Genomic DNA, 137118 nt, shown 5'->3' with positions numbered 1-137118 from the left:
TGAAAGAGGATTGCTCCAGGTAGCTGGTGTTTCCCCTAGGGTCACTCAGGTTGGTGATGTGCAGGTCCATGCCCAGCTGGAGCAGAAGCATTCCCAACCAGACTGCTGGTGTTACACCCCAGATCCATGTGTTTGGTTACATGAGCATGGCAGTGTCCTGCACAGCCAGTCCCACACGTGTTGGTGTTGTTAATGAATTGCAGCCAGCAGCCTCAGTGCCCCACGTAACCAGAACTGGAGTGGTTGCTGTGGGTTGAAGGCAGCAGGGAGCCTGGGAGCAATCCCAAGCTCAGGAACGGAGCTGGTGCTCGCTCCAGCCCCGTGTGGGTCGGTGGTTGTCAGCCCTGTCCCATCTGTCCTGTCCATGCTGTTGGGGTGGCTCTTATCCTTGGCATCCATCTGTGTCCCAGGAGTGGTTTCTGAACAGCATCTTGTCCAGTGACGGGCTTGTCAGTGTTTGGATACTTCCGAGTCTCCTGCTGTGGGAGCAAAAGTAGGGAAAAGTTTTCGTGCTGGCAAGTGAGCGATGTGTGGCTCATGCTCATGACCAGCATCTCCTTCATTCTTACTCTAAAGCTATCCAGACTATGATTTCTTTTCCTGGCCTGTTAATGTTGCTTTACAGTTTACCTTCCATGCATTATCCTGCTAAAACACTTGGCTGAAGAGGTGAAACAAACTTTTGTTAAAAAGCAAAACAAACTTCTGTTAAAAAACAAAACAAACTCCAAACCTCTTTGGCTTTTCATCTTTATTTAGTGGCCCCAGGGTGCTTTGCAGTAATTTCAGGCACAGAGGCTGTGGCTTCATCTGACATCAAAGGCATAACTTTTGGGCATGATGAAAGAGGGCCACATTTTGACAACTTTGTGCCTGCTTGTTATATTGTGAATTATTTGCTTGGCAAGAGAAATTTCTCTTTGTGAAAGCAACCGATTTAAGATTTCTTTTAAAATCTGTGTGGTTTTGAGTAGCAGATGTAGGTTCCTTTCACACTGGTGACAGAAATGTGTGAGTAAGGGATCTGGTAGGGCCCTGCTTGAAGGCACGTGCAGTGGCAGTGCCTTGGCAGCAGTGGTTTTATTCTGAATGTTAGCATGGGCACCCCAACTTAATTCTGCTTATATTCACAGTATAGGCTGTCTTTTGTAAGCATTTTTAAAAGTATTAAAGAACCAAAGGAAAACAGATGCTTTCTATGAGCATCAAGACAATTTATTATACATAGTTTTAAATACTATGAATATCTCAATCCACATTTTAACATTAGTGGGATATTGCAAAGACATTCCTTTTCCAGTTTTTACTATTCCTTTAAGGGTCTCAGGGAGGGTAAACTGGTCAGCCATATTTATTTATTTTACTGAAATGTATTGGAATAATTTTTTAAGAGAGATTTTTTGAAGATGCCCCTGAACTTGTATATTTTGCACTGCTTTATAAATGATCCATTATCAATTAGGCTTGCGTGCATCTCGGCCGTGATCCAGCCAAGAGTGTGAGCGAGTGGCAGGTCCCGCTGGCCTCAGCGGGGCTCATTCTGGTGCTTCAAGTCAAACCACGTGCTCACCTTCTTTGTTGGATCTGGGAATTTGTGCAAAAAAAAAAAAAAGGAAAAAAAATAGCATTGTGTGTACCAGGAAATTGCTTCTTTTTCAAGTGAAACTAGACCTGTAGATCAGTTGAAAAGCTTTAACGCCGTACCCAGCTACTCGTGGTAAAGTCGGTAACATCTGTCCCTTTGGCGTGCCTCCTCGATGAAGTAGCTTGCTACAAACAGATGGGAAAATTTCTTTGGAACGAGTGACCTGTAATTCTGCAATCAGTTAGGAAGTGCTAGCTAAGCATTGAAGCCCCAGCCTCATCCGTAGCTGTTGTGTTGTGGTTTGAAGGACAGCGTTTGCTTTCACCATTTCGGGAGTTGGCGTTCCCGCAGCACTGCAGGCGCGGTTCCCTCTGCGCCGTGGCCGTGGGCCGGCCCACCCTGCGTGGGGAAGGTGTTCCAGAACCAAACCAAGCAAACACTAGTGTAGGGAAGGACCAGATTCACGGTGTTCAGTGGCACAGAACACAGGTAAGTGAAGCACAGTGTTACGATGGCAAAATTTGGACTCTTACACAGACACACACACACAGACACTGACACAGCTTGCCTGACTCGCTCAGTTGACGTAGTTCTGCAAAGGAAAGGTGACAGCGTTTTACACCACCAGGCTATTTATTTCAATTGGAACTTTGCTTCAAATTGGACAGACCCAAAATTTGGCAGCAGCTTCTGTGAGTTTATTTCCACTGAGATGTTTTCACCTGCCTTACCAAGATCATTCTCAGTCTACTTTTTTAAGCTCTACCATAAACTTAAATTATTGAAAATTTATTAATTGCTGACTATATAATAACCTTTGCTTGTATGTAACCGAATGGTTTTAAGAGCCAACATTTAGAGTATGACAATGGAGCTGAACAGTTTTTAATGCGCAAGCAGTTCTGTTCTTGTGTATGACTTGTAACCTTAATTTACTGTGTAAAGATGGTTACATTATTTCCTTAGCTTTGTTTGTTGGAGACAAATATAGATTGCTTGTTTAAGTATGTCAAAACATAATCTTATCTTGTGGATTTTTATGTTAATGTATTATACGAGCTCTATTTTTCATTTGCCCAGAAAGACAGCTTGTATAACGCTTCTGAAAGTTTTTCCGCTCTGTAAAGTCTTTAGAGCTGACAGTCCTGTTAGGTTTGTTTTAATCTTCATGCTAAAGTGTCAATGGTGGTTTTGTGAACTGGTCAGAAATTCACAGGTCTTAAATGTTTTTGGGAAATTTATATTGGACACTGCTCTTTGTCTAGCAAATAAAAGATGTTAATATATTCCTGTTACTGGCATGTGCACGACTGTTATTAGAAGCCACTTTATCATTTTCCTGCTTTAAATAGAAATGTCTATTTATGAATTCTGCTTGTAGTTTTTTCACAAATAAAATAGTAAAATTTAATTAAATCTGCAAGCTCTCTTTTTTGGGAGATGCCAGTATCCAGAAAAGGTGGAGAGTCCTGTTGTTGGAGCAGCTCCTCAGTGCCTTGCTTGTTCCTGAGCCACTGCTCAAGCACCCACTTCTGCAAACACAGGTTGTGCCCATGGAAAACCTCAGTCAAGTGAGTAAATCCAGTTTGTTCCCTGGGACTCACAACTTGGGGGAGACTTTGTGGCAGATGTGTCTGCAGAATTTGGGTTTCTAGTCCCTGGAAATAATAATTTTTTCCCCTTTCTGTAGCTGCAGGAGTGGCAAGGCTTAGTGCGGAGGATTTAGTGAGAGCCCTTGGGAGTTCCTTTGCCTGTCTTGCACTAACGAAGTCCCAGGAGTAAATTTAATAAAATGTAATTGAGAGTCTAATTGTATTTTTGTAGCATAAAAATACTGGTATTTTGCAAGCAGTGTTTTCGTCTCTGCCTAGGAAACAAGGTGATGTGAATTACTGTGCTCTTTCTAGCTCGTGTTTCCCCTCCACCATGGAGATGGGAGATGTGTGATGTAACTGTTCAAATATGAAGTTGAAATTTGAAAACAAAGCAATGGATAAAATGCCAAGGGGACAGATTCTTTTTCCTAGGAATAGGAAGGCAGTTCCTAAAGGAAAAGGCATTCGGATACTTTTAGGTATGCCGAGGGAAGTGTGTGTTCCAAAGAGAGGTCGCTTTAGAAAACCCCATGTGCAAACAGGCGCTTGAATGCTTTTAACCTCACTTGGAAGTGATTCAGGTGCCTTTGTGCCAAGAATGAGAAGAAACAGGAAAGGTAGTGGTTGTTCTACAGCCCTGAAAAGCACTTGTTTGGCATGCTAAGGACTGAGGAGAGGAACAGTCCTTGCCTTGAACAGTCTACATTCCCTATCCTCAACCTGTGACCAGCCAAAGCTGCCAGAGGGGCAAAGCATAAGAGCAGCAGGGAGAGGAGGAGGCAGCTGCATCTTCGTCACCTTGGTGCTTGAATATGAAGGTAAAAGCTTGAATGGAGCCAGCAAAAGACTTCCATGGCAGTGTTGTCTCCCTCAGAGCCTGCCCAGTCACCTTTGCTGGGATTTCAGGTGACTGGTCTGGAAATTCCTTGCCTTGGAGCCACATGAGCCAAGGGCACCTCCAGTGCTGGAGCTGCAGTTGTCCCTGCCACTGGCTGTCACTGTATGAAGAAGATGCAGTGCCACACTCATGGATTTGTGGATCCCTCCAGGATGCACATGTTCAGACTCAGGCTGGTGGCTTGCCTGGCAGCAGGCTGGATGGATTCCTACAGCCCCACTTGGTTATTTAAAGGTAAACCTGAGTCTATAATACTTTAAACAGAGCAGAGCTGTGAAACTTCACTTGTGATTCACAAACTGATCAGATTAAAAGGAAACCAGAACAAACTGATCTACAGAACCAGCAGGATCTGGAAGGAAGAGGGAGACAGGCTGCATTTTGTAACACCTGGATGCCCTCATGCCTTTTGTAGTTGTAACAAGGAGAGGGAAATGTCAGGTCTTTCTGCCTGCCTTTCTCTCGGCTGTTCCTTGAATATTTACGTGCCCAAGTCTTGCTTGCCTTTACTCCTGCTGTCAGCAGACACAGCAAGGCTTGTTCACTGTTTTCCCTTATGATGATGGATTGCTTGATATTTGTGTGGAGCCTTTTCCCAGACAGGATTTGGGCTGATGCTGATTCCAGCTGAACACATCCAATAGGAAGACACTGGAAACTTCAGCTGTGTTTTCTCATTGTTTATTCTCAGCAGAGAAAAACCTGCATGCAGAGATCACCAATAACATCAAAAGCTGTTTCAGAATTTCCTAATCAAAGCACTTCGCACCACTGCAATTATCCCTCTTCCAAAACTTCCCCGTGGCAGAGCAGGGAAGCCTGTGACAGTGAAGAGCACTCTGTGCCAGCTCTGGTCTGCAGTTAGTATTGACAGTAAAGGTAGAAATGCTGCCTTCCTGCAGCCAGTGCTGCACAGCTCAGCACAGGGCTGCAGTCCCCTGGTGCTCCTCAGACAGGGATCACTCCTCGCTCAGCAGGAACTGATCTGGCAGCCCCGGCTGTGCAGGAAGCATGGAAAGCACGAGCCAGTTGTGCTTCCTAGATGAGGAATCAAGAAACAAATACTCCCTTGTTCTCCTCTGTCTCCATACAAAAAAAAGGAAAAAGAAAAGAGAGAGGCATTGCTCCTCCACCATGACTATTTATTATTCCCAGGATACTGGGATTTCATTACTTTCTAACATCCTTAATTTTTTCCAACCTCTTTTCCTTCATTGTTAGGAGTTGTCAAAAGTGCTCTGACATCCTTTAGAGACTGTTCCGCTTCCCCCCTTCTCCAAAACTGTTCTGAGAAGGACTGAAAATGGCACAGTGGCAAGCAGAGAGTCCCAGTGTGAGAATCCCTGCTGCTCCGCATCCCTGCCTTGGCAGTCCTCCCTTCCTCCTGCCAGCAGGTGAGGCAGAGGCATCCAAAGCTGATATTCCCTTAAATACTGTGAAATTCCCAGTGTATACACACTTGATAACAGCACATCAAAAGCTTTTTTAGGAAGCTTTTAAATTGGCCACAGCTACTGAAGCTGGACAGAGTTTGAGGGGAGAGATCTGAAGTATTGGAAAAAAACAAGTTTAGGAGCTGAATTTGGGTACAGAATATTCCTGTGAGCAGGGGGAGGCTGGAATGCTGTAGGAACAGCACACAGTGGCCCAGGTAAGTAGAATGGGAATGGATAAAGCTGATTTTTGTTCCTCTCCATGCTGTGCTGTCTGATTCACGTTGCCCAGGAGGTTTGGTGTGGAGTTGGCAGGAGGAGGATTTCATGTTTGTGTGTGTATTTTAGGAGGGATTAAAGCTCACAGTAGAGAAGCAGAACCACTGAAATTTTAATTCTGCCTTCACCCAGGAATTGATACCTATCTAATACATACAAGCTATAATCTTAAATATAGATGGTATATTTTTACATAGGTTGCAGAGATATTCTATGGGACAGACTAAATGTGCAGTGAAGTTTAAAAGCACAACTTGTCAAAAGTTGTCTCTGATAGAGATTTACTCTTTTTCTAAGTCTCTTGAGGAATCACCAGCATAAGCCAAGAGCAAATAGGGCCAACAATCCCTCCCACCCCTTTTGGGTGGTTATTACTCTCTTACTCTGCAAATTGGCTTCCACACCAAGTAGGCTGTCTCTGTTCATATGCTTTTCTTCCCTATGGGGTTTATAAAAATAAGATGAACAAAGGGCAGGAAAGAAGTAGCTTTCCATTAAATTAATTTCTTTCTGATCCAAGAAAGACAAAATCATGGAGCAGCAGAAGGAGCTGGTTAGGGCTCAAGGCTAGTGCTCCTCTCTGGGTGGGTTAATTTATTTATACATCCAGATTTTTTTCAGAGGTTTGAAGAGACATCCATCAGCCTTGAGCCTCCCAATGGCTTTGGAAGAAGCTCCACAGAGCCTGGATGGAGGAGCTGCTCCACAGCCAGGGGAAGCCCTGTGGGTGCCTCTGCCCAGGAGCAAACACCTCGTGCCTTTCAACCTTTCTCACATGCACAGTCCCTTCTCTTCATTCCCAGCAAGGAGAAGCCTCTGAAATCTCAAAATCTCTCTGCTCAGCCTTTGTGAGAGGCTGAGGCTCTGGCTGAGGGTTAGGGCAGCATCCAGGCTCTGACAGAACTGACAGCAGATCGTGCAGCATCCCTGGCAGCATCCCTGCTTGCCCAGGAGCTGTGCTTGCTACCAGGAGACAGGGGATGGAAATGGATTTAGCCGCTCCCATTGTTCTCCTTATTCAAGGCAAGTTTTGTTGGTGTGGAGTTAAGGACGGGAAATGTGGAGTGGAGCTCGGGGAGCTCCCTGGCACAGGAATGCGGCGCTTCCCGGGGGCGGGATTGTTGCGGGATGTGACGGCTGCGTGACAGCCCGGCAGGGATCGACCTGGGCGACAATGGCACGGGGAGAATGAGCGATGGGAACCTCCCCTGCCGGCAGAGCAATCCCGAGCTGCGATGGCACTCACAGCAGGAGAGGCTGACGGGGCTGCCAGGTTTTGGGAATTGCTGCAGGCTGCTGTCTCTGACTCAGCCCTGGCTGCTGTCTGTGTTGTCTGCCTCCACCTTCCCACTCATCCCGGGAGGGTCTGCCATCCCCCTGCCATCCCCCTGCCATCCCCCTGCCATCCCCCTGCATTTTGCAGAGTCTGCCATCCCCCTGGCCCTGGCAGAGACCGTCATCCCCCTGGCATCCCCCTGGCATCCCCCTGGCCCTGGCAGAGGAGCCAGGCAGCAGCAGCAGCAGCAGCAGCAGAGCAGCCTGTGTTCTGTTTCTCCGTGCTGCCGTGCTGCAATCCTGGAGCAGGCCTGGGGAGATGGTCCCACTGGACACCCCTCACCCACAGCTTTGTCAAGCCTTCCTCTCATTTCCTGCATCGGTTTATCTTAGCATGCAGGACCAGCTCTGCTTTTGGGTCCTCATGAACCCATGTATCCTCTGCAAATCCCACTAGAGATGCCAATTGTCATTTTCCTTCTGTGCCAAGTTGTAAATCCCACAGATTTATATATCCAAAGTCCTCATCAATCAAGAGATTAGGTCAAAGGCAATGAGTTAAAACAAGGGGGAGGTGACTCCACTGAGAGCACTGAGGAGCCACTGTGGAGCTCCCTCCTGGTGATTCCCCTGAGCTGGGTGTTGTGGGCTCACTCTGCCCTCTCTGCCAGCCAGAGAAAAGGGATTATCTAAAGGATTTCATCAGAGTGGTCCCTTTCCTCCCCACATCCATACACTGTCTGAGGAGCAGGAGCTGGATGGAGCAGGATGTGAAGCTCTCAGACTCCTGGCTGAAACCAGAAGGCAAACCACCACCCTTCCTTGTCCTGGGGAGGAGCCTGCCCTGAGCCACTGGAATTGCTCCTGCTGAGGTGTTGAGCGTTGTGTTTTACACGTGGCTGGCAGTGACTCTCTGTGCAGGAAGGGAGTTTGTGCCTTGTCCTGCTGGACACTGGGAGATATTTTTCCCAACAGCAGATCAGCAGTTTATTTGTAGTGGGTTAATGACTCTCCTGGTGCTCAACAGGTTCTCATTCCTGTTGGGTTTGCCAGAAGGGGTTTGGCATTCCCAAGAGCTGGGATGGTGGAGTGGATCTCAAACAGCACCGAAATCCAGTGATGTTTTTCTGTTTTCTCACCTTTATCTACCATTAACAACACTCTTGACATCTGGACTAGGGTAAATAGAGATTTTTTAACCCTATCTCTGCATCTGGATTATTTCCAAGTTGCTGGCAAAGCTGGAGGTAATCTGCTCCTGCAGGAACCTGGGATCTGGTCACAGACCTGGTGGCACACAGAAGCAGAGGGTGAGCAGGGAGCGCTGCCTCTCTGCTCCAGTCATCCCTGGCTTGTCCTGTGTGTTTGGACCCTGAGATGCTCCTGCTGAGGCTTTCACAAGCTCTCTCTTGGGATTTTGGCCAGGGCAAGTAATTCCACTTGGGAGTCTGAAAACTGCTGCCCGGGGAGGCAGAGCTCAGCCTGCAGCTCTGAGTGCATATATCCTGGCTATTCCAAGGAATAAAAAAAATAAAATAAAATAAACAGTGGTGCTCTTACCTCAGGCTATCCATTAGGAGTGTGATTTAGTGCAGGGAGGGCTATAAAGGCAGTTGATAAATCTTCTGTGCAGCACAAATAAAATCTCTTGCGGGAGGAGGAAGCGCCCTGGATAACGGCGCGGGGAGGGAAGAGCCCTTTCTCCCTTGTCTAATTAGGCTGTCCAGGAGGAGTTAATATAAAATAAGAGATCTGGAAAGCCCAAATCTTCACAGCCTCAGGAAGGACTTCATCCCCTTAAATTACGAGGCTAAAACCTCATTCAACAATGCTTTGAAGGAGATCAGCTATTGACGGCGGCTGCGGGCGCGGGTGCGGGCGCTGAGTGATTGCAGCATCTTCTGAAGAGAAGAGCTCGCTCCTGTTCCCATTCAATGCTACTATTTTTATCCTCCTTAATTTCTAGAAGGTATTTCCAAGTGGGAAGCAGAGCAGAGAATAGCAGATCTTAACTCTGCCCCGTGTACAATTGCTGTAAAAAGGAGGGAGAGATGTTTGAAATAGCTTGTGACTATTTTTGGTACCACCGATGTGGTAGCAAAGCTCCTGGAGGTGTTTGCAGCCCTTGGCACCCTGAGGGTGAAGGGGAATGGGGTGAAGGGGTCAGTGTCTCCCAGGGGGTTCACGGGCTCCTGACTCTGCCTGGAGCCAGGAGAGTCCTGGCCATTGCTGGGGATGTCTCGGAGGGGCACAGGGAGGATGATGCTGGCAGGGAAAAGGGGGTGCCTCTGCTTGTCTGTATCCCCCTCCCAGCCCAGGACACCCTCCTGTCTCACCCCTCCTGGGCCCCCCTTGCCTGTGGAGAGCTTTGATCCTTTTCCATCTGGGAGGCAGAAAAGCAGAGGGACTCAATTAGGTGCAGTTACCTCACCCACCGCAGAGCAGCCAGGGCTGCTGGCAGGAGGTCAAAGAGGAAATCCTGGGCCCACCAGGGCCAAAGCGGAGGAGTTTTGGGGGATGCCTTGGACCTTGTGCTCTCTCCTGCTGAGCTGTAAAAGGCTCAAAGTCTTCCAGCATCCTGGAAAGGCTGGAGAGCTCAGGAATGACCATCACTGACCCCTGGATCGCTGTTGGAGTTGTGGGGTGAGGGGAGTACTTTGGGAAGAGGATAAAATAGGATGGATCCTGGCTGGAAAACTGAGCATTGTGCAAGAGGGCAAACAGGGACAGTGATTTGTGAGTCCCCATTTCAGTTTGTGACCCTGGCCACGCAGTTTTGGATGTGTAACAGGGCTTTTATCTGGTGATTATCCCTTCTGCAGCCACAGCTTTTGCTTCTCTCCATGCCCAGGTTCTCTGAAGCTGCTGAGCACAATGTTGGCACACACAACCCTTGTGCTGGACAGAAGCGTCCTGCTTCACTTGAACATGAAATATAAATCAGAGATCAAGTGAATTATTGTGCCATGCTGCTGCTCAGGCAATAGGGAGACTTTAAATCAATCAGGCCCCAAATAAATAAATAAACGTGCAGCAGACATGCTGGAGTGCATGTCTGATTCCTATCAGAGCAGTAATTCAAGGCAGATGCTTGCAGTTCTCTGCTTCCCGCTCTGTTACCTGGGCTGCTGGACTCACAGGAGACAGAAAGCAGTTTTTTTCTTCCCTCTAAGCTTTCATTATTGTTGCCAAAGAAACCATTTCATTTGCTTGCCACGTGTGCAGCAAATCTGGTTCAATCCATCTGGATGCCAAGGGATGGAGGAGAAGGGCTCTGGGGAGGGAAGGCTGCAGAGTGCATCACCTCAATGCCCGTGATGTGCTGCGACCCTGGGGATGGGGCTGGCAGCTGCAGCAGGGACAGTGCAGCTGCTGCTGCCGCCTGGGGAGGCTGCAAGGGCCCCACTCCAAGGGTCTGACCTGCACGAGCATCTCCACAGCAGCTTGGAGAGCTGGGAGAGCTGGGGCTGGAGGGCTCACCCCTCAGACAGCCTGCAGACAGCAGCCCAGGGAGCAGCACAGCCCTGTGAGCGCCTGCCTGGGAGATCCTCCCACCCTCAGGCTCTGAGACTTCCCTGGTTTTCCTTTCAGCTCGCACTGGCACTCGGGAGAGAAGGATTTGAAGTGTTTGATCTTTCTGGGCTGCTCTTTCCCTCCTGCAGGTGCCGGGCTCAGGAGCAGAGATCCCTGGGGTTCTGAGTCTGCCTGGCACCATCCTGCTCTCCCCATGGCTAGCACCATCCTGCTCTCCCTATGGCTGGCACCATCCTGCTCTCCCCATTGCCAGCACCAACCTGCTCTCCCCATTGCCAGCACCATCCTGCCCTCCCCTATGGCTGGCACCACCCTCCTCCCTCCTGCCTGGCACCATCCTGCTCCCCCCATGGACAGCACCATCCTGCTCCCCCCATGGACAGCATCATCCTGCTCTCCCCATGGCTGGCACCATCCTGCTCTCCCTATAACCAGCATCATCCTGCTCTCCCCATGGTCGGCACCATCCTGCTCCCTCCTGGCTGCAGCCTGGGCAGGAGCACAGAGGATGCTCTGGGTGATTGTCCCCATTGCTGCCCAGCCCTGGGGATGGTTCCAGCAGCAGCAGTGAACGTGGGCAGCCAAGCCTGGGCTGGAGGGGGCTGGGGTGTCACAGGCTGTGCTAGCCAGGCACAGCAGAGGCTGTGAGGTGGGTGTGCTGCCCCAGGAAGGTGGCACTGGGGGCTTAGTCCCTTTTCCAGGGCAGTTTTTGTCACTTGCAAACGGGCCTATCACCAGCCCCCGAGGCTGGAGGTGTGTATGTGGATTTCACAGGAGCTTTGCCTGCAGCTGCAGTCTCTGCCCTTGTGTGCCCAGTGCTTTATAAAGGCAAACGAGCCCTGATGCTGATGGGAGGCTGCTGGCACAGCAGGGTGTTCCCTCACACCCTTTCATCTGTCCTGAGCAGCATCAGTCCAAGGTGATGATATTTCACCAAGTCAGGGCCTCTTCTCCCTTGAGTTCCCCCAGGAGAGTGTTGAAAGTGAACCTCGGACCAGTGGAGCTGACACTTTGTGATAAAAGATAAAGTGATTGCAACACTGGGGATTCAGCCTGGATTTCTGAAGGTTTATCCCCAGGGGAGAGCTGAGCTGATGCATGGGTAAGGTTTTTCCTCCTAAAACTCCACTTGTAAACCCAAAAGAATAAAGGTCAATCAGTTAAACCCACTCAGCACATAATCCTGTGCCCTTCTGAGTTAGCACAATCTGTGTAAAGCAAGGCAGGCTGACACACACAGCCGTGCTGGATTTATCCCACAGCAGGTTCACCCCTCAGCTCTGAGCGCCATTCCTGGTGTGTTCCTCCTCCAGCAGCTCATCCCAGCCCTGGACAGCAGTGTAAATCCTTCTTTGCAAATCATTGACCCAATAGGTCATAAAAGTTCCTTTATGGCCTGTCAAGACAAGCGAGGTTCTTTACGTGCACCCTAAGTCAGCACAGTAAAACTTTTATGGTGTTTTCAATAACAAGAGCTACTGCACATGAACAGCAACTAATTTTTAAAGCCTTGGTATTTCAGCTGAGATGAGGTTTTTTCCTCTCTTCTGTTGGAAAAACACTGGGATTAGTGTGCTCAGCAGTCAGTGCCTGGAGCTGACCTCCCTGCCTGACGTGGTGCTCCAACTTCCACAGTGACTGAGCACCCCTGGAAAGGAGATTCTCCAAACCAGGCTGCTCTTCTGGCAACATCTGTGCGAGTGGAGAAGCTGAGCTTCAGGTTCCCAGGTGCCTTGGGGAAGCAGGAACCCCCAATCCCAGCCACTGCTGCACCCAAGGGTTGCGTGTGGGATCCCCAAAGGCAGGGGGCCGGGGGCACACACCATCCTGGGACAGCTTCACCAATGAATTAACAGGGTTTATTCAGAGTGCTCTGCTTGTTGTAATCATGATTTCAGCCCTCTGAGGTTGCTGCTGTGGCCATGAGTGCCTGCTGCACCCCAGGGTCCAGTCTGGGCAGAGATGATGGGGTTTGCTGACCTGGACAAAGGAGTTGTTTTTTTGTGGTGGTGTTGTTGTGTTTTGTTTGTTGGGGTTTTTTATGAGAGAATGACATTATCGTCTGAGCTCTGCCAGGCCTGAGCTGTCCTGGCTCTGCCTCTGACCTGAGATGTCCTCAGACAAGGTGTGATGGATGCTGTCCCTGTGCCCTTTCATTAGCTGGTGGGAATGACTGTGCCCTAAATCCACAGTGCAGCAGCCAGGGCTTGTAACTTCTCTCTTCCCCATTGGAGCCTCAGCCACCTCATTGCTTCTCTTCCCCCCTTTGCCCCAGTTACAGCCTTTGCCTCTTTGGACTCAGGCTTGCTCGAAGCTGTGCTGCCCCATGACCCCAAAGTGGGGATCCCCACGTGCCCTGGCCCCAGTGGGTTACAGGACTGGGGTCTGTGGTCCCATGCCAGCAGTGGGGTCCCTCAGTGCTGCTCATGCAGGATGAGCAGGTGAGCTCCAGGCAGTGGGGTGGGAATCAATGCTGGGACAGTCAGCACTGATTTCCCAGCCCTGACAGAAGCAGGGGGCACAAGGTGACAGAGGTCCTGCTGTTGGGGTTTGGTTTGGGTTGATTTTACCACTTTTTCACAGATTAACTCTCTGGGTTTGCTTTCTTTTTTCTTTTTAAAAAATCCTCCCTTTAAGAAACATGCAAACCTGTGGGAACCCTGCCTCTCTCAGGTCTGTCCCTGGACAAAGGACGTGGCCCAGTCTGGGGGCTGTGGGTGCTACACCACAGCCCAGAGCAGGCTCTGGGTGGAGGGGATGCTCCTGGTGCTGCTCCCAGCTGTGGATTTGCTCCTGATCTCATTTGGGTTCAGCTGTGCCTGCAGCAGGGCTGGAGCCAGGGCAGCCCCTCCATCTGGGTGCAGAATTTGGTGTTTTTCCCTTTTTCCCCATGTCAGGAACGACAGTGCTGCTGGAGCAGCAGCACAGCCAAGGCTGGGAATGCTCAGGGGAGCTCAGGGAGGAACTGTTGCTGTCGATCTGTTAATTAAGATTAATGTGCTAGCTGATAAGGATGACTCTGTGCCAATTGCTGTTAGAGCCAGGATCCTGCAAGGCAGGAGCAGCACGTTCCTGCTTCCTCAGCAGCTGCAGCCTCTGCAGCCTGAGCTGTGGGGCACAAAGGGGGAGCTGCACAGCTCCCCAGGCTCCCCAGGGCCCCTGGGCTCACTTGCTCTGCCTATGGGACTCCTGAGAACTTGGTCTTGTGCTCTCTTGGCAAAGGAACAGTTTGAGATTCCCAGAGGGTGTTAGGGCAGAGCTCTGCATCCTCTCCTCCTAGGATTGGTGTTGAAATTTCTCCACCCAAAAAGTGCCTGAAACGAGGCGCATCATTGAACAATGTATGTGTGCATATATTTATTTTGCCCTCTCAGGTGGGATCTCTGAGGAAGCTGGATGTGCCTGGCACAGCAGATGTGATGAATTAGGGCTTGGTTTGCCTTTGCCACAGCTGTCAGTGCAGGATTTTGGAGCAGAGGCTGCTTGCTGAGCACCACAGCACCCTGTCCCACCTTGGGAAGAACCTGCTGAACCAACATCTCCAGAGCCCCCGAAGGAACCCAAAATGCCAGCAGAGCCACTGAAACTGGGACAGCTGCAGGTGACAGGACAGCTCTGTGCTCAGAGCTTCAGAGCATCACAGATTGTTGAGGAGCTTGTTTTAATGTTCTTTACCCACTTTGCTTGAACAGCCTCCTCATTGCCTTGGTTTCTGTGTCTGGTACCAGCTGCATTTAAGGGCAGCATTTGTGTAACCAGCCTCATTAAAGCAAACAGGTTTGCCAAAGCCTCAGAGTTCACCTTTCTGGATGGCATCATTTTATCAGTGAAAGGTAGCAGTGGAAGGAGTGCTCCCTGAGTCCCAGATGGATTCCCCCGTGTCAGTCCCCTCCTGCCCTGCCTGCTCCTGCAGCTGCTGTCATTTCCCTGCCGTTCCCCTCAGAGGCACCAGCCCTAATGAGCGAGTGTAATTAGCCTGTGGCACATCCAGTGCCTGCCAGCAGCGTGGGGACAGGGACAGTGGCCACCCTGCCCTGCTGCCACGAGATGCAGCCCTGCTGCAGCCAGGCAAGGACCAGCCTGAGCTGTTTGGGGCATCACCTTGGCCATGGGCAGTGTCTGCTGGCATGCAGAACAAAGATTTTGCTGAGGTAACGCTGCCCTGGGGGAGGAAATGCCATTTTCCTTGCCATAAAAGCAATTCACCTTACGTCAAAAGGGGAAGAAAATTTTGTGGGTTTTTTTTAACTTTGGAGTGGGATATGATTTTGAAGCCTCTGCTGTCCCACAGTTTGTTTTTCCTTACAGGCACTGCTCAATGGCCTCACCAGCATCCGCCTCCCACCCTGTTCCTGAGCTCCATCAGTTCCAAAGTTGAGCCAAAGTCTTCTTGCCCTGAGGGTCTGGAGTCTGCATGAAGATGCCCAAGTCACATCTGCAGAAGGAGACAGCCTTACCACAGCAGCCTGCACCCATCAGTGCCTCCTGTGACTGTCAGCTCCTTGCAGACAGAGCAATCTCCTAGCAACCTTGCACTGGCTCTTTGGATTCATCCTAATTCAGTTTCTGGTCATCCAGAACAAAACCCCATGAAGGCATCTGGCAAGCAGAGTGACAGACAGGCTGTGGTGGAGTGCTGGAGCATCTGGCATGGTGATTATTTCAGCAAAACCCCTGCTTGGGGCTCATCTCGAGGTTTTTACAGTGAGCCTGAGTGTAACATTCAGGTGAGGGCTCTGCAGCATCCTGCTGAGGGCTGGGTCCCACCTACCTGAGCTGAGTGCTCCAAGAATGATCCTGGTGCTGGTGAGGATGCTCCTGCTTCTCTTTCTTCCATCCTTGTTTCCTGGCAAAAAGGAGTGAGAGAATGTGCTGATGGTTGTGATGGCAGCAAAAAAAAAAAAAAAAAAAAAAGGAGGAAAGAGAGGAGGAGTGAGGAAAAGAGTGGCATTTCTCTAGCCTGGGGGAACAACACATCCAGCTCAAAAAATTTGAAAAATTTGGCAGCCTTCCCCTGCCAGTAGATTTGTTTGTGAATTGCAGCAGTGGAAGGGTTTTAGCCACATCTGCTCTCATGTCTGTAGGTGACTCACTATGATACCCAGCAACATGCTGGGCACTGGGAGCTGCTTCAGTGGAAAGTTTGAGCACTGCTGTCTTACAGTGCCAAGTTCTGACTTGGCAGGATGGGTTATGGAGCCCAAATTTCCAGCATTTACTGACTGGTGAGCATTTGGCTCTGGGATCTGAGTGCTGGTCTCTACCCGTGCTTCCCATGCAGGATCCATACAGGCAAAGCAGTCAGTCTTGCTGAAATAAATTAAATGCTGCTGCTCATTTAGAAAGGATTTATAGGAGGCAGCGTGTGGCTGCAGCTGGCAGTGCAGGGATGGAAAGTGGAGCACGAGGCAGGGATGGGGGCTCGGGGTCCCCCTGTACCCCACGGGGCTGTGGCTGGAGGGTGGCTCTGTGCCTGTGCCCCGTGGGGACACAGCTGTCCCATCCCACAGGTCCTGTTAGCAATGCCCAGCATTGCCCAGGTGCCTGGGAGCCGCCTGGAGTGAGTGTGCTCAGTCTGGGGATGTTAAAATTTAAGTGCGAGCCATTTCCTGTGAGAGCCCTTTAGTGCTGTCACTGAGCTCAGCGACTCCCACCAGGGATGGCTCCTGCCACTGCTTTTACTCCTGATCTGGAATCCCTCCAGAGGTGTCCAAATCCCAGCCCTCTGACCCAGCACCAGCTTTCTGATCCGAATTTAAGATCCGAATTTAAGATCCAAATTTAAATCCACACACAACATTTGGGGGATGCAGGGACCGAGGGGTTTCCCACGGGCTCATCCCAAACTGAAACCTTAACCAGGATTTCACCAGCCAGTGCTGGATGTCTGGAGAGCTTTGTGCCCCTCTGCCCCAGCTCTCCCACCCCTCCATGAAGTGGCTCCAGGTCCAACCCTGCACACACACAAACCCCTGGCCCGGGTGATTCTCTGGAGCTCTGCAGGGAGGGTTCTCCCCACACAGTGCTGTGCTCTGGGGCAGTTTATTCTCTGGTTTTACCCTGCCCTGGCTGCTCACAGAGGGTTTCAGAGAACAAGGGGCCGGTTTCAGACCTTGCTATTACAACCTCACATTCAAGAATTACTACTACTATTATTTCCAAGGAAACAGGGACTCACACTCGTATCTTTTATGTGATTTCTCACATCCGGAGGTTCTCACGTGACTTTGCTGCCTATTTTTAGCTCCTCAAACATCTCTGCCAGGATGAAAGCTTTAAAGAAAACCCACCCTTGAAAGGGATGAAACAGGCGTTTGCTTTAATGGTAAATTTGTGAGTGTGACCCCCCCGAATCCCTGCATTTCAGCAGGCAGGAACACCAGGCTGCAGTTAACTGTTTCTGTGTTTGCTGTTACACCCTCCTTCTTCAAACAGCAAAGGCTTGTTGTAAAACAGAGCTGTTTCTAGAACCAGATCCACCTACAAGTCATTTAAAAGCCTCCTACCTCAATTTTGCAGGTAAAATGTTCGTCTAGCAGGAATTGAGAGGAGGGAATTTCCCCTCCATCTGTTTTTTAGCTGGTCTGGGGGAGGGAAAAAGCCACCCTGGCTGATTCCACTTGCAGCACCCACCTTGGGGTGGGATGGGTGAGGATGGGACCCCTCTGTCCTCGGGGGCTTGGGGTGGCTGTGGGAACCCACCTGGTCCTGCCCATTCCAGCACACTGGATGCAAAGCTTGGCATTTCCTTTGGATGCCTCACAGGAAGCATCCTATTTAAAAACCCCAGCCACAAATAACACACAGTTGTACCCAGCTATTAGAGCGAGAGGAAAATTGTTTGCATTGTCACAAACTTTCATTTCCATTTTTGTCTCCATTTCAGCTTCATTAACACAGGCTGACCTGCCTTATCAATTACAGCTATTTCTAGTGTGGGCATTTTGGTAATTGGCATCAAAATGTCAGGACAGCCAGTTGGAGCTCTCTGGGTGCAGAAACCTCAGCAGTGCCTCTCGCTGATTACAAGCTCCAGTAATTAGTGATCAGCAGAGTCCCACCCTCCCTGCCACAGCTGCAGAGCCCCCGTGGTACCACAGTGGAAGCAAAAAGCCCCAGAGCTCCCTTTGGGGTCAGGGTGGCATTCAGCCCCTCCCTGGCACCCCAGAGCCACACAGAGCTGTGCACCGAAAAGCTCCGCTGGAGGTGGCAAATTTACCCCGGGTGAGTCAGGGCTGAGTCTGCTCTCCTTCCCCAGCTTGCTCTGCTCTGCCTGTCCCTTTTCTCCTCTGGGTTTTGGGTCAGAGCCCTGGAGCTGTGTGAGCTGTTGGGGTATGGCAGGGCCTGTTCCTGGGGAGGAGGAGGAGGCAGGAGGGGTTCAGCATCCCCAGGGACTGGCAGCTTGGGGGTGCTGGGCTGTAGGAGGGATGAGCTGGGAGCTGGAACTGCCAGACAACCAATTGAGGCTGCTCCAGCAGCGGGAGGTGGAGATGTTATAGGGCCTCTTGGTGGCTGGTTTCCCTTTAACTACTGGTCTCCAGGGCAGAGGCTCTCACAGCAGAATGAGAGGAGGAAGGTTTGGACCCACCTGTCTGCAGCAGGGCTGAGGCTCAGGGCTGCCATTAGATGTGCTCCAGGCAGGTCCTGCTGAGCATTGCCTCTGCCAAATTGTCCTTTCCTTTGGGAAGCTGGGATGAGGAGAGGCCTCTGCCTCCATCTGAGGGGCTCAGCGCTCCGTGTCCCTGCTCCTGCGGGGAAGGGGCAGCTCTGAGCACTGCTGGGCACTGCAGATGTATTTACCTTTCCCTGCTGGAACTACAAAGCTGTGGAGACCTGGTGACCCCGTGACACACGCTGCCCTGCCAGAGGGACAGGGCTAATTGAGACGTGACAGCCTGTGCAAACAAACTTCTCCTCCGAGGTCAAGGAGGCAGAGCTGATGAACAGATGCAGAACCCGACGCTTTGAGGAGCTCCTGGAAGAGCAGCACAAACAAGGGAAGGTGCATCCCAACCGTGGCTTCACTGGGCAGGGAATTTGGGCAAATGCCTGGCAAAGCCTTGGAGATTTTGGGATGGCTGGCTCCTGGGAGAAGCATCCAAGGGCAAGGAAGGGCTGCAGGGGCACAGCCTGAAGAAAGCAGATAACACAGATCTTATGTTTGGGAGGGAAAGATGAGTGAGTGGTGGGAGAGCAATCCTGAGCACCCAGAGAAACCCTGAACTCCTCGTGTCTGAGGTCAATTAAAATGGAATGAGGAGAAGTGCCTGGCTGAGGTGGATTAAGTGTGTGTGCCTGTATTTCCCTTCAGGAGCAAAAAACCATAAACAAACTCGAGCTAACAAAAAGCTGCCAACATTTTGCAATGAGGCAAGGCTATCATTCTCAAAAAAACAACCCAGCCCATGGGGAGCAGGGGGACCTGTGCCAGCTGTGCCCTCTCCGTTCAGCAGCAGCAGCCTGAGCACAGCCGGTGCCCAGCACAGCCTGTTATCAGGGTGACATCCCGAGATAAATGATTCCCATTACTGCCTCCATTCCCAGGCAGTCCCCTGAGGCACAGCCCGGGGACCGAGCTGCTCTGGGCTCTTCCCAGCAAATCCTCCCGGCTCTGCCTCTCCTGCAGGTGGGGCTTGCAAGGGCTCTGCAATTCTGAGCCACGCTCTGGGGCAGAGCTGAGGCTGCTGCAGTGCTCTTCACCAAGAGCAAACCTGCTGCCAAGATCCCCTGGACTTGGAGAGAACAGCTATGCCTGGCCCTTCTGGAGGGGTTTTTGTGGCTCGGGTTTTACAGCTGGGACAGGGGCAGTGAGATACCTGGCATGCTGTGGTGCTGTGCACTGCAGCCATCAGAAACACTCCTGCTGCTCTGTCTTCATCTTCTCCCATTATTGGCCTCTATTTCCCACCTTGTCTTTCTGTTTGCTGTGCCCCTCGAGCACCTTTCTCACCCTCTGGGGCAGGAGAGCAGGTAAAACTGGCCCCTGTGCAAAAGGCACAGCAGAGTTTGGGCTTGTTACCATCAGCACACAGTGGAAAATGGCTTTGGGGCTAAATCATCCTCACAATGATCAGGTTTCACAAATTGCTTCACATTGTGCCTGGAACTGGTGTGAATTTATTTGTGCAAAGTCCTTTGTGGAGGTAGGTGCTCTAATTCTAGAAATAGAGATGCTTCCTGCACAAACATGGGTGCGGAGATGCTGAGATTCTGATCTCTCCTCTGCCTCAAGACACCCCACAAGAGGCTGTACATGAGCAGGCTGGGCTCAGAACCAGCGCCCAATTCTGTTGCCATCCCCATCCCCGGGGTTGGCCCCACATCTGGGGGATGCTGAGAGTTCAGAGATGTGATCTGAGTGCTTTAATTCTATTACTCATGAGCTCTGAATAGCTGCTTTAGACACCCTTGACCTTCTGCTGCAGAGCAGATCAAAGCAAATCTGTCTGTGGTGATATACTTTATCTGATTCAAAGGGGAAGCATCCAATGAAGCGCTTGTTTTGAAAACATTATTTTACGTTGTGCCCCATTAAATTGTTGACATGTTGCCCTCTGGCTATTTGGCATTAGTTATACTCAAATGCTATCTACAGCCTTAATCTAATTTTGCCTTTCCTCATCTTTATTCCTTGATCTTCATATTACACTGCTTAACAAATCTGTTCAAGGACGAAATTGTTTCAAGACGGGGTTTGATAAGCTGGGGGAAAGGGCTGCAGAGCCAGGCAGGAATTGTGTCTCAGTCCCAGGCACTGGAATTCAGAGCAGCCAGAAGGAGCCTGGTTTATCTAAACTTTGCTCCTTCCCTGCAGGAGCTCAGATTTGTGCTGGTCACGAGCTGTGCCAGGAGGGGTTTGTGGTTTGTGCCATTGATGGATCTCTGACTTTGGGGCGGTTTTTGTGCCCTTCCCTCCGAGGAGCTGCAGAGCTGTGTGGGTGCTGTGGGACAGGCTCTGTGCCCTGTCCCCGTGGGTGGCACTGCTCCAGGGAGGGTTGGTTTGTTCTTTTTCACAGCTTGTGCTACAGCTCTTCAGGCTGGATCACCTACACATTCCAACAATTCCCCTGCTGCCCCAGGGGTGTTGGTGGTGCCCTGTACCCCTCCTGAGCCCTGCCAGTCCTGTGCTCTGGTGACATTTTGCTGGGCTGCTGCTGAAGGAATCATTTCTTCAGCAGGGCTGGACCCCAATTGCAATCATTTTTTTTTGGGTGTAAATCCACTAAGAAATCAGCAGGGAGAAAGAGGATACAGAGCCTTCCAGCCACTGAACCACCCCTCTGGAGGGAGGGCCTTTTGCTACCACCCCTCCAAGCTGCTCCATGCCTTGGAGGGTTTATGCTGGGCATTGAGTCATATTTGTTCTGTGCTCCTTTGTGATTAGCCAGAGGATTTGGTGGGGAATTTGGGAAAAGTGAGCCCTGCTGTGCTGGAAGTGTGCTGGATGCTCTCACTCTTTGCATTGCGAGCCTAGATTGGAACCAGGTGATAAAACGTGCTCACAAAGCAGCCAGTGGGAAAAAATAGCTTGATTTTAAAAGTGTTTCATTTTGAAAAAGGGAAGAAAAGCTAAACAATCAGTGCTGTTAAATTTTTCCATCACTATCCTTTTCATGCAATAGGACTTTTCCCCTGCTCCAAAGCTCCAGCTCCTGGGAAACAGCTTTCATTAGAGGAGCATGGAAAAGGCCCTCAGAAGTGGGCCAGGGGTTTACAAAATGGAAAAAAGAGTTTTCATTAAATCCTTTTCCACTTTTGTAGTCCTTTCTGGGGGGTTAGAGTGGATCCTCCTTGTGCTGGCCAAGTCATCACCCCCAAAATGTACAACAGCGGGCATCTGTGTGTGGAATTCTCCAAATAACAGCCTGGCAACCCTGTCAGTCCCTTCAAGAGCTTCAGACAGGGATCCTAGCAATTTTCCTAGGAGTAAAACATAAATTTATACTTTCTGTTTCTAGTAAACTGTCAGGGGAATAAAAAAATAATAGCCCCTGACAAGATAAGAAGACCCAAGATGTTGAAAAATCCTTCAGCAGTACAAAGAGCTGAATGAAACCCCAACAAACTGGACATGTTTAGCACCAGCTCATCTCTTCCTGACATCCAAGCAGTTGGAAATATAGATATAATTAAAAGGATTTGCAAAGCCAGCATAACACTAAGAAGACTATTTTACATTATTTTTATAATGAACTTTAGTATTTACACTGTTGCAGCAGGAATCCAAATAAATGTTCGTGGTTTATCTCTTTTCTGCCTCCAGTACATTGACTTTGGTTAAACAGCTATATTTATCAGTGCAATGCTGGCTATAAAAATGAAAGAAACAAACTATAAAATGTCCAGTGAAACTGTGTTTTTCTTTAGGTGGGTGGGTACGTGGGCAGTTCATAATTCTGGGGGTGGTAGCCACCTTTACTGCCCATGAACAATGTCATCTACAGTGATGCTCCAGATTTACCGAGGTTTTTAAGACTCAAAGACTCAAAGATACGTGTTTATCAGGATCATAAAACAGCTGGGACTGGAAGGAACCTTAAAGAGCATCTGGTTGCAAGCCTCTGCCATGGTCAGGGATGTCATTCACTGCACCACAGCTGCTTGGGAAGCCCTCTGTGGAGAGGACAAACACTGGGAGGTACATCTGGGTACCTGCTGGGTGACCCTGCCTTCCCAATGGGAATGAATAACCTGAGGCTGACAGTAACTCTGCTTTTTTAAAGACTGAATCCTTCACCTGATGTAAAGGGGGAAATGGTGCTGCAGAGACAAGAATGAAGGTCAGCTCCAAACCTAACAAATGAGCAAAAAGGCCCCAGAAGAAGGAGTAAGGAGCCAGATCCCAAAAGGACACAATGGTTTAGATGGCTTCCATCTCCCCAGCTTTTTCTATGCAGTAAAATACTAGAAAATGAAAGATAAGGATCATTCTTCACTCCTTACACTCTGCCTAGTTCTGTAATGGTCCATGGTGAAAGGTCCATAGCTCTGCTCTTGAAGTGATGGTTCTGGTTGGCGTTGAGCATCCTTTGCTCTCATCCGGGAATTTCTCCTGGAGCGTCCCTGTTATGGGCTTTGCAGGAGCCTGTCCCCACACCAGGAGCAGAGCAGAGTCTTACAGGGCTGGGCAAGCAGACAAACACATGGGGGATTTTTGGAAAGGAAAAAAAAAAGTAAAAAAAAAAAAAATTGTTGTAGAGTGCCTGGTTGAGTTACAGTAAATCTTAGGAAGCAAGAGCAGAGGGCAGCTCCTTACATCTGGGTTAAAACTAATTGATCACTTTCCCCCAGCACACAGACCTGTCTTTATACTGAGCCTGTAAAGAAAAGTTCCCTGAAAGTCACCGGAGACAAATAATCCTTCAGGAGTCAGTGCTGACACAGAATTACATTTTCAGTCATTTTTCAGTTGTGCGCGTCTCCATCCTGTCACATTAGTTTGCTAACACTTCCAATGCAACAATGAGACAAACAGAGCATTGTGCTGGTCCAAGCCAAACATTCATCTCTGCTTGGCACTGGTTCAACAGGCCTGTCAAAACTGCTGGTGAGCTGGCCAAAGCTCATTAAGTGGTTGGATGCATATTTAGCATGGAAAAGAGCTTTACCCAGGGCTCTGAGTAATGTGTGCAGCGGGCGGGCAGGAACCAGGAGGGATGGTGGGAAGGAGAGAGCAGGATGTATTCCTTGTGGATTGTACCTAAGCTGGAATAAAAGAATAATGTAAATATCTATTGAGGGAACATATTTCAAGGCAGAACAGAAGTGAATTGCAAAATCCCCGGGCCCAATGCCAACTTTAAATGTGTCTCAGAAGAGACATCAATGTTACTGCTCCTCGATGTGCACAAAGTTACGGGGATGGTTTCCTTGGGATGGGAGCTGACCTGCTGGCCTGAGCTTTCCTTCCCAGCCTCAGCTTGGTGGGTTTGGAGAGGTCTAACCTTGCGCAGTGACTTCACCAAAGAAGAATCTGGTTTTTGCGAATCCAGCACGAGCCAGAGTAAAGCATCCCGAGGATGGCAGGAGCCTGGCTCAGCGCCCTGAGCTCTGACCCAGCTGTTAACAGCTGGTGAAGCATTTCCTCAGGAGGAGACAAATTAAGAGAGAGATTTAATTGCAGAGCCTGAATGTTTGTGTTGCCTTCTGGTGTTGAGCTGATGTCAAGGAAAGAATGATGCGGGTACAAGTGGCACTTCCCAACTCGCCCACATTCCCGTGCCTCTGCTTTCTGGACTGCTCAGTTTCAGTACACCTCTGCAGCAGACTTTGCAACCTGCAGCAATGCTGCTGATTTTCACAGGCAAATGGTCAAATATTAAAGACATTTACCTCCAAACATGTATACACATGACAGAAAAATTCCTTCTTCATGCGTCTATGTTCATATATCAGTGTCCACATAAATCTGCGTTTCCTAAATTCATGGCTAAAACTCCCAGCAGTGTTCTGTTAAGTGTTCACCCTTGAACAAGGAACAATGAAAAAAACCCAAAAACCCTACGTGTTGCAGGGGGGAGAAAGAGAGAGAAAAACTTACTACTTAAGAAATAAATTTTTCTGTGTGCACTGAGATGATCCAATATGAAGGCAAATAATTAAGATGCTGGAATTGAGAAATCCTTTATTACAGATGAAGAAAGAAGCCTTTCATGGACTAATTAACAGAATGCTTCAAGCAAATGTTAATGATTAACCGATTGAGTGTTTAAAGGTGTGGTTTGTTAAACCTAGCACTTCTGATTACTTGCTTGCTTACACACTTACAAACAATTGCTCTTTCATTCAGCTTGTCTACTTCCCCCACCTTTTTTCTCTAACTATAAATTCTTTCAGGGCCTTAGAAGGGATCCTTTAGTTTTCAGTGACGTCCATCCTGATGTGAGCGAGAAATTCAGGATCATCCAGGACTGAGGTCTCTGTGCCAGGATCCATCCTTGCCAAGGTGAGCATCTCCTGATTTCTCTTTGGAAGGTGCTCAGAGGTTTTTGCTGCTGGATTTTGTTGTAGCTGTCAATCAACTATGAATTGTTGAGCTTCAGTGTCTGTGATTTTAAAACGGCAGTTAGTTATGTTTAAAAGTGTGCAGAAGTACCAGAACTGATTTAAAGTCTGTGAAAGGGGAAGGAGTTCAATCTTCCTTATCTAAGTAAAGAGCTTAATGAGCCTATCTAGGAGCAAGGTAATTTCCTGGATATCTGTGATGGCTTCTGGTGCCCAGGAGGTGAAGCTGGGTCTGGCTGTAAGAGAGGATGAGGAACTCATGTTACCCTGGTTGGTACCAATCCCTCCTGTGTCTGAGACTGCCCAGGGTGGGTAGGCTGAGCTCATTGCTTCAGGTCTGCCTGGGAATGGCTTTGTGGTACAGGTGAGCATGGTCAGGTGAAGACAGGATATTTTTCTCCTCAAGGAATCACACCAGGATGGAGGGTGGCAGAGATGTGCTGGAGTTTGATTAGTTCAGCCAGTCCTCAAGGCAGAACCTCAACCTCACAGCAGATATTCCTGCAATCTGCCTCTTGCAAAGCCCCTTTTTGGCTGAAGGGCAGGATCCCATCCCTCTCCAGGCTTTGGGGAGTTAACAGGCTGCAATGCTTCATTTCCACAAACCGGAGACATGAGCGCTGAGAAGACATCCAGAGCAGGATTTGCTTTATCTCTCTGGCCTTTGGGTGACTTTTCCTCTCACTATGGTGAGCATTGTTCCCTCTGCATGCAGTTACCTGACACACTCACCTGACACTTAATCACTGCTGCCTGGGTTGCTGTTCTGCTGGCTGTGCTCAGCCAAAGAGAGCCTCGGAGGCAGGAATCTTTGGCAAGGGTGAAAACCCCCTCAGAGCTCGGCTTTGGGAAATTCTTTTTTGCCCCCACTTCTCAAGGGCTTGTTACTGAAGGACTCCGGGCTCAATTAGACCATGAAAGCTGCCTGACATTGTGATTTATGAGATCTTAAAAGTGAGTGCTGCTTATCAGAGTGCGGCGAGGGCCCCGTGTCTGGGCTGCTCCTGCAGGATGGAGCACGGCTCTGCAGTGGGGGAGCCTTGGAATTCTGCTGGGAAGGTCCACAGCCCACCTGGAGGGCTGCACCACGCTGAACATGAGGGAATGAGCGAGGGAGAAGCCACTGATGGATGGCACAGGCACTGCTGCTGCCTGGGCAGCCACAGGGAGGATGCCAGGGATGCCCAGCTCCAGAGCTGAGGATGTGCTTCTCAGCAGTGCTCTTCCTTTTGCAGCATTTGGGAGTTTCTGCATTTCTACAGGCTCTGCGTTGTCTGGAGTGACTGGGAAAGCACAGCTCCATCACAAAAATACTAATTCTGATGTGTTTTAACTTTTCTCCAGCTGACAGAATGGCTGAAACGTGTCCCTTCTCACAACTGGCCCGAAACCTACTCAATTAAATTATTGTGGGGTTTTTTTAATCAGCATCTTTAAACCAATTGCTTTTTTGAAATCTCCGGTGCTCCTCTGCAGCACTTGCAGGAGCTGCAGCCAGAGCTCAGTCACAGCTGGCACACGAGCAGCAGCTTGTGAGAGCTGTCCCCTGCCTTCCTGCCTGTCCCTGCATTCCTCCTGCCTGTCCCTACATCCCTCCTGTCCTCTCTCTGGCTCCTCCAGACGTCTCTCTGCTCTGGCTGTGTGGCCAGAGGGAGGTGACATTGTTTCTGTGACTCACAGCATTCCCATTCTGCCTTCCCCAGCCAGGACTGGGTTTCTCAGCCCACAGGGAGGCAGGAAGGTTTTTGACAGCCCTGTAGTCAGATGCCTTTGTGACAAGCCCAGTCCTAACAGCTCCAGGTCTAAGGTTGCTTTTAAATGTAATATAAATTAAATTATTTATTTTTTTTGCTCGGGGTTCAGGCATCATAATGTGCTATGAAAGAAATACCTCATGACTAAATACTGCTCTTCCACTATAGATGCCATAGCGTGGAGCTGCTGGCTCCAGCACAACATCTGTTAAGAATCTACACATTATAGCTGATGGGATTTTTCACCTTAAATGAGGTTTCTGAGATCTGCATAGTTCTGTTCGTAGGTCCTCAGGTGGTGAGGGAAAATGTAGCTGCGCGACTTTGATCTCCAGTGTGCACTTATCCCAAACCACTGTTGAGAGGCTTAATTGTACAAGATGCAAAATAAAACCTCTGTTAAAGCAGCACTGAGATGTTTTAAGTAGGCTTAGATCTGCACTTACAATAACAAAAACTACAAAGGACACCAAAAGATAAAGTTCCAACAGTGTTGGCTGGATTGTGTATACCCTGTGTGGTTTTTTGACATGAACCCCAGTGCACACATCTTACCCAAGAACCACTGGGTTTAATATTGGGTTGCTTGTGAAAATTCCTTCCCCAGTATGAGCCCCCCTGGCTGGTGGGGGAGCACAGGGCTGAGCATCCCTGGTCCTGCATGGCCAGGTAACCTGACCCTTGTCCACACCTGGGGCAGAACAGGGCTCTGGCAGCCTCTGGGGCACCCTCTGAGCTGGGATTGCTGCTCTGTAGGTAGATCCTCTCTGGCTTCCACCCTGCCTTTTCACCCCTCTCCCTGCCTCCAAAACTGCACCAGAGCTGGCTCAGCTTGGTGTTCCAACCCTTGTCCTCACCTTTTCACAGTTCTAGAGCACTAAACCATGTCGTGCAACACCAAGTTATGGGACGTTAAATCATTTCCCCAAAGAATTTTAAATGTCTCCAAACTAGAGCGTTCAATCTGATAGTGCATAGCCAAAGTACAAAGTTATTTTTCTACATATGCATGTTTCTGGTTGGGGGATTTTTTTGGATGGAAAATGGAGTAAAAGGAAGCCCAGGTGGTGGCTGAAGCTGGAGCATCCTGGAGGAGCAGAGAGATGTGGCCCCAGGCCACAAGGGGAGGGGAATGCTGGCAGGTGACAAGGGGAGATAAAGTAGGTGATGCTGGGCTGGAGTGGACAGCTGCAGGATAAAACTATGAGATATAAAACAGCACAAGAGTAAAACTTTGTGTCTGGTAATAAGATTTGTATTGGGGAAAGGGAAGAGCAGTAAAGACTATGAAAGTTACTATGAAACGTCAGGGTTTTTAAGAATATATTGCTTTGTCCTTCAAAGAGACTGACTTTATTTTTTTTTTTAATAATGCAATAATCAATAATAGATTAAATCTCCATTCCATTACAAATCCTTTTGCACGGTAACAACAGAGCCAAAGTCTCTGGTGGTACATTAGAAAATGTAATTTGAACCCAAATCTGGCTGGGGTGTGCTTTATTCCAGGCCTTGCAAGACTGTCTGCCCAGACCTTTCCCTTTTACAGGCTGTGCATTTGATGAAGGCCTGGCTGGAAAGCCACAGCCTGTGAGTCCTACCCAGCCCCCTCATTAGATTTAGCTCTGCAATAGAGGCTCAGAGACTTCAGTGCCTGTAAATTAATATTCAAAGTCTCTCCAGCCTCTGGGATGGGCTTTGCTGCCAGCAGGAAGGGCTTGGTGTGTTCCTGGAGTGCCAGCAACATGGCCAGAAAAGCAATGGGCTGCTGCAGGGTCCAGCTTGAGAGCTGCTGCAAGTCCTGTGCGTCTTTCAAACCTCACAGATTTCCTCTCCATTGGCTTCTTGCCTCCCCCTGCTCTCCTCCCCACCCTGAAGAAAATTCCATGCACTGAAGGTGTCCTGCAGGACATGAACACGAGGTTTGTGTCCGTGCAGGATGGCTCAGAGAGTGGGAAGGGTGAAGGAGAGTTGCCTCTTTCCCCACTACAGTAGTGGGACAGTGAGAGAAGAAAGCGCTCCCTGCTCTGCCCAAGTGCCCAGGAGGGTTTTATGGCAGTGACCCCGTGAGCAGCCCTGCTGCTGGGGAACGTGCTGTCTCCTCTGGAAGCAGAAAATCCCCCTTTCCCATGCTGTCTGACAGCTTCTCCCCAGAGTATCAGCATGAGCTCATAGAGAAGTGTTTGTGAAGGAGAGCTGAAGCCCAAAACTGCTTACTTGGCAAAATGCGGGAAGAGCATGGCTGGACCTTGAGCTTCTGACACACGCTGATGCTGAAGCACATGTGGGAGATGTCTCTTGCAGTGACATCTTAAAAATGCCTGCTAAGCCCAGGCCAGGATGCAGATAAGCATGGGCTGATGGATGCTTGCTTGGGGAGCGTAGCTGGACACCATATGGCCAAAAAAGTGCAGGCAGAGAGCGGATCCAGCAGGTATTTCTCCAGCAAATCTCTGTAAATTTGGGATTTTGCTGCTTGGTCCTTGGTTTTGGGATGGCTCCCAGGGCTGGGTACAGGCTCTGTGCAGCTGTGTTAACCTGAGCTGTCTGCCCTGGAGCCAGGCTGCCTCTGGTACCCACAGCACATCCTTCAGCAGGTTTAGCTGCATGTCAGCATCTCTCAGGTTTCTCAGCATCTCTTACCAACGATGTCAAACAAGGATGACTCTCCTTCAGCAGTGTGTGCACAGGGCTTGCACAAAGTCCTGAGCAGCAGCTGTGTGACTGAGGAGGCTGCTGATCTTTTCTGGGAGCTGTGTCTCTCCTGGTTGATAAATCCCATCAAACACCAAATGTTTTATTAATCACCAGAGTAAACCAACACATAAAACCTATGGAGCTCACTGGCAGGAAGGCAGGTCACTGCTGCCCAAGCCTGGGGTCAGGTTTGCTGCTTTCCTTTCCCAAACTGTGTTTTCCTGCAGCTCTGCAGGATATCAAAGCCCTTGGGAAAGGGCCTGTGTGTTTGTGTGTGCTGACTCCCAGCCTGGATTCTCTGAAGCACCTTGTCCAGTGGGTCCCTGTGGTGTGTGTGCTGAAGGAAAAGCCGAATTTAACATCTGGCTGTGACACAAGGCTTCCATGTGAAGGCATCCAGCAAAGCAGAGCAGGGTGGAATTCCTGCCCTCATTGAAGTCAATGGGAATTTTGCCACTGACCTTGATGGATCCAGGCTTTCACCCCTGGCTACACAGCAGCTGATCCAGCCCTTTTGTCCATCAATCTCCGGGCAGCAAGTGCCTCTATAAATCGCTCCTTGAAAGAGAAGAAAGGACACGACTTCAAAGTGTCCCCTCACAGTGTTCTCCTGCAGGGGCTGCTCCTGGCTGGGGCTCTGGTGAGGGAGATGTGGCTTCTGACACATCCAAAGTGCTCAGAGTGCGCTCACAGGGATTTCCATCCACCAGCAAGCAATGGGGAGTCTGAGGGGCAGCTTTACTGCCCGTGTCACTGGCTGGGAAAGCGAGGCACTGCTCCAAAAGTGGCACCATTTATTTCTAACACAGGTGTGTCAGAGCAATGGCTGGGTGCTCTGCCATGTACAGAGGATGGAGCAGGTTACAGACTGAGCTTCAGAGCATCCTGCTGCTTTGCACTGAGCAAGGAGCCGCTGGTAGGGGTTTTCAAGAAGCTGCTGCTTGTTGGCTTAGTCAAAGTCTTTTTACTAATTTGGATGTGGCATACAGACAAGATATTGTCTCTGCTGTGAGTTTGGTATCCTCTGGTCCAAAGGGAAATCTGTGGAGGGCAGCTGCACTCGTGGCTGAAATCATTTCGGAGCAGAAGGGGATGCAGATGCTGCAGGGCACTGGCCACAGGGAGCTGCCCATCCCACCAGGCAAATGCTGCCTTTACAAAATACCATCCAGAGAGTGATTTGCAGGGCTGAGCAAACAAAGAAAGGACCCCAGCAACAGGGCAGGCTGTTCCCACTTTGCAAAGCACTTTCTTCACCTCACAATATCCTCAGGGCTGCCGGAGCTTTTTCCCCCATCATGAGCCCCCACTGACTCGTGGGCCTCTCGCTGGCAATTTGGGCAGAATCTGCTTTGTTAGATGGCCTCCTGCTGCTCTTTTCTTTCCTCCTCTCCCCACCCCTTTCTCTTTTCTTTAAAAGCTTTATTGCAAAGCAATAAGTCGTTTCCCACCTCCCTGCCTCTCCCTTCCCAGACTCCTTTCCTAAGTCACTGGGAATTTTTTCACCTATATATGTAAGTTGACTCAAACAACATTCACTCTACCGTCAGTTCTCAGCTAATAAAATAAACAGGTTGTTATGAAAGTCAGAAGTTTAAAAAGTTGTGGGTTTGGCTTCCTTTACTGTCCATTTTTTCCAAGGGGTTTTGTGCTGCTGCATGTGATGATTGAGAGAGAAAATGCATACTCAGGGCCCAGACAGTGCTTGGATAGAGATAATTAAAATAATTATCAAATAAACTTTTTACAGCAGCTGGAATGTTTGTAGGCTCACCATACCCCTCCAGAGGCTCAGGCACTTCCCTTGGGTGAACCCAGGAGCATTCATCACCTCCCCAAGCATGGGCAGTGAGTGTTCTGGTGCTGTTCATGTCCCTAAATGCCTTTGGTTTAGAAGCTGCTGATTAAATCAGATTAAATGAGACATTTTGGTGCCCTTGCTGGTGTTGGGCACCTGGACTGTAGGAAGGAGCAGGACCAGAAATTGTCTGGGGCCGAGGAACGAGGCAGAATTACAGCAGGGCTGTGGGATAACAAGAAGGCAAAACCCGCTGGGATGGGGGCAGTGGTGCCTGCTCTCAAGGGCCATTTGTGACCATCCAGAGCTGTCTGAGACCCTCCCACATGCCTCCTGCTCACCAAGGTGACACCCCAGCCTCCACTGCTGTCATAAGGCTTTGTGCTAATTTGTGTGGAATACATGAGCCACTGGAGTAAAAAATGTGTCTCTGCTGCTCAAACAGAGTAAAAAAAAAGTGACATGAGGTCTAGGGCAAAAGTCCTGAGAGCTTCACTTGCCTCTTCCCAGAGTAACAACTGCCATTATGAATAATTTTCTCCTTTCATTAAAGCTCCAGTAAAAAGAAAATTGGCTTCAAAATTTCAGATGTAAAGCACTAAATTGGAGGAGAGGTTAGCTGGAGAAAGAGCTTTTCCAAAGGAGCCTTTTTGGGCAGCCCTTCAGATGGCATTAACTGTCATCTTTGGGGAAGAACTCACCTAGGGCTTGTTTGATCAAAGTCCCATATTGGGTCATTTAGGACAAAACAGTAAAAAGCTCCAGAACTGTGAGGAAAGAATTAAAGCAGGCAATGCAGTTTTCACCTCTGCCTCTTTCCCAGAAAGGCTGTTAGCTGGCTGGAGGCGCTGTTATTATTCCATCCACGGTGAGGTCCCATCCCACTCACAGAACAGCGCTCCAGTCTCCCTCCTTTCTGCAGGCAGAGCTTTGGTACCAGCTTCAGGTGCCCTGTGTAGATATTGATCTTTTTCTTGGGCTAATTCAGCCTGTTTTCCATTTTTTATCCCTTTAAAGCTGTTTTCTGTCTCAGTCCAAGGGGCATTCCTGCTGCCATGGGCAGCACAGAGAACCTGCCCAGCACAAGCCCCTCCTGGGAAGTCTCTGCTGGCTTCCTAAAGTCCTTAATTTATCTGCTAAAGGCCAAATTGTAAACAACCTAATACCCCCTCAGGCCTCACAAGTCCTCCTAATTATTAGCATCAGAAGGAAGCTAAGTTAGATTCCTTCTCCACTGAGCTGGGGGATTATTGCCACTTCCAGGCCTCTCCCTAATTTTTTAATCGCAATGTGTTTGGCTCTGTTCTGGTAACCAACAATAAATTCTAGGTCTTTGCTGGATGCTCTTAATTTATTGGGTCTATGGGCACCACAGACTTATTTTGATGCCTTATGAAACTTAGTCTTGAATTGGGGTTTTGTGATTTACCACTTTCAGCTGGGGGAATACAAAGGATGCAAAGAAAGAACATGGAGAAACTCTGAGGGGTTTTTTTTGTGTCCTCCTATTTCTCTTGTTCATTCCTCACAGGCAAAGAGTTCTCTTTCTTCCCAGCCTCTTTTTATCTCAGAAGCTGCAATATTCATAACTGAAAAAAAGGAAAAAAAGTAAATGTAAAGAGGTAAATCTCCAAAGTCTGGAGACCACAGAGCTGCTGAATAAGACAGCAGTGTGAAGGTAATTGCAGGGGGATAAAGGATGTCTGTGCTGTAGGATGTCCTTGTTGTATTATGTGGCTGTCAGATACACACTTCCTATATTTTATGACATTTCAAGATATTCAGAGTGAGTTTTGTCCATCAGCTGGAGCTGCAGGGTCTGTATAAACCAGCTGTGTGCATTTAAGGAATTCAGTTATCTGGACGTGCAGATCTGTGTTTTTTCCCCAAAATGAAAGGCAAATGGTGCATTTCCCCTTGTATCCACAGCCAGGTCTTTTGTTTGCTCTTGTGTCCCCAAAGCTGCCATGCACTTTAAAAATCAGCCCTGACTTTGCATTCCAGATGGAATTCCAGAGTTTAGAATGTGACTGTGGCAAGTCAGAGGGTCCTGAGGAACAGCATGGCTCAGGTAAGGACAGTCTGTGCAAAATACCCATTCCTCATCCAGTATTTGCACAGACTTCACCCTCTCTCCATTCTGTCCTTCTCAGCTGCCCCGGAGAGTTCCTGCTCCTTTCTTCCCTTTTTCTCACTCCTACCTCCCCTCCTTCCCTTGGATCCACTTAGGATTTCTTCCAAAATAATATTTTTTGAAGGGGGGGGTCGCTTTCCCAGCGGGTTTCACATCAATACATGGCTTTGATCAGTACATGGCTGATCTCCTCAGCCACCCCTGATCCTGTTTGATCAGAAGAGCTGTCTGTGGGTCCCGGCCGCTGTGCTGCTGCTGGCAGTGCCCACAGCCCCTGTCCCCGTGCCAGCCTTGGCTCTGCCCGCTCCCCCGGCAGCAATCCGTGCCACCAGCTGCAGCACGGGCTGCATTCCAGGGGCTGCTGGCAAAAACATCCCTGGATTTTGGAGGTCTGAGGCTCCAGAGCTCAGGGGGTGAAGGGAGCAGCCCTGGCAAGGGAGGATGAGCATCACTGTGGGGAAGGGACCACCAGAGCTAAACGTTGGTGCTGGGCAGTGAGTTTGCTCCTGATCTATGGAATATCTCCCCTGGTGTCCTGGTCAGGGGCTCAGAGGCAGATTTGGAAGCTGGTTAATAATCTTTTTTTTTTTTTTTTTTTTCCACAAAACTGGGCTGTCTGGGCAGCATTTGCCTTCTTCACCAGAGTTTGCTGTGGTCTGGGCTGGTTCTTGGCACCAGCACAGAGGGTCAGGGCACTGCCAGCTGTCTCCATCTCTTGTCTTTTTAGTGGCATTTCAGTATTTAATTACTTTCTTTATGGTCCTTCTTAGAGCAGCTGTTAGCTGGAGGTTGTCAGAGCTACTGGGGGTGCAGGATGTTTCTGTAAACACCTCAATCCAAGCACCCTCATGGTTAGATTGAGTCAGCTTGCTGCTGACTCCTGCCTCTGCCAGAAGGGCTCAGACTGGAGAATATGAACATTTCACAGATGGGATTAAGCACAAGTCACTCCTGTGCCCATTCTTACCAGTCCCTCCAGGAGATGTGTTTGTCTGGAGCTGCTGGAAATCAAGCATTCCCCAGTATGTAACTTATTTCAGTGCTGTTCCAAAGGCTGCTGGAATGCAAGAGACTTCCAGATTATTTTAATAAATATAAAAATTTAAAACAAGTGCAGACGTGCTGGTTCCTGCCAATTCTCCTTCCTTTCCCATTCCGGGTGTGTGTTGCATTACTTTTTGTCTTAAAGCACCAGCTGAGGAAAGAGCGAGGCAGGCTGTAACCGTGTGGGAGAAAAAACATCCCTGCTCTGCTCCCCGTTTCCCTCCAGCCTCTCTAAACAGCTCATCTCATGCCTCTCTGTCCCTACTTCAAGCAGCCAACCACCTTTTCCTACAGAGAGCATCTTTGGGATTAGAAAGCCGAGATTTTCATTCGGAGCGTGTTTGTTCCTGTGAGCAGGCAGGGCCACAATGGCCGGGTCAATCACTTGTCAGCGAGTGCTCCTTGCAGCGGGGACCGTGGCACGGGCAGCTCCCTCCCTGTGCCTCTGCACTGCTCCATTAACCTCCCGACCCCGCTGGGCATCGATCCCGGGGGCTGCCGAGTGCCCCCGGCCGGGGATGCGGGATGAAGGATGCGGGATGAAGGATGCGGGATGCTCAGCCGCCTTCCCGCCGTTGTCACCGCGGTGGCCGCGTCCCGGTGGCCTCTCCAAGGACTCGTGTCGCCCGGAGTGACCAGCAACAGCCCATCCCACACCTTTTTCCGCCGCACATCTGCTGCTCCTCATTCCCTCCGCGCTTCCCGACCCGCCACGGGGCTCAGCGCTCTGCCGAGCTCCTGAAATTGCTGTGAAATGAGGGCAACGCTAATTAGTGCAATTAGTCCTTTGCTCTTTCCCTGATGGAAAATGAAGGCAGCGGCGGCCCGGCGAAGGCAGGCGCAGCTTTGCCCGTGGCTGCGAGGGTGTGCGCGGCGGGGATGCGCTGCCACCTCCCCGTGCCTGCCGAGCTGACCCGGGGTTAATTGAGAGCAGGTCTCTTAACCCATTTTGCAAAGACAAATTTGCTGCCCGCGTCCCTCCCGGCTGTGGGATTGTGGCTTTCTCGCCTTGCTGGTGTCCCGCCAGCCCCAGGGCAGCCCGTGGGCTCTCTCGCCTGGAAACGGGATGAGGCAGCGGGAGCATCCCCAAGCCAGGAATTAATCCAGCTCCACGCGACCAGAAACTTGTGCTGTGTAGCTGCAGAGACGAGCTTCCCCCCACCATTCCAGAGCTAATCCTGCCCAGAGCTGGGTTAGCACAGTCTCTCCTCCCCGGTATCTACAGGCACGGAAACTCAGCCATTTTGACATTTCTGGCTGCGAATCCTGCCCTCAGCAAACACACTTGATGCTGATACAAGGTCTCTTGGCTGCCTGCGCTCGTACCCATCTGTCGCGGTGGCACCGTGCCCGCCAGCAAGATGCTCTGCTATATTTGCTGCAGCATAGGTGCCAAGCAGACCAGATGTTTTCAGCAGGAAAGTGAAATGGGGAGGCAGGGTCCTTTTTTAAAAACTCCTGGCAGCTCTGTGGGGTGCAAGTGTGTGGGGGTCCCTTGCCTGTCCCTGCCAGCCCTGGCCACACACCCCGGCTCTTTGGGGGTGCTGCCTGAGCCAGCTGAGGGACATCACAGGCTGCCCGAGGTGCCTGGAGGCAGAAGGTGGCATTTCTGGTCCATGGGGACAGCCAGAGGGACGGTGTGGGCAGCGGTGCCAGTACAGGTGCAGGTGCTGGTGCGGGGCTCTGCCAGCGCCGAGGAGAGCTCGCAGCTCGCAGCTGGGATTTGCATCTCGGCACCTCTCCGCAGCCTGTGAGTCAGCACTCGCTCAGCCCTCAGACGAGTCCCAGGAGAGACGGTAAATAAGATGTTATTTTCCTCTCCGGCTGAGCAGTAATTTTCTGCCAGCCCACACGAGCAGGGAATTGCAGCGCCTAATCGCAGCCCCTTATCCCCTTGGCAGCGCTGCTCAGCCCCGGGAGAGCAGGGCAGGAGCAGGGAGGGGCTGCAAACACCGAGCAGGGAGGGGAGGATGCTCTGGCTGCATCTGGAGTCTCCTCCAGCAGATGGGCTGCACCCAGCTGTGCCTTTTGGGGCAAAACCCAACGCAGGTTTGTGCCCCATAGCCTCGAGGCCTGGCAGCAGCTTTCCCAAAGCTGGGGCAGAAAGGAGGGGGAGTGTCTGGCTCCTGGCTGCTCTGAGGAACTCCAAGTTTTTCAAGCGAGGTTGAAAAAAAAAAGCATCAGTAGCAGTCGTGAGTGTTTCAGGAAACAACTCGCTGGTATCTGTTCTCACCAGTGAGAGAAAAATCAACCCGATAGGATTACAGCCTGCTTAAATCCGGGAATAAAGGATGTTTGAAGTTCGTCTCTATTAACAAAACCCCTGGAGTTTTTTTCTTGATATTGTTGTCAGGGAAATGTTGAGGTTGGAGATATCCGCCCCGTGCGTATTCTGGCTCGCCTGTCAGATGGGAGAGCTGGAAGAAATGTGTGTGGGAGCCTTTTCCCAGTGCTGAGGCCACTGAATGAGGCAAATTCCAGGTGAGCTGAAGAGTGGCCACCTATCGTGATGCCCCTTGGCCGAAGAAGGAATGTGATCCTTCAGGGTTACCTACTGACAAAACAGAAAAATTGCATCTAAAACACAAAGCAAGGAAAATGTTCGATTAATTCTTGTGAAAATCTGTTGGTTCTATGTTTATTGTTCTGATTGACTTAAAAACGGAGCTGCATCTGTGTTATTCCAATTAAGCAGCTCAGTGCTTCTGCAGTGTCGTAGTGAGCATCTTGTCATGCAGTCGAACTCTGGAAAACAGTTTGAAGGCTCCTGAGACCAAAACCTGTATTTTTATTGCTTTTGGCTGCTGATGTTTGTGGAAGTTGGAGCAATGACCTGATAATTTGCCAATCACCATGAAACATGCGCTGTTAAACTTCTCTCCTGGGTGTCCCATGTGAAATCTCAGCTGCTTTAGATGCTTTGTGAAATACAACTGAGCTTTTTTAATTTATGTGGAGTTGTGATACACCTGGGAAGCTGATGCTGCTGGCTTTCAGACAGATGAAACTGGGTTTTTTCAGTGCAGAAAGACTGAACTTTTAGCTAGTGCCTATGAGGACTAAGCCAATTTGCTGAGCCAACTCCAGAGCTTGCAGCATTTGTTTGTTTTAAAGTAGTGCTGGCCAGAAAACAAAGATCCTGTAATACTACTGTAGTGAGGCCTTGTGTTTCCTTACCTTTAATTACAAAACCTTGGAAAACTTTTTCTACTGGAATTAAAAACTGTTGAGAGACAGAAATTCATCTTCTGTGGACAACAAACGCCTACGGAAGAGCCGCCGCCTGCTACTGCTGCTGGAGGTCCTCATCAGCAATTCTGCTCATCAAAGCTGACGTGGTTCCCTCAAAATAAGCTGGTTCCAGAAGATCAGTGCACTTTCTTTCCCACCCCCTTTCAAATCCAGCACCCAGGAGGATTCAGAGAGATTTCTGATCTGCCTGAAGCAGAGAAGGACAAGTCCCTGTGAAGCCTGTTCCTGGCGCAGGGAGGCTGGAGCAAGGTTAAAGGCAAGAAAAACACTCCTCCTGGCAAAATTAAGCCTCAAGGTGTATTTAATGAGATTAAAGTTCCCTGGTTGCTCTCTCTTGCTTTCTTTCTGTCCTATTTAATTTCCAGCTGAGCTCCCTTCCCAAGGCAGTGACCTCACGGGAGTCACTGGGGATTCTGCTGGGTTGGAGAGGTGGCTGTGCCTCTGTGGCACCCACAGGTGACAGGGTGGAACCCCAGGGTGTCTGAAGGTCACCTGCTGTGGCCACAGCCCCAGGATGAGGCACAGAAGCACTTCAGCATTCAGGACCTGCCCTCTTGCCCGTGGCTAGTTTTGTCATGAGTAATTTGGAGCAGTGGAATAATTTGTCACTATTTCTTCTCCCCACCCCTTGGTCTCAGCTCCCTGCCCTCCTCACACCTCTGCCCAGATGCTGTGATGAAGCTGCTGACCCTCTCTGGGACCCTTCCCGTGATTTCCAGCAGGCTGGGAAGGATCTGTGTCAGCAGAGATGCTGCTCATGCTTCTCGCTCGTGGTGCAGATGCCCAGGGGAGGTGGGCACGGAGGATTCACCCTGCAGGGCCAGCCCAGGGCTGGGCCATCAGCCATCAGCCCAGGGCCTGTGCTGCAGCCTTGGAGCAGAGGAGAAATGAGAATTTGGAGAGGATTTGCTTTACCTGGCACATGAAAGGAGGAGGCAATGAAGAAGATATCAGCGGGACCCCCGTCCCTTCTGCCAAGGGGCAGACAGGGCTCTGGGCTCTTCCCACCTCCCTTCTGCCAAGGGCTGCTCTTGGATGAGACTTTCAAATCTGCTCTTCCCCACCTCAAAGAGTCCTTCCCTGAACCCTTCAGGAAAGCTGGGACCTGTGCAGCCCCCAGGGCTGTGCTCAGGACTGAGCCCCTGGCACGGGAGAGGCTGGAGAAACCCAAACACAGCAGCAGCAGCAGCAGCAGCAGCTGCCTGCCAGGTGCCCTGCCCAGCCCTGGCTGCCTGCCCAGCACTGCCAGGGCTCTGGGATCCCTGCTGGCGCTGCCATGTGCCACCACTCACCCCAGACCTCAGGGCACCTGGGAGGGGCAGATGCTCTCCTGGGGCATCCCCCTTCCCAGGGATGCTGTCCCTGTGTCCCGTTAGCCCCCGCACTGCTGAAGGAGAGCCCATCACCCAAGGGTATTTTTAACATCACCTTGCTAAAATGTAAAGGCTCCAAGTCTGTTGGCAGACAGAGAGCTATTCTTCTCATTCTGATGAAGAAACTATTTCCTTGTACATCTGGTTCATATTTTTCTTTAGGTTTCTGCCAGAAACAATTCTGAAAACAAAACGCAGAGCCGAGCAGAGTGAATGTATACATTCCTGAAAGATTCCTTCACCACTCCTCTCCGACCCAAACCTACCAGTCCTCTTCACAAACCTTCTCTTTTTTTTTTTCCTTTTCATTTTTAATTTCTTTTTAATTAGTTTTCTTTTCAAAATGTGGAAACATATGGCCTGATCAGCTCTGGAACACTGCTGCCTGCATCGTATATAATGATCTACATTTAGAAAATAATTACAGCGAATAGGACGAGAAAATACTCCATCACAGAAATTTTTTTTTAAAATTTTTTTTTTCCTTTTTCTAATTGTTTAAGCCTATTATCTCTCCAGTCAGATTTGTCTGGAAAGCCTTATTAATGACTGTGTGACACGAGCCTCACGCTGGGGCCTTGCGGCTCAGAGATGTGTTTTTCTTCAAAACCCAGGTTTCAGCCTAGAAAAGGGGAAGCAGCAGCAAGTAGAGTTTGAGGCCACGCTGGGCTGCACACATCCTGCTTTGGTGGGCAAATGTGGGCAACTAGCCAAGGGGGCTTTGCTGCTGCAAACCTGGGTGGGTTGGGCTGTGAAAAAAGAATAAAATAAGGAAAAAAACCCGCAAAAACCAAAGGGAGAGTGATATCCCCAGTGCAGCCTACCTAAGCAGCAGTAATTGGGAGGGAGGGGCCGGGCAGGTCACGGGTTGGTGGCCCTGGAGGCTGGCGGTGCCACCTGTGAGATGGATGGCACCCACGGGGTTGTCATAGCACCACAGTCCCCTCCCCAGCACTGCCGAGGGAGCTGAGAGCTTTGCCTGATTGGGAGCAGAGGCAATGTGCTAAGGGAGAAATGTGCAGCCCCAAATTATTTCTGTTGCTGGTGGGAGGAGTGCAGCTGCCGTGCGACAGTCTCCTCTCCCTCACCGAGGTATCCAAGGGATGGAAGGCCTCGTGTTGTGCAGGTGATGCCACGGAAATGTTTGAAAACCTTTTATTGAGGCAGGTTTGTGTTGAGAGGAAGAAATCAGCCTTGGGAGTAGGACCCCCCCTTTACCTCCTCCACAAATATCCCAGGTTTTCCTTGCTGGCTTGGTGAGGCTGCAGCTCCAGGTTAGGAGAGAGGAGGTGAGTGGCTGGGACACGACCTGCAAACCACTCCGTGTGCCTTGCCTTGCTCTTCAGCCCTGTGTAAATGTTGATTTAAATGCCTGTGGAAGTGCAGGGAGCCCTGTGTGCAGAGCAATGGGTGGCTCTGGAGCTGGGGACACCTTTGCTCGGGGCTGTGTGAGGTGATCTATGGGACAGGAGGAGGGGACACCTTTGCTTGGGGCTGTGTGAGGTGATCTATGGGACAGGAGGAGGGGACACCTTTGCTCAGGGATGTGTGAGGTGATCTATGGGACAGGAGGAGGGGACACCTTTATTTGGGGATGTGTGAGGTGCCCTGTGGGACAGGAGGAGGGGACACCTTTGCTCAGGGATGTGTGAGGTGCCCTGTGGGACAGGAGGAGGGCTGTGGTTGCTGGCAGGGCTGTGAACCAGAGCCTGCTCCTTGCCTGCAGAGAGCTGCCTGCTTTCACTCCAGTAATTGCACGCTTGGAAAACGCTCCTGCTAAAAGACCAAAATGACTGATTACAAAAATTGGAAAGGATTAAAATCTCTGAAACAATGCAAAGGGAAGAAAATAGATGAACCAGCGAGGGAATGGGCTTATCGCTTCTTGAGCAAACAAACAAGTGAAAGCTAATTTTCTGAGCCAGCAAATGAATGATTAATGAAGCAAGGCACGATTAACCCTTCACCAGGAGCTCACCTCCTCGGGTGACTGCTCTGCGCAGCTATCGCCCTGCTTCACACTGGAATAAAGACACAGCTTGATGGTCATAAATCTGTTGCTCAGGTTGTATTTCAGAGGGCTCTGGCATAGCAGGTATATCTGGGGAAGGAAGAAAATATGGTTTAAAGATGTTCCAGATGTACAGTGGGATGTGATGTTGTTTCAAGAGCCACCCAGCTCTGTGTCTTTCCCAGCAAGGTAATAAACAAGCTCCCTTGACAAAGGCACAACATATTTTGAAATATGAACTTGTCTTTTCACCGCATGTTGTTAAATGATTAATTTGCCTTATATTAACTTAAAATGAGCTCATTAAAAGATTTCTTTTTTTCTTTGAAAGCGCTGCTCATTATATTATCATTTTAAGTAATTAAATCAGAATAAATGGCTCTGTGAAGCTATTTTAATGTAACATCTAATTATATCTGACCTAGACACTGAACTATAATCATTAACTACATGAACTGTGTAATGTTCTGCAGACTCTTTAATAATTTATACGGGCTGGATTCAGCTGCGTGGAGTTGTAAGCTGAAGTGGTTGGATGCTGTGCACCTGTAGTGGTGTGGCATAGCTGATGGGAGTTTGCTTCTCAGGCTGTTTCCTGCCTTGCTTTGGCTCTGGGAAGTTTTTCCTGTGAAGTTGTGCAGGCCACAGGCTTGGTTGGACCTGGCTGGGGCTGCTTCTCCTTTATTGTGTGTACAGACATCAGGCACACGTGTGGTGTGATGTTTTCCTCTGTTGGATGCTCTAGTCAAGGTAACATATTTATACAATATATTTAAACTGTATTAGATTGTGATTTAGATGTTTTCACATGAGTAGCCAGCCTCAGCTACAAGAAATTTTGGGCTTGCTGTGTTAAATTATGTTCTTGCTGTGTCTCCTACAGAGGCTGAGACTGTCCTTCCATTTCAAGCAATTTTTTCTGATCTGTTTGCATACAGCTTCCAGACTCATACTCCCTGGAAGACTCATTCAAGTTAGGCTTAATCCTGGAAATAAGTTTGTTTGGGGAAGGAAAAATTGGCTTGTGGGAGTTTTAACCTTCCCTTCCTCAAGGAGAACGAGAGGGGCTGGGTGCTGCCGTGGCAATAGATGGTCCATCCATCTTCCCTGCCCCGCCATGGGCTGGGTGCCCTGTGGCAAGGGAACAGATGTACCATGTTGTAGCACATCCAAAAATTGCTGGTGCCACCTATTGGTGGAAAACTGCAGATTAAAACGTGATTAATGTGCGTTATTATGCCCTCTGCTTATCTCTCCCCAGCTGACAGGTGGGTCGGGCCAGTTCTGCTGTTAGTTTTAACATCGGTGGCTGTTGGCAAACATTGCTGGCATTCCTCCTGTCTCTTGGGTGTGATTTGCAAACAGGAGGCTGTGCTGCGGGCAGGCAGCTGCCAGGGGACTGTGCAGCCCCAGGGATGCCTCTGAGGACAGGGCAGGTAGGCAGCTCTGCAGTGGAGGGCTCAGAAAAGCCAGGCTGGTGTCGATGTGACAATAAACCCGCTGGGCTTAGAGAAATTCTGGGTATTCCTGCAGAAATTTTTGGGTATTCCATGCAGGGGCAGAGGTGGTGTGATAATGCAGAGCAGCCTTGGGGGCCCCACAGGCAGAGCACAGAGCTGGATAATCTCTCCAGCCGCAGGAGAGCTGGGCAGGATGCAAAGGCTTTGCTGCCCAGCCTCTGCTCTCTGGGCTTTTCCAGCCTCTGGGGTTCTCCAGCCTTGCAAAGGAGGTGAGGGAAAGCTGAATCCCTGCCTAGGGCCCTGCTTCCTCCTGCCTTGTTGCAGGGGACCTTCAGCCAAGCCCTGATAGCCACAAAAAGCCCTGCTGGCCTCCTGCCTGGTATGCTTAAGCAGTTTTATAGCTGTCATATAGAACAGCCCTATATTAGCAGCAGGTTTAGTGCTCCCAGGAAACATTCAGCCACAGCACTGACATCATGGACTAAAGGCTCCAAAGGTTCACTTGCTTAAGTGGCTATTTGTAATAGAGTCTTTTAATAAAATCTCATTAAAGGAGAGCTCCTGCCCGAGCCTGGTTCCTGAGATTGCTGGAACACAGCACCAAGATCAGCCTCGAGCTGCTGCAAGAGGCAGGGGAGAGTAAAAGGGGCCCTGCAAGGCTGTAGAGAGGGTTGGAGAGAAGTGCTTGGTGCTCATCCATGCTGCCCCTGTCTGGATCCAGAGGAGTAAAAGAGCCTTGTAGACTGCAGAGCAAAGGATGAGCAGTGCAGAGGGAAAGGGAGAGAGTTACTCCCAGCTTTTGCACAGAGACCACCCTGGCTAGCAAGGACTGGTGGGAGACAAGAAGGGCTCAGACTTGTCTTCAGTTTTCCCTCCCCACCACAAGCTCAGAAATGCTGATTATCTCAGCCCCTAAGCAATGGGCAGAGGGTTCAGGCTGCTCCTGAGTGAAGACACTGTGCTCTGGTGCTCCCAGGACTCCCTTTGTGTTTCCTGTTGCAGTTTGGCTGAACCATTTTACTGAGTGCTTGAAGAATAATCTGAATTCCAGGGAAGAGTTTTCCAAACACTTGTCTCCTCTGTAATTTTACTGTCATGTCATAGAGAGGAGCTGCTTGAAAGACTTCAGGAAAGAAATTATTCTCTACTTCAATCCTAGGGGAGTTTTTTTGTTGTTTTTATTTTTTTTAAATACCTAAAAAAATTACCCTTTGATGTGAAAATTATATGCACTTAGAGATATGCTAATAAGAAAATGATTGGAGAAATGTTGAACATGGAGAACAGCTCATTTCCGGGCTCTTTCCCTCACCACCTGCACCCCTGACAACCTCAGTCCCACCCTTCCACATGCACATCTCTCTCCAAAGCTATTCTAAAAGCTGCTCTTACTTTCTGTGGGTTCAGCAGCAGATCCCTTGTTTTAACTGGGGGGACTTTTTGAAATTCTTTTTCATGTGAATTTTCACGCCCATTCTGTGGATTTAAAAAAAAAATTAAATTTTAAAAAATTCTTTATTTTTAATTTTTGTTTTAATTCCTTTTTTATTCTTTTTTTAATTATTTTTTTCTTTAATTTTTTAATTTTTTTTTAATCCTTTTTAAAAAATTCTTTTTCAAGTGAAGGGCTTCACGCCCATTCTGTGGATTTGCCAGAAGGATGGTGGTAAAATCCCTGCTCAGGAGATGCTGAAGGACCAGCAGTGCTTCCCCAGTCTGGACTTGGGCCGTGCACTGGTCCCAAAGCCATCACCAATCATGGCCCAGCTAAAGCTTCTCAGCAGATCCCTGTGATCCTTAGTGGTCCCCAGCCTCCCTTCCTTGGGCAGGGATTACAAACGTGCTGCAGAATGAATGAGAACTGCCTGTGCTGGCCCCTGGTTTGGAGGGGATACAGCATGCTCTGGTGTCTGCTTCCTTTCAGAGATGCCTTGCCTGTGGTTCTTTACACGTGTGAAATGAGATAAGCCAGGGGGGAAAAGGATGCTTGGAGAGTGGCAGCCGGGATTGCATCTTGTTTTCTTCCCTTGCTGTGTTCAAAAGCAGAATTTTAGAGTCAACAAAGGCAGGGCTGGTATCGTCACAGCTGAGGGTGGGTTTGTTTGTAGCAGGTGCCCTGCTGCGTGCCTGGCGTGCTGCTGCAGATAGGAAAAGCCCTTGCAGAGAGCCTGAGAAGCAGGAGATGAGTCCTGTCTGTGAAGTGGGAGGGTGGCTCCCAAGGGCTGAGGTTTAATGTGCCTCTGCTGTGGTGTCCTGCTCCCTCCATGTCCCAAGTTCCTGCTGGCATCTCTGGCTGATGTCAGGGCAGCAGCTCCTCAGGCCATGGGTGGTGCCCAGTGCCATTAATTCAGAAATTAGAGCAGCTGCTGCTCTTCCTTCAGAGACCCGCACGGTGATACAGTGCAAACTTGCAGTGACAGCTCTGCCTGTGCTGGCAGCCTGAGAGGGACAGGGGAGGCGTCCTTTCACTGATTAGCTCTGATTCCCCTGCTGGGGAATAGCCTGACTTGCTTTATTAGAGCTTTTCTAGGTGGAATTCTTGGTAGATAACATGCCTGTGAGATGTTAGCAGAGGCAGAGGCTGCTGCTGCAGTCTCAGCTCGTGTTGCCATCATTGCTGTGCTCTCCTGGTGTTTCCCTTTCCTGGCTCACCCCTCAGGGAGCCCTGCTGCACCCCTGTGGCTGCCCCAGATGGCTTTCCTGTTCATGGGGGGGATCAGCAGCCTCCAGCACACCCCAGTTTCCTGGAAATCCATTGGAAATCCATGTCCTTGCGTTGTCTTTCCCTGCTGTTGGAATCTGGGGTGAGGGGGGAATACTCTTCTTGTGTCTTCCTTTTCCTGCTTGTTTTTTTTTATATGAACATCTGTTGAACCAGAGGTAGTCACATCAGGGAAAAAAAACTCTTCAAAAGAACCCTGATGTACTGAATTTCCAGCTGTTTTACAGGGCTGCTCCAAATCAACTGGTTGCATTAATTAATTAAAATAACTTTGATTTCAAGGGTCCCCAGAGTTTATACCTGAGTTCCATGAGATCATGCAAATCCCATGTCGTAAATGTTGCCTTTGCTTGTGTATTATCTGGTTCCATATTTTTCCTAATTGAGAGAGGCACTAAAAATATCTATGAAACATAAAATATACATGATATATTGGCACCTTTGGCACCAAAGGAACTGAATATAGGAGTGCACATGCACCCACCACCTCTGCCCCAAGGAGAGATGCTGAGCACTGGAGGGCTGGTGACCAATGCTCAGGGTTACATTTCACACCCATCCGAGTCCAGTGAAATCTGAAATCTGTATTTTGGGGTGGAGACACTCTTCATTCCTGGTTTCCTTTGGCAACTTGCTCCGTGCTCGTTTTTGTGTCTGGCAGGAGCACAGTGGGCTCTCTGTTTGCTCAGGCCCTGGTCCTGCAGATGGTTCAGATCCAGTCTGGGCTTTGCTCTGCATCAGTGTTAAACAAATCGGTCCATGGAAAACTTGCATCTGGATTCAAAGGCTTGGCTATAGGCAAAAAATTTCTGCTTTCAGCCCTAAATTCAAAGCACTTGGAGACACAGAGGCAAACTTTTAACCTTGACAATGGGCAGAGGCACAGGTGAAATTTCCCTGCTAACAAGGCCAACTTTGGGTGGGCTGGGCCTATTTGGGAGGTAAATAACATCCCAATTATTTACATATACATATATGTACACACACACCAGGCATTGCAGAAAGAAGCCCTATTTATGAAGCCTTATATTCAATAAATCCATTGTAACAAGCTCTGACTTTCCCACAAATGTGCCAAACTATGAAGTAACTTGCATAGGGCTGCACAAGTGCTTTTGGAAGGTTGCTGTTACCTGTCATGTGGAAGCAGTTTTGATCCTAGGATCTCAGGTTTCATCTGGGAATGGAGATATTCTGGCTCTAGAGAGGCTGTTAGAGGAAAGGCATTTTAAATGGCAAAGATGTGTGTGTTGTGAATGTGTTTAAAACTGTAGGTACTTGGAGCCTGGTACCTGCGCAGCAATGAATCACAATAAATAAATGCAAATGTCCAGGAGAACAAAAGGAACATTAAACAGATAACAAACGCTTCACTGGGAAACAGCACAGCTTCAGAGTCCATAAATAAAACCCCCTAATCTAATAAATGTTCTGGAGATAACTGGAAAAAATACGGAAATGGTCACTTGGTTGTGAGGGAGCATATTTCACTTCTGCCGAGCAAAAGCACTGGAAGCCTGTGCAGCTGAGTTGATTCATGGCCCTCTGTAATGTCCTGGTTATCCCCAGTCACAGCAGGTTTCATGCAGCAAGTACTCCAGTCTGTCAATGTTGAGTTAATATTTTAAGGACAAGGGAGAACAACCAGATTGTGGTTTGCTGATGGGTTTTTTTCCTTCCACCCCCACCCACCCCCCTTTCTTAGTTTTTAGGAAATGGGGCTGCTGATAAGGGAAGAAGCTGCACAGAAAGGACTGCCTGGTGTGCTAATCGCTGGGAAGATGGAACTTCCTCTGAACTCTCCAGGAAGAGAGGAGGTGAGTCAGGGTGGATGGAGGGTCTGAACATGAGCCAGGAGGGAGCAAACACCACCAGCTCCCCCGGGACTCCAGTTAAAATGCTGGGCCAAGGAATTCGGAATTGTTGGTTTTTGTTTATTTTTTTTTAACTGAAAAGCTACAGAATAGTACTCATTCCAATCAAGCAACATTTCTAGTACAAAATAGATATTAAAATACGACATGTTGCTTTCCTCTTCTTAAACTGGTTCCATTTCAGGTCAAATTATTTTTTCAGTTCAAAGTATAACTTATGGCAGAAACAGTGAAATATTTCTGGGGAATCAAACTCAAACAGGTTGAAATTGTCAAAACTAGATTATATCACTGGTGTAAAAGTGCCTGCCTGGTGAAGTTCTGATGCGCGCAGAAAAACCAGTGAGCTTTGGTTTAAGCACTCCTTCATTGCAGGACTTCCTTCTCATCTCTCTGCTTGTAGCCAACACAGAACAAATGGACAGACTAATGCCAGACAAGTGGGCTTCACTAAAGCCTTTCTGACATGTTCAGGATATCTAGAACCATGTGATTTTTTTTCCATCAGGATGCACAAGCTACGTGAATACAAAATTCAAAAGAATTAAACTTCAGGAAGGGTGGATATTCCTTCTGCCTTATAAGACATAAAGAAGTAGCCCCTTCATTCTACTAAAATACCCTAACACATCTGGGTAGATGAAAAAGGTCCTCAAATATGTTTTTCAGAACTGGCTTCTGTTTCAAGTGTGATAAAGTGGTGTGGTAGGAGACAAAGACCATTCAGCTACTTATCCATTTTGGCGACATTTGTAATTTTCTTATTAATGTAAGCTTTACAGTCTTTCTTCTTCAGGATGCCAGAGTCAGTAAAAGACAAACACTATAGTTAAAACAAGTTACTCATTTATCTCCTCAAAAGGGGCTTTTAATGAAATACAATCTGCATCCCTGTGTGTCAGAAAAGCTCCAGAATCCCTGGTGTGTGCTGGGACAGGTGATAGCAGCCTGTTTCCAGCATGGTGGTGCTCAGACAGCCGTGTACTCTGCTGCCTTTGCTGTTCCCCCTTCCTCTCAGGAGTGACTTAATCTGATGCTGGTGTCACCCTGGGTGGGTGCACATCTCCATCAGTGGGAAGGACAGATGCTGCTCATGGGTTTTCTCATCCCAAATCTGCCAGAAGCCCTGTGGGCTGCTTGCTGCTGCTGAGGAAGGAGGTGTTGGGTGTTTTGTTTGGGTTCTTTTCGTGCTGAGCTGAAGAAGGCTGAATTTGGTGTGTGGTCTGTGCATTTCCACGAGGAAATGTTCCCAGTGATCTGTATCTGTTCTGGCCCTGGTGTTTAGCCAGGCAAGGATGGTCCCTGGTGTCTCCTCAGGATGTGTTTAAGTTGTTTGAGCAGCAGCGTGCAGTGCAAAGCACCTGGTGCCAAATCTGCCATCACTGAGCTGTAGGGGCTGTCCCTCCTGCTGCCAGCTCTGTGCTCTTTTCCAGGCACAACTCGCCTGAGAATGCGCCTGGCTGAGTTGTTAGAGGGGAAAAACTCAGCAGAAAGGGGCGTGGGGTGTGTGCCAGGAGCAAGGGCACGCTGTGTACCCATAGATCTGTCTGTCTGTCCCTCTCTCTGGGGCCAGAGGAGCCTTTGGGGACAGAGCCCTCTGGGGAGGCGGCAGACAGGGACCTGCCTGGCAGCTGCTCCGTGCTGCTGCTGAGATCCAAAGCTGCCTGTGCGCAATGCTCACGCTGTGCTCTCGAGTGAGCTGTGTCTGAACTGCAGACACTCCTCACAAGTCTATATTAAGCACATTAAAAGCTGAAGCAGGCTGCTCGGGCGGGTGCTTTGATAGATTTTCTGACTGTGCGTAGCGTAACGTTAGAGCAGGGAAAAAACTCCCAGCCTTGGCTGATGCTCCCCCTTTGCTCTGAGTGTGGTTTTTTTGCTCTGAGTGATGGGGATGGTGAGGAAAGCTTGTGCAGACACCGACCTGCAGTGCTCTGTGTGAATGAAAAAGCTTCCATCAACCCCTCTGGATCATCTTTATCAGCAGAAGATCCCTGGCTCCTGCTGTCCCTGGGCAGCTTAGAGGAAGAGTATGGTTGGATAATAAATTGTAATTGCAGATCCCTTCATTCATCGTTGTCAGTTATTGTTGATTATTTTGTCTGTAGATATTTAGAATTTATTTTGGTAGAAGTGAGACAGAATCCATACAGCTTGCATTTCTCCAAGTAATGGTCCCAGAGCAGGACAGCGTGTACCTGTGCAGATGCAATTTAACAGCATTTTAGAATGCTAATGGTGACTTAGAGATGGGGTTTTAAAAATATTCGGGGGAACAAAGTCCTTTTTTTTCCTTAGAGAACTCAAACACAAACAAAACAATGTGATTCCAGAGCAGCAATGCTTTTCCAGGGCTGTTTGTCACAGTTCAAGCACCGGTGGGGGTGGGAGGAGTTTGGGATCTGGGCACCTGGAAAAGGCATCGGCACAGAGACAGCTGAGAAAAATGAGGAATTGTGAGGTGTTGGTTTTGGCAGGGCTGCCCTGTGCTCTGGGGGGCTTTTCAGAGCCTGTATTCCCATTTTCTTTTGGGAGGCCTTGGCTGGGTGAATACCTTACACCCAGAAACACCGCTTTGCGTGCAGCCTGTTGTCAGGGCTACAGACACACGCAGAGGTGCATGTGTGAAAAATGCTCAGTAAACAACCAGAGATTTTAGGTGGAGGATTTTAGGAGCATCACATCCGTGTTATCACACACTTATCACCTTCTGCTGGTGTGGTCATGCAGGTTTCACCCTGTCAGCGGCTGCTGGCTGGAGCAGGGATGTTTTATGGTACATGGGTGACCAGGCAGCTCCATCCATGGGAAATTCACAGCTCCCTGCCCATGAAATCCATGCTCTTTTAGCCTCAGAACCCCTCCATGTGTGGGATATGGGGTACACGACCTGCTTTATCTTCTGCCTGTCTTCCAAAGGTCTTTCCCCCTTCACACACCATCCCCAATCCCGTGTTTAGCTCTTGGCTCTCTCAGCCTTTCAGCGCCCAAGTGATAACATCTGGTCTAGCACCGAAAGGGGAATAGAACTTGTAGGAGATCATCGGGAAAAAGATGAAACTCTGGGTTAGAGTCGGAGCCTGCAGTTAATTCCCCGCTCTCAAATAGTGTTTTCTGAGTAGGTGATAATCACTGGGCCTTTCCCGATTAATTAAAGGGCTTTACAAAGCAAATGATGTGGAGAATATGCAGCCTGGGAGAGCAGTGGGTAGGAGAGGCTGTTGGTGTGATTTTCATCGGGTCTGACAGTCTGCCTTGGTAGGAGGGAAGGGGGAAGGAAAGTTCGCTCCTGGGAAACAGCCCGGGCCTTTCCCCAGCTGATTTTGGGGCAGGAAGAGGGATTTGTAAGGTGGAAAGTGGATGAGACACTGCATCACTGGTTAACTGGGAAAGATTGAGCCTCCAGTGGAGAAGCAAACCACAGTCCTGCTGCTCCTGCCACTGGGAGGCAAGGTTGTGTCACCATCAAATATTAATGTGTGACCTCCAGGCGATGCTTCAGAAACCTACACCCTTGCTCTTCATGTTTCTTTAAAGTCCATGGGAGCTTTGCCACTGAATTCTATAAGACAGAGACAACATTCCAAGATTGCTGATTTAAAAACTTTTCATCAGTAGCGCTGAAAAATTAAAAAAAAATTAAAAATCCAAGCTGTACCTGTTGCAAGAATCAAACTCAGGTTTGAGGAGTTTTGGTGGTTTTGGTTCTGTGTGTAAGAAAAATTAACTGAGATGAATTCTGAGCTTGTTCTCCATGGTGCCTTTTACCATCTCTGCAGTCTTTCTCCAGAGAGACTCAGCCCCTTGAATTGAGGGTCTTTCTGGGCATAATTTTAGTTCTTTAAGCTTCTAACTTCACTGGTAACTTTTAACTGTTGGACTTGACAGTCTTCAAGGCCCTTTCCAGCCTACATGATTCTCCAGTTCTGTGTGGTAAGTGTTGAAGGCCTGGAGGTTTAATTGAGAAGGGAACCTACCTGCAAGGAGACTTTCGTAAGAAGAAAACTTTATTTCCCAGGATGGGATCCCATTACCCACCTTCAATCTTTTACCCACGTTTGGGACCTGGGTGAATATGGCAGCACTGATAATGAGTGTGCAGTGGCCAAGGAGGGTTGTTTGACACTGAGGTTTTCCATTCAGACTGCAGGAAGTGTGCCTGGACTCTCAGCATGGCTGTGATCAGATCCATATGAGGACAGGGATATCAAATTCCCCAGCTCCCTGCAAAAATGTTGTGATTAATCACGCTGAGAGTTGCAATTAGACCAAATAAAAGCAGCATGTTAGAGAAGCTAAGAAGGAGGTGATGTGAGTGTTATTAACGAGCAGGAGGTTTTGGCTTTGTGGAGCTTGCTTGAAATGTGTCAAACAAATAGAACCGAGATAAATGTAAAATCAGCTGACTGCATATTACCCTGGAGGATTTGAAATGAGTGTTGGGGAGGGGAAGGAAGATCATAATTACCCAGAGGAAAAGGACTAAATCTATGGAGTGGAATAGTTATTCATGTTAATTGTGTCATCATTGCACAGATGCCAGGGGCGATGAGCTGGGAGGCTTTGCTTGCACGCTGTGCCAGGGGAGGGTTAATGGGGTGGGCATTTACAGACCCCTTAAAGGACATGGCTCCATCAGACCCCTCTAAATGTTCATCCCTGCCAGAGGAGAGGGGTACAGGGATGTGGGACTTGAGGAGGGGGGAATCTCTGCTATTAGTACAGCACCATATTTGCAGAAAATATCCCAAACTTGGCTTGTCCTGTTTTCAGCTGCTCTTCAGAAGCTTTTCCATCAGCAGAGTGATTATCATTGATTAAGATCTATTGTGGCTTAATTAAGCTATCATATAGCACCTTTTCTGCAACTCACTTCAACTGACAGCAGTGCTTAATCTGGCTTTCTTTGCCTCTTCTCCCCTTGGTTATAAACCTTGTATTGGGTGGATTTTATGTTGGTTCTTTCCAGCATATTTTATGGCTCTACAGCTTTCCTTATCTGTTTTTGTGCTGTGTTCTTGCAGAGATTTATGGGCTGAAGTATTAGATGCAGAGCAGGAAAGGGGGAAACAGAGCTAAACCCATTAAAACCCTGGAATCCAAGCATTGGAGGCATTAAGTCTCTTAAAGAAATGAGAGGAAAGCCTGGACTAGGACATGGATGTGAAATCCCTGTGCTCTGGCCTCTGGAAAGAGCAGGCTGGGGTTGTCATCCATGTCCTGTGGTTCAGGCTGCGGAAATTAGAAAACTGGGAAGTTAAAAAACTGTGCAGGAGCTGCTCACTGTCAGTGCAGTCCCTGGCTCTATGTGTGCTTGCAGAGTTGGGCTTGGCAGGGTGCATTTAGGGGCTGGCACCACTGGCAGGGACATTTCCTGCTGGGGGAGAGCTGGTGATGGAAACTGAAGGGACTCTGAGCAGCCTGCTCTAGTGAAAGTTGTGCCCTCCTATGACTGGGGTATTGAATCAAGGTGATCCTCAAGGGCCCTTCCAACCCATCCCCTTGTGCTGAGTTCACTGGGCTGAAGTTCTGTCTTGGACAAAAAGTTGTGCACACCGCTGGCTGACAGAAGAAATGGCTTCTGGCTGGACTCTCCAGAGGAACAAACCTGCTCTGGGCTTTGAGGACGAGCTCTGCTGCTGCCCTGCCCCTGTCACTGCTCAGTGCTGGCCCTCAGAAACTCCTCTCCTGCTCTGACATCCCCTTTGCCTCAGCTTCCTCCTGCTTCCTCGGCCTCAAGGTCAAGTCTGCTCCTCTTGGTCTAATGGGTTTTTTTGTCATATTTATTAGGTGTTTGCATGTGTCTACCACACAGCCTTTGAAGCTGTCCTCTCCCCTACCTGAGTCTGGTTTGTTCATCTGCACAGTTATTGGTTGTATTTGGGTATTATCTGAGGTTGAATGCTGTAGTTGTTAATTTGGGCTTTAAAAATAAACTCAGGTATTGCAGAACACTGAGGGAAGCAAGGGCTGAGTACATTGGCTCATGACCCCTTTCCAGCCAGGCTGGGCTGGCAAATGTCTCTTAACTGCAGAGAACAAGTGGTGTGCACTGTTATCCTGCCATAAAAACAAAGGACTCTTCTTTCCAAGTGATAAAGCCTGGGGTTCACAGTTTCTAGCTGAAACAGGCCAACAGCTTTCAGCCTTTTTATTGCACTTCTTCAAAACTCTTGCAATTCTCACTACTCAGCATTTTATTGCAGTATCCTGTGCTGCTGACCTGGGCCACTGCTGCTCTTTGTGTCCCCTGACAAAGCCTCACGCGGTGCTCTGGTGTTTGTCTTGCACTGACTTCATCCAGCTTGTCAGGTGTCCCCCATCTGCTTTCCAGTGCCTCTTCCTTATGGGTGCAGCCACTTACCTGCTTAAATATCTCCCAAATGCTGATTTTAGGTAAAAGAATGCTAATGCAGAGCAGATGCCTGAGTGCATCTTGGAGAGGCTTGCTGATGGCTGCGGCGCTGTCATCGCTCCGCTCGCTCCCCCTCGCTCATGTGGTGGCCACCTGGAGCTGCTGGTAACACACCAGGGGCTTCCTTCCACCTCCAAAACCCAACCTCTGTCTTTGTTCTGCAGCTCATGAGGTTTCTTCCCATGATCCAGGGCCTTGCATGCGCGTGGGGGCCACACAGACCCATCTGCCCCGTGTCTCTGTGTGAGCACCGGGGCAAACCTGGCTCCTTGCTAAAGCCTGAGAAATGTGTTATGGTGAGGTTCTGCTGGTCTGGCAAGGTTCTGCTGGCTGTGTCTGCAGCAGCACTGGCTGGCTGCTTTGCTGACTCTCATCTAAACAGAGCTGACACTGCCTGACCCATCTCTCAACCTCTCAAGCCTGAATAAGCTACAATTTCTTGTGTGGCCCTTAGTTTTATACCTCTTCCTCAGAGTTCAGCTTCTGGAATGGTCCTTCCTTGCCTGTGCAGCTCTGGGGATCGTTGGCACGAGGGAAATTTCACCCAGTGCCCAGGAACAGATCTTGGGGAAGGTGGGAAGCCACACATACCCTGTGTAACAGCATGGCAATAGCTTCTCAAAAGATGCAGGTGGGAGCCCAGGCCCTCCAGGGCCAGGAGCAAATGCCAGCTACTGAAAGCTGCTTTTTACAAAATGAGTTGGCTTTTATTTATTATTGTAGCTGCTGTAAGTCAAGGGAAAGGCCTTGAGTTTTCAATCTATATATTGGTTTGCTCTGCTGCCTCGTGCAGACCCAAAAGGAGGATGGTAACTTGCTCCCCGCTCCATCCTGATGGCTCTGCTGTCTCAGCAATGATTACATTCTTCCCTGAAGAAAGCAGAGGAAGTAGAAGAAGCTTTATAGGGAGAAGAGAGGCTTTATATGGAAACATCTCTTCCCACTCTCCTGTTAATACCCATCAAATTCAGGGGGGTAAATTGGATGCAACAAAGATGTCTCAGAACTGTAAGAGACTGTTTGGATGAATCTTTCATGTCAGAGCTATGGTTTTTGTCTTGCATGAACATCTGTGACACTCCTGAGTGTGATGTGTCCCCTGAAAACAGCAGAGTGCAGTGACATCTCAGGTGAGTGCTAATGTCAAGAGCTGTGGGTGGATACTGTTTTATCAGATGTTTCCTTGTAGACAGGAGTCCAAGAAAAGCCAGGATTTCGCAATGCAAGCAGAGGTCTGAGCCTGTCCCAGCTCCAGGTCCAGCAGGACCTGGGGGAACCTTGAACTATGAAAGGCAGCAAAGTGACACAACACTGTTTTTGGGAGCCCAGTCCCCAGTGGCCTGCCTGAACTTCTCCTGGAAAACTTCTGCATCCCACAAAGTCAAAAGAAGGTCAAACCCCACCTGGAAGCAACATAATTTCATTATTCCAAGTTCACAGGTGATAAATTTGGCGTCCTTGGCCAGATGTGGGATGAATTCAGAGTCGTCTTTACCCAAAGAGACACTGGTGCTCTTGTTCTGGGCAGATCCTCATGTCACAGCCTCCTTTGCAGCCTCCTGGTCCAGCAGCTGGTTCGTGCCTGCGACCCCTTGCTCAGGGGTGCCATCTCCCTCATGAATGCAGCTCCCTGATGAGTGCTGGGAAGTGTCAAATGAGATTTCAGTGCAGAGAAGAAAAACATGCAGCTGGAAAATCAGTCAGAAGGATTTTTCATCAAGGAAAAAGCTCTCTGTGGCTGGGTCTCCTCCCCAGCTCCAGGCTGCTGAGCTTCCTCAGCATCACTCTCCAACCCTCTCTTCCCTCTGTGCTAATTTGCTGCTCTGTTGGTTACATCTTTGCACACACCATCTCATGTGGCCAGAGATCCCCCAGCAGCCTTGATTTTCCTCTGACCCATCATATGGGAGAAATTTAACATAGCTTAAGTGGATTTTGTTTATTTATTCTGCACCTCGGCCATCAGAGACTGCCAGTGCCTGGGTGTGAATTACAGTAAAATAAATAGATGTACTAATTGATGCTGCTTTGTATTGGAAACCATTCTTGCTTATGAAAACATCTCAAAAGGTGCAGAAAGGAGACACATCCGCTCCAGAGCAGGCAAATCAACTGTCTTAATGAACATTAACACAGGCTGTTCAAAAACCCACCCTGAACCCCGGTGAAGTTCCCACGTTGGGCTCTGAGCTTGGGACAAAACTCATGATGTTCATCTTATTGCAAGCACAGGACTGTTGGTGGAACAGTGTGAATAGAAACAGAGGAAGAGCAAAACAAGGGGGAGGTAACTCAAGTTTATGCCATGAAGGAATTCACACCCACTGGAGTTGTGTGCGTGGCTGTAACCAGGTTCTGCTGCAGCCCCTGAGCCAAAAAATTGACACAAAAAAAAGGAAAGGGGGGGGGGAATGTTAATCACCATCTTCCCTTTCCTATAAATGTGTTAATGGTTTAGTAAGTGTTTCCAAAAATGTCTGTGCGGGATTAAAATAGAAGCCATGGCCAAGTTTAAAATGAGCTCTTGGATGGGGAGCAGGCAGGAGGGTAAATCCTGGTGATGCCACCCCAGGCAGAGGGAAATGTGCATGTCCAGCACAGGAGGATGGAGAGGGTGAAGTGTTTGTGCTGGGAACTTTCTGTTGGCTCTCTGGGGAGCTTGGTCATCCCAGCAAGTGGGAACAGGGCTCCACATAAGCAAAAAGGACCACGTACCGAAGCATGTGAGGGTTGCCATGGAAATCAGGAGTTGTTACTGAAAAAGCAGGAAAATCATGAATGATCTGGAAAACCATGGATTTTTGGAGCTTCCTGTCCTCTGCTCTGTAAAACCCCACCCCAGATTGTTGAATTCCTTTCTGGGAAGGTGTTTGTCCCTGCTGCAGCTGCACGGGACAGCAGGCTGTACATGCATTTATGGGGGCACATAACCCCCACTTTTCATTGCAGCTCTGGGCTCTGGCCCCTGACTGGTCCAGAGGACGAGGCAGGAACTGTAACCAGGGCATGGAAATTACCTGGGAAGCCTCTGCCATGAGCAGGGTGTGACAAACCCCAGGCAGAAAAGCCCCCAAATTATCCATGGGTATCTCATGGATAGGCTTGTCCAGACCTGTTCCCAGGGAAGAGAATGAACCAGGAGACAGGATCAGAAAGCTGGGCAGAGTCTCCATAACTCAGCAGTGGCTGGTGGAGGATGCCCTCCATGTAAAGGCTGGGAGGGGGCTGTAACTTGCCAGAGGATCTGGGAAAACTCTCCTGGTTTCCCAGTATCCACAGCATTCAGAGACTCACACCCATGGTGGGCAGGAAAGACTCAGGAACTGGCTCCAGGACAGATCAGATGGAAGCCATTCCTAAATGAATGTAATGATGCATGGAAGTAAAATGTTATTTTGGAGCTAAAAGTTTAAATATATATAACAGTAACGAAGGCAGGAGATCTGCTTTGGGAATGCCAGCACACTTGCTGCTTCCAAGGTTTTATTTTAAAGTCAGGATACTGGAAGTGCTGTTCAGCATGTTTCCAATGAGCTGCTAGGCCCCCTGGAAGTGCTAAGGCCATGTTTACTGAGAAGCTGCATGGTAGATCCTGCTGGAGAATGTTTGGGAGCTACTGACAGCCACAGGGCTCCACCTTTGGTAGTTTGGTGGCTGAACTCTGTGCCATCAAAGCCATCCAAAGGACAGAGCCTGTAGGATGAAGAGGTTTCTCCTTTCTGGGCAATAATGGGAGCAAAAGCCCTGGAAGCCCTGACTGCACCTGCAGCTGTCCCAGTGCCCCACCTCTCTCAGCGTCCCCATTCTGGTCCATTCCAGGGACTCTGCTGCCTTCCTTGGCCCTGCAGGGCAGTGTCCCAGCCCCTCTCAGCCCCTCACTGCCTCTGCTGCAGCAGGTCAGAGGTTTTTCTGTGTAGGACACACCTACAGGGATGGATCCATTGATCCCACTGTGCTGCTGGGATATTTTTGTTGTTGTTGTGTTTAACTTTCTGCTGTTGACTTCCGCCTGTGGGCTTGTAAACTCAAGCTGTCCATTTGGTACAGGTCTCAAAGCATCATCTTACAAAGAGAGAAAGAATTTTCATTTATAATCCATGAGACCTATTCAGGGATGGGCTGTCCTCCCCCTCCCTCTGCCAACAGACCTCTAAGTGAACAAACAAATGTCTGGAAATACAGGCAATTTAGCTCGGAAGAGATATCATCAGTGGGGTTCAGAGGTTAATGGGCATGGAGGATTTATAACAACCCTGGCCTATAAAAAAAGAAAGGGGGGAAGAAAAGGAAGAGGACGAAAAGAAAAAAAGGAGTGGGTAGTAATCTAGTTGACATCTATTGTTCTTTGTATAACAGCTCATCTGTATTCTGTCTGGTCCAGGGTATTGCAAAGAGAATTTAAAAACACATGTGTGCAAGCGCACACACACACACACACACACACACATCCATCTATATATATATATATATATGTATATGTGCACATATAAACTGAAATATAATGAGGGAAAAAGCCCCTGTAAGTTTGAACCAACAACCCATATATCTTTATTTGCTGCCAACATCCAAGTGCTGAGCTCTCAAGGAGCCTGGATCTGTGCCATCATCTGTCCGTGTCTGATCTCTTTGGTAAATACGGCGGCTGCCAAGAGTGAGGCAAACGAAAAGCGCTCGCAGATTAGAGAGAAACACATGGCAGCCACTGACCTGCTGAAATCATAAAATACGTCATGGAGTAAGGAAAGAGGGGAAACAAATCATCCTCTCAGGGACTGCCCATCTGCTCACATAAAGCCACAATCATTATTGCAAATAAATACGTTCAGACCGGAGAAGTCTGGGAATAATTTGGGGGAGGTGGGTACCTTTTTGTGTGTGTGTGTCTTTGGAGCCCTCTGGAAGTTTTCCTACATAAACAAGGTGAGATCATCCTCCAGAAATAGATATCTATCAAATAATTATGTAGGGAGCAAATCCTTATTTTATGGGTACAATTACGGGAAAAAAATTCCAAGACAGGATGGGGCCATAGCATTGGAAAGGAGCCCCTGTGGAAATTGCAGGTCCATGTTTTTCCAATGAAGGATGGATCAGTATTTATCATCTGAAAGAGTTTGCAGTGTGAATAGTGGCTGTGTTTTTGCTATGAAGTGAAAGGATGCACATCTTTCTCTGCCTTTTTATTCCCTTGGTGTTCCACAGGGATTTATCCAGGTATTAGATTTAATACAAAAGTCCTACTTGGGTTAGATTCTTTTTGTTGGTGTTTTTTTGGTTTTTTAGGACTTAACAGGTTAAATTTGACTGGAGCCTGCTAGAAGCCTGGTGTAGTACATGTGTCTTCCTAAGATCCAGGATTCTGGATGAATAGGGGCTGCCTCCAAACGTGCAGGAGGCGAAGACTGAAAACAGGAGCTACTTTAGAAGTTGGTTATCTCTTCTTCTTCCCCTTTGTTCTTTTCCACCAAACTGTGCTGAAAACTTTGAGAGTTATCCTCTGTTTGATGGTACTCCATTCCTGCCCAAGACAAAGTTGCAGGTACAAGGTTTTTTGTAACTCAGGAATATTTTCTTAAATATGTGCACAAGGGTGTGCAGGATGGACTAAGCCTGCAGTGGGTCTGTGACTTCCCTCATGTTCCCATCACAGGACTCAAACCATGTGTTTTGGGTGAGGAAAAAACCACTTGAGGATGGGATTTCCTATGAGGGAAACCTGTGTGAACTGTCCTGAACTGTGAGAACCTGTCCTGCTTTAGCATCCAAAGGTCTCCATAGGAAATCCCACCCTCAAATGCTTTTTCTTCACTCAAAACACATGGTTTGAGTCCTGTGGTGGGAACATGGGGGGAATGTGTTCTGTGCATCCTCATTTCCCATAGGAGGCATCTGGGGAAATAAAATAAATGGGGTGGCAGAAACCCTCACCTGAGGTTCTCTGTCATGGTAGTTTGGTTACCTGGCTGTTTGTGGTTTGGTTACCTGGCTGTTTGTGGTTTGGTTTCCTGGCTGTGCTCATGGTTTGGTTACCTGGCTGTGTTTGTGGTTTGGTTACCTGGCTGTGCTCATGGTTGGTTACCTGGCTGTGTTTGTGGTTTGGTTACCTGGCTGTGCTCCTGGTTTTGTTTCCTGGCTGTGCTCATGTGCAGGTTGTGCCTCAGGGTGATTTGTGCTGCCCAGGGAGCTGTCTGAAAGCCCAGGGCAGCTCAGCCCTGTGTGAGGTGTAGCCACAAATCCAACTGCTCCTATCACACCTGGCCAGTGGTTCTGGTAGGGGATCATGTGCTCAGAGCTGTTTGACCTAGTTAAAACACCAAACCACTCTGAACAGGCTTTTTCATGATGCACTACAGACCTCCACATGCAGCACCAAACCTGTGCACTCCAACCTCAGCTTGATGTAAACCAAAGCCATTTTACCATCCAGTGATGCTAAAATCTCAGGTTTTGAGAGGTTACATGTTCCTGGATGTTCAGCAGAGCTCTCAAGAGCCCATGTGAAATCTGGGGCAGGATGAGAAGGAACTGGCCAGCTGCCCCTGGGCATCCTGCCAGCTCTGCCCACTCCACTTGCTTCCCCTTGAGTGGTTATGTGAAGGAGCAGTAAAATGCTTTAAGCCTTAGGGACTAAAAACCCCAAAAATCCACAATCTTCTCAGCCTAATTCCAGGGTTTCAAGAGTTAAAAGAGCAGCAGTTATACCAAGAGAGACTTCACTACAAGATGACTTAGCAGAGTCAGGAAGAAAATGAGGGAAAAATTCCCCAGCTCTGAGTACAGGCTGGCTCTGTGACCCCTATTTTCTGGGAAAGCCAGCAGGGTAGTGGAATCTTGTCACAATGTGCCAATGCATAGGTTCCTCCCCAGTATCTAAAACTGAAGATTTCATGCCTGGTGCCAAGCAGCTCTAAAAGAGGGGGTTCCCATCTCTGTTGGCTGCTGCTCTTGTTATGCTGTTGTGCCTTTAAAACTGCACGAAGGATCCCAGCTTTCTGCCTTCCCTGAATTTATTTTTAATATTACTCAGCTTTCCACTCTTTGCCTTTATCTCCAGATTCCTCTGGGAGTTTTTTTTTTTTCCCATGGGTAAATCCCAGTGCAGGCCACAGTGTCCCCCTCTGCAGGAGATAACCTGCTGCACTGGGTACCCAGCCATTCTTCTGCCTGATTATAAAACCAGAAGGTGTTTTAGTGTAATCTCCTGAGCATTTGTTAGCCTGTATTATTTCCCTCGGATTTATGATTATCTTTACACACTTTGCAATTATTTTCTGATCTTATGATTCTCTTAGCTTCTCCTAACGTTCAAGCTAACTTGATGAATTACATCTTTGCTTAACCCTTTGCCTGCTGTTGGCAAGGAAAGCTGGTGGTGTCCTCTTCCTCTCTTGTCCTACAGGACTGGAATTCCTGGGTTATATTTTTAGTAGATGGCTCTTTACCAGTATTTTTTTAGTTTGTTGAATGGCAGAAATTAATTTTTTCTCTTTGACTTACTTGGTGCCAAAATTTTTATCCTTCGTGACAATAGGAATCTAGATATATAACATGAGCTGCAATACGTCATCTTCAGAAAATAATGATCCAGCCTATTTATCATATTTTTAGTTTCCTCTTTATGGATCCCAGGGGCTGCTCTGTTTTGTTTTCCTTTGGTTTTTTTGTCTTCGTTCCAAGAGCAGTGATGAAATGACATATCTTACTTATTCCCTCGAGATCCTGGGCTTGCATGCTTGCTGTGCTACAGAAGTTAAAGCTCCTCATTCCCTCAGGGGATGTTGTTTCCCAGTTGCTCAAGCCTTCATGGGGCTTTGTGCCAAACTGTGCTGGATAGCACGTTCCAGCTCTTGTGAAGCCAAGGATGGGGGTTAGAATGTTGGGATTTTGCTCCAGCCCCCCTCAGCCTTGCTCCTGAGGATGCTTCTCCCAGGAGCTGAAACCTCAGGTGATGGTTCCACCTCTCCCTCCCTTGCTGCTGCAAAATCCAGCTGAGCTGGGGACCTCACCTGGTTTAAAAATAATCCTGTGCTATGGTGAGGAGCAAGGATTTGATTCCAGGAAGCCCTGGAGCTGCTTTCCTCCTGCTCCTGCCTCCCAAAACACCCTCCCAGTGCAGAGGCAGGAGAGCTGGAGGGCTGGGGGTGTGTGTGTAGGGGCTGCAGGAATTGCTGCAGGAGGGATTGCTCAGGGACACTGCCTGCTCCCTGCTCCCTCACCCTGCCCCATCCATTCATGTCCCAGCCACAGCCTGCGCCTTGCTCTGTTCATCACATCACCGAAATCAGCTGAAGTTCTGAAAAAGAGGAGAAAATTTATCCTTGTTTTTGGTGCATAGGAACATCCCAAATAGGCTTTGCCAGGAGATGGTGGGATGGCACCTCTGTGCTGCTCCAGTTAGAGGGGACCCAGCTCTCTGGGGAAGGCTGTGTTGCAGCCCTCATTTAATTATTGAAATTATTTAGGGCTGCTCACCTGAATTGTTAGGTAGCTGTTTAACCATGGTCACTGTAAATAGAGATGAGTGCAGGCTGTCAAGCTTCATGCTGGAAATGAAGCAAATCCCATTGATATGGGTGGTCCCAGGCTGGCTGGGGAGGTGACCCTGCAGCCCACAGCACCATGGCTGGGGTGCTGAGGTGAGGCTGCTCAGCCCTGGTCCAAGGCAGGAAGGGCAGCACAGAATCACTAAGGTTGGTGTAAGATTGATGTAAAAACCTTAGAGATCGTGGAGTCCAACAATTAACCCAGCAGAGCCACATGTGAGTTTCTCTCTGAGCCAGGTGCACCGAGGCTGCTGCAAGGATTGCTTGGAAACCCAACCAGATCCTGTGTCTGCTCTCTCCTGCACCTCCCTCAGCCCGTTTGGGTGGTTTGAGGGAATGCTGATCCCATGCCAGATCACATGCTGATGGACCATGTTGGGCTGTTATGAAAATCATTGCATTGTAAAGCGTAACATTGGCAAAGGTTCTGTTCTTCAGAAGTGCATCCTGGGGAAATGATTTGTCTCACCTCAGCTGGGAGCAAAATCTTGCTTTGAGCCCCCAGCTATTTAAGAACGTTCCCTTTCCCATATGGCTGTGGTGGGAAAGGGAGGCAGGCCAGAAATGTGGATCTGTGCTGTCCTCCTGTCCTGAAGCTGGGCAGGAATCAGACTCTTCTTCCTCTGTGTTAAAGGAGGTGACCTTGCCCTGCTGTAGGGTTTAGGGCTGCTGTGATGATGTGTGGCCATACACAAAACCAATGTTCCTTCTGTGCAAACAGAATGATTTCTGCTTGAAACAAAAATTAAATAAATCTCTGCACCAGATGACAGACCCCAGGATATACATGTAGGTTCAAGGACCTCTTTGGTCTTCCAGGCAGGTAGGAAAAGTCATGGTGTGCTCTTCAGAAACATCTGAAGGCAAAACAGCAAAAGCACCGTGAGGAGCTGGATCAGGGAGCTCTCCCCTGCTGCTGGAGTGAAGTGATGGCCATCTCTGCCAAAAGCAGGGCCAAACTCATGGCACTGAGGGCTGGGGCAGCAGCAGAGCAGGAGGACTTGGATTAAGGGAGACAGAAGCCCTGGGCTCTGCTGTGCCAAAGTCAGGAGGGGATGTCCTTCTGTGCATGCTAATATGCCTTAATAACCTCATTAGCCATAGAGGCACTCGATAGACAAAGCTCCTCCTTCATTCTCTAAGAGAATTTCAAGATTTGAGGGTAAATCAAGGATTAGCAGGCCTTTCAAAGGCTTAGGGAAGCGTTTTGTGCGGCTGGGATTAAATTACATTTTTCTCAGGCTGTAGAAATGGGCTCTGCTTCCCCCTCCCAGCGTGTGACTGGCCAGGCTGGTGTGGGGCTGAGTCCCACTGGCAACACCAGTCCAACGCTGAGCTCAGGAGATCCCAGCCCAGTGCTGGCTGGGGATGAGCTAGAGAAACCCTCTGGAGCTGGGGAGGAGAGCATTTAACCATCCTCTGCCTCCACCCCAGCCCAAACACACCCTCAGCTGCTGCACCCTGCACATGGGGCAGTGCCTGCTCTGGTGGTTATCCAAAACCAAGGACTTTGGCACCAAAGAGCACCCAAAATTCGGGAAGCTCCTGTATGTTTACACTCTGGCAAACCCTTAGGATTCTCCTAAAGAAAAGGCCATTGGTCTGTGCCAAATAATTAATTATAAGGAGTCTGCAACCCTGCTAACCCTGTTTTATTTCCTCTGACATTGCTTTGCTGAGTTTGGCAGAGGATGTCCCATTTGTTTTGGTGAGAGCAGCAAAGACAGACTGGAGCACTCCAGGAACATCTCTTAGGAGAATTTAATCACTCTAAAAAGCAAAGGCCAGTGCTGTGCCTGCAGAGCAGCTGGTCACAGAGCTGTCCTGATGGGACAACACTATAATACCAGCAATAACAACACCAGGAGCCAGAGCAGCTCCCTTGGCTATGGGTGAAATCCCCTGCCTGTGGACAGGGCACAGCTGTAATCATGCCAATTGCTCTCTTTATTTTAAGCTGTGTGGTTTAACATTGTCTTTACGATTGAGCTTTGCCATGGTAAAAAACAGGTTAGAGGTGCACCTGGGGATTGGGTGGTAAAGCTGTGCCTGCCTTGAGGGAGGGGGTGAGATAAGCTGATCTAACAGTGTCTATGTGCACGGGTGGGTGTGTATATATACATTTATTTCTATGTACAAATATTCAAGGAAGAAGGTTCTGGCCACTTTCCATGCCCTTTGACCAAGTGCTGTGCTATTTCAAGCAAATTGGAGCATGAGACCAATAGAACAAACTGCAATTTGCTTTAGCAAACATTTGCAGAAGCAGAAGCCAGGCTCAGTTTCTTGATGCAACAGAATATAACCCCACATACCAAGGGGAGGGGAAGGGGAAGGAACCTTAGAGCTGAGCCCCCGTGGTAGGGAGGGGAACTCTGGGCTTTGCAGTGAAATAAAAGCCCATTTTTGAAAAATCACATCTCATTCACATTAGGGCTTTGGACAGGTGTTAAAATCCTTACCACAGCCCATCTTGTGCATCTGTGTGGCTGGTCTGGGTTTGCCTGCATGGGCCACCTGTCTCTTCAGATCTAACTTTACTCTTTGCTTACGTTTCCCTAAATGCCTTGGGCAAACAAATGTAGTTCTCTTAATGAAAAATGCATATATTTTGGTTAAATGGATCTTGCTGTCAGTGCTTTGCTGCCTTCCCCTCAGTCAGGGCTTGCTAACAGGCTGGGCTCCACACATGTGCTGAATCTATCATCTGTCACCAGTGTGCACCGAGGCATGTAAGGACCCTGCTCTAACTCTATTTCCTAGCAACCAGAGGAAACCATCACACACACCACTATTTTTCCTCTGTCAGCAGGATTGCTCCAATTTATGTAACCTACAAAATGTGTGTTATCACCACAATAAACCATATATTCCAAGGTGTTATTTACAGCCAGATAATCACCAGCCCTGCAGGCCTGGTGCCTGATATGTCCCTGCTTGGGACCTCAGTTCTTTGGAAACCCCATAGAAATGTCATCCAGGGCTGCTTTGACAATGGCACTGAGCACTTAATTATTGAGGAAGATATCAAATGGTGTGTGGCATGCTGGAGCATTAAAAAATAGCTGAAACCAAGTGGTGCTGGAGGGCCTTCATTTGCAGGCTACGAAGGAGTAGCTGTAACTGTGAATAACCAGGTGGGATGTGTCCAAAGGGGCTGCTGGTGAAGTTTAGCTCTCAAAAATGAGAGAGACATAAGTATGGAGGGGCAAATTCATTGTAGGGAATGTTTAGAAACAAGGTTTGTTGGTGACCAGCCCCGCTGCTGGATATCTGTGTTGCGATGAGGCTGAAGGGATGGGGCATCACTCCGGGGCAGGAGCATTTCTGCACGGGCTGCTCTGCAAACAATGGGGTGTTCAATTCCTTGGGGAATTTGTCTCTCGTGGTCCCCCAGCGCCCCATCCTCCTGGGTGGCCTCTCTGCCGTGGTGGAGTCAGTGGAAGCCTGGGTAGGAGCGGGAGCCACCTGCCAGCGCAGGATGCTGATCCAATTAACTTTTCTAGAAGAAAAAGGGCTTCTGGCTCTTTGGCGCATTTGCAAATCACAAGAAGCAAATGATTCAATCAACAGATGAATATCAAGCAACCTCAGTGAGCGGCTTCTGCATCATGAGCCTGTTTAACAGCAGATTGAGCTGCAGATTAGTGAGACATTAGAGCACAGTGTGATGCATCACAGCGTAAATGGGAAGGCTGAAATCAGCACGAGTTTCCTGGAGAGCTGCTTTATTTTCCTGTAATGCCAAGCCCATTATAGCCCAAAGGTTCTTAAATAACTCTTCTTGCAATAGATAATAATACCGACTATGGAAGGAAATTAGGGAATACAAAAGGAGTTAGAGCTGTGGTGAAGGAAACATCATTTGCAGAGGGTTCAATGGAGTAGGAAAGCTGTGCAGCAGGAGGGGGATCAGAAACTCATAGGGGCTCATTATGTGAGCCTTGCCATGGTCTAATCCAGAGCCAGGGTGTCCCGTGGGACACCTGCTTGGCTCAAACACCCTCCCAACACCCTGCATTTCCTTCCCAGCGTGAGGACACTCACTCAGCACAGCTGAATCCACATCAAGCCTCCACAGCAACTGTGATAATGATGATGTAGGGGGAGTATCACACCAGTTTTAGGTCTGAGGCTCACAGAGGAGCTGGCAGTGCCAGCCTGACCCTCCAGAATGCCTGTGCTGGGTGTTTGGGTTGTGACAGTGATGCAGACACCGCTCGCACTGTGAGTGAGATGGATGCCTCACCTTCAGGATGCATAAAGACACCCATTGCATCAGTTAAACAGGAGTGTGGCAGGCTGGGGAGCTTCTGTTTGCTCATTTGTTAGCTGTTCAACCCGAAATAGCGGAGCCTATTTACACATGTAGCTTATTATTTGGAAGTAGGCAGCATGATGCATAATGCGGCCTCCCAGTTAGAGCGGAGCATCATGATAATGACAAACAAGCCCAGGAATGTAAGGTAATGCTTGTTTTTCTTGGCTACCCCCCTAGTGAGGTGGCAGCTCTGCCAGCTGAAAGAGAAGCAAAGTGCAGAATAGGTGTTGACACACATCCCTGGCACGCTGCTGTCCTTGGAGAGGGCTGGCTGGCTCTGGTGCTGCTGGTTGACACCGTGCTGGCTGTGACCACCCTGTGAGCAAGGTGTGCACAAAGCCTGCTCCAAACCCCAGCAGCCCGGGCTGCCAGGGGCAGCTCTGGCAGGTCTCTGAGGTCTGCAGGGCGGTGGTGGGCAGTACTCACCCTCCCCTTAGAGGTCCTTTCCCCAGTGCTGGGGCTGTGTGTGCAAGGAGCTTTGTGGTGACCTGGGAAGGGGAAGTGAGCAGCTTAAGAATAACAACCTGAGAAGCAAAAAATCCCCACAGGAATTTTTTTAGCTCGCAGCAGCTCCTGCTGTGATTCAGCATGTGGCCTGTGTATGGCTGACTCAGCCTGGCTGAGGATGCCATGCAGGGACGGTGGGGATGGTGCAGAGACACTGGAGTTCCCCTGGCCCCTTCAGAAGTTCTGCTCCAATGAACTCTTTTAGCTGGAGCTGAGTTACACCAGGATCTTGGCAGCAAGGCTGGTGTAAGAAGTTCCACTAGTTGGAATAAGGAGAAAATGTGATTTAAACTGGTTCAGATCTGTGTGTCTGTGTCCAGAGAGTGCAGCAGAGCAACCTGGTGTGAATTAACTCTGTGTCCAGGCAGCGCCTGGCACTGAAGGGTGGAGAGCCACCGTCTGAGCAGATACAAACTGGGCACCTTTGGGGGTCAGGCAGGAACCAGATGGGAAGCATCAGCAGGATGGGGTGGTTTGCCTGAGTAGAATGGGCACAGCTGGAGGAGCAGAAGGGAAGGGAGCAGCTCTCAGTGTCCTGCCAGCCCAAACCTGTTTCCCTGTGGATATGTGGATGCCCCTGTGTGTAGCACAGGTGAAAGAGATGAGAATGGGTGTAAAGGAACTCCAAGCAGGGTGCTCAGACCCTGGTGTTGGAGGACACGACTATGGCAAAAAGTACCTCTTTGTCGTCATGTAAACCTCATTCTTTGGCCAAAAAATGCACCCAGCATCAGCTCTTTGCTCTGTTGGGGGGAGGCAGTGTTAGGCTGGATATCAGGAAAGGTGGTGGGGCACTGAACAGGTTCCCCAGGGCAGTGGTCACAGTCTCAAAGCTGCCAGAGCTCCAGGAGCATTTGTACAACACTCTCAGGGGTTGTGGTGTGATTCTTTGGGATGGTCAGTGCAGGGCCAGGAGCCACATTTGGTGATCCTCATGGGTCTCTTCCAAGCCAGGATATTCTAGGATTTTAACCTCTTTTCTTTAAACACTCTCCGGGACATTATGTGGAGTTTCTCCATGTTTTCTTACCCCTTCAGCCTCCCTGCACTAAACCAAGAGACTGTTTTGGCACACCATGTATTTTAAGTGCTCTGGGGTGGTTCAGGGGGTTTTGGAGGCTTTCCTGGCTTCTCCCTCACAAAGTCCAGGTGCCAAGGCTGGTGTGGGTGCCTGATGAAAGCCAAGGGGCTCCTCTGTGCCCAGAGCATTTTCTGCTCCGTGCTCTTTGCCACTGAGTGATTTCAGTGTGTAACAAACAGCATTACCGGGGCTTTGGCTGTGTTGAACCAGTTGCAGCAAATTAAACTTTCTCTGGGGCCATGAGAACATGTGTGAGCTTGGAGCCAGCCGGGATCTGCCACCCTCCCGGGCTGCTCTCCAGCCCCTCGGAGCTCTCCGTGCTTGGACTGATTCCCTGAAGGGTTCATTTCCCTCTGGTTACAGCTCAGCTGCTCGTTTCCCTCAGGCTTTGGTAGATGGAGCTGGGCTGCTTTCAGTGCCGAGGCTGCTGAGGGCAGGGGGGAGCAGAGGGAATCCCTCTCCCTCCTCTCCTGCCTTGCAGCTCTCGTTCCAGTGGAAAGTCCCTTTCTGCTGGCTGCTGCAGCAGCGGGGCTGGTCCAGCCCTCAGTGAGTGATTTACACGCTGTGATTCTGGGGAAAATCATGTTTTAAACTCAGCTGAGCAGGCTGGCTCTGCAGAAGAGCCCAAAAATACATGGGGCAGCTCTGGAATGTGCTGCAGCCCCACCTGTGCCAGGCTGCACTCTGCTTTGGGGCATGGCAAATAGAGTATATCTTCCTTATAGAATATATCTTCCTTTATGCTTTAATTGCATCCCCGTTCCCTCCCACAAGCACAGCACAGTCCAGACCCCCCCAAGGACTTTCACAAACCCTTCCAAGGAGGGAAGGATCAGCAAGGCAAAGTTTGCTGTGAGCTCCACACATATTTTGAAGTGTTTCCATCTTGCGCCGATACCCATCTGTGTATTTCTGTGTAAGCATCTTCAAGTCGAAGCTCTGATGTGCTAAAATATGTCCTAGACAGTTTTGATGAGACAAGACACTCCCAGATATGCATGTTAATGGTAAGCTGACTCCCAAATTCCTGCAGTATGGGTAACCTGGGTGCAGAAAAGAGTCACCCCCAAGTACTGTTGGTACAGGGCACAAAGCTGCTCTTCCCACCTGGACAGGACTCACTAAGGTGAAAAACACTCTCTTGATTACATTTTTCTCTCCAATATGATAATTTCAAAGAAAGGCTGCATTCATTGTCTTCTATTCAGGACTCTATTTTACTAACTCCAGATGACCAATGTATATGAGATTAAATTAAAATTCCCTGAAGTTCCTGAAGTGACATCTGTAAGTGGCTGGGATTTGGTCATCCCCACTGTCCAAGGTGCCCCATGATCCTGCCCCTCCCAGCCTTCATGAGAGCAGCAGGCAGGGGGTAGGAAGTAAGGACCAGATAATTACCTTTGGTGTTTTCTTCCTCAGGGTAGGCTTTGTCCAATATCCAAAATGACCCAGCAATATCAGTAAAAGTGTTCAGATTCAATCCATTTCCAGCTGGGTATCATGGACCAGGTCTCTGAGGGTATTTAGGGGACTGAGTGATCTGAGTTTGATCTGGCCCCATGTTTCTGACCAAAGTCACTTTAATTAGGAAAATATAGCCTATAGTCATAACAAGTTTTAAAAGTGAAATTAATTTTTATGCAACACCTGGCCTTTGCAATATCTGCATCCCTCACACCACTCCTCCATGGATTACCAATGCTGCACAGGTGCCACGCAGACTCTCTGCATCTGAGCATCTGTCACGAGCTGTTTGTCATTGGCTGTGTGCTCCTGATGCTGCCTGCCCTCTGCTAAGCCTAAGGTGTTTCAGTGGTTATTTAAGGTGTCAGTTCTTCTGAGCTGTGTCAGGAGCACAGTGCAGGACAGGGTGGGGTGCTCAGTTTGAGAAGGGCTGGAGCTGATGCGCTAAGAGCTTGTGGAGGCTTCAGTGCATTCAGGATGCTCTTAGAGGCGCCTCTCATGGACAACAAACCTCCACCATCTTCCTAGTTATGGGCATTTTCCTTTGTTTTGCCTGCTCCCTAGTTATTTCAGAAATGGGTTGTTTATAAACAACAACTGCTGTATCCCTGCTTAGCTCAGGAGCTGTGGTTTGTGCTGTGGTCCTTGCTGGACTCTAAGCTCAGCTGTGAGTATTCCTTCACATCTTTCCCCAGACAGGAGGGGACTGGTGGCAGCTGGGGCAAGGTGAAGGTGCATTTAGGAGCACAAGCAGAGCTCTGTCCTGGGCAGCAGCACTTGGTAACAATTTGTTTTACCTCGATGTGCACCAGACACTCAGGAACTGGGGTTGCAGCCAGCTCTGGGTGTAACCTGGGATTTCTGTGAGCAGATCTGCCCAAGCCTTTGAACAGCAAAGCACATCTTTGTACCTGCATGTTTTGTGCAAGATATAAGCTGAAATCCTTGTGTGATTCACGGGCTCATCCTGTGCAGCAGTGACTCCAGCAGGCACACAACGATTCCTGGAGGTCCTTCCCAAACCCGACTTGTTAGTCCTGCTCCAGTGTCTCCCTGGTTTTGCTGCTGCTGCTGTTGTTGTTGTTAATAAGCAGCCTGTGAAACCCTGGGAGGCAAATAAGTATTTTGGTGGAGTTGGGCCGAGGAACCTTTCTTTATTTCCATGGTAACTACTTCCCCTGTTTTGGGAAGCACATTTTCCAGGCAGCGGATTTGTCGGCCTCGCTGTGCCAGGGGGGATGACAGGGCAGGTGCAGATAACGCCTTGACAGGAACGGTGTCGGTGCCCTGCGCTGCCCTCGGGCTGCTCGGGGTTCACATCCCCGCCTGTCCCTGCCGGGCTCCTGTGCGGCAGCGCTCGGCAGGGAAATGGAGATGGAGATGGAGATGGAGATGGAGATGGAGCCGCGCCGGGCGGTGTTTGGGGCTGGCACTGCCTGCAAGCGCCTCCGGCTGCTCTGCAGCAGCGCTGGCAGCCGGGAATTTTGTGCCACGGAAGGCTTTTGCTCGCAGTTTAAGCAGGAATGATGCTGGAATTCTGTGCCACGGAAGGCTTTTGCTCGCAGTTTAAGCAGGAATGATGCTGGAATTCTGTGCCACGGAAGGCTTTTGCCCGCAGTTTAAGCAGGAATGATGCTGTGCGGGCGGCCGTGCCCCGCAGCGCTCCATCCCCTTCCCCACTGCTCTTTCCTCCTGCGGGGTCGGGTTCCTGCCGCTGGTGGCTCCTGTCCTCTCCTGCTGACGCCTCCTAGCTGGTGGATGTTCATAGTCGTGGTTTATGCCTTTTGCTGGAGGCTCACCAGAGTGGATTCGTTTACATGCGCTCCATACGCAATTTGCCGGCAAATGAGGTGCAGCCACCTCTTGCGTGGACCTGAAAGCCTCCGAGCTGGGAGGGAGAAATAATAAAGCTGGTGGGTGAGAGTGCAAGGGAAGCTGGATGTGGGAGGGAAAGGAGAGGCACAGCAAGAGCATCTTCCTGCCTGGAGCAGCCCCGCTCCCCTGGCAGCTGTGCTGCACAATGCCCACTGTCAAATTTGAGGGGGGGAAAGGCAGCTTGGTTTTACAACCACCGCGTTTCCCTCGGTTGTTTATCCATTTCTGTCCCCTCCCTGCCTCCAGGGGGGCTGCCTGATGACTGGGAGGACCTTAGCCCCATCCAGACCTTCTCCCACCCAGGGACCCCACCAAGCTCGGTGCAGTGGGTTTTTGGAGAGGTACCTGGAGCCTTGCACTGCAGCCTCCTGGCCTGACCTGCCACAGCTGGCTCCACGCTGAGTTACAAATCAAATTTAGAATGGAAAGGCTCAGGTTTAGAGCCTTTAAAGTATATTGGTGCAGTGTCTGGGCTGTAATAGACAAAGTGCTCTGCCCTGTGGGAGCTGGGCACGCAGGGAGGGTATGGACACTCATCCTGCTGAGTCCCTGATGTTTCTGACCTCTACAAGGGAAAGCTGAGCAAATATGGGATCCTTAACTTTGGAGAGCCTTAATAAATGTAGTGGAAAAGAGGATTAGCTTGATAACATCAAAGCAGGATTTTCTTCAGCTAAAATGCAGACAAAAATATTGGTCTTGTATCAAATCAAAAGTTTCATTTGACCTGGAGCAAGGTTGTTCCTTCCTTTCAATCCTAATTTACCTTCCTGTTAAAACCTTTTAAAATTCAGCTTCATCATAAAATCACAATTTAATTTAGAAATAAGCAATTTAATTTTTAAAGAGACTCTCAGAAATTTCAGATTTTGTCAAGAACTTTGTCACAAAGTTGACTAAGAGTTGACTAAGAGTGTGGGGAGTAAGCTCATCGAGGGCTTCTGTGTATGTGTCTGTGCAAGGTCACCTTTGCAGCAACTGAGAATTTTTTGCCCACCTGCTAAAGGAGCAGTTTTCCCTCCTGGGATGTTTTGCTTGGGGTCCCCATCTCTTTCACAGGAAGCTTTAAATAAATGACTTTAAATAAGTAAGATTTACATCAGCAGGGTTGATAGGGATGTTATCTTCCCTTCTCTCCTGCAATTCACAGGCTCTGCTCATATCCAGAGGCATCAGCCTGCTGGGAATGTTGTGCCTGCCTGCAGTGCTCTGCCAAGCCACCACAGGCAAGGGACAGTCACCAAAAGACACAGGATGGACTTTGACACTGCATTTGATCTGCACATGAGGCTTTCTGCTTTCAAGGGGAAAATCTGTCTATTATAATTTCCTGCCAGTGGGTAAACTGTGCTTGTCAGCTCTCGTTAGGAAAAGGGCCATTCCTGGGAGCTGGGTTTGCTGAGGCTGTGCATCTGTCTCCCCAAAGGAGGCCTGCAGCTCTCACTGAGCGCTGTCACTTGCACTTCAATTTTCAGGTCAGACCCAACAAATTGCTGCTCGTTCATAGGAGGTGAATTTGGCGATCCCAGGGGCAGCAGGCCTGGATGTAGGATGGTGTTATTTCACTACACTCCTATTGCTCTCGGTCAAGGTCAGGGCTGCAACCAGTTTATAGCTCAGCAAAGCTGCAGGAGATAAAGGCTTTTCAGGAGGGACAGCAAGGACTTGGCGGGTTTACCTGTCTCTTCTTGCCCTGGTCCTAAAGCTGCCAGCTGGGAATCCAGAGAGGAGCTGCCCTGGTTAATGTCATCTATGGGGAACATTGAGAAAAACAGCTAAAGGTATTAATGACTAAAGTTGATTGTTAAACAATTATTTGTAGCTAATAAAGCCAGTAGGTGCTGGAAAACAGCTACCTGAATGCTTTGGGAAAGTTGGCAACAGAGGAGCTGGAGTTTCAAAGGTAATTCATTTGATGCTTCCCTTCCTGTCTGCCTGCTGCCAGCAGGAGCCTTCACACCTCCTCCTGCAGAAGAGTTTCCCTTTGGCCACTTCCTTGTGACAGATGGTATCTTAAACTGTCCAGAAAAGGTGATTTTAAAGTAGATCAGAGCCATCTCCTCCTGCTGTCCACAACACTGCCAGAATTCCCACACCAGCCTTAGAGACAACCCACTCGGATGGTCTCTCCTCTGAGACTACTCCAACTGGTTAGGCCAGGATCATCTCCTTTTGTCAGCCCAGTATCATCTTTCCAGGTTTGCTCCAATTGATTGTTATAATTAATGCTTATTTTATTCAAAGTGTCAAATTGCTTCTTGATGAAGCAAAGGAGAAGCACTCCACTGCAGAGAGCGGGACAGAGGACTTAATTGGTATTGAGCTGCAGCCGCCGCTAATGGATTTTAAAAATACAATAATCAAAAGGAAATTGGCATAACATGACATGGAGATAAAATGTTCTGACATAGCTGGTGACCTGCCCTGGTGCATTGTACTGCTGCAGCTTGGGTCAGGCCAGAGTACAGAAAGAAACTTCATCATTCTCAAGCAAAACAAAACCAATGCAATAATAACAACTACAACACTAATAATAACAACAGTGATGTTTATTATTATTATTATTATTATTATTATTATTATTATTATTATTATTATTATTATTATTATTATTTATTTATTTTTTTTTTTTTATTATTTATTTTTATTTTGGGAAGTAATTCCGTGGCTTTTCTGATTTCAGTTGTCATAAGCCATTTTTCTTCTTATGTTGACAAACCAGCAGCTCAGGTCAGCCCAGCAGAAGCTGTTCCATGTTTCTCCTCTGGTATTTCACATTTGACCCTCTTCCTGCCACAGCTGGCATTGTAATTCCTTGATGAATTGAGTAGTTCCTCTTATCTGTGGTGGAGCCACTTTGGCTGGGTGAGCTGCACGGCTGAAGGGATCATTCCCTGCTTTGGTGTGGGAAGGGGTGGCTGCTCCTGGAGCACCAAACTCTGGCACTTTGAGTACAACCTGATGAAAACCTTGCAGGAAGGCAAGGAGGCCTCTTTTTCTGACCTGTTTTCTGCCATCCTTTAACACGTCAAACACCAGGTGGGGTTTGTTTGAAAACCCCATTGTGCAGAAACCGTCTCTGCCTTTAACCATCCACTGATTCCTCTTCTCTGCTTAGCCTCCTCCAGGCTCTTACTGCAGTTCTCTTTGGTGGGTTAACCACCACCCAATGGACTTTTACAAACCCTGCCAGTTTTTCTCCAAGCCATAAAACCTACTTTGTGTTCCCAGGGGGCACAAACCTGGTAAACAAATCGCTTTGTCACGCTCAAGCCGCGTCCTTTCAGCAGGCACCATCATTTTCCTGTGATAGCCTTTGCTGCAGTTCGCCTCATGCTTGAATACTTTGCTGAATATGATGGACTTAAACATGTGCTAAGTGCTTTGCTGAACTGGGTCTTTCTCCTGATTTATGCCAGGGTAGATTAAAATGGAATCAGCCCCTTAAGTGGTGCGTGCCGCGTGTTGTCAGCGCACCGAGACACCGCGACAGCACTCGTGTTTTAATTAAAGGTTCCACCTATTTACACGGAGTCAATCAATCTTGGCACAAAAATGTCCTTGCACTGGATTAGCACCATAGTGCGGACAAATGACATTAAGCACAAATGGCTTTCTGGAGAAGTAATTCATCTGCATGGAAATGAAAAATACAATTATTTTAACTGATGCTGTCGTGTAATCAATCACGCTGGGCATGCCACGTGCCCCCCGTGTGTGCAGGGATGTGCTGGCTCTTCTGGCTCTGAGCTGGGATGGCAGTGCTCGTACTGATGTGGTGGGTACCCAAAGGGATCCAACTGCCTCCCAAAAACACCACCTGGCTCTACCTGGGCTTCCAGATCCAGCAATAGTATCTGAAGCTGGGCTCAAATCCCTGCAATGGTGTTAATTAGGTCATATGTAGAGCAGAAATGAACAGAACATGGCTTCACTGATAGGGTTTTAGTGGGCTCAAGGCTAATGGGTATCTTAATGGGAAAACACAGCATTCCAGCCTGTTGGAACAGCAATAAGGCAATCTATGGGCCATCATTAATATACTCCTGGTGATTAAAATCATTCTTCCCTCAGACCTTCGTCTCAAGACTCTCAAGGCATTTATTAGTGGTCCATTATATGCCCACTTCAATCTTACTGCTTAATTTGAACACTAATTAACACCATCATGCCTTCTAAAGCACAAATGGTACTTGGTAGGATTTCATTATCTCCATGCTCTGTCTGCAAGCAGAGGGAGCTGAGCTTCACCTGAAAATCCACCTCCTTGGGCTCCTGGGGCTGGGGAGGGTTCCGCCTCCATGTCCCACCTCCCAGGTCTCACAGTTAGGGGGGAATTTGGTGGGAAGCAAAGCGATGACTTCATTTCCCAAGGTGCTGGGGCAGTAGCCAGCAGGACAGCTTAGATGTCTAAACACTGCTTAATTATCTGCCTGAACAGGGGCCCTGGGCTTGGGGCTGCTGCTGCTGCTGCTGTGAACTCTGCTCACCCTTGCTGGCTCGCCCAGAGGAGGGGAAGGCAGAGCCAACCCAAAATGGAAAGGTTTACTGGTTCCAGCTTTCCCCTGTGCATTGTGCTGCCTTCTCAGGAAGGACAGAGTTCAATCAACCTTTGAAAGTTAGTGAGGAGTGTTTTTCCCCATTGAAATATCTTAAAATAAATCTCCTCTGCTGCAGTTCAAGCCCTACCTCCTTCCCAGCAGTAGGAAAAATGAACACCAACTTTCTGAAGGAGCCTTTTATAGATTTCGAGGCTTTGATCATCTCTTCCCAAGGCTTTTCTTTTCTCTAAACTGAATTATGATCATTCCTTCTGCACGTCCCTGTGGGGCAAGAACTGTGCTCTGTCTCCTTGTCCCCCTCCATTTCAGCTCCTCCTCTCAGGCACTGTAAGGTTCCTAGGGCTGCCACCTTTGGCAATAGCTCCTGCTGGGATATTGGCTTCCCCCTACTCCAAAACAGTGATTTTTTTCCTTCATGTTATAATTCCTAGGTCCTTTTCTACCCTCTTAGGGCTGCTGCCTAAGCACTCATTTTGTATTTTGTATTTTTACAGCTAATTATTCTTAGTTAAGTGCTGAAGGTTCTCAGGCTGCTGGGCTGCTGCCTGTTTTTTTAATACTGCTTCTCCATTTCTCCAACTGAACTCTTCTTAGTGATATTTGAGCTTCTCTAGAGTCTAATAACTTCTATTATTAGTCTTTTGCAACAGCAATAGACTCCCATTTGACAGCATCCCCAATAGTTTGAATATTGAGTATGAGAAAAAGCTTTAGAGGGAAAACCTGCCTGGTGGGGGAGGGAATGTTCTGCTCCCTGCTGCTTCCAGGCTTTGCAGGAGTGAGTTTTCCTCCTCAGAAATGCATTTGTCACCATGGCCTTGGCACTGCTCTGACTGGGAGGTGGGAGGGGGCTGTGTGAGCAGGGGTCCCTCCGTGCCGCAGCGCAGCAGGGACAGTGGCTTTGCAGAGAGCTGAAGTGACAGCACCTCAGGGCCAGAGCCAGTCCCCACAGCATTAACACTTAAGAAGAATCTGAGTTGCCATCAGTTTAACAAGGGAGTGGATAGGCAAAGGTTGGGGCTGCTTTTTTCCCCTTTGGGATTTCTCTCCTTTGGCCTTTTGTCTCAGACTGAGTGCAGCATCAGTTTAATATCTGATCCCTCCCCTATCAGGAGGCTGTCAGTGCTTCTGCAAGGGATTTGACACTGTATATATTTCCTAGCTTGTTACAATCCTGCCCTGTCAGGATCTGGGGCTTAGCCTTCACAGCTGATGTATGGACTGGTGTTGGGGAAGCAGCAGCAAAATTGAGTCCAATTTCTCAGCACAGCTAAGCAGCCCCCAGAGCGGGGAAGCGAGCTCCATCCCAGCAGCAGGCACAGCGCTTCCCCTGGAACGGCAAAGACAGACAAGGTGTTGGTATGAATAAAAGCTGGGTGCCAGGGAGAGGCTGTCAGTGACATTACTACCTGTCACACGTGTGTAAAGTCATCAAACAGTGGGTGGGTGGCCGTGACAGCCCTGGGAAAGACATCTCTATCAGCGCTCAGCGCCGCGCTGGGGCGAGGCTGCAGCGCGCTCGGGGCAGGCAGGCTGCTCCACTGAGGGTGGAAAATGATATATTCAGCAATGGGAGTAATTTGATTTGGCTGAGGTTCACAGCGTTTTGGAATCTGATGTGAGTCTTCCTACCATTGGATACTGCCCCAGATTCCCAGTGCTGCAGCATATTGCATCTCCCTTTTGGGCTGCGTGGAGTAAATGAGTTCTGAGCATGATGGTATGGATTTTGCACCCAGATGGGCAACTTTTCTCCTCTTCTGCTATAAACTGGATTTTAACTTTGCAAGAAAATACAGCAAGCAGGCTATTCCTGCACCATCTGACTTATAAAAGCAGCCAGTGATTGCATCCAGAGGCTTTTTATCTGCCCACCTCAGATTACACCTGCTTTCTAGAAATAGCCTTGGCCAACACAGGTTTGGTACAGGGAAGGGTTTCCAGGAGCAGGGTATCTTGTCCAGAAAGTGATTGAGGTGCAACTCCTACAGCAAAGAGGTGTGGATGTGATGGAGTACACTGCCATCCTCACAGCTGGATCCTCACCAGGGACTAAGCCTGAGACCTGAAAATCATCAGCTTAGGGAGGTGAAGATCTCACTGGAGATCTCACTGTGGGCATCTGGAGCAGGAGCAAGCTGTGCGAGCTGGAAAGGAGGGAGCAGCCCTGAGAAACCAGCTTGAAATGCATCCCCACGAGCTGTGTGTGCCAGCAGCTGGATGCTGTCTAGCTGCAGCCACCTTGTTAAACTGCTTTCCTTCTCCTGCTAGAGCCAGGACTGATGCTTTGCTCGAGCTCAGTGGCTCGTGTCAGCGCCGTGCTTTGTGCTGGGCTGGATGGGAGCTCTGAGGCAGAGCTGGGGCTGGTGCAGAGAGGGGCTGTCCCCTCCTGGAGCCACTGGGGAATGGCTCAGCCTTGGGGGAGCCCTGTGGGGCACTGAGGTGACAAGCACCGTGCAGCAAACCCCACCCCAGGCAGAGCAGGGTGAGGACACGCACCAGCTGCCTGCTCCGAGCAGCCCGCCCACGCCGCCAGCAACACCCTCGGATTTTGTGCCAACTTTTAATTGCATGAATTTAATTATAGGGATTTTCTGGCTGTGTCGGGGGCTGTGAGCATCTCCCCTGCAGCTGGGAGTGTGCAGCTCCCTGTGCAGCCAGAGCAGAGGCAGTAGCAGGGGAGCTCAGTGCAGGGAGAATGGGTGGCCAGGGCCCAGCTCTGCTGTCCCTTGGCCTCAAGCTGAGCTGGTTAGAAAACGACCCTCTTCTTTCTGGGATCTTGTGTATTTTTCTGCACTGCAAAGCAGTTTGAGCAGTGAACCATCAGTCCTGCTCTTCCCTGAGCCTCCTCTACCCTGATGGTTTGGAGCCTGCAGAAGAGCTGGGGTCTGTCAATGGACCAGCTCTCTCCCCTGGTGGTGGTACTGCCACCAGTGCTCTGGCCATGCTGCCAAAGCCATTCTCTGTATGACCTGTGCCTTCCTCAGCCTTACAAGGGGTTCTGAAATCAGGCCAGCTCTCTCGGGTCAAGGATGGCTGGAAGAAGAGATCTGCAGCTGGTGGGTGGCCATGGAAGCCCTTGGGAGAGCCCTGCCCTCTCCCTTCCCCTGCCCATGCATCCAGGTGGATGCTGGAGAGCTGTTTCTGGCTGACATGGCCAGGTCAGCTGTGTCACCAGAGATGAGCACATCAGAGGATTTCAGGCAGTTTTAACAATACCTTAGCTTAGCCAATACCTTAGAAGATTCACAAACAGTTACTATTTGCCCCCGTGGCTTGAAGTTGTGCTGGCAGTTCGGGGTTAGAAGCAGTTTAGTTCCTCCCTGTTCCCTGTGGTGTTTTGCTCTGCCACCACTTGACCTCCCCTTCCCTGCAGTAACAAGGTCAGCACGTGGAGGAGCTCTGCCTTCCTCCTGCCAGCCCTTCCCTCTCAGGGATCCCTGGAGCTTTCCCTGCTTATTCCTGCCATTTCCCCACTTTGCACTGTTTAAAAACAAGCAAGCAAGAGCTCCCTGGAGCCAACCGCTCATTTGCTGGCAAGGGCTGCCTGTTAATCAATTAAAGCTCTGTGAATGTATTTGCAGCAGGGAGGATGATTAAGATGCTTTCTGTCTCTAATGCATGCCTGGGGGAGGCTTGCCTGCGTGGTAAGGGCAGGTGTGTTGGGCTGGAGGTCCTGCAATTCTGCTTTTATAGGTCTTGGAATAAAGAAGTCATGTGTTCAGGACAGTGAGGGAAGGGGAAGAGGTTTGGCCAAAATAAGTGGTTTCCTGATGGATGTTATTACCTGAGCCTGCTCTCCAGGCAAGGATTTGCTGATCTACTCAGAAGTGGCTCTGGGGCAACATCCCCCCAGGGACCATCACGTGCAGAAGAGGTGGCTGATGTGGAAGGTATTCAGGAAAATTGACAGGAAAAGGTACTGCTGAGGCCAGCACTGAAACAGCACCAGAAATGTGCTTGTACCCAGGCTGAAAATCATCAGTGTCACTAAACTGAGGGTCATGCTTGTGATTTTACACTCTGCTGTCAGAGCAAACCCCAGCTGTGGGAGCCTGCCAGCTCCTCCAAGCACTGCTTTAATTTCCACCACTGATCTTCATTTCCAGGCATGAATTTGGTTCATTTCAGAGCCTTAAGCAGGGGAATCAAAGGACAAAAACCATTCTCTCACTCAGCCAGCAAAAGGGTGCAAGGTCTATGTGTCATTTTGGGCATTGCAATGGATTGATGAGAAGTTCATTTTAATAACACTGATGTGCCATAAACTGTAGTGCAGTCCTTGTAAAATGAAAATTGCTTTAATGCTTGCATTTAGGGAAGTCAAGTGCCAGCCCCTGAGCTGGCCACCAGTTCAAAATCCTCAGTAAGTCAAGCCAAAGAAGTCTTTGCACTGGCACAATTTACTGAGATGTGATTTAATAGAAAAACTATTAGTGTTTCAAAGGGTGACACTGACTGGCTCAGGTTTGATATTTAGTTAGATATTATGGTACTTGGCAAGAGCAAGATCCAAATCTTGGCCCAGGGCAGGAACCCTGGCTGAGGAGGACTTTGCAGCATGGCGCTGTGGGTATGGAGTAATTTCATGGGTGGAAATTCTGGGGTAGAAGGAAAAGGGCTGGAGAAGCAGCTGAATTTGGGAGATGGAAGCTGATGCATCCACACAGCTGGGAGTTGTTCAGGGCAAAACCCAGCATGGCTGGTGCTGCTGGCATGGGGAGATGAGCACCAGGGAGAAGGGGCAGGGGGGACCAGAGGCAAATGGGAAATGGATGCTCTGCCAGGAGCATCCCCATTCCAGCAACACTCTAGAGAACATCTTTGCATCATTGCATCATTGTTTTTATAAACTGTAAAAACAAACCCTCCAATCTGCCCATGCACTGGGAATACTGGAAGAGAAATAATTGGGCCAATTAGTGATTTAAAATAAATATATATTTACTATTTCGATAACAAGGTTTCAGACAATCACTTAGGCCATAAAATAAACTCAGTGTGGTGGCCAGAGCAGAGCCCTGCCCTACAGCTGCCACCAGAGAGCATCCTTGTATACTTTTTCTGTGGAAAAAACAGCACCGAGCTGGGAAATAACCCATCTTTCAGCAGCCTGTCTCTTTTTAAGTGTTTCCCAGTCAGTAAAGATACAATAATTGAAAGTTGTCTATCAATCATGTTAGCAGACAAAACAACATTGTTTCTCTTCTCTTTTTCTCCAAAGCACTGGGGCTTGATTGGCTTAACAATGGGAACAAAGGCACCTAGTCAAAAATCCCACTTAAATGTTTTCAGGTATAAAAGCACATCATCTCTGGGGAGGGAAGGTGCAAAATTCATTGTTTAGAAGCATTCTAGGGGAATGCTCAAACGGCAAAAAAAAAGTATGGAGAGTAGACTATGTCAGGACAAAATATCTTTGGGGCTGAATTAAAAATCCCACCAAGAAATTTGCATGTCTGCATGTCTGTAGCCCCCTCACCTGAAGCAGCTGATGTGGCCAGAGAAACAGGTCAGGGGATCAAGCTTTGAGTTAGTTTAGTGCTTTCTTGGGGTGTAAAATGATGCTAAATCTAGGTTTGCGCTTTGCTGTGGATGCAGGGCCAGGATGGGCTGTGGCTGTGGGGCACTGCCTGAATGATGCTCTTTATTTTCCCTTTTGGCATCCAGGTGCTGCCCAGCATCCAGGCTCCCCAGAGGTGCAGCAGTCACCGTGGAGCTCCTCCTCAGGTTTTAGGTGCACTTTGCAGTCCTCATGAGCACATTTTTCCCCAGAAATCCTTGGCAGGTGTCTGCGTAGGTGGGTGACACCCTGGAGAGGCTGCTCCTATGGTCCACAAGCAATTTTGCTTTGCAGGGAACAGCTTCCAATGTTTATTTTTCTTCACCCAAGGCTTTCTGTGGAGAGCTCCTAAGTGGTTTCAGTGAAAAAACAATGATTTGTTTGCTACAGGTCTGAAAAGCAGCAGCTCCTCCAGGCTAACAGGAACCTGTTGTCCATGCAGGAGCACATAGTAAAAGGTTTGCCAGAATTTTCTGCTTTTTTCAGGGCAGGTTCTGCATTGCTGCTTGCTGTGCTTGTTTTTCAGCAGCGTTTGTGCTGTTATTTATACAAACTGATTTAGCAGAGGATGCTGAAACTGATCTAAGGTTAGTCCCTGGAAGAGCAGAAGACAGATCCCTCAGTGCAAATCATTTCCCCTTCTCAGTCAATCAGGGAAAAGGGAAATAAATAAGCAGTGAGAGGCACCATCACTTTTATAATCACTTGAGCAAGAGCAGGACCAGCTCTCTGTGAGTCACAGCAGTGCTGCTGCTTCCCCTTTGCAGACATTAACCAGTGGTTTTAGGGAGGTTTAAAATTAGTGGTCTGTTAGTTACTGTGTGTTTCACTCTCTGTGCAGCCTGCTGGGAATGCCACAGCGTTTATAGCTCATAGACACCATCCCCAAGATGACTTTTAGCTCTGGATGATTGCAGTTTGGGTAACTGAAACGCAGACAGCGGTGAAAATGTGGTTGTTGCACCTTGGTACCTCACACCTGTGCTGTTCATTGCCTCCACCAAGTGTTGCTTGAGTTCATTTGGGATTTTACTGAATACTTAGGGGGTGTCTGAGCTGCCCTTTTTCCTGGTGTGGTCCAAGCTAGGAAAATGCTTCAGTTAGGCTGAAACCAGGGTTTCCATCAGGTGAAGTCACAGGTCTACCACAGACCAAACACATTTCCAGAAGTCCTCATTCATGTGTGGCTCTGGTCAGACGGGCAAAAGGGTTCAATCTGTGGTTGCAATATTTTAGTTTCCTTTCTCCTCCCTACAGAAGTTTCCTTTTGAGATGATTTTCTGAGTTGATTCCAATTCTGTTGCAAGAGGCTCATAAAGCTGTTATTGCTCAGTCACTCTCAGTCTCCCTGTTAATACAATGCAAGGATAAGCAAAGTTCATGGAAACTGCCTACACTGGAGGAACGAAACAAGAAGGCATTTCTGAGCACTGCAGGTTTTTCAAAGCCTCTTTGTTCAGAGGTAGAGAAAACAACCTGTAAAACTTCACCCTGACAAAGGGAGCTGCAGTTTTAAGGCTACTGAAGAGAGTCATCTCTCCAGATGTAGGTTGGCATGTGGGTTCACAATTACAAATATGATTTATGATTCACCCTGGGATGATGGGGGGGGAGAGTCTCTATATTAGGACAGACCTTGAATGATGAGGGACAGCTCACAACCTGAACAACGTGGAGAATGAGGTCATTTGAGATGAAATGCTTCAGCACTGCCAAGCACATGTTCATTTACTGAAAGAGTATAAATTTAAAGTGATTTTTCATAAGGGGAAATATTCATTTGCCAGCAGACAGGGATCTCTGAATTTGTTTTAGGCTCAGAGCAGCATCTTAGCAGCCCATCAGGTGCCACTCCAGAGCACACTGCTCCCTCTGCAGTCTCAGTGCCTTCAGAGGCACCACACAACCATGGCTGGAAAATAATCATCCTGCCTGAGAGGCACCTTATGCCAAGAGCATGGCAATTTTCAAAATAAATCAGTTCAAAGGCTCTTTACAACCAGATTGTGATGTAAATGCAAACCCTTGTGATTCAAGCTGTGCAATACCCTCTAACTGAGGCATAAGAAGATTTTTCTCTGATTTCCACATTTTGCTATAGCCTTTATCTAGAAGGCTGTTGATTTGTTACTTTGGAGATAAGATACAGGACATGGAGAACCATCAGCTTGATCATTTTGGCATTTCCAGGGGTGCAGCTTTGTGATCCCACACCCAGCAAAGATGTCTCTGTGCTGTCCTTTGCCTCTTGTTTGAACTTGCAGTTTGAAGGTATTTCCCCCCCTCTGGAATGTCGAGAGAGATGAAAGTCCTGAAGACATCCCTTCTTGGTGTTCCACCTCCAGGGGACCAGCTTGGCTTGCCAGTGGCCTTGGCAGGTGGTGTCAGGCAGCCGGGGCTGGTGTCACCTGTGGGAATGGCCGGTTGGAGTGGGAGGAGGAAATGCTGTGAGGGCCATTTCATCTGGGAGAGGCAATGTGGGTATTTTATTGGTGGTGATGCCAAGCATCTGCCTCAGTTTTGTCTCTGCTGGTTTCCTGTGGCTGCCCTGAGTTCTGGGCAGCCCCTGGATGCAGCCAGCTCCCCCCAGTCTGTGATTCTGTCCTGCTGACATCCTCTCCTGTGTCAGAGGGATTACCAGCTGCTTTGAATGCACTCATGCAAAGCAGAGAGTTAAGCCTCAAACTTCCATCTGTTCATAATAAAACATCTTCACTGGCTGAATTTGACCAATTTAGTGATTACTATTGGGAGAGCACGGTCTCTCCAAGACCTCCAGCTGTTCCATCATGGAAAGCCTCTTGCCTTAATGTAAAGGGTTGCAGTCATTTCCTCTGTGGTTTTTATCTAATTTTGTTACAATAATTCAGCAAGTCCACTTTGGCCAGCTGTTCTTCAGGCCTCCTGGCCCACATGGCTCATACACTGCTGCTGGGGATGATGTTGAATCAGTCTTTCCTACAATTTTGCATCTGTCCTCAGCCCTTGGAGTGGTTCCAGCAGTTCTCAATATCCAGCTGATCATTTCACAGCACCCCCCTCGGTGCTTCACCAGCCTGTGAAACCTCCTCTCTGTGCTCCAGCTCCTCGCTTCCCAGGCTGGTGACAGACATTGAAAATACTGTACAAGTGGCACTTCCAGTAAATCAGCAGTCACTTAAACTCCTGGTAGTAATTCACAGATCTGGTGGGTTTTGCCTGGCATCTCCTCACAGATCAGGACGTGGATCTGTCTAAACCCAGACACAGCATTATCCTAAAGCTGTTTTCAGCAAAAGCTCAGAGATCTATTGGTGAGGGAAACTCCATAGCGTGGACAGGAGACCATGAAATGATACCTAAGATATCTTTGGGGCTTTTATCCTGGAGAAAGGAAGGCTCTGGGGAGACCTTCTTGTGGTGTTTCAATACTTAAAGGAGAGTTATAAGAAAGATGGGGACAGACAGGGTCTGTTGTGATAGGACAAGGGGTGATGATTTAAATGAAAGGAGGGTAGATCCAGCCTAGATCATAGGAAAAATTTTTTACAAAGATGGTGCTGAGGCCCTGGCACAGGGTGCCCAGGAAAGCTGTGGCTGCCCCTGGATCCCTGGAAGTGCCCAAGGCCAGGTTGGTAAAAGCTTGGAGCAGCCTGGGACAGTGGAAAGTGTCCCTGCCTATGCAGGGGATGGATTGAGATGATCTTTAAGACACCTTCCAACCCAAAACATTCAATGAACCTGTGTCCCCAGGATAGATCAAGAGTTCCTGGCCACGTTTCGCTGCCTTTCTTTTGCTCCCCAGTGTCTCTTCTCCTGGTCCCACTTGATGCAAGCAGAGATCAAAATCCCCCCAGCTGTAAATGTTGTCTTTGTTCTCTTTGCTGTTCCTCAAACCCAGGGCTGGCCCCTGATTTCCTGCACTGGTTTCATTCAAGTACTTCTCCCCACACGGCACCACGTTTCTGCTGCAGTGCCCTGCTGTGCTTGCCCCCCTTTTTCTTCTCTGGGTTTGGGCTCTGCTTTGTAGAGGCACTTGGCAAATATCACAGTGAGGAAGCCCCAGCTTTGCTCTCTTTTTTTCTCTCCAGAACTATGGATGAGCATGCAGCAGCCCCTGCTTTTCTGTGCCTTGATGTTCTCCTCCCTTCCCGTTGAGAGGAGAAGTCTGGCTGCAGCCCTCTGGATGCTGCACTGTCCCTGAAATCCTCACAGAGATGCTGAGGCATTGGTCCACACTGTAATCACCGAAGGATTACAACCAGTGTCACTCCATATTAGTGGGATTATTAAGTAAAATTGGCTTATAGGATCCAGCCTGCTGGCAGCTCAGCCCAGCTGAACGGCAGCTGCAGGTCCCTTCTGCCCCGCGCTGCCTCCCTGCCGCGCTTCCCATCGATTTTCAATTTCACTATTCGCTTCTCAAGGGCTTGGGGTTTTCCTATGTCATTGATTTATTGCTTTCCTGGGAGTCAGGACAAGCTCCAGGATCTTCATTCATCAGGCTGTTGTCAGTGTCAGGGTTTTGCCCAGAGATTTCAGCAGTGAAATGATCCCTGTCCAGCACCGGTGGTGTTCAGTCAAAATTTGAAGCCTGTTTATTCTTAACAACCGGTTTTGCTTGCCATAAACCATCTCAATTTCTAGCAGAGGTGGTCACTGCTTTAAATGTGGTTCCCTGTTTCTGGCACTGAGGTCCATGTGCAGTGCAGGACAGGTTATGGGAAGATGCTGCTCAGCATCCTCTGAATTTGGGAGAGATCAGAGGAACTGTTCTGGCCTTTCCATTGACAGCTGCTGCCCAGTGTGCTAAACAGCCTGGAGGTGGAGAGACCCTTTTCTGAGCTTATTACTTCCATTTTGCAGACTTTCAGAAAGGGGGAGGAAAAGCATCGGCCTTTTCCAGCCCTCCAGTCACCAGATGAAAGGAATCCTTGAGAACTTCAGAGGGTGATGCTGCCAGGGAGGCCTCAGTGAGGATCTGTGAGGTTCAGTATAGCAAGAGGGTGCTGTGCTGCGCTGGGCACCCAGAAAAATAGGTGAAAAGTAGATAAAAGTTCTGCTGCTCCCGTTTGAGCTTACCTTTAATGAAATTCTTGTCCTCCCTTTTACATCACAGGGATGTGTAACTGGTTATTTTCTTATTAATGATGAAGTAATTGGTTCCAGTGCAGGGTCTGTGTCCATTAGCGCATCTGCTCAGACATTTGTACTTCCTGATGCACGCTCTGTGTACAAGAAACACGTTTGTTCCTTGCCTGAGTACGTGCCTTATCTAATCCACCTCATCTCCCCATCTGAATTTCAAAAAGAAAATAAATTAGGAAGATTATTGCACCATGAAAGTAACAATGCCAATTGATCATCGGCATAGTAATGTCTTGGGGATGTTTCTGGAAATTCCTTTGGTGGATTCCTAAGTGCATGAAGGCTCTGTGGTTTAACAGAGCTCCTGCCTCAGGCAAAGGCCCCCTTGACTTGGCCAAGGTTTGTAATTCCAACCTCAGTGTTATCATAAATATTGTTAGAATTAAATATAGCCCATTTTTTATTCTGACTTGCTACTGCCATATCAATAACCTTTGCTTCATTTTGAGGCTGGACACTGTGCCTGATCCACACTCCACCCTCTTTCCCATTTTGCCCAGGAAGGTCCATTGCCTCCAGCAGCCAGGCTGGGGGGCCCTGGGGAAAGCACAGAGAAAGTTCAGCCACTGATAAACACAAGCAAAGATGCCAGAGCAAAGCTGGGAACCTGCTGGAAACTGAGGAGAAAACATAACCCTGTAACCCTTAGTTATGAAAATCATAGAACAGAGCTAAAATTTGTACAAGACAAAGGAGGGCTGAGATGACTCAGGTCTTGCCCAAGGAATTTAATTGAAAACTGTAACTTTGGGAAATGCTGGGTTGTTTTGCTCTGTGTTTGTGTGGATTACTGGGAGCACAAGACTCTGCCTGGCTCCCTTCCAGAGGGGGAGCGTGAGGCTGGAGCTGCATAAGTCTCCTCTGGCAGGCTGGGGAGCTTTGCTAAGCTGCCTGACACTGCTTGATCCTTCTGGATATAGAGAGGAGCTTTCCATCATCTGCAAAAAATTAGAGGTTATGTGAGCACGAGGCATATCTGTCAGTGAAGCAGGCTCTGATGTGCTGTGCAGCGCTCCTGTGGCTCAGGTGCTGCAGAGCAGCTCACGCTGCACACCTGGATCTGAGCCTGGCCACACACCCACCATGGGCCCCTCCGAGCTCTGAGAGCCCCAGAAGTCTCCAGCAGATGTTTCATACCCCCCTGTGCTGCCAGAGGGGTGGGCAGCTGCTGTGGATTGAGAGTGGAACCCAAAGGGAGCCCCAGCCCTGATTAAAACCTGTCCTCATGGCACCTCCTGGACGTGCTCTCTCCCTGTAGGGCAGCACCCACCCAGGGCCAAGAGCATCTTCTGTCCAGGCACCACGGGGGTGTGGAGCATCCTGGGGTCCTCAGGCTGGACTGGAGCCTGTGATCCCAGGAGGAGGCAGAGGTTGGAGAGAGGACACAAGCTCATGTCACACTCCAAACATCCTTGGCCCAGACTGTTTAGGGACATTTTCTGAGCAAAAATGGTATCCATTAGGGTCTGGTTTTGCTGTGGCAAAAAAACCCAAAAAACCCCCGAGGTTTAGTGTCCTTTTGGTGTGAAATGGGTGAAATATGATGCATGTATCAGTCTAATCCCTTCTTGCTTAATCTTAGAATTAATCTAAGAATTCTTAATCTAAGAATTAGATTAACAAAGAGCAGTCAGTGCGGTCCAAAGGACAAAAGCATTTGCAGGACATCCTTCATGCCTTAACAATTCCCACCAGTCCAATGGGAAAGTCCCAGGGAAGTCCTGAATTTCACCAGAGATAATTGTGGTGCTTTCCCTTTTCTCTTGTCTAAATCTCCTTTCCCGTTTCTGCCCAGCCCTGAGGAGCTCTGGGAGGGAGCACCATCCTTGTTTTGCCTTGTGGCAGCTTTTGGTGTGTCTTGTGGACCTGAGGAGTGGTGCCAGTGCTTGCCTGGGTGCCCTTGAAGGCTGTGAGCCCCTTGCTGGCCCTGCTGAGCACATTTTGGGTGCTCCCAAAAACCCCAGAGTGCACACAGCTGGAGCACGCCTGCATCTCGCTCGCTCTCTGCATTGCAAACTCTGTGCAAAGGGTGAAATAAATAAATGAATAAATCATTGGCATTGTAGCGCTGCAGACAGCTGGAAACATGATGTAAATACTAAAGGCTGGGTCTGTGCTTCCCAGCAGTGTTTGATGTGGGCCACAGGCACAGCTCCCCAAGGGACTTCTGGTCCCTGAGGACCTGATTTATGCCAGTGCTGCAGATCAAAAGCCAGGATGTGGTGCTGCACAGCCATAATAATGGATGTCCAAATTTCCTTCAGCTCCAGGTCTGGGGAGACAATGCTAAAATTCAGCCATTGGCAGACCAGGAATGAAATGATTTGTGTTGGCTGCCTCAGGGAGGGGATTCACTGTTTTCATCACATGCCAGCACTGGTTCAGCCACATATGGAGTAAAAGAGGAGGCTTTACAAGGCTTTATGAATTGGCTGGATACCAGAACTGAGTCCTGCTGGATGTAGGGCTTATCCTTACAAAACCCATCTTATAGCTGTGGAAATGAGTGGGTCTGGATTTCCCTCATCCAGCACGGGATTGCTGCAAGTGTTGATGAGAGCTCTGGGTTCTCCAACCTGCAAAAAGTCCTTGTACAAAGCTCTGAAGTGACTGAAGTGTTGTTAACAGGTTCTATTATTTACTTTTTAACATTTGTCATGCCAACCATTAAGCAGAGTGGCCCTTACACTGGCCCTTACACAGAGGAGTGTTTCCCCCTGGGCAGGAGCATCTGTTCCTCACTGGTTAACCAGACCAGGGGCACCCCTGAGCTCTAAGGGGACCAAATTGTGGATTCCTCCTGTAGCAGGAGGCCAACCTGCAGATCCATGTGGTGCACCACACTGCAGATCCCCAGCATGGGGTGGTCTCCAGTCTGTGCTGGCTGTCACAGCCTGAGATGTTTTGGTCCTTTGCACTGCACCTCATGTAATCCTGGGCCATTTTGTTGTAGTCACTAAATTTCCCAGTTTTTTTCTTTTTGTCCCTTCAATTGCATTTCCTTTGATCTTATCTCCATTCCAGAGTGTTTGTAAGTCCTTCTTTCCTGTTTCCAAGATTTCAATGGGGATCAATTTTGGCAAGCTTTGGTCCATGTCCCTGCACTTCATGGCATCCCATGCCTTTTGATGGCTTCCACTTTGGTGAAGAATTTTTTTTCAGTATCCGTGCCATGTCTCTCATATCTTCCCCTCAATGTTCTGTCTTCCTCGTTGATTTTTTCCCCTGCTTTTGCAGCATCTCTGAGGTTAGCTTTGGCACGTTTTGGTCCTTTGCACTGCCCCTCATTTCCTCCCAGACCATTTTCAGTGTGAGATTTCTCCCACTGGAGAATCTGAATCCTTGAGTATTCAGGACTGTGCCCTCCAGGAGACAACATCTAAACTGTACATCACTGCAGATTAGTCTATGGCTTCTACAAATATGAATTTAAATAGTCTATTATCTCAAAGTACTGTTAATGTTTTTATTCCCACTTCCTAGATGCATGCTCCATACTGAATATCCTCCAAGTTCATTAGCTTCCACTTCATGTTGCATAAATTTGTAGTCTGCTCTTCTAAAGAGAAGATGAAACCTGACTGCAAAATTTACTGAACAATTCTTCCAATGTAGCTTAATTAGTATCTTGCAAGGATTTTGCAAGCATCTGAGATCGCTTGGAATGCTTGAGTCATTTTATTATGAGATTTAGGTTTAATATTTCAGATTAATAATACATATGAACGTTTATTAAACTCTAGGCAGCACTTTAAAACAACAAAAAAATGGTTTATCATATTTATAACAGCCTCAAGGAAGAGAAACTTGCAAGTGACTCAGGCTCTGCTCTCTTTTCCTTCGTGCTGAGCTGCTGCTGGGATTCTGAGGGAGGCTGAACTCCATGGGAGGAGGACAGGCTTCATCTCATGGACTGCTCAGTCACTCCCAGGTTTTCTTCTGAGAACAAGAAGATGGCAAACTTTAAATCAGACTTGGGATGTGGAGAAGGGGTCTGCTGTTTGGAAGGGAGTTGCTTCAAAAATGTAATTTCCTATAGGAGTGTTCAAGATGGGCCCCGAACTTTCAGGCACCAGGAACCACCCATTGCTAAAGGACACCTCAACCATCATCTGACATGTTTTGGAGGGCTGTGGATCTGAGTGAGCTGGTTCTTGGTTGCTCTGCTGTGCCCCAGCAGCCCATGATGCAGCTTTCTGCTCCCTCCAGCACTTGCTGGGTCACACAGCAGCTCATGTACAAACCAGTGTGTGTTTTACATCTGTGCATTCAGACTCACACGTCCCTGATTTAAACACCACTGCCAGGAACACCTTGTTAACAGGCAGCACTTCGTGTGCTGCCATAAAAAGAAGAACAAGTCTCCCTTGAAATGCAGAGATTTCAAACTTTTTTGAATGAGGTTTCTTAAGTTGAGGGGATCAAACTTTCTCCCCATTTAAGTGAGAGCAGCAGCATCAAAACTATAGCAATGCACCCATTTGTGTCAGCAGAGATCCTTAACCAGGCACTGAGATGCACTGCTTTCTGCTGGGGAGAGTCAGAAGGAAGCAAGCAATGCAGTTAAATAAAGAATATAATGTCTAGCTTGGGAGGGAAGCCTTAGGAAGCAAATTTAAAACCATGCAACAACATGACAGAGTGTAGGACCATTGGAAAGGTCCAGCAAGTGTGATTAATCCATAGGCTGTTCTCCAGTGCCTGCAGGCACCTCCTCTGAAAGTGCCAGATCAGGCTGGGAAGGGAAGGACAGGCTTTGCCATCGAGCCACCACAGGGCTTACAGCAGTGACAAAAGCAAATTCGGAGAGCTGAGTTCAGCTCTCTTTGCATCACTCATTAATTTAGAGTTTGTGAGACACATCAACCCAGTGCTGGCTCTCTCCATGGGGCTGAGTTTCCTTTAAGCTGCTTTCACGTGGTGTGCAAACTGGAAACAGGCGCGCTGGCCATGCTCACAGCGGGGCCTGCACTGGAGCAGCGGCTCCAGGATGACTCAGAACATCGACCTCGTGTCATCCTGGCTGAGCCAGCCAGCAAGGGGGACAGCGAGGGGGACCGAAGGGGGCTCTGCACCCCACAGCCAGGCTGGGAGCTGCGGCAGGCTGCTGCCAGGGGAAGGGGGCCTCATGGACATTGCCTGCTGTGCTACCCGAGACTGATTGATCCTGTGGGCGAGATGAGGAGGAGCTGTTTGGAGGAAAGACTTTGATCTGTGCTAATTCCTTCACTGAGGCTTGTGCAGTGCATCCAAGAGCCCCTGTCTGAGTGCTCTGCTAGGTCTGGGGGTGGGAAATGTTGGTGGGAGAGCAGGGCACAGCACCCAGGGCATGCTTCAGCTCATTTTGTGCGTGCTGTTCACAGCCCTTCAGCCCAGCCTCTCCCCTCCTGCTTGCTCTGCTCCCATCCAGCCCATCAGAAACTTCAAAAACCTGTCAAATGGAACTTCTCAGAGTGTTGTCACTGAATGATGCAGGGGGATGGGATTGGCTGAGCTGGCCAGAGCTTTCTTCTGGAGCTTAGGAGAAACCAGTGCAGAAATTCAGCTGGATTTAGCATGCAGGGGAACAACCAGTGGGCTGGGGAACAACCGTTTTATACTTTGCCTATTTGATTATCGCTGGTGTCTTGAAAGAATGTAGGTCCTGCTAAAAGTGGTGCTGGTTCTATTTTTAGTATATCTGGGTCAAGATCTTCCTTTTTATGTCTGTGATCAAGTTCATTATTCACTTTCTGGGCATTGCTTTTATCCTCTTGTTATGTTTGACTACAAGATTAGTGGACCTGACTGTGTTGGTGCTTTTCAATGGCGCTGTCAAAATAAATAAGAAATTGTAATATTGTGGAAACAACCCAAATGCAGAATTGGTACTTGGAAAGTTTTCTCCATCTAATCAGGGCTGGTTTTTAGGCTCACTCATTTTGTGTTACCTGCTCATTTCTGTGTCTAGCCAAATATTTACAATAAAGTAAAATAATTCTAGTACCCAAAACATAAAACTCCAGATCACCCACATATTCTCCTAGTTTGGCACATTTCTTGTCCAGCCAGGACAAGCCCAGCAAGTTTAGTTCAAAGGCGAGTCTGTGTTGCATGAAGGACTTCCCTGTGCTCCTGCCCACTCAGCAACACCCAAGACAAACATCCTCCTGCAGCCATCCAAATCAATCTAATTGTAAGCAACAGAAAATGGTGCTTTAAATAAATCTCATTTGCATACTGAGAAAAACTTCTCAGCTTACTGAATATGGAAATTACTAGTGGAAAATTATTTATCGCCTCAGCATCAAAATACCAGGGGTTGGCTGGTGCCTTTGGGAAAATCATTTGTGATACAGCAATATTTCTCACTTCCCCATATATAATGTGATCTGCCAAATTTAATCCAGTTTTGCATTTGATGGTCCCCAGTAGGATGAAAAGGTGAAGCTAATGTCATATAAACAATACCAAGCATCATCCCCCATGAAATTTTATGTGACAGTTGAAAGGTGCTGAATTATCCCAAAATAGCCCGGGGACTTCACAGTTCATGCAACCTGGCAGTTTGCAACAATGCAAATATTTTGCTGCTCACTTAGTTGCTGTTGTCTCTTTTTAATTGTAAATTCCATCCCAGTATTTCAACCTGGAAGGTGAGAGAATGGAGGGGGTTCGTGCTGTGCCATGCACTATCCTCAGTAACAAAATGCTGCAGAGTGAGAATGTGGAGGCAGAAGCAAGCATTTGCTAAGCCCAAATGCTTCCCCCTTCTCACACTGTTGATCAAATAAAAGTCTCGTCTGCTGCTATTATAGGGTAATTTTTCCTAAATGTGGTCAGAATGAGAGATTTGTCCAAGGACATATCATGTAAAAAAATATCCTCCTCTTCTGCATTTTCCCTGCCTTCCCAGCTCCTGAGAGCTGTCTCCATTACGTGGGCACATCACTAAGGGAACTCCTTGTTTTTCTTGTCATTATCTGCAAAAGGAACCTGATGTACATGTAGGCTGTTAAAAATGTACACATTTATTGAAAATTGCCTGAGTAAGATGAACTGCTGTTGAGAGTATTTGAGTTCAGCCTACAAAGTGCTGCTAGCTCCCAGTCCAGGCAAAAGGCTAGATGTGTTTTTCTCTTTCCTCCAGATTCCCTTGGGCAGTATTGCCAATCTTTGACATCCAAGATCTGTAAAAAAAAATTTAAAAACAACAAAAAAAAATGGGGATTTGGAAAATGCTGTTGTGGTTTTGTCTGTGCTGATGTTGCCCAGCTCATCCCAGAGGAGGATGGTGGGGTCAGCAGGATGTGATGGAGAGATGTTTGCTGCACAGAGGTTGTGGCTGCTGGGCTCTTTTCATTCCTTAGCCAGATCTGCATCAGAGATCAGCATTGCCTATCAGTCTGAATTTATCAGGAGCTGCATCTCTACTTGTTTTAGTGAGCATAAGAACCTCTAATTTACCTATATAATGCAGCTAATTGCCAAAGGAGCTAAGATGGTCTCGATACATGGCACAGGACCTGAGACCCTTCTGTCCCTTCTTTTGGAAGGGCTTTGATTTGGCTTTTCTCCTCCCTGGGGAGGCAGGGGCCTGTCTGCTGCCCACACAGACCTGGAGGGCACCCAGTCCCTCTGCCCGTTGCCAGCATCACAGTGCCAGCCCACAAAGGGACACAACTGAAGCTACAGCTCGGTAGGGTTCATCTTATTGGGATTCCTGCAGCTGTGAACTCGGGCAGGATCAGACCTCTGGCTGGATTTCAATTTTCATTCATCATTTTTGGCTGGCCCCAGAGCCCCAGGGAGCAGTATTTTCCATTAGCTGTAATGGGTGTGAGGTTCAGATTGGGGCTGGAAGTGGGGCAGCAGGGAGGAGCTGGGGGTCCTGGCCACTGCCACCACCTCTCCCTGGGAGCTGCTCTCTGCACCAGCCCCCTTGCAGGGCACAGAAATCAGCAGTGTCCTGTCCTTGTGAGGAAATCTTGTAGCGGCTTGGAGATTTTGTCTCTGCCCTCAGAGAGAGCCAGAGCTAAAGTTCCACTGCAGGGTAGGTCCAGAGCAGTGCCAAAATTTGGGAATTGGGCTGGGGGCAGGAATTCTGCAGAGCAATCGACTGCTCAGAGCAGCTGTAACCTCCAAATACCAAGTATTTTCTCCCATTTTATTTATGAAAATTAGACAGATCATCCTAAAGGCAAAGTTAATGTTAGCCAGTGATGAGACATCTTCAGCTAACCCAGCCAAATATCTGTTCAAATACTGATATCTCGCATGTCCAATGTGAAATGGGAATAGCTGCATTACATAAAATACAAGAAGAGAAAGGCATATTATTGTTTTAATGCAACCTTTCCAAACAAATTTGTATTCACATCGTATCTTAACACAGAGATGCAGGAAGCAGACAGAAATTTATCTACTCCAGAGAGTGATAAATCAGTGCCTGGTTCACAGGAACATTTTTCAGACATCTCAAGAGCACCATGCACAAAAATATACATACCATGAATTTCCTGAGTGGACAAGGGCTAACTGGAATGACGACAACAGTAGGAAGAGCACAGACCAATAGCAGAAACCTGGCAGGAGAAATCAGAATTATTCCTCTGGAAATGCAGTGAAAACAGCCAGGAAAAGTTTGTCTGCTCATTAGGCAAATGATTTGTATTTCCTTCCCTGCCTGTCCTCAATGTGCCTTTCATGTGGAGTTCAGCTTCTGAACTTCCCTGAGGATGCTCAGGGCTCCTGAGGAACTCACTCCCACGGAAGCATCTCTTCCCCACTAGTTTGAAGAGCTCAGCCTCAGAGAAATTTGAGCCAGTGGAAACTTTTGGAGTTAAGTATCACTGTCAGGAAGAGGCCAGCTGAGGTCTCTTAAAGAGCATTTAGTAGGAAAACACAACTTCTTTGTGGGACTTGCACCCCTCCAGCCTAATTTCCCCTGACAAGGCAGCAGTGGCAGCAGGGTTGTTGGACCAGTGGAGCGGGGACTGTTTTCTTTCCCTTCCTGTAGACATTAACAACTGCTCTCTCCCTTTTAAACAAATCCACACAATAGAAGACAAGTTGTCAAGGAAGATTAAATCAGTCTGTAAAGCATCCAAAGCCCAGACTCAGCTTTTGCATCTGAGAGGGCAAAATTTTCCCCAAGATGGGTTGTGCCACCACCAGGGATGGCAAGGACACAGTGCTGGGAGGAGATAGCATCCCCCTGGATAGCAGGACACAGGTGATCTCAGCACACCTCAGTGGTGATCCTGTGAGGAGTTTTGGGGTGCTGTTTCCCAGATTTTAGTGCAGCCTTCTTCTTCTGGTGGCATTATCCACACTGGGACTCTGTAGCCCCAAGGCATTTTCTGACTTGCCCCAGTGCTGCCTCCAACAAGTTGTACTGAAGCAAAACCAGACAACAGTGCAACCCCAGTGAAGGAGAGTCCTGGGCAGGCAGTTGATGCAGGGAATGGATTTTTGTCAGGTCTGGAAAATCAATGCACAGGAAGGAGACACACTGTACAAATCTGATGACTCCTCACTTGGCCTTTGCTTGTGCAGGAGAAAAATTTTATTGAAGGGACCTAAATTTGAAAAGGCTGAGTTAACATGGTTATCCCAGTTAAATATTTAATTCTGTGCTGCAATTTTCCTCAGTGGATATCAAGTGTGTTACAAAGCTTTTGGTGTCACTGTTATGTTACAGGTGACCCAATCACACCTTTCTTCTGGCACTTTTGGGACCAGGAGGTCTGTGTAGGGAAACTGGTCCCATTGTGAATGAGGGCAGAGAGAGGGACTCTGGCACTGTCCTTGGGTCACAGCCTGACTTTGTCACCCTTTGTGCCCCACTGATGCACAGCTCCTGGGCCATCACCTTCCTTTCCTTCTCTAGATTATTTGCTGACCCTTCTGCAAACATGAAGCCACAATTTTAAGCATCAGCCTTGCAGCATCATGCACAGGATTTACTGGGGCATTTGCTCTTTATCCTTGCAGCGCAAGTTTCCTGCTTTTCCCCTTCTAGTAAGAGCTGTGATGGATAAAGGAGCATCTAAAATAAACCAGCTAGGAGTGAGTGATTGGCTGGCTTTGTCATAACAAGCCAGGAGGGACCAAGCTTGATAGCACAAAATGCAGGGCAGCAAGAGGGAGCTTCTCTGTGAGTGATTTGGATGTGAAGTGTGTGATGGTGGAGAGCACCAAGTGGGATGGGGGAAGAGGAGGTGCAGTTCATCAATCTGTGTCCCCCAAGGGTGAAACAGTCTGCAAAACCAGCTGGGGCTCCTTGAATTTTTTTTTTCTCAGGAGGGTGTTGGAAGGATGGGGAAAATGTCCAGACCCACACAGGTGGTACAGGAGAACATCCCCCAGCCCAGGCTGTCACCAGCTGTGGTGGAGGAGAAACAGTGAGGCTGTTCCCAAAGCCAAACTGTGCCTGTTCGCTGCTGCTGAGGAGCACTGGGGGTATGGCAAACGTGCCAGCACCCCGGCCAGCTGGGAGCTGCCTTTCTCCCTAACAGGGAGGGCTCATCTGGCACCTGATTGCTGCCACCCTCTTTCTGATGGTTCCCATAAAGTCCCCAGAACCAATGCATTGTGTCCCAAATTGGTGCCCGATTGTGCACAGAGCTCATCAGGGCTGCTGGGTCTTGAGGCTGCCAGAATAGGAGAAAATTATTCCATGGCAGAGATGAGTCTGTGGAAAGTATGGCCTGAAGCAGACAGAGCAGGAAGGAGAGGAGAATTTTCAGTCTTTGTGGGATCTGTGTGAGCAGCCAGGACCTCGCATCACCTCCGACCCCAGCAGGCAGGGCTCGCCCTGGTGTGATGGGAGATGCTTCTTTCCCCAGTGCTGCTCTGTGATTTGGGCTGCATCAGCTGCAGGGTGAGTGAAGGCACAGCCTGAGCTGGCTGGAGGATGCTGAGGCTCCTGCAGGCTTATCTGATGGGCAGCAGTTCAAGAGGGATCCTGTGATAACGAGGATGCTGTGATTTGCTGCTCCTGCTGCTGGATGTCAGCGTATTTTTAATGCCTCAAGGACAGCGTTTGACTAGGGAGAGAATTCCAGAAATGGCAGATTGTACTTAATTGGTGATGTAATTAGTAACGCAATTATAAATTGTCTAATGCCAGAAGTGTATTGTGGCTAATAACAGCCTGTGCCATGAGAATACATTTGGATCCCAGCTCTGGGCCTGCATCCTGTGCTGGCTGCTCCCACAGCTCATCAGCAAGTTACAAAGACCAAATCCTGGTGGATCCTTCCCTGGAAGGAGCCTGGGTGAATGAACTCCTGCAGAACTCCAACACCATGTGCTGACAACGCTCTCCTTGTTTATTCCTTGAAATCCCAGCTGTGTGGAACACAACCATCCTCCTTTCTCCTGTCTCCCTATTTAGATCACAGTCTGTGTGCAAACAGGGACTATTACTGGCTCTGAGTATGTGCTTGGGTTTTTAAGCATTGAAACCCCTGGAATTTCCCGTTTCTGTGGGATTCAGTGCTGAGATGGCTGGAACTGGCTGGTCTCCACCACCAATATCAAGACAGTAGCAAGGTGTGATGACCTTCCTGGAGGTGCATGGAGGAAAGGAGGAAGGAGCACAGAGCCAACTAATTTGAGAGCTGACCTAATAGTGTGACTTAGGTATTTTTCAGCACACTGATTTCAGGGCAGGAGATTTATCTTTGCATGGGTACCCATGGAAATGAATGTGTCTGCCCATATGCCTCCTGTTACAGGATTAAAATCTTGGTCAAAAATTCTGGCATGAAGAATACTCCTATTTGCTGTAGCTCTAAGAAAGAAAATAGTTTTGACCATATGAGGAGAGATTATGAGAACAAAGATGGTACTTTCTTGCATAATTATTAAATTATCATTATCCCATAAGTGCAAGCTTCTGGGTAGCTCAGTTAGTGTCTTAAAGCAAACATTTGTTATAACTTGCTCCAGAGTTTTCATCACATGGTTTTAGATTTCTCTAACTTCTTATTCTTCCACCAGTCAGCTGAATAATTAAATTGCTAGTCTGGGGATTTTATTGTGCTGAAAATCTGCAATTGAGCATTTGTTGCACTGAAAATGGACACATTTCTTTTCCAGATACATTTGGACACAGTAGGGATCTGAATCTCTAGTGATTTCGTTTATAGAATTTCCACAAGTGTTAAGTGGTATTAAATTAAGAGAAATGAAACACTCTGAGTCTAAATATTTCACATATCTGTATAAATAGCTTCTTCTACTATTGAAGCATAAAAGTTGCAGGCTTGCCCCTACATTTCATCACGGTGAGTGAGGATTTAGCCCTGGGACACCTCGTAAAGGTGATGAGTGTCAGTGTGCCTGTGCACTACTTTCCCATCTGTGCAAGGTGAAATGCAGGCAAACAGCCTTTGCATTTCCTCACCTTCACAAAATGCCCCACAGCTTGTTTTCCTCTGGCCTATCTGGAGCTCTGGGCTGTTGACACTATACATTAATTTTTCTTTCAGAAGCTGTTTGTATTACAGGGCCTGGCACTGTATCTTCTGCAGCCCAGTGAGTAACCCTGGAAGGAGCTGATCCTGCAGAACGGGTTTGGCACAACCCCGTGGCCTCTGCTCAGAGGTGGGTGGGCACGGACATCAGGGCAGGGACTGAGTGCTGCCCAGGACAGAGAGGGATGAAGGGCTTATGCCCAAGCTTTGGGTTTTATTTTAAAAGCTGCTTCCAGTGAAGCTTATTAAAGGCTGAAAGAAGGAAAAGAATGACTTGACTTTCAGGAGCAATGGCAGCCCAGCTGTTCCCTCCCAGCTAATCCCTGTGTCCCAGTGGAGGTTTACCCAAAATTAGTACTTGCTGACTTTCATGTTGGAGAAGCCTTTAATATTTGGTTCCTCAAAGCCTGAACCCTGGCATTAGCAGGGGCTATGGAGGCTGCAGCGAGGTAAATCTTGTTATTTCACAAAGTTGATTGAGTTTGTCTTGATTTTAGATGGCTCAGTGTGTGGTGCTCTCGTCAGGCCTGGCCCGCTGCCTGCTGAAGTCACTAAAAGACTTGTGTGGATGTCAGCAGGGTTTGGGTCAGGCAGTCAGTGTGATAATGGTGCCTTTTTAACCCACTGACGTCATTCAGAACCTGTTCATTACAAAAACCCAAACAGATTTCTGGGATATGTAACTGGCTCTTGCCATTCTGTTAGCAGCAATGTTTGGGGAGGTGCCCATCCTGTGCTGGGGTGTAACAGATGGGGATGTGTGCTGAGAACAGCACATCCACAGTGCCCTGCTTCAACACAGGGCACTGAACAGAAAAATATCTGCCTTGGTTTGCTTCAACTCTTGTCATTTACAAAAACTCTTCAATTACCATCAAGTAGCCCTTTGAGAAGGGTGGTTTTGAGTCCAGTTGGGCTGAGCTTTGCTCCTTGGTGGTTTATGAAGCTTTGTAAGCATTGCTGGGACGTCTTTTGAACAAACACCAAACAAATGGTGCCAATGAGAGGCCACTGGGCCTCCTCAGTGGTTGGATCTCCTGTCCCTGGTGCATTTTCTCCTCTGAATTACAATCTCCCTCCCCTGGTGTACACAGACCTCTTGAGCTGACCCATCTGTCAAGCATCATGTGTGTGCTATAAAAGCATAGCTTTTTTCTCTGCTCAGCTATCTGAGCCCCTGGAAATCTCTTGTGTCTACATCCTTTAAGGTTTGACGCTTTCCAAATCTCTTCTCTCACCTTGATTTCTGTGTTCTGTGCTTTGGGCACTCCCTGCCTTGGCCACCCTGCTTCAAAAGACACACAGAAGAAAATTTTGCTGCTTTTTAGGCAGAAACACTGGTGGTGTTCCTCCTTTGGTGGTTTCTTCCCTAGAATGGGAGTCACCAAGACCTCATAGTCATTTGTTATCGTGTTTTGAGAGCTACAAATCAGAGACCCACGAGCAAACATTGACCTGGACACATGGTCAGTGAAGGAGCTGAAAAATGTCAATGTAATTAAGTGTTTGTACTGAAATATTAATTACCCATCTCAGAAGAAAATTAGGAGAGAGAAATCAGGATGCTTCCCTGCAAGCAGGGTGGGAACAGGGGGTTACATGTCCCAGGGCCTGAAGGAGGGCTGGGGTAGCACTGCACCCCAAAACTGGGGTTGTCCTCAGTGACCTGTCCCCCACCACAGTGCCTGCCTGCTGCCAGCCCATCTGCCTTTCAGACAGCACCAGAAACAGCCTTTATTTCATTCCAGCACATGTTAGTGACTGAGAAGTCTCTCCCAAGACAGTTAAAGTGTTTAATATGTCTCACAGGACCCACTGGCAGGTTTCTGCAGGCTCTCCTTGGGAAGCTGTGGCTGCTGAGGGACTGTGGGGGACAGAGCAGGAGGTTTGGAAGCCTGGGCTGCTCCCTGAGGTGCCACCAGCAGCAGCCACTGCTCAGGAGCCAGAGGAGAGTCTGGCCTCACCCCATGCTCTTGCCATGCTGCCCTGTGCTTCGCTTCAAATTATGGTGATTTGCATAGAGAACGCTGGCTGTGTGGATATTTTTAGGCTGATAAAATTACAGAGATAAGCTGGGACAATGAATTGAATCAAGGGAGTGGCTCTGGGCTCCTGTTTCCCCTGCAAACAGCTCCTGCTTTATTTATAGCTGCACGTATGTGCATGTGTGGCTACGTGTTCACCTCTTTCCCAAAATCAGATCAAATCTTCCTGGCACAGATGACTCCCAGTACATGTTCCCTTATTCATCACAGGCCCATCACATCATGTTTCATGTCTAAGTCATACCTAGAAACGCATGAAGCAGAGATTTTTTGAGCTGAATTAAGATCAAATGAGTAGGAGGTGCAGCTACAAAGCCTTTGATGTCGACAAACCAGGAAAGCTCTCTCCATGGTGAGGGGCTGGGAGACACTCTCTCCTTCCCAGCACAACTCAATTCCCTCTTCTTATGAATTGCTTAAATAACTAATAGCTTAAAAGGGTGCTCCCATGAGCACTCATTGGCTTTCTGATCACTTCAGAGCTGTCCATCTGACTTGTAACGAGATCTTTGTGCTCTGTCTCCATAATGCTGCTACAGGAGTTGAAATAGTAATTAATAACATTGCAGCCACTCTTGATTTACAGCCACTGCTAAGGCTGGCCAGGGAGAAAATTGTGTTTGGATTTTGGCCCACTGGTTTTAATCAGGCTGCTGAAACACTTTTAACTTGTTTAAATACCTGTGAGCCTTCCTCTAAAGTGATTGTTTCTATTAGTCATGAGGATGTATTGCTCAGGGATTGAGCTTCAGTCTGAGTTGTATGGCTGGGGAATGGGTTGGGCTGTAAATACCCATGACATGGTGGGCTTGGGCTGTGCAGGGTAGGGGTTTTGTGCTTACAGGACTGCCTGTAATGTTTGTGCATGTTGTATGCAGCACTGGGAAAAGGAAATGGAAGCAAAGCCCACACTGTCAGGGCTGGAGGGAGGGAGAAGCTCAGGCTTTACTTTGTTTTACAGGATTTTAGGTCAGGGCTGGTCTGCAAGGGAGGTAGGAGACGGTGCTGTAAATTTTGTCAGTCACAAATCTCTCTGTCATTCCTAAGTAAAACAGACATATTAAAACAAAACCCCAAATGCTGCTCCGACTCGTGAGATCTGATGGGCAACTTACAGACTTGAGACTCAATTTCAGAAGTTTAAGATGCTTCAACTGATGGCAAACTGGTGGGGTTTGTGTCTTAAACTCTTTTGCTAGACATTTAGCTACTTTTCCCTGTCTCATCTTTTTCCTACTAGCAGCATTTCACAGTAGTTTTAACTACATGGACAGAAGATATGAAAGAATATTCACTGGATTGAATTGATTTATTTAATAACTCATCACTCATTTCATTTCCCTAAAAGTGACAAACTGCTGTTGCACCTTCCTCAGGACAGCCATACACCAAGATGAGAAATATCACATTCTCATATTCTTACTTTGATGAAATAGATTTTGTGCTCTTTAACAGGGAGGAGAGGCTACCAATCAAGAGAGGAAAGTGACATAAACTCACATTGTTTGTCTTTGGGCAGAGAATAAGCCCAAACAACCAAGCTGAAATCTCAGTTTTATCCTATATATTTCTCACAGATAGAGTTCAGGATGTTGCAACACTGATTTAAGCCAAGAGCAAAATGTGGATCCAGTCCTGACTGTAAGGTTTGGGTTCACCTTTATTCCCCTGGCTGCTTCAACCCTGACATAGAGGACAATGATTCAGTCAAAGCTGCCTAGAAAAGGGCTCTCTGTACTTTTTTATCAGCAGAAGTTTCCTTGATCGCCATGTTCCTGCTATTTTCCAGGCTCTGATATTAACAGCATGAGTTGCCTGTAAAGCAGCACAAGACAGGGAAACACCGCAGCATCTTCCTCCTGAGCAGCCCTTCCAGACTCCTCTCCTTGGTTGCTAGGACAATCTGGGTACAGCAGCACTCAAAATGACAAATTAACAAATAAGTCACTTTTTCCAACTCTAGGGGCTACAACAATTAAAAACAAACAAATTAAAAGAAAATAATTGAAGTTCCAATAGAACCTCAGTATCATTAAAGATCTGCAATCATATCTGTGCAGACCCATGGTAATTACAATGCATGCACAGTAATAGAAGCCTAATGGTTGCAAAATGTTCTTTGGATTAATTGGCTTTGGCAGCTTACACACTCACATGATTTTCTACATTTTTGCCCATCCTGACAATCATTCTGTGCTCTAGGCAAGCTTTGCCTGAGCTGTCTGTCTTTATAACCATCACATTATTCTGGCTTTTTGAACATCATAGTGCAGTAGTTTGCCTCTCAGCATCCAGTATGGTTTAATCATGTCCTTATTTGTGCACTATTGTGCAGGGGATGGCTGCTCCTTCCCTTAGCAGAGCAGGCAGTTTGCACAGGGATGCCAACGGTGTTCCTGGAGCCATGGAAGGCTGATCTTCCTTCACAGAGAGGGGCAACACTCAGGGATCAGCACAGAAACAACAGGAGATCTTAGCATGGGTTAGGGAATGAATGCCAAGCCCTGGCTATTTCCATGTGAATAATGTTCATTGAAAAAAACACCCAGCAAGGGCTGGGAGCGTGGCCTCCAAACCCACTCTGGTTTGATAAACTCATTCCAGAGCAGTCACAGCTAGCAGACATCCCTGCCCCTAATTCCCCACAAAACCAGAGCACTCAGCAGGGCAGCTCCAGGTCAGCAGGGCTGTGACCCAGAGACATCCTGTACCCCACAGAGGGGACACCACTCACACAGAGCCCCATCCCACTGCAGGAGAGGATTTTACAGTGCTGGAGCTCTGCAAGAGCTAAGGCCTGTGCATTGAATTAGATGACACTTAAGCATGGACTTAAGTGCCTCACTGCATCAGGGAATAAATTGCTTGGAATAAGGGAAGATGACTTGCAACAGAGAGGCCACAGTACGGCAGATTAAGCCTGCCTTTAAAAGTTAGAGTTATGGAATTAAATCAGCACCAGTGCTGGCATGAAAGTAAACCTGCAGTAGGACGAGGCATGGTGGAAGCATTTTTTGTTGCTCCTTGCTGTGAGTTTCAGAAAAGCTGCAGTATGGTCCTACCAGAAAGATGCTATCACTTCAGAAAAGAACAACAGCCTTGCTGGTATCTTATGGAAAATCTTGAGGGAAATGAGGAAAACATCCCCAAACCAATGTACAGCTCGGGCCCTGCAAGTGATGTGGGTTTATTTCTCTCACAATTAAGCTGTGCAGTACATTAGGCAGGGAGCAGCAGGGGCTGTGCACCGTGGGAAGCTGCAGGGAAATCCTTAACCTGCGTGGTCTGCATGCAGAGTGATGTGTGTGCTGGAACTTTGAAATCTGGGCTTGTTTGAAGCTGAAACTTGAAAGCAAACCTCCAGGGAGGAAGCAATGTGAACCTCTTTTTTTAAACCCTGGAAACTAAGAGCACTTTTTGCTCACTCCTTCACATAAAGTCGACTAGATGGGCTCTGAAAAGTCTCTTGCCTAAGCATCAGTTCAGGTTTTCAGATCTGCTCCTGCACCCAAATACAGGGGTATGACTGTAGCTGTGCCAGCTCTTTGTGATTCTGGACTCAAACTAAAGCCAGAGCTGGGTGAGAGGATCCTCAGCATGTGCTGTTCCTGTCGTGGGTAGAGGAACATTCCTGCAGCAGGCAAAAGCCCTGGCTGGTGGTACTGAAGGTGTGACAGGGCCAGGTCTGCAGCACAGCGACCTCCAGGTACCAAACAGCCTCATTTGTCATCGCTAATGTTTGTAGAAATGTCTTAAGGTTTTCCCTTCCAGAATTTGGGCTGAAATACTCCAGAATGTCCCATCCTGTAGCGTTTGGGCTTCTTCCAGCTATCCTGCAGTCTGCAGACACTGCAGCCAGCTCTAGGAGGGCAATGCTGTAGCCCCTCACACAGAGCTGTGGTACAAGCACACTGCAGCTCTCCAGGCTCTCCCTCTGTGACAGACCCGGGCTGGAATGGGCACAGAGGGCACTGACTCTCTGTCTTTGGAGTGTCGGAGGTCAGCCACAGGCTGGTGGTCTCCCAGGCAAGTTCAGCACAGCCAGGGGTGCACAAGGGGTTCCTGTTGGAACTCATTGTGCCCATTCATGCAAAACCCATCAGCAGGGCTCTGTGTATGGACTAGAGAGTGTCCAGCCTGTGCCGTGGACACCCAAACAGCACAGACCACCACGGACCCCAACCCCATCACCAGGGTCAGCAGTGGGCACTGGGGGTGGGGTGTGATGTGAATACCACAGCAGGTCCCATTTTGGGACACCAACTGCACAAGCCAGCAGCGCCTCGCTACCTGGAAACCTCTGCACTGTGCTCCAAATTGCCCATCAGCTTGCCTGGCAGAGCTCAGATACCTTCTAAGAAAAGCATTCATTTTCAGAGCCCAGGGCTGGAGCCAAGGTCGCGTCTGTGACGCACCCAGCGAGTGCAGAGTGTTGTGACAGTCCTTTAAGGAATCATTAAACAAATGTAATAGGCAGGCACGGCTACCCAGGGCCCATCTGTCTGAGGAAGAGTCAGAAGTTAATTTAAGTGACTCCTCCAACACGTTGCCTAATTCCAGTGGCAGCAGAGCTAATTAAGATGGAGTTGGTCCAGGAGATGGTGGTGTGTCTGTGGTGTGGAGCAAACACTGCCACAAAGGCACCAGCACATCACAGCCACCCTAACGAGCCAGTCAGCACCAGGCATCCAGAGCAGAGGAGCTGCTCAGCACCATCATTAACCAGATATCTTGGTCCCATTGATAACTCCATGAATATTTCATATTCATTCCCCACCAGTCTGTTCTGACAACTTATGACACGGGGTTCGCTGGACTAGAATGCATTTAATATGCAGTTGCTGGAGCTGTAAATTTATCATCAGATGTTATTTTCTTAAGAATACTCTTCCAAGAGCCTGACCAGCTACTCAGCGACTCAAATGAGCTCCAAAGGGCAAAGAGCAAGCAGAGCACTTCTCTAATGAGTGTTTTAATGGTTGTGATAACACAGAGCAAGTCAGCAGTGTGGGTCTGCAGCCCTTGTTAGGGAATGTGAAATTAGCAGACCCCTGAGGATGGCAGAGCCAGCTTGAAGGGGTCGTGCCTGGAGAGCAGATGCACCAGTGGCTTCTTTGCCTCTGATGGGAATGAGTGACTTGGTGCAAAATTAGCTTGCTTTTGTAGAAGGGTGATGTGAGGGAGGTCGTGTGTTTGTGTGCCAGGTTTGGGGTTGTTTTCTTTTTTCTTACTGTCTAATTCACTTAAACTCTGCTCTTAAAACCACTCCTTGTGGGGAGAGTGAGGGGTGTCAGGCAGGGAATCTGGGGCTCTGCTGCCATCATCGCTCTCTCAGCAGTGAAGCTGCCAAGGAGGTTGCTGTAGTCTCTCCCAGGAAAACCGGCCATGGAAGAGTGAAGGATTGGAGCTACTTGGTCCAGGGACAGCTGTGGGCACCTTTTCCCACCAGCCCCAGCTGAAGGAGCGAATGAAGTTTGTGCATTTTACTGCAACTCCCAGCAAAAGTGAAGCAAAGTCTATTTTGTACAGATAAAATGTGAAAGAAGAGCCTGGACCAGCGAGGAGCAGTGGGAGGTGGCATTGTGCTGCTGGAGGTAAAGCAGGTGGGGGGAAAGCTGAGAACGAGCTGGGAGAACCTGCTGGGAATGCTGAGGAAAGCGCCAGGCTGGCCCAAGGCTCGCTGCACGCTCAGTGCCTGCATGGGCTGGGAGCCAGCAGGGTTTAGGTACCTGCCAGCCATGCAGATGGCCGGGGCAGCCACGGGATGGTGTCTGGGGGTGACAGGGAGCCCCGGTGTCACAGCAGCCTGTGTGTGTGTGTGTGTCAGGGGTGACTCAGAGCCGCCTGTCGGGATGCTCCGGCTGCCCTCCCTGCGCTCACAGCGCTCACAGCGCGGCTGCCCCGGCAGTGAGTAATGGCACAGGTTTCCCCTCTTCCTTTCGTTTGTTTTCATCAGTTGAGCACAAGCTTTGAAGAAGCTCTGCCTCATCCCCCGGCTTCCCTCCAGCCACGGCTCCCGGGGCTGTCTCTTAGGGCAGCACCAGGAATTTCCTCTAGTGAGACTCCTGGGGAATCCGTGCAGGGCTGTGCCTGCCCAGAGAAACAGCAAAGACATGGGATCCCAGACCCAGGGGAGCTCAGGGGGAGTTTTTACCAGGGATGGGTTTTACTTCATTGTCCCCACCCCAGCTCCAAGCACTGACCGTGCCTGCACCAGGCAGTTCCAAGTCTGGCAGTGACATGGAAAAAAACCCCGTAACATTTTAGTAGAGAAGAAGGAATTGCAGCTCCAGATTGAAAGCAAGCTATATGTTTACATGAACCTTTTGTTTTCAAGCCAAGGCTGTGATTCAAGGGGAGGGCCCCGGGCTAGCGGGAATGAAAACAGATCCTTTCCTGTCCTGTCTGAGCTCCGGGGCTCATCCACGCAGTAAACACCCCGCGGGAGGCTGGCACATCCCACACTGACACCTCTTGGAGCCAGCAGTGGAACAAATGGCAGTGATCTCAGCCTTGCTCAGGACAGCTCCGGAAGGGCACTGTCCCCTCTTTTTCCATCGCTGGATTTACACCTGGAGCAAAGGGGCTGGGAGCAGAAAAGAGATGTCTGAAGTGAGGAGCTGCAAGAGCCCTTGAGGCAATCTGGCCATGAACTTGGTTGGCTCTAATGCCCCTTTGTCCATAGTCTTTGCACTGCTCTCTTCAGCAGTTTAGGGGCTCAGATATTGTGCTGTTTTTTCCAGCACACAAAGTGGGTTACTAAGGAACACAGAGATAAAAACCACAACTGCAGTGTTCTGCATCGTTGTTTCCCTGTGTGCCTACATCAGAATTTCTCTGCAGAGGAGCTGGTGCTCCTCAGGCTTGGCGAGGAGCTGGCAAAGGGCTGGCAGGAGCGGGTGGCAGCGAGGATGTGGATGAGCAGTCACAGAGTCCTGTGGTGGTGGAGGCAGGGTGTGTTGAACGGGTGATCCAGATCTGGAGAGGAGGCAGGAGCAATCTGTTAGAAATCAGCTGTCAGGGAGGATCTGCCAGGCCTGATCCTGCTCCGGGGCAGGGCACTGGCTGCCTGGGCTCTGCAGGTGCCCTGCAGCTCCGTGCTGCTGCTCTGTGAGCAGTGTTGACAGTCCCATATGGCAGCGGGCACGGCCGTCACCCCGCGCTCCGTCAGCGCAGCCCTTGCAGCACCTGGTGGGTCCCTGAGCCTGAGCTCCCTGCAGCACCATCCTGCCACCCCCTGCCCTCAGCTCTGCTCACACAGACCTTCCCTTGACCTTCCTCAGCCTTCCTGAGCTCCCTCAGCACAGCTGGGAAACTGAATTCCCACGCACGGTGTATTCCCAGGGAGCTGCGATGTGCTCGCACCAGCGTCTTGCTTCCACTGTCAGGTTCGGAGGTTTGGCTGAACTGTAGATTTGCATTTTCAAACAAAACTGGCCAGGGTTGTGTCCTTGCATGTTGGGACCCTGTGGGGCTGCCTTGGTGTGTGGAGGGTGAGCAGTTCCCAGCCAGGCACAGGACCAAAGGGATGGTATCCATTGAGGTGTGATCTTGGGACATGGTTGGCAGGACATCTTCATTTTTAAGGCAGATTTGGACTGCCTGGGCTGGCATGTACTTTGGCTCTCTCTACAATGCAACTGATTTAAAATTTGTTGCATGTTTAAGCAGCACTTAATCAGAAGGGTCAGATGTTAATACTGTATAATTTATTTCTTCTCAGTTAACTTTCAAGCAACACACCGAGAAAGATTAATTCTGCATCTCTCTGTCACCTCTGCAACTGGGGCAGCAGCAGAATTGCCACAGATACGGCAAGTAGCTTCCTACATTTTATTCAGCCGAGTTCATTTTTATATCTTTAATCAGAAAAATATAAAAACAGGGTGATATCGCCACTCTTAATTACGTAACAAGCCACTGGACAAGAAAGAGCACATTTAAAGTTGTGGTATAAGCAAAGGATATTTGGGGGGTTTTAACGACCTTGAGTATTGAAACTGAGAGAGTGAAACAAATGTATGGGGTTACTGTGCATTTAAAATACAGGAGGGAAATAATAAATCAGTTGAATAGTTGTAAGGAAATTGAAAATTGTGGAGAGAGAGTAACAAAACTACATGGAGATTGAAGGACTTACGTCTGTTGCTGAGAATGGTAATGAGAATATGCAATTTGGATAGGTCTAAACTGCCCTTGAAATATCATTATAACTTATTTGAAAAGACATTTACCATTTGTATGATTTTCCCAAATGCAATATATTTCTTTGCGTCTTCATTCATTGAAAGCCTCGGAAATATATCTGAAATAAACCCATACTGGAGTTGAAAACAACAGAATGTTCCAGGAAATCAAATCAAAAGCATTTTTTGAATCAGTGGGGCTTCCACAAGAAAGTATCACTGCATAGAGACACAGCAGCAGGATCCAGGTTAATTCTCTCTTCTTTCTTTTTCCTTCTCTAAATAAATGACCAAAGGGAATGAGGAGCATCTTTGCAGAGTGAGCTATGGCAGCAGTGCTCTGCTGAACATCAAAATGCTGAGTATTTGTTTTGTTAGTGCTGCTTATTTCTCTCTCTGTCCCTGTTAGCTGTGCCCAGTGCCTGGACACACAGATTGCTGTACCTGTGCCACTACCTGTGGTGGGTGCCAGCAGGGAATTGGGAATGCCAAAGAGGGAGTGGGGAAGTCAAACAGGAAAAGGGATTTAGAACTTAATCCTGGGGGTTATCAAAGTCATTGGGAGCCATCCCACAGCCTTTGCAAAGACCCTTTCCCTGTAACCACCTCTGAGCCACTGCAACAGGTGTTACTTCATAACTTTCAGCAGAGAAACAGGAGAAATTGTTTGAAATTTTCTTTGAAAGTATGTGCCAATCTCCCAAATACTATTTCCAGCAAAAAGGCCACTCAACAGCTATTGTCAGTGCAGACAAAAGAAAAAGAAGTGTTCCTCACCTCTCAATTGCCACTGTGCAATGAGTGCTGGTAAATGCCTCTGAAATAGGGGTTCTGGGTTGCTCCAGTTGCATTTTGATAAACTTTGAACTGATGTTGTAAGCAGTTCCAGACACGCATAGCTTAGGCATTGTTGCAAGTCACCCACAAGAAAGTGGCAGAGTTTATTTTAAAAGATTGCTGCAAGCAATAGTTTAGTAACGAGAACTTAGAAGACTTCAGTTGTTTTAATGCAGCCTCTCCAACCTGGTCCTGTGAGGGCTGGAACTGTGTGGGAAGATGTTGCCTCTTCCAGAGAATCATAGAATCCATCAGGTTGGAAAAGACCTCAAAGACCATTGAGTCCAACTGTTCTGCCAGCAGTGCCTTGTTCATCAGTAAACCATGTCCCTCAGTGTCACATCCACACACCTTCTACATCCCTCCAGGGGTGGTGACTCCACCACTGCCCTGGGCAACCTGTTCCGAAGACTTTCAGTCAACAATTTCTCCTGAAGAACACACAGGTTGCTTCTTTTTAAGAACTATTCATCTTCATGTGGGTAAAGTCCACAGTTTTAGCTGGCTGTGAAGAGGCAGAGGAACAGAAAAGGAAGTGGAAATAAAGTCAGAGAGAGACCTATTTGCTACCATCCAAACGAGCAGGTTGGGATTTTTTTTTCCTTTCTTGAGGATTCAATGCACATAAGTCAGGAAAATCAAACTTATAGTTCCCCCAGTAACCATAACTCTGTTCCAGGCAGAGAAAGAGCAAGACATAAATATAACCTCATACCCAGTAGCATGTGTGACATATGTGCAAGGAGGTGAGTTATGGGTGCTGTGGGGACCATGATTTTGAATGTTCTGACTTGAGAGTTTGAATTTTCAAGTCCAGTGTTTTGGGCAGTTTCTTTCTTTCCTTTTTCCTCCCTATAGTTATCAAGTGTATTACAACTCTTGCTTTTCTCTGCTCTGGCATGGCAATTTGGATCCTGCAAGTTGCTGAGAACTTTGTTTTTTTATGAGAATCACAGAAACATAGAATGGTTTGGGTTGGAAGGGACTTTAAAGCTCCTCTAGTTCCAATCCCCTTACAATGGGCAGGGATATCTTCCACTAGATCAGGTTGCCCCAAGCCCCATCGTCTTGTGTTGAGAGTGGCAGTGAGAGGAGGATGAAATCCAGGGCTGTTCAGCGGTTGGAAACTTTGCAAACTCATGGTACATAAGTGGTAGTCTTTACCATATACATGTGACCCATATACATCAATCCTGACCATATACATGTGAAGGCAAACACAACCCTAAATGCCTAAATAATTTCCTTCCAGTGTTGTTCAGATTACCAGGAGAGTTTCTCTGGTGGATAGCTACATATATCCTGGTTTTGGAGATAAATCCCGAGCTGATTCTGCATCTAAAGAGACATCTGTGTTTCCCTATGAGGTCAAAGCCCTTTTGAGTATTTTTATGTTTCCAGGACTGCTTCAAATATCTTCCTCCTGCAAATCCACTTGGCTAGAGTCAAGTGGAGGCTACAGAACTTCTGTGTGAATATGTGTTTTGAAAAGAAATGTCAGCTGAAGCTGAGAGAACTTTAGTGGAATTCATCCCCAAGCCGGCCAGTGTCTCAGATCCACATGTGTAAGTTCACTGAGCAGAGATACATTCAGAGAAGTTCCTAAATGCTCTGTAGATTTGTGAGCAGAGTTTGTAAACTTGAGCTTGTGCTGTATCACTGTGCTAAAATACACCCAAACAGGCAGGTCATCCTCTAAATATCCTGTCCAGCTGCAAATCTTCACTCCAATAACACTTAACCATTCCAGAGACCTAAGTAAGAAAGAATAATGTGGCATAAATATGCTCCATCTGGCTTTTTCTTGCAATGCTTTGTGCAGATTTAACATGCACGTCAGGTGTCAGGGTAGCTGTTGGAAATCCGTAACGCTGACAGTATTTGGTAATAAAATAATAATCTCTGCGTGTATCTCTGATGGAAAGAGATTCACATCCTTTTGAATCCCTAATTGTGTGCCACACTACATTAGAAACAGATAGCTCATTGTCTCCACCTTTCAGAGATGGGAAATTCAGAGCAACATGCAAGACGTTCCAGAAATAAGCCGGTTTAATGAAGCAGCAAATTAGACCCTTCTATCTCTTTATTTAACATGTAGTCCCTTGAATTTATCAGAGTTCATTACAGAGGTACAAAATGGAAAAGAAGCTGCAAAATTCATTTGTGATTAGAGCTAATGATTTTGAAAATGGCTTTTCATATTTTCCTAGATAACAGCTAATATTTATTATTAAATTTATGTCACGTTTGCTCTAATGAAATTACATTCCCTGCCTTCCCTTGTTTCTGTTGTTTATGGTTTGGATTTTATGAAAGGAAGAATCATAAAGATGCTATATGTTTCTTGCCAACTGCAGTGCTTTTGACATGGCTTCTGATAGCTTACTCCTGTGACTCATGTCAAAAGAATGGTTTTAAAATTTCTTTCCCAATTTATTCCTTCTATATCACTTGACAGATAATGAATCCAAGTAAAGGCATGGAGGAATTTTTCCCCCCCATAATTTCAATTTCAGACATGGAGTGAGTAATGGACTCAAGGCTGTAAAGTTAAAGGAAGGAAAAGACATTTAAACAGCAAAATAAAAACATCCAGAGTTCCTATCTCTTTCCAAGCTCTGCTCCCCATCCTGCTCCTGGCAGGGGAGTAGGTGCAAACCAAGGGAGCTTCACATCCACCCTGCTGCACATCCCTGACAGTACCCACCCTGCTCAGGGCTGAAATGTGGGAACTGGGGAATGGCAACTTTAATTTTGCTGTTATTCATCAAATCTTATCACATACTGGGGTACGGGAGCCAGTGCCAGCCAGCCAGCTGGAGTTGGAATGGGAACCTCTTATGAGACCCTTCCAGGGCCAAGGAGCTTTAACAGTTTTCCTGATTTCGCCAGATTTTTTTTTTTAGTACTATCTCAATTTCCTGAAGGAGGGTTTGTGTCATGGTATGAGTCTGATAAAGTGCTTTCAAAATGCTTCATAATAATTAGAGTTAAGATGAGGGTTGGAACTAGATGATCTTTAAGGTCCCTTCCAGCCCCAGCCTTTCTGTGATCCTAAGGAATGTAATGTCAGCCTGTTAGTTCACTTACCCATGCAACAGCAGAGAAATGCTTTGTTTAATATTTGCAAATGCTGTCAATACTTAATGATCCTTATTCCTGAATACCAGACATGGAATCATCATTTCTGACATAGGATGTTAAGTGAGCTGCTTGTGTTACTTTTGGGAAGGATCTCCTGAATCATTGTTTATAATGACTGTTACTGTGCTCTGCTCTTTCTTTCCAGCCTCCCTCTCTTTGCAGTGTTTCTTCTCTTTCCTCTTCATGTGGTGAAATCCAAGTATGAATGGGAAAAGTTCGTTCGTAATGTGGCCAGCCCTGTGGTGACAAGCTGAGAAAGTTTGTGGTTGTTATTTCCTCCTATGGGGATCTTGTGGATGACCATTTGAGATTTGAGAGAAACAGTTTCTTTGGCAGACCACAGGCAATCTCTGGGCAAACTAGCCCAAAATGTCCCCAAGGTAATGCTATTAGACCAGCAGTGCCCTGGGTCAGACAGCCACTCCATCCCTGAGGGATGAGGGATTACAGCATTTATTCTACAGGCTTTTTCTGTCTGGGTTTCTGATGAATTCAGAGATCTTGTGCTTTTTTTGGTTTTCATTCTCTTTACCCACAGGGCTCATGGGGTTCCCATACCTGACATGTGACCAAGTGACCTTGCTTGTAAGTTTGTTAAATACATGACTAGGAATTAGCTGTAGCAATATCCCCACAGAGCTCAAGCACTGAAAGGAAAAACTCATTATTCAATACCTTATTTCATGCTTTGGAAACAGAAGCAACAACCTTAGCACTTCCTCCTTTTACAGCCTTGTGGTTTCCGTCATTCTTTTCAACTCATAATGAGATTTAGTGTTGGAGGGAGATGGTTGTGCCAGAAAAACCAAGGTGGGATGGTTTTGATCAAAAAATAAAGTATTGAAATTTGCAGGAAAGCTCAATTTCAGTGTGGAAGAACAAAGCTAATGCCACCTTTGTGATGATCTTTGGCGTTGTCCCCCGACTCCTGCTACGTCAGGAATGTTTGTGGAAAGTCTGCGAGGTCTCACTGAAGGAACTTGCCAGAGATTTTCCTCATGCCAAAAGAAACGTCCCATGGATGCTCGGTCAGCTCATGGATTAGGTCAGGCTGGAGACGTTGGCAGCAATTCTCTGTCCCTGCGTCAGGGCTGCAAAAGAGACGACAAAGAGGAGAGGTTTTCTCAGAGTGATCAGTATCACATCACCAAGAGAAAAGGGAAAAAAAAAACCCCTCTGTGTCTGTGCACCTCCCGCAGTAGATTGAATCTGAAGGCAGGAGTGCAGTAAAAGTATGTTTGCTGCTAATAAACTGAGCAGAAGTGACAGGGAAGGCAGTGCAACACAGAACATGCATCTTACTTTTTGCCATTTTCCTGATGATCTTGTCTTACCCAGGGCGTTTTGCAGACAAGTGCAGTTATCTCTTATCTCTGGTAAGGATGCAATGGGAAATACAAACACTTGAAGGGTCAGGATGCTGTAAAGCTGTAATAACTCAGAGATTTTGCAGCTATGCAGGACTATAAGAGTAATAAATCTATGAATTTATCATGCAGTAATCTTAAAATTGCCCATTTCAGACTTTTATTTTAATTTTTTTTAATATCTAGAGTGTCACAGACATCTTTTATGAAAAATCCTTTCCTTAGGATTTTTTCCTCCTGAGAAGCTGAGAGGCCTCAGGAATAAAATGTAAACAATGGTTATCTGCTGCTGTGGAATGCAACAGGTGCATCTGTGATTGGTCTCATGTGGTTGTTTCTAATTAATGGCCAATCACAGCCCAGCTGTCTTGGACTCTCTGTCCAAGACAGAAGCCTTTGTTATCATTCTTTCTTTTTCTATTCTTAGCTAGCCTTCTGATGAAATCCTTTCTTCTGTTCTTTTAGTATAGTTTTAATATAATATCTATCATAAAATAATAAATCAAGCCTTCTGAAACATGGAGTCAGATCCTCGTCTCTTCCCTCATCCTCGGACCCCTGTGAACGCGGTCACACTAGAGGACTGAAAATGTGGATGAATTTCTCTCAGTTATGACTAAATACCAAATCAGGAAGGGGCAGTAGGGGCTTTGAGGTGCAGAGGTGTGCATGTACCACACCCAGTGTGCAGCACCCCACAGCCCAGCCCCTGCTGCTGCCTGTCTGTGACCCAGTCCCAAAGGAGCAGCTATTCCTGCTGCTGTCCTCCCTGCACCCTCAACACCTGATCTCTGCCACGCATCCAGCCAGACCACCCTCAGTGGAGGGGCACTAGCCATGGGGATGGAGACCACAAATACCAGAGTGGAAGATTGTGGCAGCAGCAGCAGTGGTTCAATGGTCTCCCTTTAATTTAACTGCTTTGGCCACCATTAAAACACCACAAAGGCTGAGGTGGGAGCACACAAATGCCTGGGGATTGCTCATTGCTGGTGCTGTGCCATGGAGTGCTGTGTAGGCCTGACACGGCTGCTGTCCCTCCTCCTGCCCCAGCAAGCTGAGCTTGTGGTCAGGATTCCAGAGCCCTTGGCTACCTCATCAGCCCTGGAGCAAGCCCTGCTCCAGGCTCTACTCAGCACAAGCACCTTTATGTCACCCACGGGCCAGCCTGCCCAGCCTCACGGGAGCCACCACCAAAGCTCAGCACCCTAAAATGATTAATTTCCATACCAACAAGGCCCTGATGAATACACTCAGGGCTCTAATCTTAATGAATCACATAAAATGTTATGCCCTTTGGAAAGGCAAATACAACCCCAGTGATTATGAGCTGCTTTAGTTTCTGCCTTGACATCCAGCTCTGCCTTTTGGGTTTGCTGACTCTACGTGCATATTTTGTGAGCAGACCTTTGCCTTTGGATCACCAGGGAGCTCTGCCACTGGGGTTACCCCCATGCCTGGAGCACCAGTGTCTATCTGGAGGTGTAGGAGCAGATGCTGGAGGTACAAAGCAGATATAATTACTCACTCATTTCCTAAGTGAGCATCTGAGAGGTGGCACTGACCCAAACTCAGTGCTGCCATGAGAGCAGCCCCAAAGTGAAGTGTTGAGGATTTTTTTGCAGGTTGAAGAGTTTTTGCAAGACAATGGCCATTCAGCCAAGACAATTCAGCCAATGCACAATCCAGCCTGCTTGTAATAATGGACAATGGACACGTTCACAAACAATGGAGAATGGACATATTCAGAAATGGGGTCGGTATATCCTTGAGAAAGATACAAGAAGAAGAGTCGTCAGGACTCAGCAAGTTTGTCAGCAAGCTGGAGAAAGTGAGAAAAAAGAGAAGCAATGGGTGGGCCAGATGACCACAGCAAGACTTGTGAAAAATCAGATGATCCAATCAGCGTTCTATTTTAGACGCCTGAACAGCCAGGATTAACCAATCATGTATTAGCTAGAGATGTGTGGACAGTAGAAACTTATTATAAATATAGCCCTTTTAAAGATAATAAACTTGGCTTCACTTGATCACATTGAACATGGCGTGATGTCCCATTCCTGATCCTCCACAGCCCGCAGTGAAGAAACACCAGAGCCAGGGAATGCCTCCCTTCCTTTGGAGCTGTGTGTGGGCAGCAGCCTGACCAGGGCAGCTTGGGGGACCCAGGGTGTGGAGCACGGAGCTGTGGTGTGGAGCACGGAGCTGTGGTGTGGAACAAGGAGCTGTGGGGTGGAACAAGGAGCTGTGGGGTGGAGCACGGAGCTGTGGTGTGGAGCACGGAGCTGTGGTGTGCAGCACGGAGCTGTGGTGTGGAACAAGGAGCTGTGGTGTGGAGCACGGAGCTGTGGTGTGGAGCAAGGAGCTGTGGTGTGGAGCATGGAGCTGTGGTGTGTCCTGGCCTGGCATGCAAAGGGCTGGAGCAGCTGCAGGGGTGACCCTGCTCTCCCTGTGGGACCTCCATGGCATAGCCCAGCCCTTTGAAGCTGCAACAGTCAGGGTTGATGCTGGGGAAAAGAACTGAGGATTTGGTTTGTTCTTTTTCAAAGGCTTTATTCCTCTGACAGCTGAGCTGGAGTCAAACCCGACTGTCCTCTGAATCCAGCCCTTTTATATTTTCCCTCTTTAAGTTCCGAGTTTGCACTTTACATACAGTCATGGCAGGCTTAAGCTTGACTGTCAGAATAAAAGCCTTTTCTTTTCATAAAGCTTCCTCTCTGCAGTTCAAAACACCTCCAACCCAAGTGATTTCAGCTTCAAAGGCTGGCCCACACTCTACCCAGGGCTTTCCCCTGCTGCTGCCTATTTAGGGGTCTCTTGATGGCCTGTGGATCTGAGGGAAATCTGTGGGGCTCCAGCTGCTTCAAGGAGAGCTGTGAGGGTGCAGCAGAGAGTGGGGTGGTAGATACCAGCCAGGGTCAGGAACTCCCAGTGTGCTGGGAGCTGCAGTGGGGATGCCAAGGCCAAGGGAGCTGTGTTTCCTTGCAGGGGGATCATTGTGTCCTGCCACTGAGACAGCCAGGATGAATTTGTCCTTGCAAATAGAAACCTCCAGAGCTTCTCCAGCTTATGTTGGATTAGAGGCAGCAGCATAAACAACCATAGCCATTCCCAGGGCAAAGGAAAGTCACAGGTCCCAGGACATGAGGAGTTAATTCCTGAATGCTGCTGGTTGAACTTGAGTTAGGATTTGTCTGTGGCAAAGTTCTCTCTTGTGTCCACATTCTGGGCAGCTTTTCTGGTAGAGGAAGTTGTTTAAGATGCAGCTAAAGATGATAATGCACAGAGGGATTTCTTTAAGTTCCTGATTTACTAAAACCACACACTTTCCTTTATTTTTCCCTCAGTTATTGCTTAATATTAAGCAGGTAGTACTACTCAGTTGAAGAAAATTATATGTATAGTTGAATATTGCTCCATTTCACCTTATTTTCAAAGGAGTATCCTGTTTATACTGTTCAGAAAAAGTAAAATCCATGCCCATAAAAATTGTACCTGCTCTTTTGAAAAAATCCATGCATATTTCTGTCCATGTCCCCCCAAGCTATAACCAGGAAGTGCAGAACAAGGAGCAAACACGGAGAAGTTTCAGCTGGCAGGGTTCATTCACAGAGGAGAAGGAAACAGCAGGAAAAGGTCAGCGCAGACTAACACTTACGTGTTTTTTTTCAATGAAGGATACACTCCTCTCTCTTTTCTCCTAGGCAATTAGTGTAATTACAGAAACCAGCCATTTAGCAGACTTCTAACCGAGCACTGTCAGCACTGGCTATGAGAGGTAAGGCACTTGACTTTACGCCAGTCAGACACAAAGCACTTGCTGCTTAAAATGTCATCTCAGACAAGACGAAATGAGCTGGAACCATCCCAGCTCTGACTATTAACCTTGGCAGGATGAGGCGTGTAAGGACACCCTGATGGCAGATGTGAAAGGGATCTGAATAAGTAAAACAGAAAAGGTTTTATTGAGGGATTTAAATACCAAAGCGATCCACTGAGAATTGATTTGTTCACACACTTTACTGTGTTAGGTGATGCAAAACTAAAGGATGTCTGGTTACATCACTCGCTGGAATTTAGGGTAAACTGAAGGAAATATTTCATCATCTGGAGTGTAATTGCTCTGTCTTGCTGCAGGAAGTTGAGAAACTGGGTTTAGAAAGAGCTGGATTTAGAAAGAGCTGGAGCAGTACCTGCCTGTTCCACTCTTGATGCTTCCAACAGGTCTGAATAGAGTCAGTAGCTCATGCAACCAGACTTTGTGGGACCTTGAGCAGATGGCTCAGTTCTTCTCAGAACAGGGACTCCTGACCCTCCAGCCCTGCAGGATAATCCTGGCTGGGCAATGACCCTCATAAGAAAGTCAATTTTTTATTTATTCATGGAGCTCCTCCATGGAGTGACGAAGGGAGGAGTTGCTTTAGGAAATGGTGCTGTTCCCCAGAGACCAAGTAATGGACTGAGCTTAGGCAGCCACACTTAACTGTTTTCTCACTGCTGCATGCTCCTGTCATGGCACTGAAGTGTATTGGTCACCGAGGAATTCCTAAATTAGATGTGCCATGATTGGAATTAATAGCAATGTAAAAGAAACAGTGCTCTGGAAAATAGGAATTCTATTCCTCTGTGAGCAACAGCATGTTGGTTAAACCCCCCTAAGCCCATGGATGCTGGCTGCAGGTCTTCTTCAGACTCAGCAGATTTTGCAGGGAGGTTCTAGCTAAAGAACATGAGTGTTTTGAACATTTGGGATTACTTTTGTATTTTAAAAAAACAGTGGAGTACTGGGAAGGGATTTGCTAGACAATACTTGAAAATTCAGCCTTTAGAGGGAGAGACTGGAGACTCTTCCCAGGCAAAGAGCCAGGCCTCTCTGGAGGCAAAACCCCACTTATCCTGATGATCCTACACATGTGTAAAAACTTGATTTTGCAAGTCTAGTCACTTGCCTTGTTTCCAGCAGGGTTTCATCAGCTGGTATTACCCCAGCACAGGGTTAAAATGGATCTCTTGAGCTTCAGTGTATTGTCAAGGCAACAAGAAACAGTGTTATGGTCTTATTCAGCCATTTCCCACAACACTGTTGTTCTCAGGCAAAGCTGTTTTGGTAGCATGCTGGTCACAGGAGAGAGGCAACAGGAGATGCTGGCTCTGGGGGGAATGGAAAATGTCACTGTCACTGAGGAATAGAAAATGTCACTGCCATGTGTGCCTGACCTGGCCATGCTGTCGGGGTGGAGTTGCTGGAATGGGAAAATTCCCTTTGGGAACCTGGGCAGCAAAAGAGGTGGTGCAGGTCCATGTCCTCAGCATGGGGACATTGGCTAATGGGGCAGGTCTGTGGTGGGGAGAGATGAGCCCACCTGGGTGTGCATGGCCCAAAAACCCCTGCCATGCCACAAAGTCACCCTGGAATTGGAGTTAAGATAATATCAGCACCCAGTAAAGCGGTTTTGAGATGGCAGAGCTGCTGCTGGGCTGTGTGGTCCATCATGGACAACCTCTGTCACACCTTTCCCCTATCAAACCACACTCCTTTTGCTGCTTCCTTTCCCTCAGCCTTGTGCCATCCTCGTCCTCCTGAGCCTTCATTCCTCCCCATCTGTTTTCTGGCAACTTCTGCCCAGATAATGAGCTGTTGGGAGGATGAGACTCATCTTCCCAGCACTGGGCTGGCAGCTGAGGCAGGCAGCCAATGCCAGCCCGCATTGCTGGGGGTTTGCTTTTGTTTGATCTTTGCCATAAAAGGAACCAATTTGAATTCCTGGAATAATTAGCTGCCCTTTGCACTAGTGGCTCTTGAAAAGCGAGCTGGCAGGAGAACAGAGCGGGAAGTGGGAGGATGAGGTGGATAATTTGTCCTTTGTAGCAGGTCGTTTTCAGGAGATGACGCTGTGGGTCACGCTCTTCTCTCGAAAGCAAAGCTGGGGCTTCCCTGCCCTGACCTGGGGCTGGAGCACCTCAGGTCAGAGCCAGCCAAGGCAGGCAAGGGCGGCGCACAAGCCAAGGGGTCCGGGCTGCCAAGGCAAGCCGAGGTCCAGGCTGCCAAGGCAGGCCAAGGGGTCTCAGGGCTGCCAAGGCAAGGCCGAGGGATCTCAGGGCTGCCAAGGCAGGGCCAAGGGGTCTCAGGGCTGCCAAGGCAAGGCCAAGGGGTCTCAGGGCTGCCAAGGCAAGGCCGAGGGATCTCAGGGCTGCCAAGGCAAGGCCAAGGGGTCTCAGGGCTGCCAAGGCAAGGCCGAGGGATCTCAGGGCTGCAGCCCCAGGCTGTGCCCTCACTTGTGCACCTCAGGTCAGACCCAGCCAAGGCAAGGCCGAGGGATCTCAGGGCTGCAGGCCCAGGCTGTGCCCTCACCTCAGGTCAGAGCCAGCCCAGCCATGGTTAAAGGATCTCAGGGCTGCAGCCCCAGGCTGTGCCCTCCCTTGTGCACCTCAGGTCAGACCCAGCCAAGCCACGGTTAAAGGATCTCAGGGCTGCAGGCCCGGGCTGTGCCCTCACCTCAGGTCAGAGCCAGCCAAGCCACGGTTAAAGGATCTCAGGGCTGCAGCCCCGGGCTGTGCCCTCCCTTGCGTGTGCAGGACTCACCCCCGTCACAGCTGTTTGTCAGCTGTACCCAGCCAAAAGATAAACCCAAGGTGCTGATTTCTTCTGCTGCTGAAAACTCCATGGTATGTCCTGAGAACAGCCCAAACAGACCTAAGCTCCACATCAGCACTTTATTTTGTGCATGTGAAGAGAAATCCACAAACTGCACCACTACTGAGCCAGGGGTGGGGTTCTTTCTCTTGTGTAGCCAAAGTTCATTTTTGATGAGGGCATGTGAAGCTAAACCCTGGCCAGTTGTCACCCCAGTTCTGGTTATACCCCAGTCACAGCTGAAGGAAGTCAGGAGAATGTAATTTACTAAGTGCTTTGGGATTCTAAGGAATATAACTCACTAGAGAGACATTGCAATTTTCTAAGTTCATCCTTAAGGGAGAAGTAAGTGAAGTTTCTGTGTTGGAGCTGGCTCTGGTGAGGGAAAGCATTTTGCAGCCATCCCCACAGGGTTGTTAATGCATGCTTTTTGCTAACATGCCATTTCACTGGAATTTTCACCCTTCTGAGCAATCTTGCGTATGGATGAAAAGGAGAAAAAGGAACTCAGTGGTACTCCAGGCCCTGGAGGCCCCTCAGATGGGCTCTGCTGGGAATACCTGCCTTCCCATGGCAGTGACAGATGAAGCAGCACAAACTACAAGGATGAAAGGAAAAAGTCAGAAATGAGAAAAATGGGAGAGAAATTAAAATTTAAAAAATCTCCTGGGGGGCCTGAAAGCCAAGGCAGATGGGTAAGTGGGTGAGATCCTCTGTGTACACGCCCTCCCTGTTTCTGCCTTGGATGACCAATGCTCAGAGCACCAGGGAAGGCTGGGGAGCCATGGGGCTGCCAGTCCCACATCAGCAGTGGGGAATGCCCCATCCTGTGGGGTGGACAGAGATGTGCTTCCAGCTGCCATACATGCCCCCAATGAACAGGAGAACAGCTACAGCTGCCACTGGCCTTGGTGGGGCAGAACAGGGTGCAGAAGAAGGGATTTTAGTGGTGAAATTCTGGCAATTTGCAGAACAGCTGACTCTTTTCTCTGGGCATTGCCTCGTTGGTTAATTCTTTCCAGACCCAGTATGCTAATAGGGGCAGGAGCACAACCTGCCCTGCATCCTCTCACTGGCCACCACCACATTCCAGACAAGCAGTGGAAAAGCAAAGCAACAAAACCAAAACAGAAACTAAACTGTGTGTTAAGGAGGAAAAAAAAAACCCTCTGCTCCCTGCAGGCAATCTAAGGAAGCCATATGGCACCAGTTCAGTAAATAAAAACTGAACAAGTGACCTCTTCTTGGTCCCTCTGGAGACAGTGGCAAGTCAGGGATTAGCAGCATTCATAGTGCTCCCACAGGTTTCCATGATGAGGGACACAGAGGAGACTTGTGTGGTGCCTGGAGAGGTGGAAAAGGCAGAACTGGAAAGGACCAGAGGGACCCATGAGGGGCCTGGCAAGGAGGAAATTTGGGTTGGTTTGTCACTTGAATGTGAGCCTACAAAACTTGCTTGGCTTTGGTCTCACCAGAGCCCATCGATGCATAGGATAAATTGCCTGTTCATGGTGGGAGCAGATCTACAACGATGCCCTCCTGAATAACTCCTCTCCAGTTCTTGTGTTTGGTAGATCTATGTGGGCATGAAAACCTCCCCGCCTCCTGTCCCCATGGCCCAGTAAGTCCCATTTCAGTGAAAAATGACCTCACTCTCTAGGTTAGGTGTGCAGGGAGAGACCCTGGCTCCACCAGAGGTTCCTCTGCCCACAGCTCACCGCTCATGGCCCATTTTGGTGTGTAGGGGAAAGCTGTTTCCCACCAAAAGCAATGAGCAGAAGAAGAAAAAAGGCTGAAAGAATGTTTCCCCAAAGTCCAGTGAACTCCCCAAACCAATTCCGTATCTTCTTGGCAGGAACTCTACATTTTTTTAAAAGACATATCTGAAAATTACAGAAAGGCATGGAGTCCCTGCCCATCACATAAATCCACAGTTCCTGCTGAATCACTTGGAATTGTGCTGCCCTGGTCTTTGCCAACGCAGTCATGTCTGCACAAAAGTCTAAATAAAATCTGTGTGCAAATCAAAGAAGCAAATTTCATGAGTAACTAGGAATTGTTAGTTTTTGTGGTATGTTTGCAGCTTTTTCTTTTTCCAGCACTGTTTCCTGAGCAGACTCTGTAATATTCCACTTCAATCCCCCTAAGCTGACAGGAGAGCATGTACTTTGCAATCAAAGTGATTCATGCAATTACATGAGCCAGTGCAGAGTAAGGGAGTGAGAATCCCTAATCTAGAACATTAGCACTTATCTGTTAAATGCTCTTTTTTAACATACTGCAGAACCATCATCTTAGTCCTTACATAAGGATCTTCAGGGACTACTATGACAACAGCAGTGCTGAAAAGCAGCGTAATGAGGCACCAGGAGCACTGGGAGCAGATCATACAACAGCAGCTCATTACAACTACTTCTTGTCTGACCCCAGAAATAAAATCACTTGTGGATGCTTTTTTAATGCTGAAGTTCTTTGTCAATCTGTTTCATTTTTTATTAGTATATTCACCATATTTCTGTTTATACACTGATTGTTGATTCGGTCTGCAAGATTATATAACTAAGAATAGAACATTGTGGCTATTCCCAGGGGATGACAATATTCCTGAAATCATTCCAGAGATTTTGCAGTTTGTTGATCTGTTGGAAAGGTTATGGAGATGAGCTACCAGAATCACTTTTGGTGACAAAAATGTTGCTGTGTAGTGAAACAGGTATTGTGGGATTTGTTCCCAGCTTATTACACATGGAAGGTGAAAATTCCTGATATCAGAGGGCTTAATATCATATGCTGGTCCAGATCGGTAAAATTCAAACAGGAAATGAGGTTTTAAGAGTTGGAGTAGTTTGCTGAGGGATGTTGTCTTCATTGCTGTAAGCCAGTGCTTGTTATCTCTTAAGTTCTTGTTTAAAACACAATTTTTCTCTGCATTTTGGATTCACTAACGAAATTTATGGATTGATTTGGTAGGAATTCAGACAAGGGTGCCTCTTCTAACCCCAACATCAGCATTTGTGTTTAGACTTTTTAGAAATTAGTTTATTTGACGTCAGAAGAGGCCAGGCATGAGCGTGAGGTGCGCGGATGCTGCTGCTCTCCTCACCTGCCTCCCCTCCCGGGGCAGAAACGTGCTGAGCTCTCAGCCAATGCTGCAAGTTCCACAAGCAGCAGCCCCATGGATGTCCCCAAAGGCAATCCCACGTGTGAGAATTGCGTCTCACAGCCTGAACCGCCTCTCATTTTCTCCACATAATGCAAACTGCATGATCCAGCCTCACACAGGGGGTGCCCAGGCTTGCTAAGCCACTCACACCTCGGATCCCAGCTGGCTTTTACAGACTCAGGGAGAGCTGCAGGTGTGAAGCCTCCATTTCCCTGCCAGACTGCTGCTGGGAACTTGAGAAGGCACTGGCCAACTCCAGCCACATCAGAGAGAGAGGCAGCAAACTTAGAAGTCATTTACAGAAATATTTGCAACTCAAAAAAACATAAATGATGCTTGTGTAAATGCTGGGGACCCAAATTAATGTCAGCAGAAATGGTCTATTCTGCCTCGTGTACAGACCCCAAGGGAGAAGACAAATGATTGAGAAGAGTCTTGGGCTGTTTGTCTGTCAACCTCTACTTCAATTAATTGACATTAATTATTGACGGAAAGCAGAAATGTTGGACTACATCCCAACTCAGGGTACAGCTTAGAAATTTATTCTTGAATGACTTGTGTGTTTGGGTTATTTCAGGCACTACAGGCAACTGATTTGAGGTCTTTCATATCTTGGGTGTACTTTACACCTAGACTATACATTTTTATATATCTGATATAAATAAATACATTCTTCCTCTACAAGAGTCAGCAAGCTCTCACCATTTTGCTGAATCAAGACCATTTTTGGATATAGAGTTTCAAAGATTAGACAAATTAGATACTGTCATTATTAAGAGAGTTTTTAGGGCAAAAAGATAATTCTCCTGTCTCGCATTACATGCTTCTTCTCAATTCTTTTATGAGAAAATTATCTTTTTAGATAGCTGATGTATTCACTTTCTTAGTCTTCAAAATTCTGTAAATTCTGTAGTGCATTATCACTTGAATATGCCAAATAATTATTTGAATGCCTACTCATAGATAGTCTTCAGTAAAACTGAGGCTTTGAGAAGAGCCAGAGAGACCCACCAACTGCATTCATGAGATGGGCACTGTGAGGATTTACATTTAAGACACATTGTGGATTTTTACTAATTTTGCAGTAAAACAATTGTAATGACACTGAAATTCAGAAAGTAATCTCCTCAGCTTCTGCCTTTTCTTTAAGAAAATGAATGATTTAATCAGAATTAATTAATATTTCATTGTGTAATCACCTAAAGGCCACATAGATGTGAATGGTCTCTTCTGATAGTAAACCAGTTTTAGCTCAAATTGGTAGTAAGAATATTCACATTAGGGTGGATTCTAGTAAGTCTGTAGCATCCCCATTGTAATGTATAATGCTGCCCTTCCAGGCTCAGGATTGACAACCTTTCATAAATGATACTTTTTATGTCAAATGTCTTTTACAAGAAATTACTGAGTCTGCACAAACCTGCACAAAATTCTTCCCTTCCCCCTTATTATTTCTCCTCAATTCTATAGTGTTTTTAGAGGATCAGGAGGTTTAGAGCTGAAAGTGATTATTTGTTTTCGAAAGTTTTGGACACCTGGAGATTGTGAAAATAATCATTCCTGGCTTACATTCGTTTTTAGTTTCTAGGATACAAACAGAATTTAAAATAAGCTAATCCCTTCACCTGGTTTAAACTGCCAGTGCTTCATGCAGCAACATGAGTTTACAACAGCTAAGGATACATCCCAGTTATTTTTAATCCTTTCACGTCAAAATTGGCTTATCCCAATTTGCTTTTAAAGCATCCTCGGAGTAAACCCTATTTACCCAGCCCATATTTGTCTTGAATGCACTTGTACAAAATAACTCTAAGCACCCAAAAAGGCCACGTTTGTAATGAAAACACCTCCAGACAGAGTGAGCCCCCGAGGGGAGGCCACCAAGGAATGGATTTGACAGCTCCTGACCGGGACTGAACCGAGCGGGAGCGCGCGAGGGGCTCGGTGCTCCTGCTCCCCTTCAGCCACGCTCACACTCACCTCAGCCAAGGAACGGGGCTGGCTGAGGGCTCAGGGAAGTGTGGGCTCTGCAAAGGCTCAGCCTTCCCTGCTGGAACAAAAATATAAATTGAAAAATCTCGGGGAAATGGGACCTACTTGTGAGAACGGGACACGCTGGAGGAGTGGAGTAGAATAAAAAGAGAGAGATGGAAGTAGGAAGAGAGAGGCAGGAAATGGGATAAAAAAGGAGTTAGGAGGGAGAAGAAAGGCAAAAAGAAGAATAAAGAACTGGAAAAGTAAGGAAAATTGAGAAGAAAAGGAGTGAGAGAAGGGAATGCTGCATGTGTTTTAGTGATGTCCTCCTCCCACAGAGGATGGGGGTGCCCAAAGGTGCCACCATTAGTGGTCAGGCCTCGGTTCGTGCTGAATTTCAGTGGTGTGCATGTAGGAACAGGTGCTCACTGAGACCATGAGAGCATGGCCTGGCATTTGTGCTGGAAGGAGCCAGTGGGGCACAGCTTCTGGAATGGGGCTCTCTGCTCCCAGTGCTCCTTCTCACTGTCTTCCCATGGATCTTGGGTGGGAGCCAGCCCTGCTGAAGATGGGAGCTCTTTTCCTCTTGTGCCCCTGGCTGCCGTGGGAGCCAGGAGGGCTTTGGCAGAGGCAGAGATTGCCCATGGCAAGGAGGGGAGAACCACAGGAGAACAGGAATTCAGAGGGGTTCTGGGCTTCCAGCAGGGACTGGGATTGTTCCAATTCTTACTCAGACTGTGGGGTACTTTTGATGCTGCTCTGTCCCAGACAGGATGAGCACAGCCTGCATGTCCCTCAGGGCCATGGCCACAGCCCTGCCAGGTGTCAGCAGAGGCTGGGCTGGGGGCTACAGGTGGTTTCTGTTCACAGAGGGAGCAGGGGTGACATCGGGTCTGGGTCTGCTGCTGGCCTGGGAGCAGAAGGAACTGGTCCATGCTGGCTCCAGTGGCTGTGGGCTACCACTGCCCCAGTGTGGGATGTGCTCTGACCTGCTGTGGAATGCCCCCATCCTGCTGCAGGATCTCCTTAGGATCTGCTGTGCCCTGCCCCAGACCTGCTGCATGATGTCCCCAAATGTTGTGGGATGTTTCCCCTCTAAACTGCTGTTGGATGCCTCCCTGTCCCCTAATCTGCTGTGAGATGTCCACAGCCATCCTTGGGATGAACCCCTAGATCTCCTGTGGGACATCCTCATACCTGCTACAGAATGAACCCCAGCCAGCCCTGGGACGACCCCACCACGCCTGCTGTGGTCAATCCTTCAGCCACACTGTGGGATTCCCCCGAGCCCTGGGACGTTCCCCCAGCACCGCTGTGCGATGTTACCCGCTAAGCCCAGGTCCCCCAGCGCTGATGCGGGATGTCCCCAGAGCGCTGTGGGATGTTGCCCCGGGCTGTCCCCATCCCGGCGCGTCCCCCCGCCGCTTTTTGAGCGGCCGCGCACCTGGGCGCGGTGTGCGCGGTTTGCGCGGTGTGCGCGGTTTGCGCGGTGTGCGCGGTGTGTGTGCGGTGTGTGCGCGGTGTGTGTGCGGTGTGTGTGCGGTGTGCGCGGTGTGTGTGCGGTGTGTGCGCGGTGTGTGCGGTTTGTGCGGTGTGTGCGCGGTGTGTGTGCGGTGTGCGCGGTGTGTGCGCGGTGTGTGTGCGGTTTGTGCGGTGTGTGCGCGGTGTGTGTGCGGTGTGTGCGCGGTGTGTGCGCGGTGTGTGCGCGGTGTGTGTGCGGTGTGTGCGGTTTGTGCGGTGTGTGCGCGGTGTGTGTGCGGTGTGTGCGCGGTGTGTGTGCGGTGTGCGCGGTGTGTGCGCGGTGTGTGTGCGGTTTGTGCGGCGTGTGCGCGGTGTGTGCGCGGTGTGTGCGCGGTTTGTGCGGCGTGTGCGCGGTGTGTGTGCGGTTTGTGCGGTGTGTGCGCGGTTTGTGCGGTGTGTGCGCGGTGTGTGCGCGGTGTGTGTGCGGTTTGTGCGGTGTGTGCGCGGTGTGTGTGCGGTGTGCGCGGTGTGTGCGCGGTGTGTGTGCGGTGTGCGCGGCCCCGCGGCCGCGGCGCTGCCGGGCGGGGGTGACTCAGCCCCGGCTTTATAACGGCGGGGCGGCTCCGAGCCCGGCTCGCTTGCGCCGCACCATGCGGAGCCTGCGCGGAGCCCCGCCGGCGCTGCCGCTGATGCTGCCGGCGCTGCTGGTGCTGCTGGTGCTGCTGCTGGCCGCGGGACACGGAGCCGTCATCACCGGGGTGAGCGCCGGGGTGAGCGCCGCCGCTCGGCACCGACCGCACCGACGGGAGCCGGCACCGGCGGGGACGGAGGGAGGGACGGAGGGACAGAGGGACAGAGGGCTCCGCCGCGGGGACGGGACGGGAGTCGGGGTTTGTTCGCGGGGAGTGATAGCGGGACTGGGGGAACGGCCCGGGATGAGGGGTGCCCGGGGAGAGGGGAGCGCTCTGTCGTGCGGGATGCCTGGAGAGAGGGGAGTTCTCTGCCGTGCGGGATGCCCGGGGAGCGCTCTGTTGCCCGGAGCTGCTCCCTGGGCATTTCTGCTCTCTGCACTGCCGAGGCTCGGGGTCTGTCCGCACTCAGCCATGCCAGCACGGAGCGGTGCCGAGTGCGGTGAAGGATGGCCGAAGCTGGGATAAGTGATAAGGAGGACGTGGGAGGGAAAGCAGTGCCAGGTGATGAGAGGCGACAGGGCTTGGGGTCTGTCTGGGATAAGTGGTACCGGCCGTGGCATCTCTAGGGATGAGGGATGGTCTGGATTCAGTGGTATCAGAGCCTGGGGGGCTCTCTGAGATGAGTGATGCCAGGATGCATCAGTCTCTGCCGTGGGCAGTGCCAGGACCCGTGGGTCTCTGAGGTGAGTGGGTGTCACAACGTGGGGTCTGTTCCTTTGGGGTGAGGGATGTCTTCATCGGGGGGTGCCCCCAGGCTGGTCCAGGAGCATGCAGAGAATCCTGCTGCTTTTCCAGGGCTGGAGCTGTCTCCCATCTCCCTGCATGCAGCCCCAGCTGTCCCCAGACATGCTCTGAGAGGGTCTGGCTCAGGGCATTGCACTGCCCACTGTGCGCCCCAAGTTCCTCCAGCCCCTCCATGTACAGGGCAGGATCACAACCATCAGAAAATTCTGTTTTCCTTCTTTTTTTTTCTTTGTCTATGACTGTGTTGCTTTTTCTCGTCAATAGCCACCCCTTGCAAACAAGTCTCCCCCTTGCTGTTTTTAGGCTCAAGATTTACTCTGGCTGTGAAAATACTTTTTTTTTTCCTAAAGACGTTATTTAACCCAAAGCGTTGCATCACTTTTTAGTTGAATGATTTTTTAAGTGTTTGCTTTGGATTAATAACTCAGCATTTGCATTCCTTTGAGAGCTCACATGTCTTTTGTAACCATCAGAAGTTGCACTCACAGCAGTGGATTTCTCTGTGGCTCTCCAGGCTCCCTGTCCGGACCCCTGAAGTCCATGAAACAGCTCGTGGGCACTTCTCTGGAAGTCAGATCAGTTCCAGGGACTGATTATTGGTTTTTTTAGAGCAGAGAATGTGAAGGAATTTTTTTTAATAATTGAGGATTTCAAGTTTCTTCTAAGTAGAAACATTCCCAGCAACAGAAGAGCAGTTTATGTGTTATTAGAGTTGTGGCTACACCTTTAAAGCATAATTAACCCATTAAATAAAGTAATTGTGAGGCACTGAATAATAGATCAAGGACAAGGCAGATTCAAAAAGTAAAAATAGATTAGAACTAGAAAATGTTACTTTATTAACTATTGCAGAGCATTTCTGCTTAAACCACTTTGATGCATTTTTGGCTTTTGATGAACAGGCGAATCTCAGATGAGAGCTGATGTAGGTGTTCCCCTTCCCTGAGCCTGAAAGGTGTTTTTCCTTTCCAATTTAAGGACTTTTTTCAAGCTTTCCTCAATTCAGTGGTGGTTCTTGTGCTGAAACCTGTTGCCTTTGCAGCTGGCATTTCACCTGGGACATATTCTTGGGCTGATTTTCCGGAAAACTGTGTTTAAATGAGGTGCTCATGTGGTGTTTGGGGAAGTTTAGGAATAGCAGCAGGAATTACACACTGCAGATAAGGTGTGGGCAGGAACACTTGGGTTGAATATTTTCAAAACTTGTCATACATTTTTGGAAAGGGAGCCTTAAAAGATCTGCCAGATGTAAATATGTGTGTGTGAGGTCAGGAAAGAAATTGTTCAGCCCGGACATTCAAGACTCTTGTTTGGTAGAACACACCCAGGTGGGTTTTTCAGCTGAGTGGTATTTCACCCCAGGACCAGTCCCACCGACATGAATGGACTTTGAGATATAACTAAAAAAAAGGGAGTCAGGAGCTGCCAGGCAAGCAACAGCAGAGCCTGTGACTCCAGCAGAACAGTGGACACAACAGCAGTGTGCTGGGGGCAGCCTAAATCACCGGACCTGCATTTTTATTTGTGACTAGGGCAAAATAATATCATTAGAGTACTTTTCAAATTATTATTATTTTTTTTAAGAGAGAGGTCAGAAAGTATTATCTACCTGGCAGGCTGGAGTGGTAGTTTTATGGCCATATAAAAGCAAATGCTCTGTGTTTGGGCTTACCTGAGGCACAGAGCTCTGTGTTTAGGAGCTGTTTGGGTCACACACACTATTTAATAAAGATCCTAATGCAACAGCTTTTTCCTAAACTACTGGCTGAGCTTTACACATGTATTTTGATCTGGCTCCTGCTGGTCAGTGCAATATTTACCCAGTGATTACAGTCTAAAGCCATTTATCATGTAAATCCCAAGGTGAGATCAGTGAGTTTTTCCCTCAAGAGCATGTTTACTCTGGGAATGTGCCTTCCCCAGAGCTGTTATCAACATTTACGTATGTTTTTATGAGTTTCCCATTTACGTAGTGCTGACCAGTGCCTTCCATCTCTCACTGCTGCTGCCAGACACCCAGAGCTGTGAGTTAATCATGCTTACATTCAGGATGTAAGCAGAACCTTTAATTGATGGCATTTCTCACTGGAGAAAGGAGACTGGTTTTTTGCATTAAATCTATAGAAGCTTTTGATTAAAAAGTAACTGAAAGATGTACAGTAGCTTGTTTTCAAACCCTAAGGTGTCAATTGCTCTTCATGGTTTGTGGGTTTTAAGACATACCCACTAGTTTGCATTTTGGTTTCTGCTTATCTAAGCTGTATTGGGTAAGTGGCTAAAATATTTTTTTGCCTCCCGTGAAGGGGAATGCTACCACAGTAGCATTTTTTTTGGATGTGGACACTTATGGAAAGCTTTTCTTAGGACCTCTTTTAGCTATGTGTAATTCTAGATAACAACAACAGAATCCACATTTAAACTTTTGTTTTAGCTACTTCCACCCGGACTTCTCTAACAAAACTCTCATGCAGTGTTGCGAGGGCACTCACATCCATGGTATTATCATGTGAAGCTAGAAGGAATAGTTACCTAAAAGCCATTAAATTGATGGATGATTTCCTATCTCAGCTTCTCCATAAGACTGGTTTGGTGACTCTTTTGGTGACAAGTTTAGTGTGGTTGGTCCTTGCTCGTGCCTGAGCTCGCTCAGGCTCCAATCTGGGAGCTGGGAAAGAGACTGGCACATGCCATGGTCTATCAGTGCTCAGAAGTTTGGACTGTAAATCACTGACAGACCTGGGTTTGGCCCAGAGCAGCTCTGTTGTGTGGTCCTGGCTTTAAACAACCTGGTCCCAGCTCCAAAATGTGCCAGGAGCCTGCACGTTCCAATCCATGGGAGACACAAGTATTGCAAACCAGCCTTAAATCTTATTATTCAGCCTTAATGAGCCATGATAACTTAGGGGTGCCAGAGGCAGCTCCTGAGCACCTGATCTGTCCTATTTCTGGACTACATTTATTATTCATGTAATTTGCTTAATGCTGTGTTGAATGCAGGCCTGCGACCGAGACCAGCAGTGCGGGGCCGGGATGTGCTGCGCCGTCAGCCTCTGGATCCGCAGCCTCAGGATGTGCACCCCCATGGGAAACCTGGGAGACGAGTGCCACCCCCTGAGTCACAGAGTGAGTACCTCACTGCGGGGCTGGAGGAATGTCCTGAGCTGTACAGCACATGGCATAAAGCCTAGACGTGGTGGAAAGGCAGGGAAGCTTCCCATTCCTTACAATATCCAGCCACCTGCATCTGTATGGCAGCAGAGATGAAGGCACCTACGTAAGGAAGTGCATTAGTGTCAGAATTATGCTGAAGGGAATCAGAGGATGAAAGCACTACATGCTTCCCAGATTGTTTTCTTATTAGTTTGTTGTTGCTGCTTTGTTTTGTTGCCTGATCCAAAACAGCGCTGGCAGTTCCCAAGCCCAGCCCTGCCAATCCCTCCTGGTGTGAGCAGGAGCACAGAAAGTGCCACCAACCCCAGTGGCAGTGGACAAGATCCTGTCACAAGCATAAAAATGTCACCAGTTGGTGTTGGGACAGCTGGTGCATTGAGAAAGTGTTGACACATATTTGGACTTGAGAAAATTGCTCACAGGCTCTCTTGGTTTCTGTTCTACATATTAATTTAAAATATCTATGTATAGATACATATATACACACACACTGTATTATTAATACAATGATTTTAACAAGTGCGTTTATTTAAGGCTATGGAATTATGTATTTCTTATGCAGTATGAAAAAAAGCTGCTTATTTAAAACACAAAAGATTGAATGGGATGTTACCAGGGATCTTGAGAACCTGATGGTCTTCAGAGTCATCCTCAGGGAAGAGCACAGCCCAAGAGTCATCACAAGTGGAAGATATAAGGCAATAAATTCAGATCATAAATGTGCAGCTAGTTAGCTGCCTCTCTCACTTTCCTCCAAGGCCTGGCTTCTCAGTTTATTTTCTCAGTTTTAGGAAGTTTAAGGCTCTATTTTATTGGAGTTAAATTTTTAAAACTTCTGCTGTGATATTGGGGACCAAATGGTCCTTTTTACTATGTAATGTAGTAGGTTCTTCTTGTAAGGGCTCTTTCCATTACCAGGAATTAGGATAATAGGAATTGTCTTCTAGAGGGTTTTATGAGCTTATTGTTATTGGGCAATAATTTAAACTGTCTGATATATTTCAAGCTGACTGCCTGCATAATTACAATCAGAGTAGATGCCTGTCCACCCCAAACACTAAGTCACTGATGTTTATAAGCTTTATGAGGTTAATTTTAATTTCTCCACTGATCTTCCTGAGAAACACAAAGCAAATTGATTTACTGGAGAACGTGAAATGAGTTTATTTTAAGGATGGAGGGTTTGCTCAGTGGTTCCTGTATGGTAAATACTTGTGTAGGGAGCAGCTGGGTGCCCTGATCACCAAAACTTTTCATTTACTGCAGGATAGGTCAAAATCAGGCACCACCATGGCCATGGCACCTCGGGGACATCCAGAGGAGCCAGGAGATAACTGGAGGAGATGTCTGGCAGCTGGGGTTCCACCTTCTGGTTTCCTTCTCAGCACCTAGATGGTGATGGACTGATGCCATTAGCAGTCCCAGCTGGAATTTCTAGGCCAGGTCTGAGGCAGGGCCAGGTAGGGTTTGCAGGCAGGTGAGGTTTGGCAGCATGGGAGTCCCACAGAAAGGAACATTTCCTTGCAGCAAGTGGAATGTTCAGAATAAATCACCTGAGCTGTCAGAAGGCCGAGAGCTCAGGTTTTGGGTTTGGCTGCAGTGCTGGGTGTGGGCACCCAAAGGGATGATTCCCATGGGGAGTCCCCAGCAGAGATGGGAGGTTGTTGCCTCTCTGCTCACACTGGAGCAGAGGGGCTGTGGTGGGTGGCACAGGGAAACCCACGACATCTCTTGTCCTGGGGCTGCTCTTCAGATGGTGCTGGCCCAGGGCACTGCAGGGGATGTGAGCCCTCTGCCCACCTCCTGCCCCCAGCAGGGCGTCACTGCAGTCAGGCTGGTGCTTGGCACCATGCATGGAGGACGGTGTGGGACTTTCTTAAAGACAAAGTTTGTGCACTAACACAAGAAAATCTTGGAATATTAAAATTTAAGGCTTCGACCACACAGACATCTGGAAGTGAGGGAATTAGGGCTGCCTGCCTGGCTGGTAGCAGAGGCTTTGCACCTCTGTGCCTCCTTTGCTGCATCCAGGGAATGCTCAGTGTGTGCTGCCAGCTGGCAGCACCACAGCTCCCAGACACTTCCCACTGGGCTGTCCTTTTTGGCTCCTGTAAGAGACAGAGCTTGTGACCAAGTTGTTGAAGATTGTCAGTGCGTGTGCATGTCATGGCACGATTAAATTTGTCTAATCTACTCCATATGTGCTCCCTGCAGCACAATGTGGCTGGAGGAGGGTGGGATGAAATGAGAAACTTCTGCCCTGTGGTGGAAAGGATCCTGCTCACAGGGAGGTCAGGCAAGGTGACTCCAGAGGTCCCTTCCAGCCTGATTACCACGGGATCCCAAGGTTCCCAGGTCCTGCTCTGTGCCATGTGACAAGGCAGGATTTGGGACACGCAGAAAGCCCTGCACAGTGGCACCACAAAACGTGATGTTAAAGGCCAGTGTAGTTTCACAACAAACTCCTTTATGAAATGGCAGTAAATGGAGAACATGTGTCACAGATGTAGATTTACACAGCAAGATGACTGTTAACATCCTGCTCTTAACCGTGGCTGGACTGGGTGTATAGTGGGGCTGCCTTTGCCATCTGCTCTGTGCTGCAGCTTGTGGGGAACTCTGGCTGTGAAGGGAGGGCACTGGGCAGCATTCCCCATATCCCCAATATTCCTCCCATTTCATCCCCCCAGCCACCAGTGCCGTGGCTCTCCCTGTCACTGATTGTGGGAAATAGTAAATATGTTGTTAGCTAAAAAGTTTTTTAAATGCTCTGTAACAAAGAAATCTTTAGCTGCTGCTGGCTGTATGTATTGCCATCTTCCTATCGTCTCAACCATGTAGTGAGGCTGATGCTGCAAAAAAAGCTCAAGGAATGTACCCCAGCACTCCCATCCTGTTTGTGAAAAGGGGAAAATAACCACCCCAACCAGCTGATGTGCTTGCTCTGTCCCCAGGTGCCCTTCTCGGGGCGGCGGATGCACCACACGTGCCCCTGCCTGCCGGGCCTGGCCTGCCTCAGGACTGCTCCCAGCAGATTCAGGTGTCTGCCAGACTTCAGAAAAGAAGATGTCTTTTTTTAGCAGGAACTGTTCTGCACTCGAAAGAGCCGCGCAGTATTTTCGTTCTCTCGTTGTTGTGACCAAAAGAAAGGGGTACTTGCCAGGAGAAACCCTGCACCACTTCCCTGCCTCACCAACGTCAGCTGGAGATGAGACACTGCTGTTGTGGCCAAAGTTTTCAAGAGGGACTCTCAGTGGAGGATGATTTCATTTTGGGGCAACCAAAAATATCTACTAGAGCAAAACTCTTTTTGAGGGCAGGGGCTTGACCATTCCTGAATCATTTTGTGGGCTTCATGGTTTAGTTTAACCCCAGGATGAAAAAAATCCAAGTTTATTGCCAGTTTTGGAAAAATTTGGCCACATCTTTACACTTTGGAAGACCTGAATTGAACTGAAAGTTGGATAACTGCATAGTGTGAAGCATACGACAATTGCCAACAGAACTGTATTTACATTGCATTTCATATCTTTATTAATATAACTTTATTTGTAAGTTAGGCACACCTCTAGGGTAAAGGTTTAACCAATAGATGTAGTTTTTACACTTTTAAAAAGTGGCACGTGGAAACAAAACATTTCAGTATTCAGAGCATTAAAAGATTTACTTATTTTAGTGTTCTAAGATGGGAAGTTGTTGTTGCTTGAATTGGTGTAAAACTACCTGACCATCTCAAGCTATGTATTAAGATGTAGTTTATATTAAAGAAAAAAGGAACCCTGAAGTTTATTTCAATAGGCTGCCTGACTTCTTGTATATGTATCAAATTTGCTGTGCAAAAATTCTGTATCAGAATAATGGCAGTGTATGATTTGATTTGTTTTAATATTATAACATTATTTTGTCATTGTGGTTTTTCATTTTTATTCAGTGTAATCTGTTATCCCACACTTGATTCACCACCTAAGCTAGCAGAGCTCCTTATGGATAGCTTAGCAAAAGATTATGTGCCTCTGGCTGTTTTTTGGGAAACTTGCAGTTTACAAGGCATGAATTCCTCAATCAAGCTGCAGTTTCAGAATTTGAAGGAATCTTGGTGTAAATACTATGAGAGGTTTTTCTTGGCTGGTGCCTCAAAGGATCAACTTTAGCCCAGCAAACATAAGATTTGTGGGTTTTCTATGAAATACCGTGCGACTTCATATTTACTTGTCAGTCCCCAGAGCTGGAATTCCAACAGTTTGTGTGAGATTCACATGTTTCTTGCTCTCAGACATGCAAACATATGCTGGAACTGGAAAAGTGAAGTCACTCATCTTTCAACAATCAGTGCTTTGCTGCTGGTGGAGATGGGGGGGTTGGAGAAGTGAGCACACTGTGTCAAGGCCAGACCTGTAAAACTGAGAGGAGAAACATCTCTGGGAGTTACCAGGTACCTTCTACTGGGCTCCACAACCTTCCTTGGGGGACAGAAAAGAGTAAATGGATTAGTTATTGCCAGATCCTCATGGATTGTACATATGTTAGGGAAATAAAAGTGAGAGAGATTGAATCCTCCTGGCTGAAGACAGAGTACACACTGCAGTGCCTCTGTATTTTGCCTCCCCCTTTGCAGTGGTGATACTGCAGCTGTGCAAGTGGTGATAGGAAAAAAAAAAAGGACTGAGGTGCCACTGAAGGGTAATTTCACATCTGGTTTGCATTAATGTGATCGGGTACAAAGTGCCTGTATTAGATCTGAAGTCTCAGCGGGGCTCAACACTAACCCAAAGGGCTGGTGAAAGGCTAAGTCATTTATTGAGTTCAAAGTGACGTGCCAGCACTGCAGAAATTCCCTAACCTGGTTTTAAAACCAACCCCCAAGCCTGATTCTACCATTGTCACTAAACAGGGGGGGCTCCCCAAACACCCTGTGCACCCCCAAAGGCTGGGTTTGCAGAGGAGGAACACTCTGGAAATGTGGGGGCTGCTTTTCTGTCCATGTCTGTCCCCATAAAATAAGCTCAATACCACAGACTTCAATTTACACAAAATCAAGAAGAAAAATAGG

General features: G+C 48.3%; 1 protein-coding gene across 2 annotated transcripts; it reads left to right on the top strand.

The window, feature by feature from the left end:
* The first annotated feature begins 24503 nt into the window (after positions 1 to 24503).
* On the top strand, positions 24504 to 135433 carry PROK2 (prokineticin 2). 2 transcript variants are annotated; one of them, XM_030956851.1, is made up of 5 exons: positions 24504 to 24544; positions 32857 to 32923; positions 46561 to 46665; positions 131895 to 132020; positions 135023 to 135433. In XM_030956851.1, the coding sequence occupies exons 2-5, from the start codon at positions 32915 to 32917 to the stop codon at positions 135146 to 135148; spliced, it is 366 nt and encodes a 121-aa protein (XP_030812711.1). In that variant the 5' UTR covers positions 24504 to 24544; positions 32857 to 32914; the 3' UTR covers positions 135149 to 135433. The 2 variants fall into 2 exon arrangements, with proteins under 2 accessions (XP_030812711.1, XP_030812714.1); XM_030956854.1 differs by lacking the exons at positions 24504 to 24544; positions 32857 to 32923; positions 46561 to 46665 and adding an exon at positions 128111 to 128219.
* The last annotated feature ends 1685 nt before the right edge of the window (positions 135434 to 137118 follow it).

Source organism: Camarhynchus parvulus, chromosome 12 (genome assembly GCF_901933205.1).
Source record: "Camarhynchus parvulus chromosome 12, STF_HiC, whole genome shotgun sequence".
NCBI classification, from domain to species: domain Eukaryota; kingdom Metazoa; phylum Chordata; class Aves; order Passeriformes; family Thraupidae; genus Camarhynchus; species Camarhynchus parvulus.
The sequence above is the reverse complement of the archived record's forward strand: the minus strand, read 5'-3'. Positions and strand labels throughout refer to the sequence as shown.

Excerpts from the sequence above, each read along its gene's own strand:
- PROK2 (XM_030956851.1), top strand. Across the intron at positions 46,666-131,894 it reads ACTCTCCAGGAAGAGAGGAG|GCCTGCGACCGAGACCAGCA; the intron begins GTGAGTCAGGGT and ends TGTTGAATGCAG. Across the intron at positions 132,021-135,022 it reads GCCACCCCCTGAGTCACAGA|GTGCCCTTCTCGGGGCGGCG; the intron begins GTGAGTACCTCA and ends CTCTGTCCCCAG.